The sequence below is a fragment of the Vidua macroura genome, chromosome 13 (assembly GCF_024509145.1).
Source record: "Vidua macroura isolate BioBank_ID:100142 chromosome 13, ASM2450914v1, whole genome shotgun sequence".
In the NCBI taxonomy this organism is placed as follows: Eukaryota; Metazoa; Chordata; class Aves; order Passeriformes; family Viduidae; genus Vidua; species Vidua macroura.
This window is the reverse complement of record NC_071583.1, coordinates 18,411,390-18,553,752: the sequence shown is the minus strand read 5'-3', so window position 1 is coordinate 18,553,752 and position 142,363 is coordinate 18,411,390. Positions and strand designations below refer to the sequence as shown.

At 44.6% G+C, this 142,363-nt stretch overlaps 1 protein-coding gene across 1 annotated transcript; it reads right to left on the bottom strand.

The window, feature by feature from the left end:
* Window positions 1-45,505: 45,505 nt before the first annotated feature.
* SLC6A1 (solute carrier family 6 member 1) lies at window positions 45,506-106,145 on the bottom strand. The gene is made up of 15 exons (XM_053989468.1): window positions 106,056-106,145; window positions 65,026-65,430; window positions 63,654-63,785; window positions 62,217-62,317; window positions 60,721-60,830; window positions 60,476-60,608; window positions 59,048-59,182; window positions 58,827-58,930; window positions 58,372-58,496; window positions 56,267-56,379; window positions 53,864-53,995; window positions 52,748-52,850; window positions 51,393-51,493; window positions 49,796-49,963; window positions 45,506-47,910 (listed from the first exon to the last, which is right to left on the bottom strand). Exons 2-15 carry the CDS (start codon window positions 65,258-65,260, stop codon window positions 47,806-47,808), a joined length of 1,797 nt encoding a protein of 598 aa, XP_053845443.1. The 5' UTR covers window positions 65,261-65,430; window positions 106,056-106,145; the 3' UTR covers window positions 45,506-47,805.
* Window positions 106,146-142,363: the final 36,218 nt, after the last annotated feature.

Here is a 142,363-nt window from a genome sequence, read left to right as displayed (position 1 = left end):
GCACTGCAGGGGTTATTGTGGCCAAAAGTCAGGACTGCACACTTGGACTTGTTAAACTTCATCCTGATCCCACAGACAGCAGGAAGTGAGATCTCTGTTGTATCTGTCATCCTGCACTCCTGGAATTTCGGGGTTGAAGCTCCACCTTCCTCCTGGCTGAATTTTTCTGTTTGCTGCGTCCTTAACAGTTTTGTGCCTTGTGGATTTGGAAGTTTTCAGAAAAAGAGCTGGACTTGTCCAAGGCACACAGAATCCAGGCTGGTGGCTGTGTTGCAGATGGGATTTTTATTTAATTAAAAGAGGAAAAGAAGGTGTTAGAGACCTTTGCAAATAAAGAGCTTCTGAAGGGGAAGAAAGAATGGTTTTAGCTCCTGGGTTAGGAGCTGTTCCAATCTAAATTTCATAACTTCAGGAGGCTGAGCCCTGCTTTGCCTCCTTGCTCTTGCTTCAGTGAAGATATTAAATATTTTCAGCATTTTTTTCTTCAGGTTAAGCACGTGCTAAACTTTCTGTAGGGTTTTATTTTGGTCCTGCATATCAAACAAAACTCTGTAGGCACTCCTCCTTTTCCAAAATTCATCTTTTTGCTGCAGTATTTTGGCTGCAGAGTTCTCGTGGGTTTGATGAGTATATTTTGCTTGGCAGTTGTAGGAGCCATATGGAGCCCTGCTGAAAGCTGAGACAGGCTCGAGACTTGGAGAGATATTGAAAAAAAAATTAAAATCTGACACAGCTGCTATTTCTACTTGGAAGTTGGAGGGAGTTTCTTACATGGCACTGAACCTCAAATCTACATGGCAGTAGTGAAGAATTAATTGAAATTTTTATTTCAATGTGTGAGGAGCACTGCATTTCCAGTTCTCTGGTCAAAGGTTGTTTCAGGTCTTTCTGTGGCTCTCACTTCATTTATTATAACTTCATTTATTATAACTTCATTTATTTTAACTTCATTTATTATAACTTCATGACAACCTTCAGTATTTTACTTCAAGCAATGACAGAATTAGTATTTGCTTTATATAATTATACAATGTGAGACCGTTGGTTAACAGTGCTTTCTACTTATTTATAGTAAATTTATTTCCTCTTCCTCTTCCTTTTTTTTTTCTTTTTTTTAAGTGTTTCTGGCTCAGAAAATAATGAGAAGCTGCTGAATCTCAAAGACTCTTTACTAACACGCAGTTCCTTTTGTGTTTATCTGTTCCACCCCTCTCTTCTCTGGAAATAAAATTCTCTGTTCCACAATAAGGTCCAGTCTGAGCTGAAAGCAAAACTCTGATGATGTTATAAGCATTAAAGAAATTTAAAAAGGAGGTGTTTGGGTTTGAGGGACAGAAAGAAAGTGGTGATGCTTTGGGATTTCCTGTCACTAGTTTTTGGTATCTCCTGCCCTCTCATTTTCTTTGGATCTTCCTGAAAATTGGCCAGACAGGAATGGTATATCTGAATAATGTATGAAATCAAAATAAATGGAGAGAATTATGGTTGTATAGTGTTTGCAGCTACTGAAAGACACTAAAACCCCATTTTTATTTGGGTAAACTCACCCACATTTGTAGGATTTCGCACCTCCCACCAGCAAGATTGCTTCTTTTGCATGCTGGTACTGTTATTTTACCCATATATCAAAGCAACAATTGCCATGTGTCCTCTAATGTTATAGATATTAAAATGCAGCAGAATATTTTAGGTCTTCTGTAGTGATCTAGTGTATGGAATAATTACAGAGGATTCAGAGTTACAGGTTAGAACTTAATATTCCAAATTTAGTCCTTCATTTTGAGAAGATAAAGGAAATATTGGACTTGTGACAGCAAGGAAGCAACTCCAGCAAAGCTCTAATAACTTCTGAAAATAAATATATGTGTGTGTTATATCAAATGGAAGTGGAGTATCTGTGATCCAACTTAGCTGAGAGCCAAAGGTGATCACAAGCATGGCTGATTCTGCCACTTCAGAGGGTGATTATTCCTCTGAGGAGGGGGATATGGGACATGCATATATCAGATAGTAGAAAAAATTCTTGGAGGAACTCAGAAAGAGGAGCTGCTTTTAACAGATGTTTGTGTTTTTCATGTTTGGACATATTGGGGCTTAAGAAGGAGGGAGCTGTACATGTTACCTGTGAAACACCTGTGAAAAGGAGAGAATAAATGGGAATATTCACATGCACATGCCAGGGAATAATCCTGCTGATGGAGGAATGCCTGTGATGTGTGCATTCACATATAAAAACGAGTTTTTATTTTAAATAACACTCAAAATGGCTGGGCTGTAGGAAGCTGGTTCCTCTTGTTCTCCCTGTTGGAATGCTTGTTTTCCCATTTATAAACAAAAGCAATGATGGTTGGCTCTTTTGTGGACAGCTTGAACAGGACACCTGGAGAATTTAAGAGAGAAACGCTTCCCCCTTACTTATTTTGTATCATAAATTTATTTCCTCTGCTCCCTGTAGTTCTTTTTCTCCCTCTTTCTTCTTCATCACTAAAAGCTCACTATATGTGTATATATATATATATTTTTTTTAATGGAAAGTATGGAGCAAATTCCCAATAGTCTGCATTGTCTAACAACATAAAGTTGTCTCTTCGTTTTCCTATTTCTCTGTAATTTGTGTAACTGTTTTCATTCACATTCAATATTTCAAAAGTGAGCACTTTGAGAGGCACCTTGATGAACCTGCCAGCCCTCCCCATGTACAGCTGCATGTATTGACCAGAACATTTCAGTGATTTATTCTGGCACATTCCAAAGACTCTCTACAGCCCTGAGCCTGGACATTTTGTGTTTCCTGAAACCAGGATGGCCAAGCCAGAGTAAGAATGAAAAGTTCCCCTTGTCTTGCTCTGAATCCTTCCTGCTAAGGCCTCTGCTCTGAGTGTGCAGTAGAAAATTATCTTTATTAACAAAAATATAATGTCAAATGAATATTTTTTTCCCATTAAACCAGACTTTTCCCATCCCTAGGAGCTGAACCCTCCCACAGTGCTCTGTCCATGGTGTCTTCTGAAAGTGGGTTTTAGTCCAATGCATTCTCATCTCATTTCAGTTTAATTTCACCCTGATCTTGAGGATAATAAAGATGATACATGTTAATTATGCACATTAAAAAGGAATGTGTCTAATTAGTTAAGTGATCAGAAGCAGAAATATAAAAATATACAGTCTATGTTTACCAAGCTGCTTTACTTAGAAAAAAGCCTAAAAAACCCCCACAAGCTGATGGCTGAAAGACACCCAACACAAATTAATTTATTTTCATGAAATAATTTTACTTGTAAATCTGCTGCTATTGCTTCATTTTCAGATTTATTTCCTGGCTACTTATTTCTCCTTGATTAAAATATATCCTGATTAATGCTGAACTGAAAGGCTTTGACTGTTCAAGAACTGACATTGCAATGAGTTTTTCAACTTGCAAAATCGCCTGGAGGAGATCTGCTCCTTCAGATTTGTGTTTTTTCCCCACCATGGTAGCCTGATTAGAATATCCAGCACATCTTTCCTCATGCACAAGCTCTCCTGCTCACTTAAAAAAAAAAAAAAAAAAAAAAATTAGAACGATTATTCATCAAGGTGCACAAAATAGAAATATTTATGTGTCATGCAAGAGCATGGGAAATGTGTGTTCTGCTTCTCCCACTGCAGAATTCTGTGGCTTTGGCCCTGCCAAAATCCATGTCCCTCATTTTCCAAGCTCAGCTTTGCCTGGTGAAGCAGACAGGATCACCTGGAGTGCCTCAGCTTGGAGCATGTGAGGGGATTAAAAACCCCAAAGCCTCTGGATTTCAGAATTTGCTGGCATATAAAATGCTAATCAGCAGGGAATTTATTTACAGTGGTGTCAAGGAGACAATACTAAGAAGAACTGTGTAATTAAATAAATTGCAACTCAATCTAGAACATAAATTAGGGATCAATTGCACAATTTATTGGGTGCTGTGTGGATTTAACTTGGTGGATTTAATCTCTGCTGCACTGGATGTCAGGCAGGTCCTAAAGAGTGTGTGTCTTTCAGAGAATAAATGAAGAAATGATTTATTTACCAGAAGATGGTTGGGAATTTTTCTCTTGGCAATCCTGCTGTGTTCTAAACCAATATATTCAAATATCTGCAGCCCCTTCCTGTTCTGGGGAAAGGTTTTTAATTCCCCTTGCTTGGTTCTCTCTTTAAGAAGAGTCATTATGCCCCTATCACAATCAGAGTATTAAGACAAAGGAGATTTACAACATTTCTAATTACTGAAACTTTACTAGAGAATAAAGCAGCAGGAAATAATTTCCTAATGACTGGCTTTCAACAGTTCTGCATTAAAGCTTAATGAGGTGATCCTTACCTGAAACCACTCAGTTTTGCTTTAGCTCAGAATAATCCTGAGTTGAAACTGGATTCCACCAGCAGTTCCTGCCTCCCCTGATCTTTTTTTAGGAGGCATTGGTTTGGGGATTATTTGGGGAAAGTTATTTTGAGTAAAAGGTCATAAATTTATGGAATTAATGGAGCTCTGATAGGAAACATTTGTATCACAGTGATGTTAAATCTGTTTGTCTGAACCAGGCTCTTGGCTTTCTTAAGGAAATTTCACTTTGCTCTGCTGTCTCTGGCAGTGAATGCAGCCAAATTTCCACCACGGGAGGGAATTTTGGGCAGCTGGTTCAGCCTGGGCAGAGCTGAGGGGCTGGGAATGACTTTGGGCACCAAAAATTGACCCCTCAATTCCAAGAGCTGGAGTGAGCTCAGTTCCTTCATTTGTCTTGTGCAAATTCCTGAGTTCTACTGGGGATTGGTTTTTGGTTTTGTTTTGTTTTTGTTTTGTTTTTTTTTTGTTTTTTTGTTTTTTTTTTAATTTTGGTTTTTTGGGGGTTTTTTTTGGCATTTCAGGTGGTTTTTTTGCTTGCTTAGTTTTTAAAGGTCACTTAACTCACCTGGCTAATCATTTCCCCAAAGAAATGTAAGTTTGAGCAGCAGTCAAAACATATTCTGGGTGTCCCAGCCTGGAGAAGCAAATCTCTTCTCATTCCTTCCAGAAATGGGGGAAAGTTTGTTTGGCTGCAGAGTGCATGAGGGGACGGTGTGCAAAGGAGGAAAAACCAGGATTTTCATTGTTATAAATGATGTGATCTTGAGTTTTGTTACCTCAGATGCCTCTTTTGCAAGTTAATACTGAGACCAAAAAGTGAACTCCTGCAGCAAAAATTGAAGGGATGTTATCCCAGAGAGTGTCAACAGTGAAATTTGTTTGTGATGTGGTCGTTTGAGCTGTTTTGGAAACTTTTCACTAATTTATTCACAAAATTATCTGTTTATAACCAAACTGAGAGATGCCTCGTAGCAGGTGAAGAATTACCTGTAAAAAAATGGAATAAAGCAAGAAGAGGCAGGAAATGCCTCTTGGAAATGGCTGGGATTATTTCATAAACTGGAATAAAAAGCTGTTGTGTTGAGGCAGTCCTGTCTAGTGGGTGACATGCTGGGATATTGGTGTCTAATAATAAGTAAGTGCCCGTTTTTAAAGAAAAATATTCTTACTGAAAAATAGGAAGTATTTAAGAATAGTTTTTAGAAAGGTAAGGGTTGGAAAATAAGGCCCCTAGAAAAATTAGTACTGGATTAGGGTGACCTTTCCATCTGCAGGGCATCCTGGTGCTGTGGCTGTTACCATGGTTAAACCCATCCCCAGCAGGGTCACAATTTGTGAGGGAGCTCTGACTGATACCTCAATGTCAGCAAAGTTAACTTAATCCATTCCAGACATAAATGGACCAGAACTCAATGTTCCAACCAATCTGTTTTCCTGGGAAAAGAACGAGTGCCTCTGGAGCCCTGGCACTGAAGCTGCTCTTCCTTGCTGCTGCTTTCCATGCCCCAATCAATGGGAGGATTTGGACCTCAACCTTTCAGTCCTTTTCCTCTGCCCATCAACACAGGAGCATCAGCCTCGAGGTTAATGCAGTTACTGCTTCTTCTTCTTGCAGGCAAACATCTCTGAAAAAGCAGTTAATTCCCTCTTACTCTTTATTTTATTGAGGAATTATGGGGGAGAGCTTGCTTTGAGGCAAGCAGGGACAGACCTGGACCTCAAGGGTATCTCCTCCTCTCCTAGAAGGGGGCTCAGTGTCTGTTTAATTCATCCCCCTCAAGTGGAATTCTCAAATGAACATTTCCATTTAGATCTGAGGAGGAATGTAGAAGGATATGAACAAGGTGGATTTCAGTATAATTTACAAAACTGAGTAGTGGCTCTCTAGCTCTAATTGTTTTTTTTTTTTTTTTTTTAATTTTATTTTAGGACTAATCTAACACTTGGCTCATCCATAACATGGGAGACAAGGACTGGGCTCCTCCCTCTGTCTCAGGGCGTGCCAACCTGCATCTCCTCACCTTCCAAAGAGGCTCCTTGGCTCTTCTCTCCTGTGAAAACTCTTCCACTTGGCATGAACCACACAGCTCCTGAGCACAGAGAGCCTCAGGGACAGGACACTCTTTTGACAGACTCTGGCTTCATTAGGGATTTGATTTTTTATCCTCTTGGTGCTGCAAAGTCCCTTTGCAGGGCTGTGGGCAGGAAGGAATTGATATTTCATTTTCCTCTCCCTTCCTTGTGCTTGGCTTCGTGGATCTGTGTCAGTGAAGTGTCACTGGAGTCCTTTCCTCAAAGGCAAAGGTGACCCAGCAGCAGCCAAGAACTTGAGTGAATTTTGCCTCCATTTCAGCTGTTTTTTTGGGGATGAATGCTTCACAAAGAGCATCTGATGATCTCTTGATAATCAAGTCTATTGGTGAGCAGTGCTTGGCTGGAGAAGTTGCTGCTGCCTGGTTGGAAAAGCACTGCTTTCAGTCCGGAGGGGACTAGAGCTGAAAGTGGCAGTTAAATAATAATTATGAAATGTTACCTTTCTGCATGATTTCTGCCTGGTTTGCTTCCAGAGAAATGCAGTTCCTGTAGGTGCATTCACTGTGTACAGAGCCACCCTTTGGGGACTACTCAAGCAGAAACTGTGCATGCAGACAGGAGAAGAGGCAGAAGGGTGAATGTTAGCCCAAATAATAATTTTGAACATGTTCCAAGTCCCTGTAGAACAGTTTGTTAGTATTTAGGAGCTGTGTTGTCAGTAGCACCTGTAATTCATGGATATTCTGTATTTGTAGCTGCCAGCAGAACGAGTAGTCCTTGCTCCATGGGAGCTAAACATCAAAAAAAACCTTATTTTAAAATAAAAAAGTACCTGATTTTCCACAGGCTTCAGCTCCCACACCTGCTGAGGGAGCAGAGGTGTTGGAGTCCTTGGTAGCAGTGTGTCCCAGTTTGTTTTTCATTGGCACACAAGGAGCTCCTGCTCTGACCTTCTCTCCAGCCCTCACCATCACCACCTCCAGCCCCAATCACTGCTGCTTCCAGCTGCAGTCCCAAAATGCCTCAAAATAAACACCAGCAACATCCTCAGTGCACTTTCTCTCACTGCCCTGTTAGGGTGGCTCAGAAAACCCTAAAAGCCAGGCAAACACCTTTAAAAATCCATATCCAGCAGCTGGCACTGAACAAAGCACGGGCGGATCTCTGCAGTGCTTTCCACTTTGCTCTTTTCCTTTGGGAAGACTTGCTGGGAGATTGCTGCACAGCTCCCATCCACAAAAGCTGTTTGTTTTTTTTTCCCAAGTTTGATGTTTTCTCAGCCCATTAGTTTCTCTGAGTGCACACATCACTCCGGGCAGGGAACTGCTCCGAGGGACCGAGCAGCTCTGCCCGCCTGGCCCTGCCAAGGTGGGAAATGATTCCCCCCAACAGAGCAATTTTCTCCAACAAATCTCCAACAAATCTGAGCTTGTCACCAGGAACAAGTTCTTCTGGAGACTGATTTATACAGGGCACATTTTCAAATGGGTTGGAATCACGATTTTATTTTCATACAAGTTCACCCCTTGGCCTTCTCCAGGTGAGGCCCTCAGGGCTGAGGCAGAAATTGCTGCTGGTCACAGGGCCCTGATGCTGCTGTTGTGATTTAAATATGAAAACAAACCCCCTTTATCCAAATGTGTCACACTTTTGAAGATGCCTAACTAGTTCTGATCTTTTTTAAGTAAAAATCAACTTTTAAAACCTCAGATCCTCCCAAAAAACCTTTGCCTTTTCCAGGTGAGGCCCTCAGGGCTGAGGCAGAAATTGCTGTTGGTCACAGGGCCCTGATGCTGCTGTTGTGATTTAAATATTAAAAAAAACCCCTTTATCCAAATGTGCCATACTTTTGAACATGTCTAACTAGTTTGGATCTTTTTAAAGTCAAATATAATTTTTAAAACCTCATATCCTCCCAAAAAATGATGCTTTTGGGGAAGAGTTGCTCTAGAGGAAAGCAAAATATAAGCCAGAAAATGAACAGGAAAAAGACCTTCAGGAAGGTTTAGCCTTGAAACTAATTTTGTTTAGTTTCATCAGATACTTTCTTCTTCATTTTCATTTCCAATTTATAGTTATGAATAAAGTTTTTCCTCTTGCACACTACACTAAACCATCCTCTGGATCATATATTTGTAGCCTGCTGCTTTGTCTCCTTATTTTTTGCTGATGGAGATCCATGCTTCTGTTGCTTGGAAGAGTCTTGCTCTCCTGTATATGTTCATTTTACATGTTCTGTATCTTTACATGTCTGAAATGTCCTTTGATCATCACAAGCCTGTTTGAACCCATGTGGGCAGTGAACATTTGCTTCAGAGCTGACTCTGTTCCAGCAGATTCTGCACTGGCCCCACAGTGTCACCCAGAATTCACTGTTTATCCTTTATTTCAATTCTCAGACTCTACACCAGCAGACATTCAGCACATCTATGCCATCTATTAAAGCTGTTTAAATGTCTTGTGGTATCTTGAATGAGACAATCACAAACCAGTCTGTGATTTACCTTTCTCAAGTTTATCTTCCCTATTAGCCAGCCTCTCCTAAAATGTGTTTTCACATTGACAGAGCACCAAGAGGCTCCTGCCCTTTGTAGGGTTAATGGGCTCTGCTTGGACATGGACAAAGTGAATAATTAGCAAGGCTATTTACACAGATGTAAGCACTGCACAAAAGATGACTTGAATTTTTAAATACTCAAATGTGGAGTGAGGGAGAAGAAAAAAGAAAATGACAAATATTTCTCTCTTTATGCTTGCTGGAACAACATGATCATAGAGAAAGAAATCAGTTCTTTCTTGTAAGAAAGAAGACTATTTCTTATTTATTTCTTATTTCTTATTTCTTTCTAATATATATATGACTATATATATATATATATATATAAAAGACTATTTCTTATTTCTTATTTCTTATTTCTTATTCTTATTTCTTTCTCATAAGAAATAAGCCTATTCCTGTCTTGCTTATGGGGAAGAGCTAATGAAAACTGCGTCCTCTCACCAGCACCCCCCGAAGGAGAGTTCCTGAAGATGCAATTTCTAGGAGTTCATGTCAGAGTCTGAAGTTCTTGGAAGATTGTTTTCCCTTGCAGTAAAGCTTTTGGGAGTGATTAATCAGATCAAGGTATTTTTTGAGTCCTTGGAGGCAGGTGCAGCTGAAGGCAAAGTCACTTTGGCGTGTATTTACAGGTCTCCTGCTCCAAATGTGCTCCGGGTTTGTGTTCATCCACGCTCACCTCTGGCACAGAAGAATCCCAGCCCTGACACTGCCCTGCGTGCAATTTGCACACGTTGGAGATGAAAGCAGCTCAGAGGGCTCAGAATCCTGACAGGATCAGCCCTGGTTTAGTCCTGACACAACAGCCCTGTGATGGATGGCTCAAGGAGCAGCTAGAAAATGGCTTGTCCAGTGCTGTTAACGTGAGCCATCTCCTTGGTGTTCTTCAGCCCCTGACAGCGTGGTGGGTCTGAAACACATCCTGGCTGGCCCTGCAGCAGTGTCCTGATTCGGTGCCTCTCTTTAGGTTTATTTGTGCAGATTCTGAGCACACAGCAGCACGGCTGTGCAATGTGACACATCCCATTAGCCTGAGCCCTGCACGCAATGGGCAGGGCAGAGCTGCTGCAGTGATGGTAATGAACTGGGAAGGTGTAGGGCAGCGATGGGAATACCACTCCAGGGAAATGTTCTCAGCTGAGTGTTGCAACAGATAGGCTGGGCTGGGCTTCAGACAAAATTCAAAGCTGATGGCTTTGGTGCTGCTTTGACTGAGAGAAGTAGAAGTGGTGCAGAATTGCCCAAGTCTGGAAAAGCATTTATCCTAAAGAGTTGACTTCAAGGTCTGGAGAAAAAGGCTGCAGCATTTTAGCTGGGGCTTAAATCAGCTTCATTTTAGCTGTGATTTGTGATTCCTGAATAGGGCAGGATCCCTAATGATCTAAATATTGGCATGAGAAGCTAGTGCAAGGAAGGAGGAAGGTGTTTTTGTTCGTATGAAGTTTCAACTCTAATTTCTGTCATGCTGCCCCAATAAAATGTGCCAACATGGTGCTGAGAGGCACAACTGAAAGCTCAGCAAGTTCTTTTTTTTTTGCTACATGGTAGTACAGAGGAAAAATAACCCTAAATTAAGAACTGTGCTGTAGACAACAAGGGGAACAAGATGCCTTATCAGCAGCTGTCCAGAGCAGTGATAAGGGAGATGTGCATTTCTTCAGCTGAATCCCAGATGAGGCTGTGGCTGCCAGCCCTGCTCAAGGACAGGGCACAGGGAGGAGCAGGTTCTGCTCTGTGACAGACGATGGACGTGCTGGCAGGGGAACATCACTGCCACAATCAGCAAAGTGGGCAGAAAACCAGACCATGTTTTTTTCTCTCTGGTCCCAAAGAGACGAAAAAGCAGCGCCTGTAGTGATGCCTTGAGAAGGCTGCCCTGGAACAGAGACCAGACAGAGCTAAAGAATAAAGCAGGGATTTGTTCAAAGGATCTCCTCCATGGATCCACCTTGGGCAGCACCAGAGCCCAGCCAGGGCTGCAGCCAAGAGGAACCAAAATGGTCCCAAAATGCACGAGCGCTCCCGGGGGCTCTCACTGGGATCAGCTCTGCTCCATTTGCACCTTGCAGTTCATTGTCCCATTCCAGCTTTAGCCCATGCACTCCCATCCTGCTTGTTTTTCTCTCTCCAGCCCACGCTGTTTGTGCTCTTGGGCCTGAGCTTTGGATCATTTGTCCTTGGTGCCCAGCTGGAGCAGGAATTGTTTTGTCTCCCTGCTCTGTGCAGAGAGCTCAGCATCCCCTGATGTGAAGCCCAGACCCACACACTAAAGCAGCACAGAATCTGGAAATATAAAAGCCAAAACCTGAGGCATCAGTAGATGTGTTGTTTGCCATCCAAAATCTCTGGAATGTATTGCATTCCACCTGTTGCACTCAAATTCTTTCCTGGCATTCTGTGGGAGCATTCTGTGGCATCTCCTTTCCTCTAATGAACTCTGTGGGTCTGGGTAAGGTGAAAGAAAACACCTTGCTGGACCTGCAAAGAGGCTTTTTGAATTTTCTTCCTCTCTTAAAAAGCAAAATAGAGGACAAACTGATTTAGAAATCGTGGCCCTTCTGTAGAAGAGGTAAGATATTGTTTATTACAGTGGGATTAGTGGAGGTAGTTTAGTGGCTGAGTGACATAGGCCATGAACTGATGTTATTAATTTTATTCATGTGCATGTTTAAGGTTTATTCACTGCTTACCAGGTTCTTTCTATGGTTTGGGAATGCAGATGTGTTGTAGGACTCAGAAGAGCCCCATGGGACAGGAGCCTGCGTGTTCTGAGTTGTAGGGGACACACGTAGGGGCCACATCTCCCCTCTCAAGTGCTGGGGCTGCTGAAGCAGAACTCAAACCCCTGCAATGCCTCATTTTCCAAGCCCAGCACTTGCCCCTGCAAAGCTGGGCCATGGCACATGGCAGAAAAAAGCCCAGTTAACAGCAAATCTCAGTGAAAATCCCTCTTCCCTGCCCCCTTTCCCAGAATCTCCAACTGCTACAACAGAACAAGCCAGGAGTTTTGCAGGTTTAAATCCCTGAGGCTCTCCTTTTACAGCTCCTTTAGGTAAAGGAGAGATGGGCAGTGTTCTTTTATTCTGCTATAAAATGTCACAAGAGCTACAACAGTGTGAAGAGCAGGAAATCAAACATGCAACCTGGAAATAATTGGACCCCTCAATTATTTCAGCTATAAATTGGAGTGGCTGCAAGCTGCAGTTGGTTATTTTTAGATTGCTTTGATGGTTTGATGATTTAAAGTCCCATCACTGCCTCCAGTATTTATCCCAGCAATCTATTTTAAATTTGATCAGAGACTGTACAATCCTCTAGAGTTTGTTCTTGTGTTATTTAGGAATTGGCTGGCAAGGCAAGAGGCTGCCCACATTTCAGTGATCAGCACCAGTGTGTGCAATGTAAAGAGGAATTTTGGATAAATCCCTCCCTGATTCCTCACTTTCACCTGTTGCAATATTCAGGGCATAGCTGTGAGAGCAGGAAACCTTCAGTGATGGGACAGCAAAAGCAGCAGGGCTGCTTTGGCTACAGGCAGAATCTAAGGCTGGAAGAAGATGAAATGAATGGGGAAAGGTAGGGAAGGAAATTCCATCAGAGCTTGGGAGAACTCCTGAAGTAATAAAAAGGTGTGCCAGACCTTCATGGTAATGTCAGGGTTCCTCTCTGTGATGTCCTGAGGAGGACAGCAGTGATTTATGAACCTTTATATTCAGATGAACAGTATATAAAAAATAGCTTAGCAGTTTCCAGCTCACATTGTTAATGATTTGAGAATCAACCCTTAGATTCTTCTTAAAACTATAAAATAATAAAATTGTATAATTTTATGATTTTATAATCAAGTTAAAGTAGAGGACTTTTGCCTGGTCCTTGCTTGGCTCTCCTGGAGGGAAGAGGCATGTGGGGTCCTGAGTGGATGAGTAATTGCAGATCATTGCAGCTCACTGCAAATAAATTCAGAATCACTTGGTTGGTTTTCCCCAAGTTCTCTGTTTCTTAATTCATGCAGTATAACCTAAACACATTGTGGGGACTGTCTGAGTTTCAGGGCTGACTTTGTTTTAATAAACTTAACTTTATAAAAGAGAAAACAGGGAAGTCTTGCTGCTGGTGGGAGCTCTGGGTTCCTGTTTGACTAAAGGACCATGAATGGTGTTTATTATTGATGGGGAATCACTGCACAGAACTTGTTTTTACATGAGCCAATGTGAAATTATTTTTCAGTTCATTATTAAATTCATTATTATTCATTATCAGGATTGATTATTAAATTTTCCTGTATATGTATGAAACCCAACAGGGCTGTAATAATTGTGAACTCCACCAACAGATTTTCTTTGGTTTGTTTTGTTGTTGGTTTTTTGTTGGGGGTTGACCTTTGATCTCGATGATCTTTGAGGTTCCTTCCAAACCATTCTGTGACCCCATGAAAATCCCTTAAAATCATTTACACCCACAGTTATTCTGCTAGAAATAACCATCAAGTTTATGACATTTTTCCTGTTGCAAGACCATCACAGACAGTTCCTTTTTTTTCCAAAGCTGCCATCCTGAGGTCAGCCTTTACAATCTGGCAGAGTCAAGATACCACTACCCCAAAACTGACATTTTTGTCATTAATACCTGCTGAAGCTGAGTTCCAGCTGGGGAGCAGCTGCTCCAATTTTTCCTTTCTATATTTTATGCAGTTGACTTCTATCACTAAGCAGTTGACTTCTGCCACGTGCTTGACTGGGGACAGATTTGTGTTTGACAGCTTTGGAATAGCTGAAAAATGTACAAAGGAACATTTGTGCTGGGCCAGTGAGAAAATCCAGGAAATAAATATTTAAGGAAGCATTTATCAGATGAGTTTAATGCTGGATTTTACATAGGCTGGAAAACTAGGAAAACATCCAAGGCCAGAAGGGATTGTTCATGTTCCAAGTGTAAGTTCAGGTATGCTAATGTCTGTATGAGCAGCAGGATTTGTTAAAAAAGGATGGAAGAGCTTTTTTTTCTTTTTGCTTTAAGCCTTTTGGCTGTAGAAGTTTAGAATTAGAGAGGGACAATGACTCTGGCCTAATTTTTAGTCTTCAGGGAGCCAAGAATTGTCGTTTTGTTTAATTCTGAGTGGGAGTGGGTTGGCGTGAACAGGACAGATTTTCAGGTTTTAACACACTGAAGGATATTCAAAAGCAAGTTGAAGTTTGATTGGGAAAACCAAGAGGTGGAAAACATTTTCTCTTCATTCCCTCTTCCGTTCCTTGTTGTGTTAAATCTGTTCAGCAGCACCCAGGAATTTCTTTAGCCTAATGACAAGAACACTCTTCTTGGGTGGGTGCCTCGAGCAGAATTTGTTTCCAGCCTCATCAAGCACTTTCCACACTCAAAGGTCTGCAATAAAGGATGAAATGTGGCCTTCTGTTTCCTTTTTCACACTACATAAGAAGTTGATGTTGAATGAAATAAGTTCTTTCCAGTTAAAGAGAGAAAAGACAAAATATAATGTAATTTATTTAATTGGAACATATATTTGATATGAAATATTTAAGCTTCTTTGTCTCATTAAGCAACTTAGTTTGGATTTTATATCTGAAAGGTTTTTAAGTTTTGCTGTTTAATGAAGGAAACAGAAAATGACATCCTCTGGAAAGAAAAGAAAAAATGATGGCACTCTGCAACTCAATATATTCATAAATAGAAAGGGTAAAAATACATAGAATATGAAAAGGGTAAAAATACAGAATATGAAAAGGGTAAAAATATAGAATATGAGAGCTAAGTGTTGCATGAGAAAAGCAAAGAATGGCTAAGGGAGAGAATGCCTCAGGGAGAGAACAGCTCTTTGCCCACCTCGTCCCGTCCCCTCCCAACGGAGCTCTGATATCTGCCCTGCAAACCCCACTGAGTTGTGGCCACCTCCCTTTCCATCTGTGAGGTCAGAATTTCACAATTTCAGCAGATTATTGCTTTAATTACCAGGCACATTCAGAGTTTATCAGGAGGCAAACGAGCTCCTTGCCCATGGTGCCATCAGAGCCGGCGTAAAACGGAGCTGTGGGGTTTTGTTTGCTGCCAGCTCAGATGGTCCCCGTGCAGATCTCTGATGCTGAGGGCACGATTTGGTGACATCAGGGGAGTGCTGCTAAGCAGGCAGCAACTTGGATCCCACATTTGGTTCCTCTGATTCTGTGTTTGGGATCTGTCCTGACGCGTTCGTGTTCCAGACCTGGGCACGGGGCTTTGTGCTGGTCTGGGTTTCTCACATGCAGGAATTGTCCAGCTCATCAAGTCCAGCCTTTTGGAACAGGGTGGACTTGTGCAAGGCTTTGTGGGCTGAGATACCAGCACAGACTGTGGGGAAAAGAAACAAAATAAAACATTATGGAAAGAGAAAAGGGAGAAATAAAGTGGAGAAATAAAGGACTAGAGAAACCCGCTGTATCCTCCTTGGATAACATCCCAGCTGGTCCCACAGACACCTCCTTTAAAAACACATATTTATTTAAAGCTGCATAGTATTTGTCCTCCTCCACACAGAGCGGGCTAAAAATGTCCTTTAAATTGTGCCAGGCATAAGCGGAAAATGAGATTCATGACTGCATGCCCTACATTTTGCATTCAGCTTTGTTTTGAATTGTGTATTCTCCCCATTATTAGTCCCTCCTGTTTAATTCCACACGAACATTAGGCAGTAGTTCATAAATGTTAATTAAACTTTACTATTCACCAGTGGGGAATTTTTCTTGTTTGATAGGCAGGGAGCACGAAGAGGAAGTGGATGAGTATAACCTGTGTAGGTGGGGGACCAATGAACAGAATGCACTTTTCCTGGTGGTTTTTGGGGTTTAAAGTAGCACTGCCAAGCCCAGGAGAATGCCAGGGATCTCTTCCCACAGTGTCTGAGGTCTGTGTGACCGCAGTCACATAAAATTGACCTCTTCAGAACAACCAGCTGAGGTCAAGCTGCCTTTCCCAGCTGAAGCCCCAGATTGCTAATTAATTTTCCCTGCCTTGATATGCTAATTTCAAGCATGTGAAGTGAGGGTTGTCTAGCCCTGAAAAACACAGCAGGCAGCAATTTTTTCTCCCCAGATATCAATCTAATAAGGCAGGAGGGGACTGTTAGCTCTGGAGGGTGCACAGGGACAGGAAAAACCAGCATGATCAGGTGTTTGTTGTGTCCTCACCACACCCAGGATTGGTAAGCAGCCACCCCTAACCCTCCAAATCCCACCTGCCTCCTCCAGCTCAGCCCCTGGAGCCTGCAGCCCCTCTTGTTACACCCTCAGGAGCAATGCCAGCTGAATTTTTCATGTGTAAACCTCTCAAAATGCAGTTGTTTGGGAGAAGTGTCCATGTTGAATGCTGCTGGATTTTCTCTTGCTCATGAAGGTGAATCTTTGCACAGCAGCACTCTGCAGGCATTTCTGGCACCAGCAAACATTCCTTTCCAATGGGAATTTGCTTTTTCCTCCCACTTGGTGATACCTCAAGTTTTAGCTTTTATATTTCCAGATTCTGTGCAGCTTTAGTGTGTGTCTTCATATCAGGGGATGGTGAGCCCTCTGCACAGAGCAGGGAGACAAAACAATTCCTGCTCCAGCTGGGCACCAAGGACAAATGATCCAAACCTCAGCCCCAACAGCACAAACAACGTGGGCTGGAGAGAGAAAAACAAGCAGGATGGGAGTGCATGGGCTAAAGCTGGAATGGGACAATGAACTGCAAGGTGCAAATGGAGCAGAGCTGATCCCAGTGAGAGCCCCCGGGAGCGCTCGTGCATTTTGGGACCATTTTGGTTCCTCTTGGGTTCATTTTGGGACCATTTTGGTTCATCTTGGGTGCAGCCCTGGCTGGGCTCTGGTGCCGCCCAAGGTGGATCCATGGAGGAGATCCTTTTCATAAATCCCTGCTTTATTCTTTAGCTCTGTCTGGTCTCTGTTCTAGCTCAGCCTTCTCAAGGCATCATTGGAGTCAAGAAAACACATCCTTGTGCTTTGTACTCACAGTGGTTTCCTCCTCTTGACCCCACTGAGGGCACTGAAGCAGTGCTGCTGCATCACTCCACAGCTCATTCAGCTACAGGTTATTAAAACTGGCTCTTTGGGTAACTGTCAGTTTCCCATTTTATTCCAAGAAACCTGCTGCAGTCACACTTCTTCCTTATCAAAGCCAGCCAGGGTTCATCAGTCAGCTGGAATGTAATATTTGCTTCCCAGGTTACAACAACCCCCTCTAGGGTAGTGTTAAAATCTAGCAGGGCAATATAATTCTCCTTTTTAGCCTTCTGAATATCCCTCTTTCTCAGAAGGTTTCTCATTGTTCCATTCCATCTTTGTTTCAAGCAGATGGTTTGCTCCTTTCACATATTCTGCATTCTTAGATAAATTCTAATTATTGTCTCTCTCCCTAAATGCCTCATACTTTGTGTGCTGAAATACACTCATTTGTGTCATCCTAGGAGTGATTTTAATTCTGTTTCTTCACAGCCAGTGTTAAGTTCAGTCTGTGCAATTAATGGTATAAAAGATGTTGTACAGAGAACAAAGCTGTGTCTGGACTTCCTGAAGTCTTTGTGTGTATTTGCAAAAATACCTGAAAAATCACAGCACTTCTGCTGCCCCACTGTATCAAGATTTTGCTACTAAAATAAGAACTAGATTAAAAAAAAAAAAATAAACCCTAAGTCCTTGGAAGCTGATGGGAAGAGTTTCAGAAGGTCAGTGCTCATGTGTTGATGGATTTTGTAAAATTCCGGCTTCTCACATTGTGTGCCTAATTAGGAGATTGGAGGCTTTTGGAAAATGAAGGCCACAAAGTTCAGTCTCCTCCAGAAGCAGCCAAAAGAGCTGAATTAGGACACTGAGAAGAGACCTGCAGGCTTCAATTAAACAGCTCTGAAAATTCACGTGTGTCTTGGAGGGCGGCAGGAGGGAGCGAGGTCAGGCTGGAGCACCAAGGGAGAAGAGAGTCTGCACCCCTGAAAGGGAGACTACAGGAAATGCTCTCCAAGGGCTGGAAAATAATAGAGAACTAAAAGAACGTGGCCAGAGAAAACGAGGGAATGCCAGGGCATGGTTTGCAGCGAGTGGAGGAGGAACAGACTGACCCCGTGCTGATAACTGGGTAATTGTTCACAGTGCTGTCCTGAAATAGATCTGGCTTTATTTCCCAACAGAAAAGGCAGCAAAGGGGTTAAAAGGAAAAGCCAATTTTCACAGCTTAAATGAAATCTAGATTTTCTTAAGTATGCTCCACCATTTTCCAAGAAAGAGGTGGAACAGTGAAGAAAAAAAGTGATTTTCCTCTCATGCTGGAGTGCTGAACATGCAATCCTCAGTGGAACTGAGCACCAGAGGAAAGGAAAATTCAAGGGACCCAAAAGTTCTGGGAGCCTAAAGCTGTGTGTGCTGGTAATTTGTCCATGCAAAGCATTTGGACATCACCTTACTGGAGACATAAAAATATTGCAATATGTACATTGATTTCAGAGCAAGAGCACAGAGAAATGTCAATGTCCAGTGTTGTCAGTCAGCACTGGCATGGCTTGGTGGCACTGATCCTCAAACTGACTTTGTGTCCTTGCAGAGGAGCCAAATCCTTCTCCTGAGATTCCCTTGGAGTGTGAGAACCTCGAGGGTTTGTCTACATATTCTGCTTCTTTCCCTTATTTCTTTGTTTTTATCTGCAGCTTAAAAGGTCTTCTTGAATTAATTTTGTGATAAATTGAAAATAGTGTACTTAAAAGAGGTTGTGAGCAAGGCTTCCTCTGAAATACATATCCATGTAAGAATGGAAGGTGATTCATTTCCAGGTGAAAAGAAATCATAAAATAATCATTTAATTGATTAAATTAAATTAATATCCCCCTATTAGGGAGGGGGAATTTAATGCAGTGAGACAGCTGTAAAATAATCATTGCATGGTGCTCATTTGGTCTCAGAAATCATTGGGTACCATTTCATTCTTTGGATACTTTTGAGGAGAAATCTAAAATATCTACTATAATATACAATATGAAAGATCAACTGGTTTTTTGCTTAATGGGTAATTATGACCAGGTAATATTTTGTGTTCCCTTGCCATTTTAATTTGTGAAAACCCAGGAATTTATGTCAAGAAAAATGGCAAAATCTGGGAGCTGGTGGCAGATGACACGGAAATCTTTTTTTGGGAAGAAAAGGGCAGTGAGGTGAAACTGCCAAACACCTTGGGAGTCATCCAGAGTGTTTGTGCAGCATTTTTTCCCTCCTTTTTTCCCTTTTATATCTTTTTGAGAAGGACAAGCAAAGCAGGAAGGGCAGGAGGAGCCTTGCCATGAGCTCAGTAGACATTTAGGAGCTCTGCCAATCCCAGGATATTTTGAGGAGTGTGGTCCTGACAAAGAAGTTGTTTTCCATCAGGGATGGGTAAAAAGCTGTCCCAGGCAGCTCAGGTTTCAGGCTGGGAGGAAACACCAGGTGCATTTCCTCACCTTTGGCCCTGACATAGGACAATGGAGGTAAAGAAATTCCGTATTTTCATGACTCACCTGAGGAACTGATGGAAAGCAGATTTTTAACACAAGCTGAAACAATATCCAGTGAGCAGCAATACTATTTAATACTGAAAAATCATAATTATAGCCATTTGTGGGGGGGAAATAATAATTTCAGAGCTCCAAAGACTCACCTGTAGCAGCACTTTACAAGGTAAAGCAACACAGGAGGACAATCAATGATCAGGAGCAATTAAGTCAGGAATAAAGCATGGAAGTAGCTGAGTGTGGTCATTGAAAATCTGCACTGTAAGGGCAGGCTGAACTTTGCTGTTCCCTGACAGCAGCTCACTTGGATTTCCACCTTAATAAACCCAGAATTCACCACAGATACAGGCAGACACTGAAATGCCTTTGAAAGTAATTGCTGCAGGAAAATCTCCAATATTACAGGAAATAAATGTATTGCATATGCCAGGACTTGACAGAGTCCAAAGCTATCCAGAAAAGAGATGGAAATAGCCTGAGACACGTCTGGGATGATGTGGAATTTGGGAGAACATGTCTAAGGAGCTGATTGAAGGAATCTGTCTATTAAATAAAACTGATGGAAGAAAAACCCATTGGGTTTGGAGGGCATGGCTGGGACTGGACAGCAGAACCTTCAGCCCTGGAGGAATTCCCAAAGGAATTAGCTTGAATGAGGAGATTTTAAAAATCTTTTTCTGTCTTTATAAGCATTTTTAGAGGAGAAATTGTCTTTGCTGGTTCTTGAGGAACTGTCTGGGGTTTAATTTTTGTTTGGAGACCTAAGAGAAACCAGTGAATAAGCCCAACCCTCACTGAGTAGCTGCACCACAAGCACTTCCACTTCTGCATTTTAGTATAAAAAATAAGGTTTTTTTCTTTTTTTTTTTTTATTAGAAGTTAATTTTTTTGGCTGTTATGAGGTTCATCCTTAACTTTAAAATCTTCTTTTATTCCAGTCTTAAAGAAGACTTTACACATCCAAAATGAGCATTTTTCTTTATCTTGACTCTTGGGCTAAACATGAACTAAAACGTGTTTTCTTCTCCCTAAAATCCTTGCTTCCCTTAAATCAACATTGATTGAACAACTTTATAGTGTCAGCTTTATGAGCTTTCTACAGAAGGGGATCACATATTAACAGTGTGATTTTGAGGAGCTGTTGTGTATAAATCAAACCCAATCGTTATTTATTTAACTACTGGTGAGCTTTGCACTTTGGTTTCCCAGCATCAAGGAAAACTTATTGACTGAGAACGACTTTGAGTTCTTTAAATTTACCTCAACTGTCAATTCTGGCAGCAGCTAATAATTCAAAGCTGCTGTAAATCAGTTATTTTAGGTTTTATTGATTTGTACCTGTAGGTAAGAATTCAGTTATTTGAGTTATTTCCCTAAACTGATTTCCAAGCTTTTAAATATATTTTGCTGGTTTGTTTTGTCAGTTCAATCCCTTAAAAATGTGGAATGAATGTATCTATACCTACCTGGGAGAACACTTTAGTTTTATTCCTGTGTCTCTTTGTTTGTGCAGAGGAAAAGAGAGAGAAACGAATTCAAGTATAATTAGAGAAATTTGTTTGACTGGTGACCAGAGCAAAATGGATCCAATTTTGTTTTCAACCACTTCATTAGAATTTCTTTTCCCTGTGGTTCAACAGTGGTTTCCCACTTTCTCCTCTCAGTGTTCACACCACGAGGTGATAACAGGATGACAAGCAAGAAGTTGTGTGCTGGGAAGAGAGGTCAGTTGGGCAGGTGACTCAAACGTGGGCTGCCAAAACCCTAATCTGGGCATTAAGGAAAGATTAGGTTAGTGAGGTCATTAATGGCTTCGTTGTTCAGAGGAAATCTAGAAGAAGAACAGTTCTGATGCTGCAATTCCCCTTCCATGGTTGCAGTCAGTGCTGTGTGGTGTAAATGAAGATTCTCAGGGCTCTGGGGCTGTGGAGGCCCCTGTTTAAGGCTGAGGATGGGCCCAAAGCTGGTGCTGCCCCAGTCCTGACACAGATGTCACTGGGGGAAGGCTGAGTGACCTCTGCTGAAGGATGAGAAGCAGTGGAAGGTGAGGGGTTGGTCCTTGGTACAAACTGCAACTATTCCAGGGGCCCTGAAAGGACCCAGCCTGCTTCCCCATAGTCCTGCTGCCAGGAAAAGCCCTGCTGCAAGCAGCTGCTTGTGCCAGATCCCAAACATTTATATATTGAGATCATGATATGAAGCAACCAAAGCTGTTCAGAACAGTCTGTTCCTCTGTGGCATCAGAGGAAAACAGCAGGACCCTGGTCAGTGAGTGTAGGGAGAAACCAGGGGTAGTAATGCCTGAACTCTTCATGGAGTGGATTTAATTAGTAAAGTTGTTACAATTAGGGAAGCCTCTCTGTCCTGAGATGAAGGAGATGCAGTCCTGCAGTCCTGGATGTGTTACAGAGCTGATCCTTGCACTCCATCTTTTCCAGCAGGGAATCCTGCTGGCTGCAAAGGCTCTGATTCTGTGAGGAGATCCAAAATCCATCCCTGCAAAGGGAACTGAGCAGAGAGACCTCTGGAGAAATAAACTTTCTGGAGATTCCTGTCTGATGCTCCCTTTTCAGCATGACTAAAATCACTTTTTCAGGATCTGACCTGGAGGATGCTCCTACAGAAACCCTCTAAAAGTCTGAATTGTCTGCAGGGAGTTGCTTGGTAAGTTGCTTTACACCCTCTGTAAAACAGTGACATAAATCCTGTCCTCCCTTCCCTAAACTAGGAAAAGCATAAAAGATGGAGCCCAATTTATTATTTCCACGTCATTAGTGCAGCCTGTGTTCAGCACACACCTGGGGGCTCGCTGCAGCAGAGGAGTTGGTTGGTGTCAATCTGTCAGCCGGACCTTCCCCTGCTCCCACAGCTTCAGGATCAGTGCAGGAAGGAGCTGGATGTCCTCTTTGGGCACTGCCACACAGTCCTCTCTCCTGCCAGCCCCACCAGCTTTGGGAAGCGACTTAAAGAATGAAATAAAGCCCAAACATCTGCTCTGGCACAACCCTGCAATAGAAATTTATCACCAGGGTGGCTTTTATTCACTGGCTCAGAAAGAAATCCACTGGTAAAATCACTTTGAATTTTTTTTATCTTTTTCTTTTGAGAAGAACTGCCCAGTTAGCAGCCCTCTGCAGCACTGCTGTCTGTGTAGCTGGAGCAAGGCACACACAGCAGTGCCACGCAGCTCCAGGTTGTGTGCTGGGGTCACAGAAGAAGGACATGGATCTGTTTGAAGATGAGAACTTAACACTTTCCCAGCTCCTCTGGAAGAATTAAACCAGCCCTTAAAAGGGGCAGGTTGGAATTATATTTAATACGTGTGAATCATCAGTGAATATTATGCTCTGAGAGGTGAAGGCTACTCTCACACAGAGGAAGTTTAGGAAAGTGAAGTGATTTATGAGCAATAACGTTTGCATTAGCAGTTTGATGTTATAACTCAAGCAATCCATCAGATTTCACTCTGGTCCATTTATTTTGTACTTGCCTTGCCCAAGGCCTTGTTTCTCATTGCAATAAAAGGTCAACTCCCAGCACTGAGCTAAGCAAGAGCAGTGCAGAAGAGAGTTCAAAGACAAGGTAACACACAAAGCAGAAGAATCCAGACAAGAGCTGATATTTAAAATACATTTATTTGAAATATAAATACATAAAAATCAATACTTAGCATTAAATCTATCCTGGCTTTTAAAATCATCTGCTTAAAGCTTGAATTTGGTGTGTCATTTTGGGGACAGCAGCTGGTTTGAAAGCCATGTGTACACATCAGTGCCAGGCTCTGCCAGGTGCCACAGATTCTCCTGAAACCTGAGAGGCTGCAAGGATCCTCTGTGAGCCCAAAAATCATTCCTGAGACCTGAGAGGCTGCAAGGATCCTCTGTGAGCCCAAAAATCATTCCTGAGACCTGAGAGGCTGCAAGGATCCTCTGTGAGCCCAAAAACCCTTCCTCAAACCCGAGCTGGGGATTTCACAGCTTTCACAATGTCCTGTACCCACAGTCATGGCTCATCGGCACACGAGCACTGCTGAAATGAGACCAGTGAGACTGGAAAGAACAGAGTCTGTGTGCACTGGAGGATCATGCAGCAATCCCAGTTTCTGCAGTGAAGATGCTGATCAGGATTATTGTTGCTACCAGGTAAGACTGAGCCTGAATGCAAGAAAAAATCAAAGAAGGCTTAGAAGGAAGAGAATGTGTAGAGGAATGTGGAGGAAGAGGTGGAGGATGTGTTTTATTTTTCCCTGCTGGTGCACTGGAGTCCTGTTTGGCCACCAGAGCAGCTGTGGCTGCAGTTTCTGGACACGACCAAACACGAGGGAGCATGGCTGTGTCACATTTGCTTGATTTGTATGAGATTTTGTGCCAAATCAAATCAGAGCTTCACTGCAGCAGCAAGAGCTCATTTTCACCTGTTGGTGCAGCTGCCATCTTCCCAATAAATGTCTTTGCAGAGCAGCAGAAGCAGTTTTTGTTTGCTTGTGGGGTTTTTTTCCCTCTTCCAGTGGCTGGATAAGTGGCAGAGCAGGGCAGAACAAAGAGGTCAGAAGGGATGAAGTGTTGTCAAGTCTTGCTTTGCTGGAGCTGCCAGGCTGCTCCTCCTGTTTGCTCAGTGCCCAGCCCTTGCTGTCCCAGAGTGTCCCCTCAAAGTGGCACATGCCACTTCCTTCATGTCTCCTTGGGCTGGTGTGAAACTGCTCAGCCCTTCTCTGGCAGCCTTGAAGGGTTCAAACCAGGCCATAGTTAGACACCTAAAGAAAAAAAAAAAGGCTGCCTCTGGATTTTAGCTCCCTGGAGAATGGCTCTCCTCTGCACCCTGCCTCACTTCCATGGTGCCACTGTGGCTTTAGATTTGCTTTTTCAACTCTAAATACATCAACTACTTGACCCTGACAATGTGTGGTGCACATTTAACAACAGAAATCTGTGAATCAAGCTGCAAATTAATGCAAATTGACATATGAGTCACATTTTGTGTTAGCCAATTCTTGGTTTCCAGTTGCTGTCTATTTATTTAATATATTATTAAATATAATATATTTAATATATTATATTATAATTAATATATTATAAATAGATTATTAATATTATAATTAACATAATATACATATTATATTAATATTTAGTAATATTAAATATATATTTATCTAAATATAAACCCCACAACGTCTTGGCCTTATTATTTAATCCATTATACATGTAAAATCCTCATCTGAGAGAATCAGAGGGAGAAACTGAAATTAGCTGATCCATGAATGGGGATAAGCTGAGAAAAAACTGGTGTGGAGCTCACAGGAGAACATGAGAAGTGTCAAAAGAGGCATTCATGGTATTTACAGACAAATGAAATAATTAACAATAAAAAAAACTCAGTGGATATTTCTGTGCATAAAAGGGTTGGGTTGGATTTCTGTTCTCCAGTTCTCTGATTTGCATATTAAGGCATAATTGCTGCTCATGATCAGTTATGTTTTGTTAAGTTTTGGATGAATAATGGTACTAAAAAACTACTGATTTCAGCCACTTTTGGGCATTTCAAGTTGTTTGAGTTTGGAAAGCAACATCCCATCAAGAGAACCAGATCTGTGCAGAGGGGGTTTTAATTGACCAGCTGAACAACTCAGTAAATGAAAATACACAATATTTGGGCTGGGAATTAGTTATCCAAATATTTTTTCAAGTAAATACAAAACAAAATCAGGAGCCATGCAGTATTTGAGAGAAGAAGAGACTTTTATAAATGGCAGTCCTAGAAAACAGTTGGCCTCACCTTGGAAAATGCTCTGGGAATAGGGGATATACTGTAATTTCAAATATTTATAGCAAAAGGCATTAAAGAAGGAAGAAAATGCTGGAATAATCTCCTCTGGGACTAATTCCTGGTGTCTGGGAGCTCCTTTGGTGTCAGACCTGCCAGCTGGGTGCATCAATGGAGCTGAACTTGGAGTAAATAGTAGAATATCCATGTTTTTAAGGGCTGAACACATCCTGATATAAATTGCATCAATGGGATGTGACCTTTTTATGGCCCCCTTGATATTACCTTAATAACTGAAAACAAATATTAAAACCAAACCAGTATTTTGAGTACTATGGAACAGCACTGTCCCTCTGAGAGCTGGTGAGAGATCTGTGTGAGGAACAGGTGTCCCAAATTTGATTTCAGAGCATAGTTCAGACAGATATTAACTTCTTGCTCTGCAGTTTTAAGAAAACACTTTCAATCCCCTCAAAATCTGCTTTTTGTGTATTTCTCAGTTCTCCCAACCTAAAGCCACTAATCCTCTAATCGCCTTAAATTAGCTCTGAAGGTCTCATTTCTTCATCATTGAAACCCTTTGGATGCTTTTAAGGAGCATTCTAACCAGGCTGCACAATGCACTGCACCCTGTGTGCCTGTGAAAACACGTTTTTTCCCCTGCAAACATCGATTTTAACCATGAGGCTCTCAGAACTGACTGCCTGTTTCCTCTCTCTCGGGTGAGATTTATGTTCCCCTCTCACTGAGCGAGCAGGTGTGTTGCAGTAAGGCAGAAAAATCATAAAGAAAGGCTTCACAAAATCAAGCCTGCTCTCCTGGAGTCAGTGGCTGGCCTTGTCAAAGCCAGCACTGCAAGTTCCCGTGTGAAAGCAATCCTGGTGTGAGCAGTTGGTCAACATAACAATCTGTTCCTGGGTGAAAACCAGCTTACACCTGTATAAACTGGTTTTACACCTTTAGATAAAAATGAAAACTGTCTCTCACAAACAACTGTCCCAGCACGTACACCCCCGGGGGTTTGAGTGACCAATCAATACAGAATAACAGCTTGTTAATAACCAATAAAGTAATTGGCAAAAAGCTCCTGTGGTGGTTTCAGTTTGAAACTGGGTGGAAATACTAATTTTGTGTAGTGGTTTTGGTTTGTTAATTTGAGATTTTATGAAAAGTTTTGAGATTTTTTTGGTTAATGTATTGAAGAGTGTGGTGGGTTTGGTGTTGGTTGATTACTAATGTATTTCTTGTTGTGAGATAGGATTAGAAGAAAGGTAAAGTAGGCTTAAAACTTTAAAGGGTATAAAGAAAAATGTATTAGTAGTAACTAAAAGAAAAAGTAATAAGAATTAGAATAAATTCTCAAGACAGAAGAGAAAAAAGTAGTTCTTAAGTTTCTTTCTCCTTTAATGTGTTTTTCACAAAAGCGTGTCTAGTTTCCTAGTAGCTAGAAGATTTACATCCCTTCCCCAAATGTCTCTCATGTAAAACCACCACAGGTACTAACACACTGGAGTCCCACACGAGGTCTGTAAAACTGTATAAAGAGGAGTTATGTGAATAAAGAATGGGCTTTCCACACATGAAGAAAATGGAGCCCGTGTGGTTGATTCCCATACTGGTGAGGCACAGCAGTGTTGTGTTGAAGAAGAATAACCACTAGAGAATGAAATGTTTCTCTGGGCCTGCAGGCTGAGCCTACTAGCCCCAGCTGAGAACAGAATATATTCATTTTATGGCTGTGGCAGAGCACCCTAAATCCATCCCTGCTTGTTTTCCCCCTGTTGTTTGCTGTACAGAAATTGAAGAGATGACCCAGCCACAGCTGGGAGTGCTCTGCACAGCATCATCTGCTGGGGTTTGTGTTTTCAGTGCTGTGCATCAATACAGGGTGGTATTTACCCTGGTGTGATGTGACAATGCCACCGTGTCACGAGGTATGGACCCATCCTGCCACACAGGGCTTGGTGATGGATGGGCCAAGAAAAGCACAGGGACTGCTGAAGGTCTCATGGAGTGGAACTCCAGCGAAGATACCTGGGCCTGGGGCTTGGTTTGGGGGAATTTTGGGCTGAAAAAGACCCTGTGAGGCAAAGTGATGTGGGGAGAGGTGAACCCCTGCTATCTTCAACCCAAAAATAGCTCCCAGGTCCCTGCTGAGGCATTTATGGAAGGTTTGAACTGGGGACCACTTCAGGGACGTCCTGTCCCTTCACAACCTTTGGAGGCTCTTCCTTTGGGATTGGAGAGGTTTGCTAATCGTAGGAAGGGTCATAGGAGGTAGAAATGTGCCATGGCCATGCCAGGGAAGGGCTCAGAGTGTGGGGCAGCGTTTGTTCTGGAATCACATCAGTGATTTCTGGAATCCACATCAGTGATTTCTGGAATCCACATCAGTGATTTTGTCCGATCCTTGTGGTGTCACAGACACCCAGGCTGAAACCACTGGGGCAGTGGCACGTCCAGTGCTCTGCCCTCTCCTGCTCTTTTCCAGGAAGCAACTCAGAGCCAAAACCCAATATTTCATTCAGCCACAACTGCCTCACCTTGAAATTCCAGAAGATTTGAAAATCTCACAATTTCCTTAGAAAACTGCAGCTTGAATTAGATAAATTTGTCTTTGGGTCTTTGTTTCTGGAGATGCTCTCTTGGCTACATTCTGAAATATTTGGTTGTTTTGCATCCTTTTTTCTCTTTTTTTTTTGTTCTGGCAAAAAACCTGCCACCGAGTTTGACTGTTTTACAGATAGTTTGGATGGGAAATATGGATTTTCTGATGGAAATGGAGCTGTTGTAGCAGCCAAAGTCAATCTCTCTGCTGAACAATTTGAATAAAGGAGGGAAGCAAAGGACTCCATGTGTTTTACTGATGGTAAACTGAGACCCAAATGCTCCAACCTGTTTCCAAACTGGGGTCTGAGAACAGAAAAGGAAAAGTGTTCTGCTGAAGGGATCAGCACTGGTGTGAAGTACAGCACAGAAACAGATTGCATTTTGTGGTACTTTTAAAGGTACTTTTAAAAGGTGCTTTTCCTGTGGTGGTTTCCAGGAAGTCCTGAGGGTTGGGAATGAAGTGTGGACCTAAAAATTAGGAATCAGTATTGCTAAAGGAAAGCAGAGCAGTGCAGCTGGTCTTTTTCTAAACAAACATATCTCTACATATGAAGTTGTAAACTTTTTTTTTTTCCAAGTCTAGTCCTGTGAGATTCCCCTTGAGTAATTGGATTACACAGGAATAGAGGAGCACATAAAGAGGTTAACTTTGAATTTGCTGAATAGCTTAAGTGAATTGTATTTTTTATTATTTCTTTAAGATGTTCATAGTCTGTGTGGGTGGATAACAGGAGAGAGAGAGAGAGAGTTCAGGCAGCACTACGGCCTTGCATTAGGAATAAATTGCAGCCTGGAGGAGTTCTGCTTTATGGTCAATTTTTAAAGCCTTTGATAATAAGAAGAGTAAAGAAAATGGATTTGCCATTGCTGCAGAATGCACAAAGCTCTGTGTCTGTAACCTGCCCTAGATTAGCGTGGCACGAGCAGGATTTGTTGTAGCAGCAGCATCCCCTCGTTCAGGGGGAATTTCAGCGCTTGCAGCAGGAAGGGCTCTGCTCTGGGAGCTCTCTCCTGGCTGGGGCTTTTTCTGAGCCCGTCCTGAGTGTGCTCGGGTTTCCCGAGGTCTGTGCTGCTCTGCAGAGGGCAGAGATGAGATTTAATGTGCTGTGAAAGGCACTGAGCACGGGAGAGAGGGGTGGGAGCACAGCAAAAAGTTTACGCTCCCGAATTGTCAGGATAATTTTGCCCCTGCAGGATCTTCTTTTTTCCTTTTTTTTTTTTTTTTTTTTTTTTGGGATGCAGAGCATGTGAGACAGGAATGTTGCCTGGCAACTGGAGGGGAGCAACCTGTGCAGGGGGAAGGGAAGGGAGAGGGAATAGATGTGGCCCTTATTGCTCCTTTTAGGACTGAGCCAGGAAATCTTTTTGCTGAAGCTCTTTTCTTCTGCATTACTTTCCCCAAACAAGCCACTTCTCTCTCTCTGTCTAAGCAGGATGCACCCAGCTGATGAATTGTGTTAAAGGAGCTTGGGCATCTGGAAATCATAAAAATTTAGTGTTCCCAGAGTGAATAAAATGCAAGAATGCACTGGAGGAAATTCTGGTTGCTGGAATGGAAAGGGTTAAGTTGCTTGGGCTGAACTCTGGAATGAATTGGGGTAACAAAGGGAGGAGATCCCTCCCACCAAGGAGTGGGACGATGTACTCAGGTATGAGAGGAGATGGACCTGGTTAACAAATCCCATATGAAGGGTCAGGAGTGGGGCTCTGGATTTCCTGGAATTATCTCCAGCACTCTCTTCTGGTTTGTGTCAAGTACCAAAAAGAGAGGTGGTGTGTCACCCTGCCAGACTCTGTGGGCACAGTGAAAATCTGGCTCACCCCTTAGGAATTTTAGGAGGAAAGCCAGGCAGAGGATCTGTTCCAGGCTCTTTATTATCAGATAACTTCAACTGTAGAATCACAGCTGAAAGCATCCAAACCACACTCGAAGCATAAAATTCCCCTTAATTCAACTTTTATTCTACAAGTGTAAGCAGAAATAGTAGGTTTAAGTTGGCCTCTGATTGCACAGAACATCACTGGTTGCCTGCAAAACTCTGCAGCAACAGCTCTAAAATGGATTTTTACCAGCAGGCTCTGTGGGCAGTGAGTCCACAAAGCACAGCTGTTTGAAATTCATGTCTTTTTGGAATGCAGAGCTGAAATTCAGGTGCTCTCCTGCAAGGGGCAGAATCAGGAGGTGGGAGAGGAGGCTGCCCAGAATATTTATTTGCATGCAGGACACTTGGTGCTGACAGCTTGGGAGGGAGCACTGAGCAGATTAACAATTAGCTCTGGCTGGGCAGGAAGCAGGATGACCTAATGCTGAGATCAAACCCTTCCCCAGCCCCTGGCACTTCTTCTTCTTCTCCCACTTCTTCTTTGCCTGCTAGGAAATGTCAGAATAAATATTTTATTTTTTTTCCAGCGAGTCTGGAATAGTCCTGCAATTGCAAAGATGAGCTGCATGTTATTTTCATGGAATCACAGGATGGTTTGGGTTGGAAAGGACCTCAAAGCCCCTCCAGTGCCCCCCCCTGCCATGGCAGGGACACCTCCCACTGTCCCAGGCTGCTCCAAGCCCTGTCCAGCCTGGCCTTGGGCACTGCCAGGGATCCAGGGGCAGCCACAGCTGCTCTGGGCACCTGTGCCAGGGCTGCCCACCCTGCCAAGGAACAATTCCTGCCCAATCTCCCATCCAGCCCTGCCCTCTGCCAGTGTGAAGCCATTCCCCGTGTCCTGGCACTTGTAAATCATCTCTCTCCATCTTTCCTGCAGCCCCTCCAGGCCCTGCAAGGCCACCCTGAGCTCAGCCCAAAGCTTCTCCTGCCCAGGTGAGCAATGCCAGCTGTGCCAGCCTTTCCTGCCAGCAGAGCTGCTCCATCCTCTGCTCCTCCTGGAGCTCCTCTGGGCTCTCTGCAGCAGCTCCAGGTCCCTCCAGGGCTGGAATTTGTCCTCACATGTGGAAACTCTGTGCTGCCTTTTGTGAGAAGCTTGGAAGGGCTCTCAAGAGAGAGGCCAGTGCCTGTGTTTGGGTGGATCACCCCAAAATAGGGCAAAATCCACACCAAAATGTTTCAAAGGATATAGTTTTCTACAAAACTCCACATCCTGAGAGGACAACTGCTGGAGCTGCCTGCATTGGGTTTTTTGTGTGTGGAGGAGGGAGAGATCTGGAATTCCAACTCTGTGGACAATGTTCAGCCACTGCAGGGAAAGGAGGATTAGGATGATGTTCTGCTGCACTCTAAATTGAGGTTGTTTTGAGGCAGCCTGAGTTCTGCTTTGGTGCTGGAGGGCTGGACAGGAGAAGGGTGGGAGATGAGGAGCTCCTTCCACTCCAGTGCCTTCCCTTTCCAGGGACAGCACCAGGGCAGCAGCTCGCCAGGGGCCAGTGCCTTTCCCCCCTCTCCTCACACAGCTTTTCCCTGCAGACTGATTTTTGGAACCAGGGAGTTGTCACTGATGGGCACCGTTTGATTTGGGAATTGCCAAGGGGAAAACACAATGGTGTTGAGTTCTTACCTGGGATTTTGGTACAATTTAAGGATTTAGGAGGAGACCAAACAGATGTTTGGGAGGGAGGGAGGAAGGAGGACAAGGACAGGAAGTGCCCAGACTTTGGGTTGGCACTTTGAGTTCACTGCCTGCCTTGGAGCCCTGAGCTCAGGCAGAGTTGGAGTTTTGGAAGCAAGGATTTGTGTGCAGAATGTGATGCCTTGGAGGGCCCCTAGAGCAGGGGGCAGGCAAGGTTAAGAGAATAAAGTGGGTATTTATCCAAGCCCTCAGCAGGCACAGCTTGGGCAGGCACAGCCTCCAGAGGCTGCAGCCGAGCTGGGCCATGGGCACGAGTTTTTCACACAATTCTCAGTTTGGGACATTTACACATCAGGGGTTAATGCTCCAGTTCCAGCTGCGGGTGATGAAGTCATTTACCCCCAGTTTGCTCCCCCAGCTCACTTCTGTTTATACTTTTTGGGGCCTGAGGCAGTGAGGTGTCCTTGAGATTCAGGCCCAGAGAGGAATTGTTGTATATCTTATAATGAACACCATTTATTAGTATGGCAGCACCTATGTGTAATTAATAATTGTGTCTGACCAAAATGTGAACACAGTAACCAGCACTCTGTATGGAGTTTAGATTATGCACTAATGCAGCACAGGAATTGAAAAATACAAAAGCTAAAATCCTAAGGGATCAAATGGAACAAAGGCTGATTGTACCCAGCTGCCATTCCTGGATGGTTTTACCTGAGTGTTTCTCTTTGCCATCTGAGAGATTCCTGTTCCAATCCCGTCATCCCAACATAAAACCAGGCAGCAGCACCTGCAGAAGGGCACAGAGCCATTAACTCTGGGCCATCTAAAAGCTGGGACTGACATCCAATTTCATTAATGTCTCATGTTGCAAGCCTCGCTTGTTAAGATTTTTTTTTCTGTCAGATTTACATAGAAACAATTCAGATTTAAACTCAACCAGTGTATTTTCAGAAATAACTCCAGTAGATCACTTTAATCCCCACTGTGCTCTGTTAAATATAGTTGTTGTTAAAGTGTAAGCTGATATCATTAAAAGATTTAGCTGAGTGATGTCATACTCTGCTTTATCTAAAACTGCCCTTTTGCAGTTGAAATAATTAAGCACCAAAATTTTTTCTCAGAGGGCATCCTGAATCTGAGACTATCCAGATATATCTTATTTTTCTCCAGGTTTTGGGATTGTTTTTCTGCAGTTAAATACTTGAACAGAGTGAGCCTCGCTGGTACTATTTTATTTGTTTTTTTTCCCTTTCTTTTGACCTTGGTGTGTCCTCAATCTTTGCTGGATCGCTTGGAGGCTCGTCTGAGCGAAGAACCTCGTGTGTGTGATGTCAGCTCCATGCCACAAGGCTTGGAAGGTGAAGAACACTTAGATTTTCCTCTGAAAGGCTTTCTGAAAAAAATTCTTTTGTGACAACAAAAATTTCTATCCCCAGGTTTTGGATTTTGCTGAGACGTGAAGGGTGAAATCAGCAGCAAAATGGGAACGGGGGCGAGGAAAGATTGTAAGGAGGTATTTGAAATTACTCTTCAAAGTATTTATGATTTATTTAGCAGAAGAGGTTATAAAACACAAAAGACTTGTGATTAAAAATAATAAAAAAAGAAAGATGAAAGGAGATGCAGTAAGAAGCTGCAAGTGTTCTTTGAGATTAAGTTGGCTGATCAAATAATAAGAACTAAAAAGTGTGATCTGCTCCGTTCATAAACCTATCTTGGATTAATTAAATCTGCCATTTATTTATTTTAAATACATGTCACATTGCTGTATTAAGGTTTCTACCTAAAACAAAAGGGTTGCTGGGAAAACCAGAACAATTTGGTTTAAAATCAAAGACCCGAGCACAAGCTGAAGATCAGGAGGTTTTATAAATTCCACGTGTGGCTGCCTGATCCCAGCATCCTGGAATTTATCATCCCCCAGAGTTAGATGGGCAGTATCCATCTTCTCCTGGAGCTCTCTGGGAACATTTTAGGAAATTTCACTTTAGTTTAGAAGGTTGTGCTCTTCAGTGTTTATCTCCATGGGCTCAGTTCTGCTGAGCTTCTGTGAAACAACCAAATTATTTTCCTTTCATCATCCAGACAGATTCTGGTGAGGAGGAAACCTGAATTTGTGCTGAACTCTGTGCAGTTGCCTCATCATGAGCAAGCCCACAGGTGACAGTGAGGCAGAATTCCAGTGTTGGGGCTTTGCAGAGCAGTGACCTGAGCAGAAAATAAATTATTTTTCCCACTTTTGCTGCCCTGGATAAACAAGCACAGCTTTCCTGATGTGGGGAAAGGGAAGAGCCTTTTCAAACAGGCTCTGGGACCTGAGCTGCACGTTCCAGATGAAGCTTTGTGAAGTTATTTCCCATGAATTTTATTTCAGTGCCTGCAGTGGAAATGCACTTTGTCACGGGCAAATATTTCCAAACGTAGGGAAATATTTGTGAAATAAATGAATGTTAAGTGTAAAAAAAAATGGGATTTGGACAAAGTCGGGAGAGTCATATTCCCTTCATGTTCCTTTTAGTGCCCTTGCATCAGGTCACCAGAAACTGAGATTTTCCATGGGAAATTTCTGCAAGTTACAGGGAATAGCATGAGTGAACCAGAGGAGTCTTAGACTTCCCTTGCTTGCTTTGTGTTTTAGTAGGAATTTACATTTTTTTCAGATTTTCATAGAGTTCATGAACATTTCGAAGTCGTCCGTGCCTTCCTGTGTATGAATGTGAATTTCAAGCCAAGATTTATTACAGATGGGGGAAGTTAATGGAATTTATCACTTCAGCAGCTTCAGAGGGGTAGTGAAGCTGTTGCCACTAAAGAAACACTGTTGAACAGGTTGATAGAAAACATGGTGTTTTCTGTGAGAGGAAATGGCGTTTTCTGTTTCCCTCTCTGCTCTCCACACAGATTGTGACTTCCATCTTGTGCATCTGAGAAAAGCTGCAGCAAAAATCTTCACAAGATCTCTCAGATCCCAAAGTCCAGAGGTGCTGCTGGAGCTGATTCCAGGACCTACCTCAGCAGGTTCCTCAACTCCTGCTCTCAGCAGTGCAGAAAGGGCTGGGGGAGCTGATTCAGGACTGTCAGAGAAAATTGAATATCCCAGAAAACATCTGATGGTCAAAGCACAATTCTCTGCTCCCCTGAAGAGCTCGGGATGAGTGCAACTGCCTAGAGCAAGGAGAAATCAGGAGAAAATGGAAATTCTTCACCTTTTGGACTTGTTTTCAGCTCCAGGACAGAACTGATGGAGGCACACACTCCAAGGAAGCTTTTGTGGGGTTTGGTTTTCATCTCCAGCTGCTTCCCAAGACCTCCAATTTGTCCCAGCTGCAAAGCTCATATGACAGGGTGATTATCTTGATTGGTAGGCAAAACAAGAAGGCTCCGAGACAGACTAATGAAGTCAATTGTGCTGCTGCAGGGGCCAGTTGAACACACTTTGTGGGAAATAGATTCACTCAGCTTCTGCAGAATATGTGAAAAAATCTATATTTTCCTAAATTCCTATCCCCCAGATTAATTCTGAACTTTAATCCTGTTTAGAGCCATGATACATTTTGAAATAAGAAGTTCCAGGCACCCTTCATTTTTCATTAGGAAGGAATATTCTGGTCCTTTGCTTGCTGCATTTTGAGGAAGGGAATTTTTCAGGCAGTGAAGTGTTGGGGTGACCATGCTTTGGTGTGAGCTGGGGAGGGAGTCCCAGACAGAATTCCCCAGAGCCTTAGGGTGCAATGCAAGATGTGGCTGGGGGTGTGTTCTGTCCCCATCTGTCAGAGCTGGGGCAGTTCTCTGCTGTTCACGGGGCAGGTTTCTTTATCTCTGCCACAGCCAATCCTCCCTCCAGGAGATCTCTGCTGTTCATGGCCACTGAGTGTCCCTGCATGGCTGAGAAAATTCCATCATCCCATGGGGAGAGGCTGTGCCCAGGGGAGGAGCCAAGCATTCCTACCTGGATCCAATCTGACCTTGGAACAGCACAGCAGCCTTTGCCCACTGCATTCCCAGAGGAGCAGCTTTCTGCCCCACTGCATTCCCAGAGGAGCAGCTTTCTGTCCCACTGCATTCCCAGAGGAGCAGCTTTCTGCCCCACTGCATTCCCAGAGGAGCAGCTTTCTGCCCCACTGCATTCCCAGAGGAGCAGCTTTCTGCCCCACTGCATTCCCAGAGGAGCAGCTTTCTGCCCCACTGCATTCCCAGAGGAGCAGCTTTCTTCCCCACTGCATTCCCACAGGAGCAGCTTTCTGCCCCACTGCATTCCCAGAGGGAGCCCAGGCCCATCCACACCAGCCCTGGAGCTCCAGAGGAAAACTCCAGCCTTGTCCAGGATCCTGCTCCAGCAGAAGCACAGCTGGCACTGCAGGAGGGCTGAGCCCCCATGGAATGGCACTGCTGCCGCCACCCTGACCCACAGGTGCCAGGGCCTGCTCTGACTCTGGCAGGGTTGTTTTGTATTTCTGCATTTTATTTTAATTTTCCTAATAAAGAACTGTTATTCCTATTCCCATATCTTTGCCTGAGAACCCTTAATTTCAAAACTGTAATAATTCGGAGGGAGGGGGTTTACATTTTCCATTTCAGGGGAGGCTGCTGCCTTCCTCAGCAGACACCTGTCCTCTCCAACCAGGGCACTGTGGGAATTGAACACCTCTGGAGTGCTGGCCTTGGTCTGCAACTGGACACTGATGGGAGGGCAGTGATGGAGCTGCTGCACTGTAAATCCTGTTAAGGGGTAAATGGGATTCAGACCTTGAATATCCAGCCCAGAGTGTGCTGTTGGTACCACTGAAACCCCAATGATCTCATTCAAGGGTCATCAGCAGGCTAGATGGAGGTGATGATTCCTTCTATTTTACTCTAGGATTCGTTTATGGTCATTTTTCATATTTGCTAACATGATCATACATTTTTACTTTCCTTCTTCCCTGAACTGCAGCTCCACAATTCATCTGAATTTACTATACCTGGTACCTTTCACATATTTTAAATAACTTTTTTTTTGTTTTGTCCCTCTCTAGGTCTGCATTTCTCAACATTGATGAGCTGTTTATTGCCTTGGAGGTCTCTTGTGCCCCAGATTTTACCATCCCACATGTGTTCTCCTCCTCCTGTGGCTCCAGTTCTCACTGCTGCACCAGGCCTTGCATTTTATCTTTGCATTGCAGTCATTAAAAAGCCCCTTTCACACAGAATTACTGCTGTGACTATAAAACTATGTTTGTAGCACACCAAGATAACAAAACCAAACCACATTATCCATAGACAACTGGTCATTTAGAGAAATTGCTGTCACAGCTAAAGCAAGTAAAACAAAGCTGTGGGCAGGTCAGAAGTTCAGACTGAGCAGCCCCAAGGTTCTACAAACCCTGATGAAATGATGGCTTGCTACTAACACAGAAAATGCCAAAAAATTCCAGTTCCTAAGGCCTCTTCCTGCTGGTGAAGATGATCATGTTTTACACAGAAGAACTTCAGTGTGGTTTCCCAATTTCCTTTTGAATCAGGGTTTTTTGGACACACAGAGTTTGCCTGCACACACCCCTCACACTCCTCATTTGTACAGATGTTTTTAGGGGTGTTACCACTTGGACAACATCCATCAGTGTAGGTTTTCTAACAAGGAATTCCAAACTCCTCAAAATGCCCAAACTGAAATCACTAGAGGCAAACTCTGAGAAAAATCTGCACAAGGGAAGAAAAATCTGCATGTGGGAAGATGGATGGAGAAAACATCCAAGGCAATCTTTAATTATTCACAAATCAACCCAAAGAACCCCAAACCTCATTGCCTGGTCTCAAGGAAAACATTGTTTATAGGAATGAGTATATATATATATATATATATATATATATATATATATATTTATTTATAGGAATGTATATATATATACAAATTATGTATATATGTTATATAGAATTTGTATATTTATTTATAGGAATTTGTATGTACACACACAAATTATATATACACAAAAATATATATTTATAATGTATCTATTTAGGGTATTTATATTTATAGTATATATATTTTTTTTTTAAAAGTGTGTATATATATATATTTATAGGAATTTGCTCAGTGTTGTCACCAGCCAGGAGGATCCCGGAGCAGATTTCCCTCCTCCTCCCCTGATTTTCTGTTTCTCAAGAGGCTTTGGAAGAGCTGGTGCTCCCCTGTGTTTGGATTTTGCTGTCATCACCTGCCCACACAACAGATCCTCTGCATTTAGCACAGAAAACAGCCTTCCCCTGAGAGGGGGAATTTCCCACTGGAATTCCTGCTCCCTGTTTAGCACAGGTGAAATTTTCCAGGTTTTTTTTACAAGCTCCTAAATTCAGCCCTGCCTCCCTCTCTGCACTGTGTAGCTGCATTTTTCCGGTGGCCCCTTTCCTCTGAGAGGTTTTGTATGCCAGAAGGATGTGGTGCTTAGTTAGGAAATTCTTGAAATTAAAAATACCCTTTTTTCATTCTCTTTTCTTTAATTCATAATTCTCCTCTTTAGTAAACAGAGAGAAAAATCAGAAAATCATTAAGGTTGAAAAAGAGCTCCAAGTACCTTCAAACCAACACCAGCATGATGCAAAGTGCCACATAGACATAATTTTTTTTACATTTTCAGGAATGGTGACTCCACCACCTCCCAGGGCAGCCCATCCTAATAAATACCTGAATGATTTGATTTTTTGGAAGTAATTTTTAACTTTGAAATGAGGACATGTGTATCAAAAGCGTGTTTATCTGTGATTCTTCAAGGGAAAAAAAAGTAAAGGTTCTTTTTTAGCCATGAATAAATCTTTAAAAAAGTATGTCATCTGCAATAATTTATTCAAAATATTTTTGTTCCAATTAATTTCTAAAGTGTTAAGAAATATTTGCATAAGGAAATCTTTGTAGTTTTGACTCCTTTAAAAAATAAAATCAGCCATTCATGATGTAAAAATTAGTGAGAAGTACAAAGTGATTTAATACCCATTCTTCTGCATCAAACTGGCTTTCATTTTTAATCATAAACACTGCCATTCTTAGCTCTGGAATAATTACCACTTCCATCGAGCTGCCCTGGGGGATGTGCTCAGCCCTGGGAGAAGGAAAACAGGTCACTCCTTTGTTCTTTTTCTCAAAGGCCAGACCCAAACTTTTCCACCCATGGTGGGAAAGGTGTTGAGAGCCTCATCCCATGAACACATCCACGCTTCTCCCTGAGCTTTTGGCATTGCTGCTTTGCCTTCTGTGGCAAATGTGGGTCCAGAGAGCCTTAGGAAACAGAATCATAAAGATCTGTCTCATTAGTGTGTCATTAGGAAATGCTTATTACTCTTAAATCAGCTCGCTGCAGGTGCCTCCAGGTTAAAAATCAGCCCTGCAGTTCCTGAAGCAGTTTTATTTTTCATGCTCTGTGTAAAATAATCAGGCTGCAGGGTCACAATTATTACTGAATTTAGGGGCCAGGTGTTGATGCCTTTTCTGGGGCTACCTAAAACCAGAGGCAGAATTAAAAGTATAAAAAGCAGTTCTATTTATTGAAGGCCCTTCAGGTACATTTAGGGCAGACAAAGCCCCCGGGGCCTACACCCAAAATGGACCATGGGTCACAGGGTTTTATATTTTTATATAAAAAAAATTGGTCCATTTGCATATTGGGGTTAATGTTCCAATTCCAGCCCCTGGCAATGAAGTCATTTCCCCCAGGTTTGCTCCCCCAAGTCCCTTTTGTTCCCATCCCTGGGGCCTGAGGCAGTGAGGTGTCCTTGAGTGCCAGGCCTGGAGAGGAATTGTTGTGTCTGCCCCAAATGGGAAAGCTGCAGCTGCCCCTGAGTGTGGAGTTTGGAGTTACACACCAAAGAACTGCAGGAGTGCAAAGAGATGGAAAAATATAAAAGCTGAAATCTTAAGGCATCAGTGCCTTTTTGCTGAAGTCTGCTAGGCAGTGTGAGTGGGTAAATAGCTGCTTTTGCAGAAAAACCCCTGATGCTCCTTTCAAGTGATGGAAGGAAAAAGGAGCTAATTTGAGTCACACCACCAGTGGTGTCTCTGGTAAGGACATTCCCTTGAGTGTGGGAGGTGTGCAGTAATACTGAGTATTTGCATGTACAGGTGGCATAAATCCTGTGGACTTAACAAGATTTTGTGGAGGGAACTGTGTGAAGATGACTTCTTGTCTGAAACAGCAAGATTCAAAGTTCTGGGGAAGAGCCCTGTGGAAAGCAGAACTGGAAGCTGGACCTGGTGGTGTTCATTTTTTAAAAGATGCTGAGCACATTCTGTGTTGAGGATTCTGTTTCCTTGTCCATTAGGATGCAGTTGGTGGGGATGTCACCTGAGCCTGTCCTCACCCAGACTGGGATGTCCCCCTGCCGTGGCAGTGGGTGGTCACTCCGAATCTGGATTTGTTATTCACAGATGAACAGAGCCTGGTGAAGGAGCTTTAACCCTGCCTCCAAAGCTGAGGTAAAACCAAGCCCTCGAAAGCCAAGCCCTGCTTGTGGCTTTGTGTTTGTGCAGTGTTGAAAGAATGAGAGCTTGGCTTAGCCAAGACCCCTGGGCTGCTCCAGTGGCAGTGGGAAATATGGAAATAAGTCAAGGAAATAATCCTTGAGCAGATAAAGCCAACGACAAATTGCCAAAGTAGTGGCGAGGTTAAAACACAGCCCATTGAGCTCTGATGTAATCATACAACCTGCGATCTGCCACCCTTTAAAACACATCAGGATGTTCCCAGGGCACTGTGAGGGCAGCGTGTGGCCAGGAGGTGTGAATTTGGCCAGTTGAATGGGTGATGTTGTCCGAGCTGAGGCTGCCCATCCCCGGGACGCAGGGAGGAGCCACAGGCTGCCTGCCAGCCGGCTCTCAGCATATGGACTCGCCAGGGACTTCAAGGGAGAGGAACTTCCCTCCTCTTTTGCCTCCCCTCGCCTCCATCAGTCCCTAAAAGAATGTCCCTGGCTGGTTTGAAGGCTTAGGCAGTTGTGGCATTTGTACTTGCCCTGACAAAAAGCTGGGCTGCGCGGAGCGGCGCGGGAACATCGTTCTGACAGCCCAGTGAGTTTTACACTCCCAAACTTTCCTGGTTAATGTACCATGGGCTCTGGCCTGCTCCCTGCCTCCCTGTGCTCACTCCAGGCCCCAGGAGATGCTGGCACACGTGCCCTGCATGGATCCTGGCAGCTGGGATCACCCAGCAGGAATGGGAATAGGAATGGGATGTTTCTGATCCCCCTCCTTTGCCAGGGGAAATCTGTGCAAGGGTGGAGAAGGAAAAGTGGCCTTGGCAGGAGTGATAAAATGCTCAGAAAAGATACAATGAAAAGGTTGGAGCAGGGAGTGCTCCTTGGGAAAAATGGAGATTTCCAACACTTGCACAGAGGTGTGGTGGTGCTGTTCTCTTATTTGCATTTTTGTGCTAATGAAAGCTGCTAATGAGGCTGCTCCTACAACAGTGACTTACCTTGGAGAATCTGGAATGAAATGTTTCCTGAAAAGCCAGCAGTAAATAAAAATAACCCCTCATCCACAAGTTCCAGTTCCATAATCTTGGAGAATCAAGGTTCATGAGATAAAGAAAATTCAAAGCAGAATGTGGAAGTACAAAACAAGGCAGAAAACCCTGGAGAGGAGTGTGGCTTACAAAAGAAAGAGATGAGCCAAACCCACAACAGAACATTAAATATTGAAAGGTAAGTAACACAGAGCACGTAAAGAACAAAGAAAAAAACTTCTCTGAGCATATTTGGGCAAGTCTTCTGTGAAAGTGAGGAGCTGAAAAGTGACACACACAGTGTTTTGTGCTGACACTTGAATGGCTTTGAGTGATGGAGCTGAGCAAAATTCCCCTTCTCCACCAGCAAAAGGCAGTGGATTGGTTCCTTGACGTTCTCCAGATTTGTTTTACTGCGCCATTTGCTTATAAGCTGGCAAATTTTTATTATTTAACTGCAAACATTCAAATCCATGTATTTTTTCCCCCTCAAAACCCCAACATCAGCCCCACAAAATAGTGTGTAAAGAGTGCAAGTGATGAGAGCAAGTCCTGTGAGGGGCTGAGGGAGCTGGGAAGGGGCTCAGCCTGGAGCAAAGGAGCCTCAGGAGGGACCCTGTGGCTCTGCACAGCTCCTGCCAGGAGGGGACATCCAGCTGGGTTCCAGGGGGAGAGGGAATGGCCTCAGGTTGTGCCAGCTGGGACATCAGGAAGAATTTCTCCACAAAAAGTTAGACCATTGATGATGGAGTTGGGCAAGAGCAAATATCCCTTCTCTGGCTCGTTCCCAGCTTGCATTTTCTTATCCCAGCTGGGCTGGAGGACCTAGTGGATGGCTGGGAGCAGCTGCTGGGAGCTCAGTGCCTGCAGGGAAGTGGACTGGAACTCATTTCCCCTCAGTACCACGGGAGGAGTGAGGCAGGATGGTTTTCAATGCACACCCGAGTCTAAATTTGTAGGTTTGAAGCGGATCCTGACAGGCAAGTTCTGCCATGATATGGGATGCTCAAAACAGGAGGAACCAGGCTGGGAAAGGTCACCCTCAGCCCTCAGAGTGAGGCTGGATCTGGGGAAAATCAGCAGGAAAGGTCATGTGCTGCTGCTGTGTGACAGCTGGGAGAGAGCAGGTTAAAAATTGCTGAGCTCTGTCACTGTCAGGCAAAGTTTGTTGCCTGCAGTGTGAGTTGGTGTTTCTCCCCAGTGTTTGGATTAATTATTTTGGTCATTCATTCAGTGAAGAGTTTGCAGTGCAGTGCAGTGAACTGAAATGACCTAGAAATAATTCCCTAACACAACCTGACTCTCTGGCTTATATTCAGAGAGAGATTTATTGTTTTACTCCTCACCAAAGCGCTCCTCGGCCATCCCAGGGAAGCTGGTGCCATTCCTGCAGGACCAAACCCCTTTCCATCCACCAGGTGATGTTTAATGGCTTCCTGCTCCAGCACTGGAGTGTCTTGGGACAGAATTTTTGCCCGTGGAGCTTTGGAGGAGCCCTGTGGGACCTGCCCAGGGGTTGAGCCCCAGCAGCAGGAGCTGCAGCTGATCTGTGGGAATCAGCCCTGGGTTTTGGGAATCAGCAGCTCCTCAGGGACAGCCAGCACTGGGGGAGCTGCTGTTTGTGGGGTCTGGTTAGGGTTTTACCAGGGTCACTGCCCTGCAGGAGCTGTAGTCCATTTTTGGTGACTTTCCATTCACTGGGAGCACTGGGATGCAACAGCAGCTCTGGGTCTGCACAAGGTATGGCCAGTAAATGACCGTGCCAGTGGGGCCTGGAAAACCTTTTCCTAGACTAAACCAAGCCTCCAAGGCTTCTTTTTTATGTTAAACAGTTTTAGACATTCCCAGGTTGCTTTAGAATAATTATAAGGAGCAGGAAGTGCACGATGTAAGGGAATAAGGCAGCGAGCGACTCGTTCCGTTCCCTTTTATTCGCCTTCCAGCACTACGTGGGTTTCCAGTTTGGTGAAGTGCAGGGGAAACTCCAGACTCCCTCCAATTGAACATGTACATTTTGGCTATTTTCTACCCTCTGATACTTTGTTTGTAGCCACCTCTCAGCTGCTGATCCCCAAAGGCACGGCAGGCAGCTCCTGCAGCCTGACTAAAGCATCATTGCTGGCAAAACAGATTAATTTTTGTCCTGGTGACAATGCCTGATCCATCCTGTCCTTCTCTTAGGCACTGTTGGACACATTTAGCACCAGCATGTACTTATGACTCACAAATAACTCACAGGATTACTTCAGCCTGCTTGAGAGTCCAAAATAATCACTCAGGATTTGCCACTGAGTTGAATGTGAGACCGTTCACAAACCTGGGGGGAAAAGTGATCAGATGTGAATCTGCAAAACCATGGAATCGTGGAATCACGGGATGGTTTGGGTTGGAAAGGACCTTAAAAATCATCCCACGGACAGGGACACCTTCCACTGTCCCAAGCCCCAACCTGGCCTTGGACACTGCCAGGGATCCAGGGGCAGCCACAGCTTCTCTGGGCACCTGTGCCAGGGCTGGAATTCCTTCCCAGTATCCCACCTAACCCTGCCCTCTGCCAGCGTGAAGCCATTCTCCGTGTCCTGGCACTCCAGGCTCTTGTAAATATGCTAAAAATTCTCTCCCACCAATCCATACATTTAAAAAAAAAATGACAAATCCTGAATGAAAGCGCTGGTGTAGTGTGTGGTCAGAAGGAAGAACGAATCACAAGAATACGACTCTAAAAGTTAATGGGATTTCTGTGAAAACAGAGGAAATTTGCCCATTCTCCATCAATTGTCAGCAGGAAAGAGTGATGTAATTATTGACTGTAAAGGCAGGAATGAGAAGTGGCAATACTTGGACCAGCTTCTTAAGAATACCAAGCTCTGTGGGGGGATGAATTTTTTGTTTACTTTACCCCATTTGTGCTTTAATATTTTTTTAATTTTGTTTTTTTAGTTTTTTAACTTCAGAAGAAGAAGAGAGGAAGTAATTTAGATTGCAGGAAAAAAAAATTGCATATGGGTAAATCCCCTCCTTGCACCTTATTTTTATTTGGTTTAGTTAAACACCCCCAGCAGGGCAAGAAACTGGGAAAGGAGAGTGAGGGGGGTGTAGAAAGAGCCTTTAGGGTGTAAAGGCTGGTGCCTTCCTTCCTGAACAGTGAAAGTGGGTAATTGTGGTGCTTTGGCAGAGTCAAACAGGGGCTGGCAGCTGCTGCAGCTCTGAGCTGATCCCTCCAGGTGCTGGGAGGGAGGATTTGGTGTTGCTGCTCCCTCGCCGTGTCTGTCCGTGGGTGTCTGTCCGTGCTGTGCAACATCTCCTGGGCTCCTCGTCCTGGGAGTGGAGCCAATCCATCCTGGAGGGAAAGGGATTAAGAGGTGGCTGTCCAAATGCTTTAGTGCAGCCCCTTTTGGCTGCTGCCTGCCGGGCAGTGCCCATGGAGGGGTGTTGGCAGCGGGAGCTGCTGCCCTGTGCCATGGGATCGCCCTGCCTTTGGGCTCTGGGCCCCAAGAACCAGTCAGCAGTGGGGGCTGAGCAGTTCTAATAGTTAATTGTAATGCTATCGTGGCCTGAGCAGAACAAAACAGAAATAATCAGGCTTAAAACAAACAAAAAAACCCCAAAAGCAACACAGTGTTATTTTAGAATAAAAGCACATGTAGCTGAACTAATACTCCTGACGAGCAAGGACATGGATTTCTCCCAGGGCATCCTGCAGTCCTGTAGGGAAGAAGTGACCTTATTTGCATTTTTCTTGTTGAATTGCTGTTGGGATTTCTGCAGCACGGCAAGAGCAAATTCCTCCAGGAGAACATGGAAATATCACAGCACTAACGCAATATCCTCCAAGTAGCTTCCTGCTCCTCAGCCCCTGCTGCCCCCCTGCCCTCCCACCACCCCCAGCCAGCAGTGACAGCCCTCGGCCTCTTCCTTTCCCATTCCCTCTCATTTCCCTCTGTATTCCCAAAATTGCTGCCTCCCCTTTTCCAGAACAATCTGGGACCTCCCCTCCCCGCCGTGCCCTCGCCGTGCGCTCCTCCCGAAGGTCAGCACTTGGCACTTGAAGGCTGCGATTCCAGACGCCTCTCTCGGGAGCGTTTTCCATTCTAATCAGGTCCTCTAAATTGCTTAGGCTCTTCCCCAGCATGAAGCCCTGCTCCAGTTTTGCAGGCAGATAATTAAATCCCGAGCCCAGGAGCGGCGTCGCAGCTGCGCCGCGACTTCTTCTCCGCGTCTTCTCCGCATCTTCCCACCCTGCCAGGGCAGCTGAGACAGGAGCACGGAGCTTTTGGAGCCATGGATCGTCTGCCTGGGGAGGATTCAGCACTGGGATAGCTCCAAAACCAGGGAGGTGCTGCAGCTCGCAGCAGCAGCAGGAGTGCGCCTGAGGAACCGTCCAAAACATTCCAAAATCCGCTTTTTTCCTTCTCCCGGAGCTCGCTCTGCCATCTTCCCGCAGGAGAATTAAAGCAGCAGGATGCCAGGAAGGGCTATTAGCTGTCACCTCTCAAGCTCCCTGTATAATGTATGCACATACTAATTACATCGTAGGAATAGCACGGATTAATTATACACATCACAAGTGGGATACAGCGTTTTGGTATTTAAAGGATATTTTTATATAAATGACACTTTTGGAACTTGAAAATAGCACAGATTGGGTTTGTCCAATGAAAGACTGCAAAATTCTGAATTTAATGTATAATATAACCTTTATTCTTTTTCCTCTAAACTCTTGGAAACTTACATAACAATCGTGCTTTAATTATGACACCGTTTATAGACATTTAAAATGCATCTTAATTTATAAATATTTTACATTTGGTCCATAGAACAGGTTGCAATTTACTAAATAATACTGTACTCTTTTTAAACAGGCTCTGTATATATTTTTGAATATGTATATATTACATATATATTTTTATATAGAGATAGATTTGCTTGGTGTTGGATATTTCCTTATTGCAAAAAGCATATATGATCATACAATAATCTTTCTTTTTCAGGGCAAGTACTACAAAAAAGATACAGCTATTCACACTTTACACACAGTAGTTCTACAACACTAGTTTGTGCTATGTGATAACGTTTGTACAGCTTTTTGCTAAAGAGCAGGTCTGTCAAACATCTGTCATAATTGTTTACAATCAAACATTAAATACTGCATTTTTCTTAGAACAACATGGGACTCGGTTACATTAAACAATAAAGAGAAAGTTGGAGTTTTTATCCTTAGTCTAATGAAATTCACAAGTATGATGTATCACGTGTGATGTCTGTGTAGGATGTAGGGGTTCCTCTAAATCCCAAAGACTTACAGGACGTTTGCATCTCAGCTATGGCCGTTTAGGATGGAGCTTAGATCTCGTAGTATTTTACATTTGACCTAGGTATGAAACAGTTTAGAACCTACCCAACATACTCTGAGAGTTTAGGATGTAGTTTGAAATACATGTGTATTATATATATATATTATTTCTACATAATGTGCTTGACATTCTGAGAATAATACCTTATTGCAAGAACATGTTTGTCACCTTCAGACGAGAACAACGAAAAACCCAACATTCACAGGTAACATGTTTTTTTTTTTTTTCCACGTAGTAGTTCTACATAAATTGTGCTATCTAACATTGTACGGTGCACAAAAAAAGTTTGCTGAAAAGCATGTTTTCATTGCACAGTTCTGTCACAGTCATTTACAATCAAACATCACCCTCCCAAAAAAAAAAAAAAGCCTCCGTGCCTGTCTTATAGCTGCCAAACGAGAAATGCCAGCCGGGGCTCCCGCTGCATTCCCCACACAGGGAAAACTTCCAGGGGCTGTCCGGGCTCGCTGGCCGTGTGGCAAACGCAGGACGGAGCCCAGAGCGGGATTGCATCGGGATCAAAGAGCTCTCCCTCGTGCCCTCAGCACCACCCAGCCCCTGGAAATGGAAATCCCACTGCTCTCAAAGTGCCGACCCTGCGGAGTTTGGGATTGGGAACTGGGAAAGTTCTCTAGCAGGTTCAATCGAGCCCGAAATTGGAACTTACTTCGATCTTTAAGCCGTTGTTTTGGTTTCTATTTTGGTGGCAATGCAATAATAGTAGAGTGACAACAGCATGATAAAAGCTCAGGGAGTCTGAGCTTGAATGGCAAATACTTTGTATTTTACTCCTGGGAATCTTTAAGAGCTCTTGGCTATTACTTTGCTAAAAAAGTTAAAAGTCGTATTGATGCCTCTAACATTGATTCACACAGATATCTTCTTTTTATAAGAAGCAAGATATGTACTTCTAAAGAAATTTATGACCTTGTTTGAAAGTCACCCTGAAAGGCTGAGCACAGCCAGTGTGTTTGGCCTGGGCTGCTCTGCCACAAACAACTCAATTTTTGCTCTAGGAATGTTTATAAAGGCTGTGCCTGCTGTTAATTGAAGGAAGAGTCTCTTCCTCCCTCAAATGGCCTCAGCTGGAACAAATTTTAAGGGCAGACTTTAGCACTGGAAATCACTTGTTTACAAAATACTCCATTCTCTTTGTACAAAACAACTCCAAACTTAATTTTACTCCTGCAAAGTCAGAAATAACAGTCTTGGGATTCAGCGGTAAGAAATAGTGATCAACTACTAAAAATCAGCAGCACAAAACTTCAAATAGTCGTGCTAAAAGGTAGATTAAAAAGGTCTTGGCACATCAATTTACAAATTCCAAGGTATGCAACTATCATTGCGAAAGGATAAAAACATTAACAGTCTGTGGATTGCTGGAGAACACAAAAACACTGTCAAACATCTGAGCTCGCGACAGCTGGATCGAACCCATGGCGATTCCCTCGGAGTGGAGATGACCTTGTTGCTTTTTTTTCCTTTTTTTTTTAATATGTATTTTTTTTTTTTTTTTTTGCCACTAGAGGTAGGTAATTATATTCTCAGACGTGAATTTGTGGTCATATTCAACCATATTTTTTGTTTTTCTGGAGGAGGAGCGGTACTTGGACGAGAGAGGAGTTTAGATGTAGGCTTCTTTGTTGGCAGAGTTGCTCTGTTGGGCCTGGTCTGGCCCGTTCTCAGGGTGGGTGATGTCTTCACTTGGCTGAATCATCACTTGGATGCGCTGTTCAAAGGACAACAGTAAATGTGAGGCAGCCAAAAAACTCTTTCTAACCTTACTCTTCTTTTTTTTTTTTTTTTTTTTTTTCTAAATATTTAAAGACAATTCTTTGCAACAGCCTATCTTCCCAGGGACCAGCAGTGAGCCACTTCCACTAAATTGAACTCCAGCTCTGTCCTGAACGTGACAGGAGGAGCTGAAAAACCCCATGCCAAATGCTGGGTGCCAACAAGGAGCTTTCCTGGGGAAAAGCAGTGAGGAGAGGCTCTGCTGTGAGCCCAGGGTGCAGCACAGGGCTGCAGTGGGCAGTGGGCAGCAGTTCTGGGCACCAGAGTGATTGGCATCTCCCCAGGGGAACTGAGAGTTCCTCCAAGGACAAACCAAGTGAAACAACTTGTGGTTTAGAATGTTTTATTCCCATTCTGTTTTTCCTCGTCCTTTTGTCCTCTCTGTTCCTTCAGCTTCTCTGCCCAGCTCACGTTCATATCTCAAAAGAAATCCCAGTTTGGCTCCTCAGAGCCTCTCACTGGTGCAGACTCCTTCCATCACTTAATAGCAATTTGTCAATGCTTTCAAAAATGAGCCCTTAATCCACAACAAGGCTGAGATGAGGAACTTTAACCATGGTCTCACACTACCCTGCCCAAACAGCAGCTGTATTTTAAGGCAACAGTTCTCCTTTTGCACCTAAAAGTTTCCGTAAGACCAAGGGAAATCTGTTCAAAATGTAGGAGCTAAGAACAGGCATGGGGGGAGCAAAAAAAAATCAAAACCCAGATTTTTTTTCTGCAGACTTCTTTGAAGCCTGAGTCCTTCAAAATTTGCTGAAGACAAATATTTGGATCTGAGCATTTCATGAGCATCACTCGTCAATTCTGCTTAAGATCATCCAGCCCTTTGCAAAGATGGCTCTGTCAGCTGATTTTAGAATATTCCAGAAGCTCTGACAAATTCCTCTTGACAGTCTTTGGTTCCCACAATCACAGAATGTTTCAATACTTGGGCTGGGGAACTGGCTGTGATGTACAGGAGGAGCTGGAGAGGGAAAACTGAGGATCCACCCAGATTGAAAAAATGAGGTTGGTGATTGTGGGTGGCTCCTGAACAGTGTGTGAGGCAATAATGTGGTCAAGATTTCCCACCCCTATAGCAGTACATCTCTGAGGACCTCAGAACCGACTGAAATAGAAACTGACTGAAATAAAAACTGACTGAAAACCCCCCTGACTGTCTTCCATAAGAAGTGTTACCTCCTTTAAAAAACAGGATGAGCAGTCAGGGAGAGGCTGAAAATGAGAAAAAAGCCCCTAATGTTCTTCACGAAGTGACTGCTCATAGAAATCCCTTAAATAAAGGCTAGAGGGAAGTGCTCCCAAGGGATTCCATGTGCTCCCTCCCAGCTGCAGCAGAGCAGGGCAGGTGTGACTCAGAGCAGGTGAAATGCAGGAGCTCAAGCCTTGGGGGCCATCAGGGAGATGCAGGGCAGGGTCCCTGAGCAGACTCATGCAATCCCAGAGTTTTGTGGCTCAGTCCCTGATTTTGATTCCAGCTCCCCAGAGCATCCCCTGCCGTGATCCACGGCCGCGTGTCTCGCATTAATCAGGACAAATTGCCATATTTTGCAAACCTCTCCTCTGTTTTCTAGGTGTGAGGAGCTGGAATGCCAAGTGTCTGCAGCTGCCAGAGCAGAGATAAGGACCCTGTGGAACGTGGGGAGTTGTGTTCAGCAACAGATGGCTCAGACACTCTCTTGTCTTTTGGTTGGTGCTTTTATGGGGTCTGTTTGGCTCAAAGCAAAATATCTGAGGGGCAAATAGATGACAGGAAAGAAATGCCCAGCAATCTTTGATTGCACAGGTGCCAAGGGGCTCGGGACAGGCAGACTTACCTGTTTTAGGGAGCCTTTCAGGGTTAGGAACATGTATGCCATGTAGCCAGGTATCAGCACCATAGAGGACAGGGCCATGAACCAGCCGACCCCCTGGCCCCATTTTGGGAACACGTAACTCCCCATGGTCAGAGGGGTCATCTGCACAGCACTGAAGATGAACACTCCCTGCAAAAGCAGAAGGGAGGGTTTGGGGTGAGATTCCCAGAGTGTTCTGGCTTCAAGAGTTTTTCTGGAGCTTCCCAAGATGCCTCTTACCAAAATGAATGTTTCACCTTAACGCTGTATTTTCACCTAAAAATCTGCACCTCAGATAATGCAGGTGTGCTGCTGGTACCAGTAAATTCCTTGGATAAACTACACAGAGCCAGAAGGAAGGGAGCTGCTGGGGAAAACAGGGATCCTGGGAACCTGTGGACATGTACATGGTGCCACTGAGCAGCAGCTCACATGTTGCTTTTGGGATGTTCTCCAAGGATGCCCTGAAGACATGGTATTCCATAGGCTATTCCCAGGAAAAACTCCTGTCCTGGCCTGTCTCAAATGTCTAAGCCAGCCAGGAACACCTGCTAAAGTGAATCAGGAGAGAGGAAGGCTTGTTCTGATCCCAGGCTGAGGCCTTGTGCAGGACAGATTCCCAGAGGAGGATGCAGAGGCAGATTTTTGTCCCTGCTCTGAGCTGGGCTGGGCAGCACGTTCTGCTGAGGACTTGACAAATCTGGCCAGTTTGACAGTGTTTGGCATCTTCCTCCTGTGCCACTAAAATAAAATGTATTTCTTATGCCTTCCTGAACGCTTGTATTTTACAAAAATGAAATCTGCCTTGATCTGGGAAGGGATGACTCGAGAAACCCTCAACGTGAACACATTTCTGTGTCTTTTTAGTGCTCCTCGCTTGCTTTTCTCTGGTTACATGCTGGCTCATGGGTAATAGTGGCTGCTTGATTAGTTTGTTACATTGCATCTGGGTTCAGTGTATGTGCAGTACATTTACATTCATTTGCTTACTACTTCACAAAGTACTGAATGGGATTAACTGGGTAAAGTTTAGAATCAGAAAAAGGCTGTCCTGTGGTTTGCAGTACAGATTCTGTGCAGAGTTTGCCAGAAAACCCACAGCAATGTAGTACAAAATGGTTAATATATGCCACAGAATCCCATGAGGGAAGAACACGAGTTTAGAACCCTGCTCTGTCACCAGAAGTGCTTGTGGAGGAATTCAGTTTACAGAATGTTGGCATTTTTGTGCATGTGGAAAATTTAGATTTTAGATTGCTAAATTCTATTTTAGAACACCAAAAAAAAAAAAAAAAAAAAGGTCAAAATTTGTTCCTTACAGTTTTCTAACTCTGCCAATGAACCTCTTGAGCATTTCCAGAGGTCTAATAAAAATTTTGGCTTCTCTTTTTGGGGCACAATCTTCCTGGAATGATACTGCTGCTTTTTGCTTATTGCCTTCAATGAGATTGCTCAAATCCTTAAAAAAGGAGCGAGGGCAGAACTAATATGAACCTGTAGGGGTGGAAAGGACAAGGCTGCAGCACCCAGGCCACTCATTTACATCCTTTCAACCAGAGAATAAAAGTTTGTTCCTTACTGCCACAATGATAGGAGTGAAAAAGGACCAGCAGAGTTTCCACCAGATGCAGGGTCTGTATCCCACCATCTCTTGGATGTTGTCATAAAATCTATTAACACCTGGATATAGAAATAAGAAACAGCACAGAAACATATCAGGTAGTGGAGCTGATGGGAAGCTCAGTGGTTCTGAGAGACATTGTCATAAATTATGATTATATTCGGAAGCTCTACAAAGATCTCAAGATAACTTTTCCTCTGTCTGGATGGCAAAAAAAGTGTGCAAGCTCAAAAGCACCAAAAATTACCTGTTCTCACTCTTCCACATCATAATAATTAGAGACCAGCAAACTTATTCCCATGCCAAATGAAGAAGTTGCACATGGAAAGGGCAGATGCAAGAAACACCCTGGATTGATTTCAACTCTAGGTTATATTAGAATGAGAAATTTAGGGTATTTTACAATTATAAACCTCCCCAACCCATCCCAGCTTCGTTTCAGTGCCCACCATGCATGGGCAGAAGTGGAGCTGAAATCAGAGGGGCCCTCCTGCTGCTGCTGCTCTGCACCAGCCTCCCAAAGCTGTGTCTGGCACTAATTCATGGCTTTGATTTCTTCATGGTCAGAGCCTGGAGCTGACAATTCCAAGGTGTGCTTCAAGCCCTGCATGGACCATCCACCTAAGCTCCTTGTGGGGTCCCTTCCAGCTCAGAATATTCTGTGATTCCTGGGAGAATTTTGGTGTGTTTTTCCATTTGCTGGGTTCAGCAGCAGTGCCTCTTGCCTGTTAAATGCTGCTCCATCCTCTCAGGCCCACTGAAATCCAGCAGGAAGGCTCCTGGAGCAGCTGGAGTGCCTCAGTGATGATGGGAGCAGCTCCTCAGAGGAGCTGACACAGCTCTGAGGTCAAAAATGCTCTGTGACAATATTCCACAGATCCATTAATCCTTAGAGCCAGAGATTGCCAGTCCAAGCTTCTGGATATTTCAAGGTGATTATTCCCTAACTGACCAAGGAGCCTGGCTCACTGCAGGACTCTGGAGTGAGAGAATTTCTGGAAAAATGAGATATTACAAATCCCAAGAGCCTGGAGGCGATATGTACCCAACAGCTCTGAAGATCCAGGCTTCCCAAGGGAGTGGGACAGGAAAAGAGATGGAATATCACCCTTTTCATGTTCCTGAAACACTTTGTGGCTCCCAGGCCTCTAGGTAGGGTGTTTAAAAGGCAGCAGCACCTTCCACAAGCCAACTTTGAATTACATCCACAGAAACCAAGGCCACTTTCAGTTCCACCCCCAGCACGTGCACAGAGGATGAATTATCCTCAGGGTGTGTAAAGCTTAGGGGAAAAACACAAACAGGCTGTTTACCATAGCACCAGGATATCGAGATGCACTCAAAGAATACAAGGAACAAGAGACTCATTCCACTGGCAGAGTAGTAGTCAAAAAGCTTAAACACATAGATTCCACCCTGAAATGGAAAAGAAAGAATGAAAAATCGAGCAAGGCCTCCAGCTTCAAACTGTAAGATACAAACTAACAGTGGTGGGTAGGTTAGGGCCTACTAGTATAAATTAAACAGGGTCATTTTTTTTTAAGGCTTGAGGTCAACCCTGACAAAATTAAGATTGCTCCTGTTTAAACTGAAGTTTCATTTAACTTTCTGGTCTTTATTTGATAATTTAATCATAATTTAATCATTAATAGTTTCCCCTCAAACAGTTTGCAAAGTCAACATCTCCAGCGGCCACGTTTTGGACTGTAGGAGTGTGGGGATGTGCATTTTGCTGTCCTTGACCCTGCAGGGGACACCCAGGTGATGCCTTTTTGGGGCTACCTAAACCAGAGGCAGAATTAAGGGAATAAAAAGCAGTTCTATTTATGGAAGGGCCTTCAGGTACATTTAGGGCAGACAAAGCCCCCAGGGCCTACACCCAAAATGGACCACCGGTCATGGGGTTTTATATTTTTATATAAAAAAAGTTTGGTCCATTTGCACATTGGGGTTAATCTTCCAATTCCAGCCCCAGGCAATGAAGTCATTTCCCCCAGGTTTGCTCCCCCAAGTCCCTTTTGCTCCCATCCCTGGGGCCTGAGGCAGTGAGGTGTCCTTGAGTGCCAGGCCTGGAGAGGAATTGTTGTGTCTGCCCCAAATGGGAAAGCTGCAGCTGCCCCTGAGTGTGGAGTTTGGAGTTACACACCAAAGAACTGCAGGAGTGCAAAGAGATGGAAAACACACAAGCTAAATATATAAAAGCAAAACATCCTAATATAAAATAAATAATCCTAATAGAAAAAAAATCAAATACAAATAAAAATATCAAAGCTAAAATCCTAAGGCACCACAGGGCGTTCTGCGCTTAAACCACCAAAACCTGGCGGGTGCCAATCCGTGACAATCCCGTGGCTGGCAGAGATTCCTGGCTGGACTGGGGAAGGAGGAATGCTGCTGATGGGCAGAGCCAGGCCCCAGGCCAGCAGTACCTGAGTGATGTTGGACAGCCCTATCACGTAGGACACGATGCACACCACGGCGATGAAGAGCTCGCGGCGGTTGCGCAGCAGCTTGGGGAACTCGTCCACCAGGGCAGTGATGAACCCTTCCACGGTGCAGAACTGCGGGGAAAGGGACAGAAAACACAGTCCAGAGCCCAGCTGGACACAAAACACAGCCCAGAGCCCAGCGTGGAGTTTTGGGGGGCACTTTGTGATTGGACCCTGCCCTGGCCTAAGGCTGCAGCCATCCAGAGAGAAGTGAAAATTCGCTTGACGGCAGCGGAAGCTCTGCTCCTGAATATCCTTGTTTCTGTCGAAAGAGATCTGTGCAAAAAGATTTCCAGCTCGAGAAACACTCAAAATTCTAAGCTATGAACTGTTGTTTTTGCTCTGTGAACAGGAACTGCTCTTTTGTTGTAATAAAAATGATAAACCTACGGTTGACGGCTTTGATCCCTCAATTCTACAAAATAAACTTATTTTTTATGTGATTTACTCCCATACAAGAAAGCCAGCACACAGAGAAAGTCTAACCAGATTGGTGCTTCATGCAGAAGGTTAAAGATTCACATATGATTCTCATATGTAATAAATCAAATATTCTTTGCATCCCCAGAAAACATTTTTGTTGAGGCTGTGTCCTCCAAATGGAAATCACGGCCACACTCCAGAATCCTTCTGTGTGTATATATTCAGAAAAATATTTTCATTATGGTGGCTGACATATGAAAACCAGAAGGTAAGTAAAGTTTTGTTAATTTTCAGCGCAGCAAGTATTCAACCAGTGGTTACAGCTCCTGTAAATTACAGTGGATGAAATGTTTCAGTGACAGAAAATGCAGAGAGCATGACAGCCTGTAGATACACATTCCTTTTAATAATATTAGACCACCTTCCTCAGCTGTTAGTTGCCTAGAGACAAGTGCTTTCAAAAATATTTTTGACCCAATTTTTTACAGCAGTTTCCCCCCAGATTGAGCAGTGGGTTTTAATGTCAAGCCTGAAGCTCACTGAAAAAGAAATAGAAAGTGTAAATTTTCAACTTTTGTTCATTTCCCAGGATAAAATGCCTTCTTGGTCTTTGTGTGTTCACAGGCTGAAGCCAGCTTGGATTCACAGAAAACGATGGATTTTCTCTCCTGAAAGACTGATACAGTGCTAAGGCAGTAAATCCCAAATTCCTTTACGTGCTGGGAGGGCTGCGCTAGGGACTGGGAGGTGCTGCTTTGCCAACTGCAGCTGACTGCAAATAAATTAACACATCTGCCTAGGATGGGGCTCATAAAAATGATCCAAGAGTTCAGCAGCCAGGGGGGACTTCCCTGATCCAGTCCTCCAAGTATTCCTTGTAAAATAAGGCAGGGTGCTCTCCTGAGTGCTGCCAGTGGGGTTGGTCTCTGTATTAAAATTAGCACCGATTAACAAAAGCTTTTGTTGGACATAGATATTTCTAAAGAGTTTTCTCTCACGCTGTGTGCTTTTTTATTTGTGTCACAACCAATGTTTCTAATGATTCCATGTCTTAATTATTTGAAAGTTTAATCTAGACAGAGAATATCTTGGATTTGCAAACCCCAGGACTGAGCCTCCTCCTTCATTTCCAGTTGTCAGATACCACCCAGAGCTTAGGTATGGCCTGAACCAATAAATTTGTGATCTTTCCCTTGGGAAGTGATTTCAGAACATAGCAAAACCCAGAATATCCTCACTAATGATCCCATTGCCCACTGAATTAACTCCAGATCTTAAAATGAAATGTGTGCTGTGTCTTTTCGCTCCACTGGTGAGTTCTGGAGCCACCCTTCAGAAATACCTGTGGCATCCAAATCTTGTAAAACATATCCCAGTGTCTCCTACACAGCTGAACATTGCACAGGTATTTTTAACATTGGGATTTTACAGGGAATATTTCAAAGGTAAGCTCCTTTTTGCCTGCAGAATAAACTTTCTGCCCATTTTTCATGTGCTTCCAGCAGTTCATGACAGAGCAAAAGTGTTCAAGCATCAGTTTTTTACTCAGGGTTTCCTCAGTGCCTCCTATTCTTTATTTGATTATTCCAGGGACTATCCTTCCCCACTCCAGCTGGCAGTGGAGAGCCCTGTTGTGTTGTTGTGTCTGACCAAAATGGGAAAGCAGCAGCTGACACTGTGTGTGGAGTTTAGAGTTATACCCTGAAGAACTGCAGGATTACAAATAGATGAAAAATAGAAGCTAAATATATAAAAGCAAAAAATCTTAATATCAAAATAAATAATCCTAATATAAATAATCCTAAATTATAAAATAAATAATCCTAATAGAAATAAATAAAATATAAATAAAAATATCAAACCTGGTTCCACCCAGTGGCAGAAAATCTGTATTTTAATTTGTTTTCACCCCAGTTTTACCTGACTGTCAATGCCCAGCATGAGCAGCATGGAGAAGAAGAGTATTGCCCACAAAGGGGAGATGGGCAACTGTGTCACTGCCTCTGGGTAAGCCAGAAATGCCAGTCCAGGGCCTGGGGGAGAAACAGGAGACAGAACATCAGTGGGGAGAGCTGGAGCTGGGATCCTCTGCTCCTGCTGGGCTCTTTCTGGGAGGCTCTGGACACAGCACCTGAGCAGGGATTTCAGCTGGTCCATGCTCCCTGACCACCAGGGCACTGCAAGCACCTGGTTTTGAAAATGAACCAGCCAAAACCAAAAAAAAAAAAAAAAAAACCACCGACAAAAACCCACCCCCAAATCCCCCAAAGCCAACCAACCAGAACACTGAATGAGTTCAGCAGCTGCTCTGAGAGCCCCCTGGCACAGCCAAGGCAGGAATGCTATCCTTGGCCAGGGTTACATCTCCAGGCACTGCTCAGCTCTCTCTCCCCTCGAGCAGTTTTTGACAGGTGCAATCTCCTGCTTTGCACCACTCAGAAGAGGAACAGACACAGCTCAGAAATGGAGAAGACACTTCCCAGCATTTCCAGTATTCCCATTTGCTGTTCCATTTCACTCACTCTCTCTAAATACACGTTAATAAACTCTGCATTTGTGGACAACCAAACTTTTAAATTTTTCTTCTTGCTAACTGCAGATGGGGGGCAGAGTGTTGGAAGGGGAATATAAATTCCTATTTAAGAGGAGTTTTTTGTTCTCATGGCACCACTGGACGTCAGGGTCAGAGGCAAAACCAGCAAATTTAATAAACACAGAAATAAAGCTCATGTGCTTCGCCCAAGGAGTGCCTCTGATTTTCCAGTTTCCATTAAAAGTCTGTCAGTGACAAGTGCTTGGTCACAGCCCCCAAACCAGTGGAGCAAGGGCGGCATCAACGCCTGGATTGCCGAAGTCTAATGAGGACTTTGAAGCAATTAATTGCTAACAAGAGCAGATATGACTGGAAAGCAGTTCAGAAAGCATTCCAAATAGCAGTGCTAAAAGCAAAATAAACTTCAGCTAAATATGTTAATTTTACTCTGTTTTGCATTCCACAGAAATGCAGCTACGCCTTTTAATATTTGTTTTATAAGGCTGTATAAAAGATGGCAGAACAACCTCTCATGGTGGTAAAATCTGGCACCAGCCTCTGAGCTTACTAGGAGAAATAGAAGCCTTAATTAAAGGGTCAAATTTTCAAATATCCTTTGCAATTAGTGGTCACGGGCATCTTTCAGAGGTCTGTTATCAAATGCACCTAATATGATGTAAAAATATTGTGGTGTTTGCAGGTGTAGCCTTTATATAACTCCTTCTGTATCAAAGACATAAATCCAAAAAGCTTATTTCACACACCACCGCCTTTCCAGAGCAGCTTTTAATAACAGTGCCTGCCATCATCATTTTGCACCTAATCTCTTTGTATGTGTAATTTATTGAAGATGATTTTCAGGGCTTAAATTCTCTCCTTTTCTAACCAAGGAGATATTTCAGTGGGTTGTGTTTGCTAATACAGTCATCCAGATTTTGTCCACCAGTGAGTTCCAGCCAAGCTTTGAGTTATGAGATCCCTCCCTGTGGCCAGAGCTGCTAAGTGAGTATCTGGTGCACCAGCTGGGTCAGGGCAGCCATCTGCTCTGCTGCTGTAAGCTTTTTCAGCTGGAAGACAGACAAGAAACTGCAAGGAAGAACAGGATCCTCCCATGGACAGCTCCACAGCTCCCTGCCCTAAATAAAATGTCTTTCATGATACAGAGTCACATGAAATTGGTGTAGGTCTGAACAGGGGAGAAATGGATCTGCCTTGAAGGGTTTGACCTCAAGAAATGGGAAAAGGAATTAAAAGCCAACTGAACTGGGAAATATTAGCCTAAAAACCACCCCATAATGACCAGCATTCCTCCTGCTCTGCCTGGAGTGGGTTGGGACAACACTTCTTTTCCTTCTGCCTTTCCTTCTGGGAGACTGAGGGGACAGGGAGCTGAGGAGCTGTGAGGAGGGATTTTGAGCAGTTGCAGGAAAAGCCTACAAGCAAAAAAAAAAAAAAAACTGATGCACAGCTTAGAGGAAAAGATTTTGGGTACCTGATGCTGCGACATCTGCAATTGGCCTCTTTGTGACATTGGCCATGAATCCCACAATGGAGAAGATGACAAAGCCAGCAAACATGCTCGTGCATGAGTTTATGCAGCACACTATGATGGAGTCCCTGAAAAAAAGGGAAGGGGCTTTAATCAGCAGGGAAAGCAAATGTTCATCCTTTTTTTTTTTTTTTTTTTTTTTTTTGTCCTGTGGGAAGGAAAGATTTAAATGATTTAGGATTTCACAACTTCCCAGTCTGGGGTCTGTTCCATGCTGGAGAAGTCTCTCCCATTGGTGTAAAGGCAGAAAGGCAGTTACACATCTCACCCCCAGCCAGAGAGAAGAGTTAATATTATTCAACACTAAACTTTATTTCAATTATCTGTACACAGAGACAGAACTCAGCTCCAGCTGAGACAGGCAAGTGCCACTGCAATATGTGCAGTCATCTGCTTACCTGTAAACATTATTGTGGAAAGGGTTGTAACTTCCAAGGGCAATCAGTGAACCAAGACCCAAACCATAGGAGAAGAAAATCTGTGTGGCAGCATCCAGCCAAACCTGATTGCAGGAAACAATTTTTTAAAAAATCTGTTTCTGCACTTGAGGAGCAGGTCATATGTCTGAAAGGGGAACAGTGAGGAGTGAAACTTTGGTTTACCAGCACGGAATATTTACCTCAGAGTCTGAAAGCTTACTGAAGTTGGGAGTTATATAGAATAAAATGCCTTCCTTTGCTCCAGGCAGTGTTACACCACGGAAGAACAAGATAAGCAGCATAACATAGGGATAAGTAGCAGAGAAATATACCACCTGATGTGAAGAAACAAGACAGTGTAAGTGTGCAAGGAAGAATGATCAAAAATATTTGCTCCCTGAAAATACTCTAGCAGCAGCTGAGGATGGCTCTTAAAATGGAGGCATTTTTCAATGAAAAGGCTTGGGAAGTGCCTACGGCAAAATTCCCTAAACTCTAGCTCTAAAGGCAGGTGGCTGTTGCCTATTTTTCTGAAAGGAGAGAACAGCATGGACTAGGATATTTTTAAACTTTTTTTTTTTTTTGTATTAAACACAAGGAAGTCCCAAAAGCACAAGGATCATGGCACCAGGATCCTACTCATAAAACATCTGGCAGTTCATTCTTCCCACTCTCTCCTCCTCTATATTACAGGCTCCTACTTTCTTGCCTTTTCAGAGGTCCTATAAGAAACCCTTTCTGAAGTCAGACTCAGCCCTCTTTTTGCCCTCTTTTTGCCCTCTTTTTGCCTACTTCTTGCCCTCTTTGTACTTTGGAGAGAGGAGAAAGAAAATGGTTTGCCCTGAGCTCAGCTCAGCCCTGTCCAACACACAGTTCAAGGTGGGTGACAGGTATAACCTCTTGTCAAAATCCAGCAATCCCTTCCCTCAGCATGAAGAAATCCCAGTCCTCTGCACCTGACCTGAGGTCTTCTGACTCAACACAAAGCCCCACTGCTGTGGCTTTTCATTTCCCTAGGATTTCTTCTGACAGGGAGAGGCATGAGCCAACATCAGATGTTGCTGCCCTTTCATTCAGAAAGGTCTCTCAATAATATAATTTCCTTTAATTCATTAGTAAATCCTAATTTCCACTCACAGCCAGGCAGACCCCAAGAAGCACAGGGTGAAATCCTGTGAAAGGACCTCAAATGTTTCTCACTCACATGAGGGAAGGTGGAAGCAGCTCTTCCCAACACTTCCTTACCTATCCAGGTCCAGCAAGAGCTGTGCAATAAATGCACAATTCTTGCTGGAACCAAACCACTCCAGCCTCACTCTATTGCTATCCAAACCCGCTGGAATATTTACCTCAGAAAGAAGCAGGAATATTTTTAGGTGATTTTATACCTGGCCAAACCAAGAGGCTTAAGGGAAGCATCTAAGGCTGTGGTCTGACCTAGCTACAGAGGAGCCAGCTCTTCCTAAAACATGGAGCTGTTATCAGTCCAAGAAAACACAAATTAAATCCTTCACAGAGCTCTGATAGCCAAACTGCCCCCAGCGCCTCTTACCTCAAGAATTTTCAGAATATTTGAGCAAAATGAGCATTTTTAATTGAAATGTATTTACAGTACTTTTGGATCTTACCTTTCCAGTCCAGCCTACCCCCTTCCAGATACAAAAATACACCAGAATCCAGGCAATTGCCAGGGTGATTGCCAGTGGCCATCGGATTTGCCCGGGCTTTTCCAAGCCGTCGGTCATTTGGTGCATGTTGCGTCTGGAACGAGCCAAGACAACATTTGGCAAAGAATTCAGAAGGTGAAACAGGAAGGATAACAAGGTGATCCTTGGACATGCACGGGAAGGAGAGAGGAAAATGCTGAGCTTACTCCCAGAACTCCACCACGGCACTTGTCATGTTGGTGGTGTTTGCTAAGGTGTAGTTGGAGAAGCAGCGGTCGGTGTTCCAGGGGTTCTCACAGTGTTTCCAGGGAAGGGTCTGGAGAAGGGAGAGCACCAAAAGCCCGAAGTCAAACCCTTCTTAAGCAAGAATTACCTCAAGTATCTCTTTCTTTGCTAGAACTGACAGCTGAGTGGAGAACTAAAGCACCTGGAGCTTTGCAGACATTGATCTCCCCAGGGTGAAAGTTATTTCAATTCCTATCAGTTGCAGGAGGCAGGTGTGGAAATCTTCCCCATTTTCTTTAACATAGCAGCCCAAATGCTCTGGATTCAATACACTCACCATGAGAGTATATTGAAACAGCAGAAAGGACCTCCTGGAGGTCCTGGTACCTCTTGTTGCACAAGAGATAATAAAATTGGGATGGTCATTGATCAGAGAGTTTCATTTTCCCCTCAGGTCAGGGGATAATTGGAGAAAGGTAAATTTTCTATTTGTTACGTGCACGTTCTGTGTGTGTCCATGCCATCTTTCAGAAGTTCTAAGGAGCAGAACCTGTTTCTCATGGTACCCATTAGAATGAGCCTCATTTGCATGTAATTTATAGATCCTTCTGATGGCAATTGTTGGACAATCCTCTCACAGAACTGCTGTATCAGTGCTTTGTACATAAGGAGAAGAGGCTTCTGGGGAATATTGTCAATATTCATTTAACATGGGCCACAAGAAACACCTCCAGACTCTGCCTGACCTTTCACATTAATAACAAATCTGAGGACAACAAAGCAGAAATGGTTGTGTCACTCCCAGACAGTAATTAATGCAAATTTGGTCAAGGCAAAATTCTTTAAAGCCAAGAACAAGCAAGCATGAGCAAAATTTATAGAAGAGACAATTGAACAACGATGCATTAATTATATACAACTTATGTAAGAATGCTTCCTCAGATGGCCAAACCCCACAAATCAGACAAGACTTACTCAGCTGATGAATCACCCTTGAGGGGGAAAAAAAGGCAGCTAAAAATAAAGTAAACAGGAAAGAAAACAAAGCAAAAATAACAACAATGAATGGAAGTTCAGAGCTAATCAAATCACAGACCTTCCATTCCATGGAGGTTTCTTTAATAAACCCCTCCATCATTAAGCCACATTGCAATGATACTATTTCCCAAAGAACTCATGTTTATGTGGCTGCTACTGAAGAAACAAAATAATTAGTTGTACATTAGATTTTTTCTTGGGGGAGTGACTGACCTCTAAGCTCAGTTTTCTGCTCTAAATTTCTTATGGAGAAAAAAAAATTAAAAGGGATTTTTTACAAAATGTTTTTTTTTTCAGTAAGAATGGATTATCCTACAGATTTCTGTGTGTGCTGTGTTAACCTCACACATCTACACTGAGGCAGATTAGTGATGTATCCATATTTTACTTGGCTTTACATCCAAGAAACAATTCCCCATCCCCTCTGACACACACTTACAGTGGTAAAGGAATTATACAGGTAGTATATGGCCCACGAAATAATCACGATGTAGTAAATATTCAGCCAAAAGGACAGGACTGCAGCGGCCAGTCCCACACCTGTAAGGAAAACAAAGAGAAATAAACCAGTTGAAGAGCTGCAGTTCAGGGCAAACACATCACATGGGGCAGGCACCACTTGGGAAATGCTGTAGGAGTGAGAATTTCAGAAGTGCCTTTACACAAAGGTCGTTATTGGGGTGATGGCTCAGCCATCCATGAACTCACTGCCAGCATTCAGCTCTCTCTGTGGTGCAGTCCCACCTGCTGCTGCTGCTGCGAGCTCCCCGGCATGTTTTACTCCCAGGAAAAGGAGCTAAATCAGCTCATTCTCTGGAGCAGCAGCCCCACAGGAGCTCGTGGCAGATGCACACACAGTGAGAATGTGTTCCAAGGCACTCGGGACACGATCAGAGCGCCTGGTGCTCAGCGCAGGGCTGCTGGCACATCAGACTAAAGACATGGCAGGGTTCCACCATGAGGGTGTCTTCTGCTCCACATGGACACTCCAGGGGTGTTCTGAACTATTCAGGACAGCTGTTCCATGACCCTGAGCAGGAGGAAGTGCTCACAATAATCAGGATAATGCAAAGCAAGGTTGATCCAACCCCTACCAAAAGCAGCAAGGCAAGCAAAACCACTTCCCTGTGAGACACAATTCCATCTCCCTGCGTTTTCCCAATGCTAAATCTCCCAGAGCAAAATCCAATCTCAACAAACTTGCAGCTCACCCTGTGCTAATTGTCAGTCCTAATGTGTGAGGTAATTATAACACCACATGCAGCTCTGCTGGGCCAGAACTCAGCCCAAGAACTCAGAAGTGTCAAAGGATTTGGGATTAGAAGGATGAAAATCATTGTTTGAGAGGTTTGTGGGTCTGTGCAGAATTGAGATTAAAACCCTGAGGTTCTGGCAATGAAACCTCAAACTCATAGTGTGGAGTGAGTTTTTCTTAAGGAATCCAGTATGAAATTGCCAAAAGTGTCTGGCTTTTGAATTTCAGTTAAAAAAACAGGTGATGCCAATCTCTGTTAGCTCAGAAAAATTTACCAAAATTTACCAAATTGCTGAGAACATGTCCTAACCTGCTCAGACAACTACTGCTATTTATAACAGTCTTTATGCATTTCTACAGAAAACCCCAAGAGTTTTTGAAGTTCAAAAATAAGTTTGTTGCAATTCTAATGCCTAAATCATGCTATTTTTAATGGAGAATAAAAAATATAACCCAGCCTGTTTCAAAATCATCAGTTACACCTCAGAAAATCAGCGTCTTCTCTAGAAAAATCATGTTTAAATATAAATGAAAGGCACTAAGAAACATCCTTGCCCTGGCACATTGTGAAACTTCTGCAATTTGGAAATAAATGAGAAAGGATCGGAATCCGTACCGCACCTTTGAACATTGGAGCAAGCTTCCACACTCCAAGGCCTCCTATAGATGTATACTGACCAAGGGAGCACTCCAAAAGGAACAGTGGCACTCCAGCAAAAATTAAAGTAAGGAAATAGGGAATCAGGAATGCACCTAAAAAGAAATTTTTAAAAAGCCTGTTACAGTGGGGAAAAACACAAGCGAATTTCCAGTTTCCATCCCTGTTATGTATGAAAAGAAACCCACAGGGTTTTTATACTCAGATGTAACTTTTCAAAAATGTTAGTGGAAATCACACGTGCACTTCTGAACCAGCACCTCCAAATAAAGGAAAAAACAGAACTCCCCATCGTTTAAATGTTTTCTGTTGAAGTAAAAAGCTGAAATCCAGAAGCCTGTGGGCTTTGCTGCCTTCACCTCTCACAGAGAGCACAAAGGCTTTAACCAGCCCTGGCTGCTTTCCAGCCTTTTATGGGGAGAGCAGAGTCAGCTACAAACCCCATGAAATCCTCTCAAAACTCAGCCCAAAAGAGAGGGATCTGCAGGGTTGGGTGGAGGACAACATGCTTTAGTTCTGCTCTGATACTTTATGGTCTTTTAAGTGTCACTGGCAGCTAGGAGTTAGAATAAACTTCAGGGCAGAGCTCAAAGCAGAGCTCCACACTCCAAAATGGCTCTGAACCTCCTGGAAAAGTGGAAAGCAATAAAACACCCCCCCCAAACAAGCCAAGACAACAACAACAAAACCCCAAAAAACCCAAAAAAAAAAAAACCCAGCCCCCCAAAAAACAACAGCAAACAACCAAAAAACTAAAAAAAACAAAAACGAAACCAAAACAACAAAAAAAAAACCCAAAACCTTAAAACAAAGCAAAAAACCAAACCAAAGCAACAACAAAAACCCAGAAATCCGAAACAAAACCTCACAAAAAACCTCCAAACCTCCACAGCAAACAAACAATAAAAACCAAATGAAAATAACAACAAAACCCAAAAAATCCAAAACAGAACAAAACCCAAAAGACCCCATAGCAAACAATCAAACATAAAACCAAAACCCCAAACTAAAACAACAACAAACCCACAAGACCCAAACCAAAAAATTCAAAAAAAACCCACCAAATCCACCACAGCAAGCAAACAAACAAACAAAAAGCCAAAAAAACCAACCCCAACCCCCCCAATAAACCAAACCAAACCAACCAGCCAACCAAAAAACAAAACAAAAAAAAAACAACCAAAAAACCCTTGAAAAAATCCTGCCACCCCCCAAAAAATGAACAAAAAATTCCCCACCAAAACCAACTATTTGTAGGAAAAATCTATCCAAACCCGGTTTTGATTTGTTGGCGATTTGATGGTGACTCCTAACACACAAACACGGCCAACGTACCTCCACCATTCTTGCCGCACAGGTACGGAAATCTCCACACATTCCCTAAGCCAATGGCATAACCTACACAGGACATAAGAAAGTCAAATTTCCCTTTCCAAGTGTCTCGGTCTGGCAGGTCCGTCTTCTTCTTCTGCACTTTTACTACCAAGGTTTTGGGCTTGTCGTTGGTGATGGAGGCGTCGACCTCGGTGGAGATCTGTCCGTCCGCCACTTTGGTGCCGTTGGTGGCCATGTCTCTGGGCTTGGCTGGCGAGGCTCTGGCGGCGGCCGGGCGGGAGATTTCAGCACCAGTCCACGTGGACAGCAGCTTTGCGGCTCGTGGCGATCCACGCGGGAGCGACGGCGTGCGCAGGGCCGGCCCGCGGAGCCGGGACGCGGAGCCTCAGCGCGCTCCGGAGCCACCTGCGCGACACGGGGACACTCAGCCAGCCAGCCACGGCCTCGTGGGAGCGCTGGGCTCTGCACTAGGGGCTGGTTCTGGACTCAGCAGGGAGCAGGGGAGAAGCCCTACAAAACAAGCCCTAAGATCCGCTGATTGTAACTTTTCCCTATGGATCGCCTATGAGTGTACAAAAAAAAGAATTTAAAAAAAAACAAACCAAGGAGCAGCAGTCACCACCTTTAATAGTGGGTTAATGCTGAGTTTAGAATCTTCATTACTAATCCAAAACAATCTCCAAGACCCATTTATTATATTCTTTCCTATAGATCTCCCATGAGTCTACAGAAAAGAATTAAAAAAAAAAAAAAAAAACAAACCAAGGAATAGCAATTGACACCTTTAATAGTAGGTTAATACTGAATTTAGAATCTTCATGGCTAATCCAAAACAATCTCCAAGACCCATTTATTATATTCTTTCCTATAGATCTCCTATGAGCCTACAGAGAAAAGAATTAAAAAAAAAATCAAGAAATAGCAGTTGCCAGCTTTAATAGTGGGTTAACATTAAATTTTAGAAGTTCACTGTTAATCCAAAACAATCTCCAAGACAAATGAATTGTATTTTGTCCCTATGGATCTTCTATGGGTCTACAGAAAAAAGAATTTAAAAACCCAAGCCCCAAAGAATAGCAGTTGCCACCTTTAATAGTGGATTAATACTGAATTTAGAATGTTCACAATTAATCCAAAATGATCTCTGAGACCCATTTATTATATTTTGTCCCTATAGATCACTTACAAGTCTATAGAAAAAAGAATTAAAAAACCCTCTAAGAAATAGCAGTTTCCACCTTTAACAGGTTAATACTTAATTTAGAACGTTCACAACTAATCCAAAACAATCACTGAGACCCACTGATTATATTTCATCGCTACAGATCTTTTACAAGTCTACAGAAAGAATTAAAAAAGAAAAAAAATAAAGATCAAGGCATAGCAGTTGCCACCATTAATAGTGCATTTAGAGAGTTCACTATTAATACAAAACAATCTCCAAGATCCACTTATTATACTTTGTCCCTATAAATCTCTTATGAGTTTACAGAAAGAATTAAAAAATAAATCAAGAAACAGCAGTTGCCACCCTTAATAGTGGATTAATAGTGCGTTTAGAACATTCACTATTAATCCAAAACAATCTCCAAGACCTACTGATTATAATTTTTCCTATAGATCTCCTATGAGTCTACAGAAAGAATTTAAAAAGTAATCAAGGAATAGCAGTTGAGTGTTCACTATTAACCAAAACAATCTCCAAGACCCATTTATTATATTTTTTCTATAGATCTCCTATGAGTCTACAGAGAAAATAATTTTAAAAAATCTAGAAATAGCAGTTGCCAAATTTTATAGCGAATTAATACTGAATTTAGAATATTTACTATTAATCCAAAACAATTTCCAAGACCCACTTCTTATATTTGTCCCTATGAATTTCTTATGGGTCTACAGAAAGAATTATAAAAATATTAAGAAGTCTCGCTTGCCACCTTTAATGGTAAATTAAACAGTAAATTTTAAAAGTTCACTATTAATCCAAGACAACCTCCAAGGTGCACTGATTACATTTTGTCCCTATCGATCACTTACAGGTCTACAGAAAGAATATAATAACAATTTCAGCTAATGGCAGGTGCCATCTTTAACACTGGATTAATACTGAATTTAGAATGCTCACTATTAACCAAAACAATCTCCAAGACCCATTTATTATAATTTTTCCTATAGATCTCTTACAAGTCTGTAGAAATAATTTAAAAATTATTTCAACTAATAGCAGTTGCCATTTTTAATAATGGGTTACTAGTGAATTTATAAAGTTCAGTATTAATCCAAAGCAATCTCCAAGACTACTTATTTTCATTTTCCCCTATAGATCTCTCATGAGTCTACACAAAAAAGAGTTCAAGAAATACCAACCAAGTAATAGAAGTTACCACCTTTAATAGTGGATTAATTATAAATTTAGAATATTGGCTATTAACCAAAACAATCTCTCTGATTATATTTTGTCCCTACAGATCTCTTAAGAATCTACAGAAAGAATTAAAAAAAAAAAGTAAATCAAGAAACAGCAGTTGCCACCATTAATAGTGGATTCATAGTGAATTTAGAAAGTTCTGAAATGCTCCCAAAGGAATTAAGCAATAAACCAGATCAAGCAACAGGACTTGATCCTGGGTAAGAATGTCAAGTTTTACATGTGGTTATAATTAGCTGTTAATGTAAGACAAATGTTTCACAAAGCTGAATTTACCAGCACAGTAAGATGACAGCCTGCAATGGTCACTCCTCATTTCTGTTTCCAACCATTTGTGGACCTTTTAAAATACCACTGCTGTTCCTAGGTACACTTTCAAAATCTAAATAAAGCAGTAATCAAGGAAGCAAATATGGATTATGAAAAATGACCTGGGGTATTTTAATCAACTTTGAAGTGCTTGTGGCTCCTGCAAACTTCCACAGCTCCGCTTCAGCTGGAAAAAACACACTGAAATGATGCTCTTCGTGTCTTCTGTGACCCATCCACAATCAATTTATTGTCTGTTTTCTCTTGGTAACTCCTTATTGTCAGGCCAGTGCTCACACCAGGGGCTGCAGCACATGAAACACTGGCCAGGGTGAAGGAGCTGCACCTTGTGCTGGCAACACTGGGCACAAGGTCAGGCAGAGATCAACAATAATTGTATTTACAGATTTTTGGAAGGGAGGATTGAGGTTATTAGCCATTCACTTCTAACTGAAGGTTATGGTAAAAGAAACATTAAAAAATATGTAAAGGCTTTGAATTGTCATATCTGATCACTGCATTATTATAAAGCAATGTGCAACTATTAAAAGGAAGTTTTTGGTTGGAAGCTGTAGAAAATCAGCTGTAGGTGTGGTTGGGGTGAGGAGAGAACAAGGATGGTGCTTGTAACCTTCCTTCCTTCCTGTCCCACTTCAGGGTGGGACTCAGAGAGGGAAAATCCATCTCTGCCTGCATCCTCACAAGTCCTGTGTGCAGACATCTCCCTTTTTAAAACTCAGTTTTCCACCTCCCACGCCCGTCCAGCCCCCTGTACCAAACCCCACCACTCCCAGCTGTGCTCAGCATTCCAGGAAATGCCTTTCAGAGGAAATAGGGATCATCGTGGTGGCCAAAGGGGGCTCCTCTTGGAGAGCACCCCGAGACTGGGGTCCAGCTGCAGGGCCATGCGTGGGTGGCTGCAGCCAGCTGCAGGGTGCAGCCCCAGATGTGCAGTTTGGCAGCTCCATCTGCTGCTCAACAGCCAGAACTGAACGTGGCTCCTCTCGGCCAACACAGCCTGGATGAAAAAACCCACCAGGGTGCCCTGGGACTTTACAAACAGTTCTGCACTAGATTGGATTTGTTGTCGCTGCAATTTGTGTTTGGGTTGGGCTTTGTCATCAGCAGAGTTTCCAAGTATTGGAAGAGGCTGAATGTGTTGAGGATGGGTGGAAAAAAAAAAAAAACAAACCCAAATCAACATAAAATCCTCCTCCAATAACCCAACACTGCATGGAGAGATCTACATGTGCATCTCTTGTTTGGTTCATCAGGAGGGAGAAATTCCTGCTCCCAGGGATCTGGCCTGAGTCAGAACGGAGCGACCAAGCCAGGAGGAACAGGGACTGAGAGGGATAGATTGAGAGGGACAGGGACTGAGGGACAGGGATTGAGTGGGGCAGGGATTGAGTGGGGCAGGGATTACAGGGACAGAGATTGAGTGGAACAAGGATTGAGAGGGACAGGGATTGAGAGGAACAGAGATTGTAGGAGCAGGGACTGACAGGAACAGGGATTGAGAGGGACAGGGATTTCAGGAACAGGGATGCAGGAATAGGGATTGAGAGGAGCAGGATTTGGAGGAACAGGGATTGCAGGGACAGGGATTGCAGGAATAGGGATTGAGAGGGACAGGGATTGAGAGGAACAGGATTTGGAGGATCAGGGATTGCAGGAACAGGGATTGAGAGGAGCAGGATTTGGAGGAACAGGGATTGAGAGGGACAGGGATTGCAGGAACAGAGTGAGAGGAACAGGGATTGCAGGAACAGGGATGCAGGAATAGGGATTGAGAGGAGCAGGATTTGGAGGAACAGGGATTGCAGGAACAGGGATTGAGAAGAGCAGGGATTGAGCCCCTCAGATCTCCAAACAGGCCCTGCAGGTGAGTGCTGGGCATGGAGCCTGTCCTGCTGCTCCAGCCCTCCCAGACTCTGCAGAGCTCTGCTGGGCATTAAAGCCTCTGCTCAATGCACAGAGAAACTCAGCCCAGTGCAAGACTCCTTGACAAAGACAAACCAGAGGGTTAGTTAGGAAATCTTCAGGAATAAAGGAAGAAGCCTCCTGCAGGAAGGAGCCCAGATCTGTTTCAGCACCTCTGTAGTGCTGGGACTTCCCAAGACAGCCCAGCACATTTGTGTCAAGGGTGAGGGGTGGCTGGCAGGCAGCCTGGGGGTTTTTATATTAAGAGGTATTGAAAACAGTGGTTCAAACAAATCACCTGGGGATGTGCTGCACTTTATGACACAACACAACCACTGCACACATCACAAGCATCCCAAACCTTGCCAGCAGCAAACCCAGAGCCTCAGCAGAGGCTCCTTTTGAGAGGATGCAGGTGGGGATTGACCAGTTTGCTTCTGTGCTGCCCTACCACTGCTGGTGCCATCATTCCAGCTGTTACTGGCACTGGCATCGTGCATGGGCATTTGTGCATTCATGGCCATACAGCACATCAGCATCAGCCAATGAACAAATACTTTAATTCCACAGTTTGAAAGCAGCAAAAGTAACTTTCCCCAAGCCTAAGAATAATGATAATAAATTACAACAGCAGAAGTGGAGTCTAACCTCCAATCCACACTCTCCATACACTGCAGTGCTTTATGACTTACAAGAACCTAGAAGAACTGGCAGTGCAGCAGCAAAGATCCTGGGTACACGCTCTCTAATCACATTAGGCACTATCCCACAGCACTGGGATTTAAATTTCAAATTGCTCTGACATGGAATGGGACAGAAAGACACTTATGTAAGCTCTGTGGGCTGGCCTGGGCAGGAGGAAATACAAATTGCAGCTGTCAGGCAGCAGAGCAGGTACAGCACTTGCTGGCTTTGTGGGGAGGAGATGGAGAAATCCATTAAACAACTCTCCCTTTGCTCCCCTATCCCTTCAGGCCAACCCTGAGTGTGCTAGGAAGGGCACAGCAGCTTCCCAGCACATTCCTCAGGGCACAAAAGAGCTTCCTTGACTTCAGTTACTAGGGCTGCTGGGCCAAGGGCTGCAAGCCCTCTGCATCAGGGGCTGCATCCCAGCTGGTTGTCCCGCAGCACCACCACGCTGGGGAGGAATGGCCCGGCAGAGCCAAGCTCACATAGCAGCCAAGGGCACGGGCTCTACCAGGGAAACTGCAACAAAGGCAGGCCCGCTGCACAAAGGCATTTTTCTGTCTCCTGGACCGCACAAAAGTGGATTGGAGGAGTTGAGCTCATGAAAGTGAACAGCAATATTGCTGTCATCTTGCACAGGTTTTCTTGCTTGTGGCAGCAAAAGGTAGGGAAGTGTCTATTTGTGCACGACCAGCTGTGCAAACATCTCTGCTCAGGATCGGGCCAGGAAGTGGGGCAGTAGAGGGAAATGCATCAGATGCACTCTCCAGACTGTGGTGTCTAAAGTAGGATGTGGGAAGCGTTGAGAAAAGCAGAATTGTCCATTTTGGATGCCTGAAACTTCTCAAGAGCAGGGAGTGCTCACTTCTGGAAATCCCAGCTCACTGGTTTCAAAGTCACCTGTAAAACATCACCTCACCAAACCCCAAAGAGTACAAGTTTGTGAAATAACCAGAGCTGCAGAGTTAAACCTGGGATAACCTGCTCTCTTCTGGCACAGCTTTTTAATCCAGCTGTGCTCAGAGAAAAGGCATCAGAACATCAAAGTCAGATCCCTGTGCACATCTGGGCCCCAGGCCCTGCAGAAAGGAACCTGCAGGGCAGGTCAGGGCTAGGCTCCAGGGGGGCTCAGTGCCACAGGCAAAAATGCTGCTGATTGGTGGCCAAATATTCATCAGGACAAGGCACCACCATGGTTTGAGCAGCAGAGAAAGATCTTCTCAATTAATTCTCTACTGATTAAACCCCCAACAGTTCCAAGGTTTCTTTGCCCTTCTCCACACTAAAAGCAGGAAAGGCCCAATTTGAGGCAGATGTTTCAGGCCAGAAAGGAGGTATTGGAACAACGTGGACAGGTTTTGCCATTCCAGTGTCAATGAAAACCTGTTCTACTGCCTGCTGCTTCTGCAAGCTTAGCTTCCAGATTAATTCACTGCTTCTTTTATTTTATGTGATCGGGCAAGTCCATGCACAGTCCGAGCAGGATGGCAGAACCAAGCTCTAGCCAGCAAACATTTTTATTTAAAACAAATTCTGCATGGATGTGGAGAATACACTCCCATCTGAGTCCAGTTCCTTGGGGCAATCTGATGCTCCAAAGAACAGCACAAGAAGGAAAAAGAGGGGAAAAGCCTGGTTTAAAGCCTGGCAGAGGGGAGCCCATGTTCAGGGTTCAGACATTGCCACCTTCTCTGATCTTTGTGGCTGAGCTCCCACTGAGGAGGGGCTCAGTCACATCCCATCCTCCCCAGGCTGCTGGGCTCTACTTCCTGCACAGCCTGGCCCCCAAATCCTGCAAAAAGCATCTGCAGCAGGCAGCCAGAGGAACCAAAATGAGCCCAGGACAGGGAGGAAGGGGCCAGTTTGGAGGTCAGGGTGGAAGGTGAGGGGGAAGCAATGCAGGGGCCCTTGGCAGCAGCTGGAGGCTCCGTCTGCCACAGCAGGGGCTGGTCCAGCTGTGGGGCTGGTCCAGCTGTGGGGCTGACCCAGCTGTGGGGCTGATCCAGCTGTGGGGCTGATCCAGCTGTGGGGCTGACCCAGCTGTGGGGCTGATCCAGCCAGCACTGAGGGACAATTCCTGAGGCAATTCCTGCTGTGGAGGGGTCAGCACCAGGCCAGAGGAAATTTGGTGTTTTGAGCACCAACTTTTCCAAGAAAGGAGCCACTGGAGTGGAGAAGCAGAGCTGGGGTCAAACAACAGGTGAGAGAAAACTGGAAACTGGCAGCAGAAGAGGCCAGTGGATTTCCCTCTGTCCCTCCTTTCCCCACACAGTGCTTGGCACAATGCGGGGAAAATACAGGAATGTGTTGGGAGGTGACAGCACTGGCATGGAATGATTCAGGTTGGAAAAGCCCTGTGAGATCCTCACGTCCATCCCTGACCAACCCAGCACTGCCAAGCCCACCGTACACCTCTGTCCCCAAGGGACACATCTACACATCTGTTAAACCCCTTCAGGGATGCTGACTCAGACACTTTCCTGGGCAGCCTCTTCCAGTGCATGGCAACTTTTTTGGTTAAGAAATTTTCCCAAATCTCCAATCTAAATCTGCCCTGGAGCAACTTGAGACCATTCCTTCTCCTCCTGTCCCTGTTCCCTGGAGCACAGCCCAACCCCCCCGGCTGTCCCCTCCTGTCAGGAGCTGTGCAGAACCACAAGGTCCCCCCTGAGCCTCCTTCTCTCCAGGCTGAGCCCCTTCCCAGCTCCCTCAGCCTCTCCTGGGGCTGCAGCCCCTTCCCAGCTCCGTTCTCTGCCCTGGACCCCCTCCAGCCCCTCCAGGTCCTTCTTGTGAGGGGCCAGCGCTGCCCCAGGACTTGGGCTGGTGCCTCAGCAGTGCCAGCACAGGGGACAATCCCTGCCCTGCTCCTGCTGCCACCCCAGGGCTGGCACAGCCCACCACTGGCCTCTTGCCCACCTGGGCACCCCTGGGCACAGCTGGGCACCCCTGGGCACCCCTGGGCACCCCTGGGCACCCCTGGGCACAGCTGGGCACCCCTGGGCACCCCTGGGCACCCCTGGGCTCGTGTCCAGCCGCTGTCCCCAGCACCCCCAGGTCCCTCCCTGCCAGACAATTTCCCTTCAGGCTCTAAGACACGTCATGAAAGCTCCTCTGCTTGCTCCCATTCTGGCCACCCTTAAGGAAACAAATTTCCTCTCTAGCCACACAGCAGAGCCTGCATGTGAGGGAAAGAAAGAAAATAGTTTCCTAAAAATAGCCTCTCTTGCCTCTCCTTAAAGGGTACCAGCCTTCCTATAGCACTCATCTGCCTCTCATGGGATGCACAAATTGCCACAGGAATCCAAAGAAATCACAAGGATGTCATATTTAACTGTGGCTTGGAAACAGGCCCACCACCCCCAGGAAGGAAAAGCAGCTGCTTTGTTTGTCAGTCTTCAGGTGCAAGGATAACTCAGCATTCCAGAAATAAAGATGAAACCCAAAAGCCACAAAACGTCACCAGAGCTGTCCGAATTTCTGTGGCATACAGAGATTCCTGAGGAGGCATCTGTGCCATTGAGAGCCCAAAGAACAGGTATTTACTCCCCAAGTCCAGTTCAGTGATGAGATTTATCATTTTCTGTAGCCCTCCTGGTACAAAATTCCCTCTTAATGTAAAGATACAAAGGTCTAACCTGCAGAGAGAGCTTGTCTCTCACACAGTGTTGCCATCAAGGACATATCTTGGTTAGATCATTAAATAAATATTGATCACTTAATCCTCAAAAACCCCAAGGTTTCGTATTTCTAAAGAATTTACTAACAAATGTGTAGTTGTGCAATTATTAGGGATTCTGTAGTCAGTCTGGAAAAAAAAAACCCACAATAAAATTAAAGAAAAAACCACACTAAAATTAAAGAAAAGAGAAACAAAAAAAGAAATTCAAGATGCAAAATCATGGAAAGTCCTGGCCACATAGCCCATAGCAAGGTTATTTCTGAAAGACAATGGATTCTGTTCTTTTGGTTAACATCTGGGTCAGGATACCGAAAAACACACTTAAAGCACAAGTGCAAAATTATCCTGACAATCTTGGGAGTCTGCATGAGGCCCATTGCAAAATCTGCAATATTTTCTTGTAAACATGGTGAGATATGTAAGATTTGTTGTAAGATTTTTGTTTAAAATAGACGATAGATGCTGGAAGGAAAAGGTTTTCCACTCATCATGGAATTATATCAAAATTAACTGATAATCAGTCCCTTACAAAGATTTTCCAGTGATCAACAGCAATTGCTAATCAATCCCAGCAGCTCCAACAAGGCTGGGGGTGGTCATAAACTATTTTGAGTGTATTTCTCCTGAGCCCACATTAGCACCATCTGCTCCTACTACTTTATATTTACACACCACAACATTTCGGGCCCAACTTCAGATAGATTTCTAGCAATTTACAACAGAACCAAATGGCTCTGGGGTACCTGCTTGCTTTGGTGATTCCCACCTTCTGGAATCAGAAGTTTGTTTGCACTGTTGTCTTTGTCACAATCTCTATTTTTAGCTTCTAGACTGATTAAACATAATAAATAAAAAATAAATAGAAATAAATGTAACAAAAGTTAGTAAGTATAATAAAATATAATAATCACCACCTACTGCAACCACACATTCACTTCTAGCTCCCACACAGTAAACAGGATGTGCTTTAGAAAAGCAAGGACAGCATTCCCATATTTATTTGGACTCCTGGTTGTACTCCCATCCATCTGAGGTTTAATGGAGCAGGGTGATAATACAAGTTATTGCTGCATAAAAATGGGCTTGATCGCTGTTTTTTATGTTGATTGGGTGTCATTCTTTAGCCCTAGTTGGTGTTAATTGTTGTTGTGTAAACCCCAAGGCCTTCCCTGAGAGCCCACACTGGTTTGCAGGTAGAAAATGCAACACAGAGAAGCTGAAAAAAGGACAAAACTGGTGCCTAGAAAATGCAACATCTGGGGATCCGGGAGAGGCTCAAAAAAGGACACAGCTGGTGCCAGTCAGCATTGGGGTTGATGCTCCAACAGGTTCCATTATCCCTCTGCTGACACCCAGGAAATAACCCAACATTGCTGGTCCATCCTGGCCACAGAAACAAAGCCAGATTTGGTGGGAAAAATGGATTGACTGCCCTGTGCTGAACTGCAGAAATTAAACGTTCTCACTCACAAGTACCACCAAGATCTGCTTCCCTTCTCCCGTGCCCTTGTCTGGGAGCAGGTGAGGGCGATAAGGAGCCCACCCATCCCTTTTTCCTGCTGTTTTCACCTTTTTTTTTTTGGCGTTTTTTGGAGTTTGTGCCTGGGGGAGCTGCTGCGGGCAGCAGTTGGGCAGTTCTGACTTCCTGCCTTAGGGGCATTGACAAAGCCCGTCCTTGGAGACACACCAGTGCAGGAAGCCAGCCCAGAAAAAGGGAGCAGCAAGTGCTCAGAAAGGCAAAGTCATTTGCCCAAGCAGGAGGCTGGAGCAGAATTTAGAGCAGAGTTTCTTTGCGTGCCAGTGCAATCCCTTAACCTTCAATAATAATGCTGCGACACTCTCCTAATGGCCTCTTTTCATCTCTAGCTTGTACAAATGACTAAGTATGAAAGACTTTTTGCCTCGTGGAAGCACATAAAGGCAAATAAAAGCACAAAAAAGCTCCAGCAAGGATCAGGGTCTCTGGAAAAAAAAAAACCAAACAAACAAACAAACCAAAACTCAGTGTAAGTAATTGGGGGTGGTGTTTGTTATTTAATTTTTACTGATCTCTAAGCTCTGTGCCATTTCTCTTCCCAAAGAAGAGAATGCCCTGGCGTGCCAGAGCCAAATTTGCTGGCAGGCAGTGATCCATGAGGGAAAAGAGCTGGAGAAGGTGCTCCTGCTGGCCTGCATCTGCTCTGCCAGTGCCTAAATCTGCCAGAGCCAGGCCTGGGCACTCAGCACAAGGGTTCACCGGCGGTTTTGGAAGCCTGTGAGAACCAACACGCTGCCTGAATTATTTGGAGGTGCCACGTTCTCGAAGTAAAACATTTCCTTTGGTGAAAACACGATGTGAAAGCATGATATCAAACACTCTGCCTGCCTTCTGTACGTGCTGCTCGGTCCCCCGGGATTTTGGTTTGTTTGAGGGCTGGAGGCAGCTCCCATCTGTTACTGTGCCATTTTTTAAAGTGTCATTGTTTTGGGTGAGAGTAGGTGGAACCACATGTCAGAATGCAGCAGAAGGAACATCATTGCAGCCTGGATTTCTCATATTTAAAGGAAACACTGACTTTTGATCAGAGCCTGGGAATGGCTCCTGCTTTGTGTCAGTCCCCATGTCACACACAAGAGCCCAGTGTTGATGGGGAGCAGCAGCCGAGGCAACACTGAATGCTTTCACCAAGATTCCAAGGCCAAATCCACAGCATCTGACCAGATTTTCACCAAATGCTTGGTGCTCCTCAGCCTCTAATTTCCCATATCGTTCCCAGTGCCCTGTCAGGCCAAATTTAGACCAGACACTGTCTTAAAATGGATCTCTAATCTGAAAAGGTTGTTGGCTCTTCATGCTTGATAAGGGGCATCTTCACCATTGTGGGGGTGAGGTGGAGAGAGAGAAATAAAGTTTTAACAATGTTTACAAGTCTCTTTATTAGATTTAATAATATTACCCAAGTTTAAATTTCATGCTTAAGAATGAGGCCACAAGAAGAAAAAAAATAATTTCTGTAAAGTGATGCTGAAGAAAAATTAGAGCTTTGAAGATCACTTCTAACTCAAGTAGGGCTTCAAAATCATCAGTAAAACCAACAGAATTTGGGCCACGAAAATACAACGTTTTTGTTCTGGATGTCTCCCTTGTGTTTCTCCTGCAACCTCCAGTGATTGCTTCAGATTTTGGGGATATTTGAGTTTCTCTTAAACCTGAAAACGCTGCCTGAAAGTGCCAGGGCCGAGTTATTGTTCAGGGGATGACATCTTGGCACATCTGAGATCAGATTTTGTCTGTGTGACTGGGCAAGTCACTTCGGGTGACATCCAGAGGGGGAAGCTGTCTGCAGCTCCCAGACCCACCCACCAGGCAGGATCCACGGGGCTCCAACATCAGAGTGAGGGCTAGAAATACATTTTGACAAACAGAGCTAATTTATTCCCCTTTTTTGGAGGCCGGCTGTGCCACCTTCGTGCAAGTCAAGCTTTTTTCACTTTCTATCATTTTGTTGGAATTTATCTTTTTGCCCCCACAACTCCCACAAAACTCTTTCTCCAATTTTAGCCCAGCTCAAGGCCTGCACTTCCCCAAGCCTGGTGGAGAGGAGGCAGCTCTGGCAGGTGCTGTTTCCTGGTTTACAAAGCCTCTCGACTGGCAACAGCAGCTGCCAACACTGCTAATCCAAAGGATTCTAATTTTGGGGCTTCCTCTGCGTTTCAGCTCGTGCCTCCTTTGAAATAGCCCAGTTTTCTGAATAAGAAAAGGCTTTACATTTGTGATTCTTACATGCAGTTATCATACGGAGCAAAGCAAACAAGAAAAGGCTGCAGGCACATGCACATGTTAATGCAGTTAAGAGTCTTGGCAGGAGAAACTGGAAAATCAGACCATTTTGGAGGGGGTGCAGTAGAGAGAAGAAAAGCCCTGAATCTGAGGTTACCCTTTTCAGATATAGCTCCAAGCTAAAGCCACATTTTCTATCTGTTCTGTTTTCTTTGATCCTCAAACTTCAATCCAAACCTTCAGGTTTAAATGGGATTTCAGTCTGAACTAAAAGCAGTTTAAATGGAAACAAGAAATTCTTTTCCCCCTCACCCCTCCTCCCAAATCAGGAGTTTGAAGCTGCAATATCGAGGTGCTTTGCAAACCTATAAAACTTTCTGCCTTGAAGTGATAAGGACAAACAATGAGGGCACTCACTCGGAGGGTAGGAGATAAATAGAATAATTTAGTTTTTTTCAGTTGAGAAAAAGGTAATGTAAAAATGATAAAAGTAAAAAGCTGAATAGAAATTGGAGCATTTTGCAGGGGGTCAGTGCATGAAAAGCAGCCCTTGCTGGCTTTGGCTGATGGCTCAATTGCACGACAATGCCAGCAGGGCAAGGCTTCACGCCTGTCCAGGAGGATTTCCAGCCTCCCTCAAGACAAGCACTGGGGTCAGGGTCTGTTCTAAAGCATTGGCATGGCTCTGAACGGAACCCAAATGCGTTTGGGGGATTTTGGAGCTCTGAGTCCCAGCCCTAATTCCCGTAACGACAACTCAGCAGCACCTCAGATCAACTTCCTGGAACTAATTGGCCTTGAAGAGATGCAAACCTGCTCCTGAATTCTCACATGGCAGGAAGTCTCTGCTCGCTTTGGGGCTCCAATTTGGGTTTGTCAGGTGACACCTGAGGTCTGGCTGCAGCCCCTGCTCACATTTCCCTGCATCTGTCTTCTGGAATGTCAAGCCCTGGATGAGGGGGTTTGGGATCCCTTCCTGGAAGAATCCTTTGCTCCAGGGCAGTCATATCTGTGCTGTGGTATTTTATTTATAAGGTTAAAAGTGCACCTGGGTGGTTTTTACCTGACTACACTGATGGTTTAAATGGGTTTATTTTGAATATATTGAAGTATCATACAAGGATTTCCAGTGTGGAAGACATGCATGGAAAACCATCAGCGGAATTTTGGTTTTACCTCTCTGGAGCTTTCTAGTTGCAAAGCAGCTTCAAAATTTTGCTGCTTTGGTTAAAATAAATATATTGAACAATGTCCTCAGGCATGCCTTGAGCATCCACTAACAACTCTCCTTGCGTGGGACCATTACAAATATCTGCTTCTCACAGCAAGTCAGTAATTTCAAATACAAGACAAAATATCCACTTTACTGGCTGTAGTGTAAGCACAGAGTAACAATTTCCTGCCTTGTGAAGGAATTGATTTGTGGTTTTTTTTTTTTTTTTATTTTCAGCAAACTTACCAGTACATCCATGCACCAGCAGTGACACTGCTCAGAGCTGCCAACCAGCTGAAAGGGTCATGGAGCCACACAGCACCAAATGCTGGGTTCTGTCATGGCTCAAAGCCTGCTGCTCTTATCACACACAAAGATAAGGCACCATCTCAAGTCCTGGAGGAGAACTCAAGACAATCTGGAAGCAAAGGGTAATTCTGCAGCCTGAGAGCCACTGTCGGCATCTGGGACAATTTTCCCCTCGGTCTGTGCCCCAGAAGAAGGGCCTGGAGCTCTGCAGCTCCTCTGCCAGGGATGCTGAGGCCACACTGGAACAGAATTCACTGGGGTCATTGATCAGGAGCCCAGAGCAGCAAGCAGCAGGAGGAGAAAAGCAGGTCCCAGACAGAACAGGGCACGTGGGTAAGTTAGTGCCAGGTGAGCTCTGAGCAGGGCCAGGCAAATGTTCTGAGGAGAGCGGAGGTTCCTGGGGAGCCTCGCTGGTGACATGGCAGGTCTTGTCCAAAGTGTTAAATCCTCACTTGAGCCCACTGATCATCTCTGTTCTAAGGGGACAGCTGCTCATTCAAAGGCAGAAATTGAATTATTTACCCCCAGCCACTACAAAACACATTTTCCTTGATCTCTAGGGCGTATTTCTCAGTATAAAGCCTTAGGAGGCAAACGCCTTCCTCGAGGAGGCAAAGGAGGGAGTTATTTTCCCCCACACCATTTGCTTGAATAATAAACCACTTGAGCAAAAATATGACACATGGGAGTTATGATTTTTTTTCCCCCTAGACGAGATTAGGTTAAGCTTGCCTTTTTCCCAAAGGTACACAGTTCATCAGCAAGAAGTTCAAGGAGGAAAAATGTGTTTTCATATCGGGTAAGAGTGCACACAGTGCTTGCCTTGCTCTCAAAATGGATGAGTCTGCAGCAATCTGCAGGACTGACAGCATTATTTTCATCTGCCTGCCCTGATAGAGCACATCAGGAAACATTTTTTCAGATCCACATTTGAGGATTTGAACATTCATTCTGATACCACTTTAATCTCATTTGACTCTATAGAAAAAAGAAAAAAAGCCCACTCATATATGCATTTAGTTACATCAGATAAAACCTTATTTGATACAGCAAATAATTTGGTTTGGTGTTTTTTTCCCTCCCCTTCTTTTGGGAACTGCTTTTTCTTCCCCTCAGACTTTCACAGCCTTCCAATTGCAAGGTTTGTGGCACTTGCCAAGGGTGAAGGAATCTAATTTGCTAATTCAATCATCATTTGCAAACTAATGACTGGGAGCACGTATAAAACCAACATTAAAATATCTGAAGCAGCAGCCATGGTGGGGAATGCAATCTCAGGGTAAACAAAACCACCTTGCAACTGAAGCATTTGAAGCCTGAGCATATTTCTGGTTCAGGAATTCAGTCTCTTCCTGGACAGCAGGTCCATTATTAATGAAATTAGCAGTAATAAACCACAGATCAAACCTTCTCCCACAGCTGGGCTTCTCCAAGAACTCCAGCTGGACCGAATTTGGGTTAAGGCAGCACAACAGGAAGAGTGATAAACCCCCTACTTCTCAATCAGTGCTTCAGATTCACCCATGAAATGACATTTCTCAGTGTTTCTCTTTAAAATTCCTCAAGCTCTCTAAAGTCCAGCTCAGAGTAAAGCACATATGTATGAAAATAAACAAAAAACCCAATGTGAGCCAACAGCAACATTCAGTTCTCTCTACTGACATTGCTTTGGGCCAGATCTGTAGTTGATAATCAGCAAAAATTCAGTTTCCTGAAGCACATCTGGAAATTCTACCTTTAACCACCTGTAAAATCTGCCTGTGACCCTGACCTGGCAGAGAGGATCCTCACTGGAAAAAAGGAATGTACAAATAGCCCACACTCCTGCCATTCAGGTGTTGCAAATAACCCCTAATCTCAGCAAGTCCAAATTAGTTTATTGTGCCAGAGTTTCTTCAGCGGAGAATAGAGCCCTCAGGCCATCACAGATGCAATAATAAATTAATTTATTTGAGAAAACAGTCTGAAAATGGTTTTTTGTGGGGTTTTTTTTGGACAATCAGGAAAACGTGTCATCTCAGCTGCTTTTGGATAATAGATGAGGAATGTTATTTATCAGCAGGCATATTTAGGATGGATTAGCAGCTGTATCTTTGATGCCACACTGTAGTACATGTTCTACTCCGTGCTTTTCCCTTCATGGATTTCACTTTATCCCACCACAGGGGCTCCTTGGGATCGATGCATTCCCCTTCCATCAGCATCTCAGGACTGCCCAGACAACCTTTCCAAGCAGGAGAGGATTTCCAGGTAAATCCATGGAGCAGATCTTAGAAAAACATGTATTTTCACACTGGAACAAATTAGGGAGGCATTGATCTTGCATGATGCCTGTGAGTTCTCTCAGCAGCAGCAATTCCTTCCTGCCAGGATGTTACACAGAGCAGCTTTCAGGGGGCAAAAATCAATGGAGGAACATTTGTCTGGTTTACAGCAGAAAAAAAGAAAGGTGAAATGGCCACAACCATCTAACAACTGATTAAGCTGGAATGGGAACCTGGTCCAACATTAAAATATCTGAAACAGCAGCTGTGGTGGGGAATACATCCTCAGAGTAAACAAAACCACCTTGCAACTGAAGCATTTACAGCCTGAGCATATTTCAGCTTCAGGAATTCCATCTCAGCAAGAGCAGGTCTGACTCTAGAGCACAAATTTTCCACATTTCCACAAATTTTTCCCCACCCAAGAGGCCTTGGAGGATCAGGTGGCTGCAGTTCCTCCAAGGGCAGCCTCTTCCCACCCAGAGCTCCTGTGGAGGGGAACATTCAAGTTTCTAAAGGTCACCATGAACTTCAAAAGAGTAGCTGACACAATGCCTGTCCTCCCCTCTCACAATCAGAGTGCAATTTGCAGTATCCAATGATTCATCTCACCAATCCCCACCTTTTGGAATGAGCAGGAATTGGGTATCCAGATCCTTGGGGAGATTTTAGCATCTGAAGTCTGACTATCTATGCCATGAACAACTTCCCTCTTTGCCTGTGGGGTTTGATCAAAAGAGGGGCAGGCTAGAAATAAGCTAAAAAATAAAACCAGTGCATAGAGAAGCTTTGCAGAGAGTAAACCTGGAAGGACCTGGCTAATCCCAGCTCCAATGCAGGTTTCAAATGCAAAGAAAAAAGAGCCTCCATTTATTACCAACCACCATTTTGGCTTTTCTACATTTTATTTTATGTATTTGATTGAAAATACTTCAGGGCAGACTGAAGGCAGGATGGTACCACTTGAAATTGTTCACAAAGAAGCCCCAGAGTGCTGGTGGGAAGATCCCAGGTCTCACAGAATCAGCACCAAGCAGAGCATTCCAGCAGCCAGGCAGTTAAAAAGGCTCAGAAAACGCCAGCTCAGCTGCCACACACAGCCCTGTTGAATAAGCTCATCAAATTACCCACTGGAGCATTTCCAGTGGCCCAGCTGACTTGCTGAGCTGGGGGATTTGCTTGGCTACGCTGGCACAGGGAATTTCAGCCCCATTTGCATGGCCATAGCCTGTGGGATCAGTTTGCACAGGGAATTTCACCCCTGTTTGCATGGCCACAGCCTGTGGGATCTGCTGGAACAGGGAATTTCAGCCCCATTTGTGTGGCCACAGCCTGTGGGATCTGCTGGAACAGGGAATTTCAGCCCCATTTGTGTGGCCACAGCCTGTGGGATCTGATGGAACAGGGAATTTCAGCCCCATTTGTGTGGCCACAGCCTGTGGGATCTGCTGGAACAGGGAATTTCAGCCCCATTTGTGTGGCCACAGCCTGTGGGATCTGCTGGAACAGGGAATTTCAGCCCCATTTGTGTGGCCACAGCCTGTGGGATCTGATGGAACAGGGAATTTCAGCCCCATTTGTGTGGCCACAGCCTGTGGGATCTGCTGGAACAGGGAATTTCACCCCTGTTTGCATGGCCACAGCCTGTGGGATCTGCTGGAACAGGGAATTTCAGCCCCATTTGTGTGGCCACAGCCTGTGGGATCTGATGGAACAGGGAATTTCAGCCCCATTTCCGTGGCCACAGCCTGTGGGATCTGCTGGAACAGGGAATTTCACCCCTGTTTGTGTGGCCACAGCCTGTGGGATCTGTTCCCTCCATCAGTATTTGCCAGTTCATCATCGTGGGGCCGTGGTGTGAAATAATTCCGGGCTGGAATGGGGCTCCCAGCTGGGAAATGCCAGAGCAGTGCAGGGACAGGCTGAGGCAGGGGAAGGAGCCTGCCCAGCCTGTGGGGAGCAGGCAGAGACCAAGCTTTGCTCAGGGAGATGTGGCACTGCTGCTGAGGCCATCACTGCCCCCGTTCCTCACCTTTCCACTTCCAGCTGCCCTGCTGGGAAGTGGCTGCCACAGCAGAAAGGGGGAAGGAGAGGGGACTCTGCAAAAGGCAAAATGACCACGCTGTCATCTCAGGAGTGTGATTATGGATTTAATCTATAAAGTCCATCTCGTGCTCTCTTTCTCAGGCCTCAAGTATCTTGAATGTCTCTGAATTACCCTTCTCCTAAGGGCAGACTGCTTTTCCAAGAAGTATTCTGATCAAGAAAGAGAAAAATTAATGTTTTTCTTTATTTTTCTTCTCCCTTCTGTCCTTTTTGCCATGCAGAAATGGCATCTTTTTGGATGCCAAGCTCTGACATGATTACTGAAGCAGCTCCCAGAGGATCAAAAATTAAGGTGACCACCACACTGTATCACTGATCTCAACTACCAAAATACAATGTTTGGGGGACTAAAGCCCCTCAAACCCTAAAAATCCCAGCCAGTTCTTACTGACAAACAGACCTGCTTGCTCTCTGCTGAAAATTTAGCTCCTGGGTTGGTTTTGACTGTGCTTCACAAGCCCAACAAGTGCTCCACACATTTTGTCCCACTTTGTGAATGTCTCCATCCACTTGCTGGTGGGACCAACTTGTTTGGAAAGGATTGCTCAGACCCAGAATTGGGAATTCTTTGCTGCCACCTGATAAGGCAGCAGATAGCCCCAGCTCAAAACCTTTTTTGATTTCACAATGAAACTAAACAAGTGAAAAAGCAAGCAAAATTTCTTTTTCCAAAAGGGCTTTATATTTAACCTTCAATTATATTAACTGTGCCATAAAAGTGGATGTACTACTGTAATTATACACTCAAAAAAAGGCTGCTTAAAATCTAAAATGATTGCACTGTTTCATTGCCTCGCTGCTTTAGAATATTTCCTTTTCCAAACATCTCCTACCCTCGGTCCAAGAAAATGTTAAAGGTGACAGGATCTCTCTGAGCCCTGAATTTCTCTCAGAAAATTGCACTTCCAGGTTCTACAAAGCCAAGAGGAGCTTAATTGCCTGAAACTGCAATTCCAGCCACTGCAAATCATATACAGCTCTCCCATGAAAGCATTAAAGAGCTAAGACTTAATTAGCATCCCTGATTAAATAGCAATTCATACAGCCATTATATCTTCCAGTTAGGCAGCGCAGTGCTCTGGAAAAGCAGAGAAGGGAAAAAAAAAAATAAAAAAAACCACACACACTCCTCCTCTCAATGAAAAAATTCATCTCCACCCCTTTCTCCAAACTTCATCCTGGGAAATGTTCATTATTTACCACGCAAAGGCCACTGCCAGGCACACTTTGAACGCTCCCAGGCAGAGTTTCCATCAGCAAACCCGAGCTGTGTGAGAGATCAGAGAGCCCCTCACAAGGCTGGCAAAGGCAAAGGCAAGCACAAGAGCAGCTCAGGGAGAGCAGCATGAAAAGCCTCCCACAGGCAGTCACGTTCCTGCAGCCTGGGGGAGGGAAGGGGCTCTCATCACAGAACACCCCACGGTGCTGAGGGAACTCTCCAGAACTGGCATTGCTCAAACCCTGCTCCTCTTCTGCCCGGCTTCCATGTCACCATTTCAAACACAGCACGGGAGGAGAGGGTGAGCTCCTTCCTGGGACAGCTGGGATGGCAATTCTTCACCCCCCTTGCTGCTGGGAAGTGACGTGATGGGAAAAGGGGAGCAGGAGCAACACTGGCAGGCAGAGGCACATCCAGGGACACCCTCTCTGTGCTGGGATAGCACAGCCAGGGGTGGCTTTATGCTGAACTGAAAGCTCGTGTTTTGAGGTGGAGGAAATCCCTTGGATTATGAATTTCCAGGCCTGAATATAATTATTCACCACTTAATTCTGCCCAAAAGGTGCTGCCTTGCCCCTGTTCCTTGCTGGATGTGGGAAGATCTCCAGACAAAGAGGAGCAGCATCTGTTGCAGTTCTTACCAAGTGGTTCATGCAGCACCAACAGCTCCTTCTCCCCAGCCAGCTCACACCCTGGCTGTGCTCTCCAGGCTGGAAGGATCATTCCAGCCCCTTGAGAATCTCATTTTATGAAGCCAAGCAGGAAAAATGTACAAGAAGCAGTGGTGGGACAAGAGCAACAAAGAAATAAGGAAAGGGAGCAAAAGTAAATTTGCACCACACGTGTAATTACCATCATAGAACAACATTTTATCAGGACAGGTGCAGGATTAACAACACAGCAGACTCCATTTTCAAATCAGGAAGACAGATGATTTGTGGCTTTTCATGACAAAGCACAGGGTCAAGAACTGATTTGGGGTCCTAACACACTGCTCCAGGGGAGCACATTGAGATTTTGGTAGTTTATCTCTCAGACAAATGGAGAATTGCTCTGCAGCAATATTCCTTTCCTCAGCCAAACTAGAAATCTTAGATACATGAAAGAAGTCTGTGATGAGGATAAATAAACTGTCACAAGACAAGACTTCAATAAATTAGCCAGACAGACAGAACAAAGACAGATGGGATATAGGAGGAGAGGGAGTTGCTGTATTTAGTGTCTGAAATGTCATTTGGATGCTGCTCACTGCTAATGTGCCTCCTGGGCCTTGCAAAGTCCTGCTCCATTGGCCTTCAGAAAGCCAGAGGTCAAATTTACATAGAATAATCTGAATACTTGCTCATATTTGAACATTCCCTGCTTCCTGCTAAAATCATTCTCAGTAGCTTTCTGGAATAAATGTGTTCTCACACCGTTGAGCAGTCCCTCATATGCACCTCACACTCCTGTGCCACCTCTGGCATTCCTCATTTCTGCCTCTAGTCCCATCCCACCCTATTCCCTTTCCAGAGATCTTGGAGCAGTGTTTTTCCCACTCCTTTGTTCCATCACTCCCAAATCTCACCCAGCTGTCTGATGCCAATACTCAAGGCACTGTTTGCCCCCTGCTGCTCCACCAGCCCAGTTCACCTCTGGCTCTCGTTTCTGCAGCTCAGCCACTGGCTCCTGCTGAGAGAACAGCCAGGATTTTTGGATTTGCACAGCCCTAAAGGACTCAAGGCCATCCCTGAACACACAAAACAACTCAGAGCTGAGTGTGGAGCAGTTTCAGCTGTTTGCACTGTAATACATGACTGCTCAGTTGAGGAAAAGCTTGGAACAACATATGGTCCCAATTACCTCTGTCCTCCTGCAACCAATACTTTTCTTTTCGAGACACAATTTATCTGTGCTGCTTGGCAGCTCAGCTGGCTCCCCTTCTTCTCCTGAGGAACACAACCACATGCAGATGCTATTTATACACCGGGCAAATTATTTCTGCAGCCATATTTTCCCAATAAAACCAGCCTCGTGTCCCATCCAAAAGGTGAGAGTCACGATCTGTGACTGTGAAAGATGCCTTGGCACTTTCTGAAAAGTAAATCCACAGTCCTGGCAAAGTGTCAGCTTTGTAATTGCATTCTGTGGACCTGTGGTAGCTCTTTCCTAACAAACAGCTGATGAATTCCACCCCAGAAGTGACTGGGAGTCAGTCCCAGGTTCCAGGAAGATGTTAAATCAAAGAACAAACTCCATAATGAGCACCAGAATTACAAGCCTTATTTTTCTCATGGATCTTTCCTTACAGGTATTTTTTTGTGCTCTTTTTCAGCTCCCACAATCCCTTCACAATAGCTGGGCTCAACAGGAATCACAGGAGGAAATCTCTTCCTCACTTTGTGTTTGAAATGCTGCTCAGAAGCCCAGGGGGGAATACAAATGGCACACGAAGCCTCATTTCCCTCACTCCCTGCAGCAGCAGCTTGGGAGTGTTCAGTTACTTCCCATTTAAAACTTTCCAAGCCTTGGCTGAAGGGAGAGTCCCACAGCCACACGGATGACAGTGCCAAATACTGACAAACGGGTCTGAAGGGCAGCAAAATGTGTTTTGGAATAATAAATTCAGGTTTATTTCCTTTGCACTGGTTTTATAAGGTGCATTGTTGTATTCGGAGCAAAAGTAAGCCAAAAATTTTTGATTTGTAAAAAGCCAGTTGCAAAACAGCTCCTTCTAGGTAATAGAAAAATCCCTCCACAAATGAAAACTGCTACAGAAATCCCCACAAATGCCAAATATCTTTCTATCCTATGTCTTACGGTCCATTTAATTAATACAATTTGAAAATGAGCACAACATGCTATCGCCTAAAAATCCAGAAACCCAAGCCCAGCATTATTATGAGGCACCATTTATTGTTACATATTTATTGTACACCAATGGGATATCCTTGCTCAGCTTATCAAGGTCCACAAAAAGCCCCAAACACGGGAATTTTGTAGCCCTGCTCTGCAAGCTCAGCCAGAATGTGAAAGAGAAGAGGTGTTTGGAGCATCTCCTCTTCTGTCACCACCCCCCAGGCTGCACACTTGTCACAGTGCCACGTGCTGCCAGGTACCCAGCAATTTGTTGCAAAGCAGAGAGCTGGATGCTCAGTAACCCTCCTGAACTAATTTTTCTCACTCTCTGGAAACAATTTTCTAGGCCATCTATCTGGGAATGTCACCTTCCTAATGGGGAGCACATAACTGCTGCCTCCTTGAGCTCCTGGAGAACACAGCTGAGCTTTACTTTTCTTTTTATTAACATTCTACAGCAGTGATGGCACAGGAAAAATGTATTTTATTCAAGATTTTAATCAACACTTGATGAGAATTACGTGCTTTCCCTCTTTAAATGTAGCTCTGTGGCTTTTTTTTTTTCTTTATACTTAAATGGGTAAGTTTTGCTTTAAACTGGTGAGATTGATGCTTGAAATTAAGGTAACGCCCCAGAAGTTTAACACAGCTGAATAGCAGGAGGAAAACTTTGAGCAATGCTTCCATGAGAAACCTGCCAGGGAGGAGATGGTTCCACTATTGGAAATGTCTTTTTATTTGCCTCACTATAAAGGCTTCCATTAAAAAAAAGCAGAACATAAAAGAAACTGAGATGTTCCCAACTTGTTTGAGGTTTCACAGCAACTGGGAGAACCGCAGTGAGCACTGAACTTTTCTGGGTCCAGTGACTGGGAGCACTGAGAGAAATACTCAAAATGCGATCTTACTTCAATGAATTTTTGAAATAAAAACTAAAAAGATAATATTGAGTACCAACATCTCTGAAAGAAATGCTGAGCCTAATGCAAGAGCACTGAGCAGCACTGCCCTGCTCATGCAGAGCTCCTGGAGCAGAGCTACAGGAATAGGGAATAAATTCCCTTTCACTCCCTCCACTATCCCCGGCTCATGGTTGGGAAGAGAAGGAAGGAGAGAAGTAGGGAGCAGGCAGAATATTATCTATGTTCTATATATTATATATATTCCTTACCTGCCACAGAGAATCCCAAGGCAGCTCCTCATTCACAAGAGACCAAACCACCTCTGCCCCATCAATGAGTCTGCAGAGCCCTGCACTGACTCCTTTCCCGAATTACTTTTCTATTCACCAATTAAAGACAGTTCCCAGGGGCTCGTCCACCTCCCGAGCAGCAGCAGAGCTGTTTCCCCACAGCAGCACTGGGCTCTGGAAGGTTCCCTGCCCCCTTTGTCCCTGGATTTCACGCTGGGAACACTGTGGTCTCACAGAGCTGCCGCCTTTCTAAAGGAGCTGAAAGTGTTCCTCAGGCTCCGTCCCAGGAGTGCATTCACCCCTCCGTGCTGGGAGCCCTTCCCTCTCCCCTCGGGAGGGAAGTTCCAAAGGATTGGAAGCCAAATCCTGCTCCCATTGTCGGGGCCCTCAAAGGTCCCGGCTGAGGGGAGGCCGCGCGGCTCCTCCAGCCCCAGGAGCAGGGGCTGGCGGAACAGAAACTCTTTTTGGGAATGCAGCATTAACCTTGGAAAGGGAAGCATTCAAAAGGCTGAGGACTGTCCCAAAACAAGTCCTGACCTATGGAATAGGATGGGTTTTGTTTGCTGAGGCGTGAGCAGATCCCACTCCGCTGCTTTAAGTGAGCGGGCCCAGCGCCAAAGCTATCAATGGAATTATATCTGCTTCTGCTGCTGGGAAGTTCTGCTCTTTGCACAGCACCCACTGAGGTGTAAAATGAGGACTTAATGTTACTTGCTTGGACTCATCTCAAAAGCAATTGCTGCACCTGTTCATACCAAGGCACAAAGTTCTTTTATTTTTTGCCAGAGCCCAACACAACAAAACCTGGATTGAAATAATAACACTATCTTTTATATTATTCCACATTTCTTTATTCTTTACTAATCACCTCCTTTCCAAAATGCATTTTGCCCAAAGAAATCAAAATACAAATCTGTTTCTGCCTATTAGACAATAAGCAATTCCTTGGCTCTCCAGAAGAACAGAAATCTTTCTGTATTGCACAATATTGAGTTGGAGCAACACATCCCAGCTCCTCTGGAGCTTCATTTTCCAGGTATTAACCAGGCAATGGGGACTCCTCAAGAATAATGCACATTGTAGTTAATTCCATACCCTCTGAGTGCAATAAAATAGCAAAACAAGTCAGATTTCTCCACAGAAAAATCTCAGTTCTTATCTGCACGGCACAGATTGAGGGAAGAGTTCTCCCCTGTGACTGAGCTCTAAGCCAGTCTAAAGCAGCAATGGACCTATTCCAAATATCCTGCCAGACTGCAGGGATTGTGCAAACGGGGCCCATGGCTCTGGAAAGCTGTGAATATCCTCAGCCTCCACTGGGAGCCCGTGTTACTTTGAAGGAAAATGTAATTTCACTAAAGGGAGCGGATTTTAACCTAAACAAACGAACAGCGCACCATGGTATAAAGTTATTACACCAAGGAGAGAAATCTTCATCGCCCTGTAGCTACAAACATTTGTGTGCTTGGAGGAAACAGAGAAAGCGAGAGATGTGCATAAGTTATTGATTTATGCCATTTGTCTGTAAGCCAGTCAAATGCAGACAAACAGCCAAACCCACAGTGCTCCTGTATGAGCCTCATGACCTCCAGAGGCTCTTCCCAAATTTTCTGTGAGGTGCACCATGAATTTTGGAGATGCCCATCACCTCTAAAGGTGGCCCAAGATCCTGAGGGAAGCCAGGCTCATGGAGGCAGCTGCTAGGGATGAAGCTTTCCATCAGGGAAGGCAGAATAAATCCTCCTACATTTACTTATTTGTTTATTTATATATAGAGCAAATTGGCTCCAAATACTGTTTCTTCCTGGTGTAAACATTGACTGAAGTGCCTCCCACCAGCAGAGGCTGCACTCAGATACCTCCAATTTTGCACTCCCATCATTCCCATCTTCAAACCACAGGGCCTTTCTGTTTGGTTACCAACACAAGTATCAAACTCTCCCAATAATCCTGAAGGGATAATGACACTCAGGGCAGAGCTGCCTCGTTGCTTAAGAGGGCAAAACCTTGTCACACTTCAGCAGGGCCAATGCTATTTGCATATTTTATAGCGTTCTGTTTCTTCAGGTTTGTTCAGGATAAGAAAGCTTGTGCAAAATTCACAGCACGTCACTGCCTACCTCAATGAGAGACAAGGAGGAAGCTGAGGAAAGCTGGGTTCTCTTGAGCTGTGGAAGCACTTGTGAGTATCAAGTGGTAAAATTAAATAGAGAGAATAAAACAACTGTGGGAGCATTATTGTTTTAAAACATGGTATGGGCAATGGGAGTATCACATGGCAAATATTTATATGTATTTCAGAATGCGTTGATCAAAGATCACCGTTGGTTTATATTAAATATTGGGGCTGAATGTTTCAGAAATACACACATGCATTTCAGTGGGATTGAGGTGTCTGTCTTCCTTAGACTCCTCAGAAAAATTAAAAAACCTATTTTGGTTTTTTAACCAAAAAACTATGCTGACTGATTAAGGCCTAGTTTGGGTCGGAAATACCAGGTTTAATTATGTTTTGGTCTAATGGCCGGCTCAGATAGGGAGGGAAAGATGTGGATGGGGGCAGGAGAGGGGTTACAGCTGCCAATCATTTCCACAAATGGCAACACCATTTTTAAGACCCATGGGACCAGAGCCAAGAGATTCCCATTACCTGCGAGTGTTCCCCACAAGACAGCGCTGCACACCTCTCGTAACTCAGCTCCTGAGTACAAACCCGTGTCTGACTCTCCCAGCATTCCATTTTTATTCTGCACCACATGCTCCAGTGCTTTCAGCAGCTCTTTGTAGGGCTCATCACGGCGAGATGACAAAGTGTCAGCTCCCAGCTCCCCTTGAAGATCCCCCCTCCCTGTGAAGGTGCCAATCTGAGATCCCACAAGCCAAGGCACGCTCGTGTTCTATCACATGTCAGGAGCTAGAAACAACAGCCTGGAGGGTGCCTTTCCCCCCTCCACTCCTGTAAACAAAGGAACTCTTTATTGCTGGAGTATTAGATCTCGCAGGAAAGCTGTGAATCCTGACTGCTACATGGCACAGAGAACTGCTGCTCCTGCTAAGCACAGCTCCTACAAACATTTATCTGCAAGACATTTATCTGCAAGGCACTTCAGACACCCTCACACAATTCATTCAGTGTATTTCAGAGTGATTCCAGTGATGGGGTTTCACTCTGTTTTAAGGAAGATGCCACCATTTTACAAACAAAATGCAAAGCCTTGGTTTAAATTGGGTGGAGGTTACTTTAATTTGCTGTTCCAGAACTGGAAACGTTTTGTGGAAGCAACGGTGACATTAAGTAGCTGGAACTGAATTAAAACTGTAAGGAGAATAAATGGAAGCAGCATTCTTTTGTGATTCCCATCCTCCAGAGAGAACAATAACCAATTCAGCTTTCCTGGGGAAAATAGGGACCCTCCCACACAAAAAGTCACCAGTCACCCAGCTGCCACCCAGTGCACATTTTATGCTCCCCATCACCATCTAAAAGCACAGAACTGCATTGTCCACTGCTGGAAGAGTATCCAGGCCAGTGGAGCTATGACTTTCTGCAAAGACCCCATTTCTCTCTTCCAGCTGCCCAAATTCCACCCCAAGAGCTTCCTCTCATTTCCAGCAGCTGTGTGCAAAGCCTCCATCTTGAAGGCAGGAGTACCACGGAGAAAAAACTGCTGTGCAACAAACATCCCAGCCCAGAATAGAGCTTAGAACAACCCCTTGCCATCAATTCATACACAAACACAGCAAAGGCCTTTAACAAATAATAAACAGACAAAGCAGTGTGATCTTAACCAGCCCAAGCCAGCAGAAAAGACGAGGGGATGTGGCAAATCCACAGACTGCCTTCCCACAGAAACCATCCCAGAAAATCATGGATAACACAAGCCCAGCAGAATGGATGGCACCCATGGAAATCTCCTTCCAGCAGCCCTTCCCTGCAGGAAAGCATGAATCCAGGCCTGATGAACAAAGGAGCTGCAGACAGACATTTCTTTTGCTTTCACACACGAGGCAGGCTGCCACACGTGCCAGTGCTGAGCAGAGTAATCTCTCGTGTCCCAGAGCTGCTTCTTAAACAACAATTCTTAGGGGTTTGTTTGGGGTTTTTCAGATGGTTAAAGAATTCTGCAGAATTTTTTTTTTGTTTGTTTATGCTCCTAATCCAGAAGCAAGCATTGAGCAGACTGAGGTGTTGCAAGCTGAGGTTGTTCTCCCTGTTGCTGTTCAAACTCGTCAGCTGCAAACTCTCCTCTTGGACCCAGCTCCCAGACCCTGCACCTGCTGGGGAGAGGTAGATTAAGTGAAGAAGAACTTCTTGTAACCAAAAATTAGCAGACCAAGTGGAAAAATTGGTGTATGAGGGCAAAAAAAATGCCCAGGCTTTGGCTCCTTGGTCATTCTTTCATCCCAAAGGATGCAAGAGGGAGCAACTGTTCCTTCAGGAGCAAGCAGCAAATATTTCTGCACTGCTGCTGCCAAGAGCCTCCTGTGAGCAGCCAAGGCAGGCAGGGAGGGTGGCCTTGATGGTTCCCATCTGCTTCCACAGAGGATAATTCTGAGCTCCCTCATTGTGGCCATTCCTTTGCAGAGTTAATTATTTCCGTGCGTTCCTGTCCCCAAGGGAAGTGCCACTGACACATCTCTGGGCACTTACAGCAATCTTCCCTCAGTCTGCACACCTTGGCCACCCCCAGGCAGACACCTGCCCAGAAACCTGCCCAGAAACCTGCCCACTTTTACTCTGCTTGCTTTGCTATCTGTTTATCATCACCAGTGTGCTTTTTAGACTGACTGCATGGATGGAGAAAGCAGCTAATTTTTGACATGAACTCAATTAATCCTCACAATAGGTTGTGGCTAAAATTAAGCTACACGAGCTTTGGAGGGAGTCAGAATACAAGGAATTTCAAACAACATCTGTAAAAAGGCAGATTATTGCCCTGCCCCTCCATCTCACCTCTAACATCAGCACATCTATAAGTGAAAATAATTCACCCGTGGCCACAACACAGCTGGATTTTAAGCACCAGGTACTCAGGTATTTACCTGTCATGCCTCAGGCACCTCTCAGCAATCCTTTTTTTAACCTCTTGAAGCAATCCCAACATAAGCAGCTCTGTCCTTGCAATGCAATTCTGTTGAGGTTTTCTACAGCTTCAAAAATAGTGGCCAAATGAAAATGTAGTGGTGTCATGACAGGAAAAACAATCTCTTGAGGGGTTTGCTCAGCAAGTGTGTGTTCCTTGAAATAAAACAGCTTTTGTGTTGCTCAGAAGACAAGGCAGCAAGTTCTTATATAAAGAACAAAAGAAATTAAATGGGGTTGCCTTTCTACCACTGTCAGTGCTGGCACAGATGTGAGCTGAACATAATAGTCTGTGTGGTTTTTTTTTTTTTTTTAATAGACTTTAAAAAAATTGTCTAGGAAATTTTGGGATATATTTAAAGGCCCATCTAAGCATTTTCCAGGTGCATATTTGTCCATTACTAAACCACTTTGGCTAAGATATACAGGCTCCTGTAAAAGAAAAGAATTCTTGGAGAATTTTCATTTGAACCTTCCCTGTCCCCAAGATATTACCTCCATCAGCTACCCATTTATTTTTATGTAATCTGCATAAAGACAGGAGCAGGCTCTCGTGCTGAAGCTCAATTTTCAATTTGAAAAGGTATAAAGCTGTAATAAATCCCACCAGTCACAGCTCAGCTCCCTTCTGTGGCAGGAATCACACTGAGACAAATCCAAATGTTCCACGGACTCTCCAAATTGCTTTCAAACCATGTCCTTGAGCACCTCCACTTCTTTATTATTTCCATCAAACCCAATTTCCACTGGGGCTACCCCAGCAGTTTATCATCACTCTATAAACCTGTCAAGTGCCTTGGAGACCCCTGGCAACAGCTTTTGTCACTCCAGTGCCTCCTTGGAAAATCTTGTTGTGTAAAAGCAAAATCATCCTCCTGCTCAGGGGAAATTGATGTCCTCGGAGTGGCTGTATGCAAATGTGGGAGAGCAATCTTCCCCACAGCCCTGCCTGCGTTTGGGAAGCACAGCCATCCATCCCCTCTTCCAGCCAGCCATGAAGATGGAATCCTACCACGTGTCCATGCAAAGCTGCCTCCTCTGGAAGGCTGCTGTGAGCACTTCAGAAGGGAATTCTGAGTGATAAACCACAGCCAGCCCCCTTTGCTGTTTGGGATCCAGCAAAACCCTCCCTGTGCTCCTCAGGGGAGGGACCAGGATGCCAGGGCCAGATTCACAACCAGGGCAGACTCCTGTTGGTTTGTTCAAGCCCTTTCCAAGGCACACACTTGGCTCCCTTCCCTGCTGTTTTCTCCAGAAATATTCCTTCTTATTCCCCTCTCAACACCCCAGCCTGGTCACTGGGACAATTTTGTGTTCAAGCCAGCAAGCAGAGCTTTTGTGGGTCTGGGGAGGGGGCAGCAGCCACATTTTTTCTCACACCTGCTCTTCTAAAACTCGGCCGGCCACAGGGAGCTAATTTACTTTATAATCCCAGTTTTAGTGCAGTGAACAGGGAGGAATTACAGAATGCTGTGCACCACACCCCAGCAATCAGCAGTGGCTCTCAGGGTCAGAGGAGTTCAGCCAGGAGAGGTCACCTGAGGGGCCAGGTGGAAGGGGAGCATTTGGATGGTTTTCCATGGAACAGCAGCACCAGCTTCCCTGCCTTTCATGTGGCTTTGGGATTGATCCCCTCAAAGTCTACTTTTTCAGAAAAACAGCAGGTGAGAAGATATCACAGTGTGAACACAGCCCCTGGTTTTATCAAATTTAGCACCATTTTGGTACGGGAAATTCCTGGCTGCAGAGCAATAGGCTGACAGACGTCAACACCATAAGAACCCATAAAACATCATAAAACACCATAAAACCTCATAAAACCTTACAAAACCCCACAGGCACACAGCCAGGCTGCTGTGTGTGGTTATAGACATTTCTGCTTGCCCCCATACTTAAAGCTGAGCTTTCTTTAAGATGCTGCTTGCCCAGGACTAGCCCAGACAGCCCAAGAACAAACGAGGGGCAGTCAATGGCTGTGCCACTGCTGCAGGTTGGCTCAGAACGACATTGTCACCTCGTTATGGTGACAAACCACTCCCAGCTGGGTGCACAGCACAGGCCAGAGCAAAAGCTCCAGCTGACATTCAGTCTGTTCACTTGGACCTGAACTGAAGAACTTCATAACCCCAGAAATCATCTTAAACACTGCCAGGGGAGGGCAGGAGCTTCCCTGACACAGGAGAAGGGGGGAACGTGGAGCACACACATTTTCACACACACACAAGTGATGGTGAGGTGTGGATTTGTACATTTACAGGCAAACCTGGCCAGCTGGTCCCTGCCAGCTGGCAGAACTCCCAACCCCGCTGTGCACAGCAGCTGCACGTGGAGGGATGGATCACAGGGCACGGGAGGCACTGCTCACCACCAGCCAGGTTTCACTCAGGCAGAAGTCTTACTGATATCCAAAGCCCATGCCTAATGTCCAAGTTCATTAATTAGTTCACTCCCTAAATCCAAAATAAATTTTGTTTCTAAAAAAGACTGAGATTTTCACCTGCAAAAATCATTACATAAACTCAGAAAACATTAAAGAATTACCAAAAAACCCCAAAAATCCCAACGACCCCCCCAAAAAACCCTAATGGCTTTCATTAAACATGCCAAAGTCTAGTAGTGTGTTTAGGTGCTCTAAAATATAACTTTCTGTACCTTACAGAGCAGGTGTCCTGATTATCATATGATATCTTAAATGATATCTCAGTCTGTCCTGGCTGCACAAAACCCCCAGAAATCCAGAGGAGCCGATCCTGTACAATCAGGTTTTGGAATTGGCAATAAAACTGGGAGCTCTGCTGGGACCTGGTGGCAGGATTTAAACCCAAAACCAGCAGGAGAGAATAAACTGAATGGCTCTCTGAGCACCACATCGGACACGACCTGTGCTGGAGAACAAAGTCACACAAACCTGCAAACCGTGCCCAGAGGACACAACAGCCTAGAATTTCTAAATCTGTCCTCCCAGACACATTTCTGACAAATAACACCTCAGATGTTTTTAAAGTTCACCATCTCTGCCTCAAGATAAGCATCTTATTAGAGCTGCCGCAGAAATTCACATTTCCTAAAGGTCCAGTACTTGTAAGGCTGATCCAGACAACACCAGGAGGTCCAAACAGCACAAGGCAGGTATGAAAGAATTCAGATCATTTTCCAAAACCTGCTGAGGTCAATAATTACACAACATTTTCTCTAACAGGTGGCCAATTGCCAGCAGTCCTGCTGAAGGTAAGCAAGAGGTTGTGGCATCACCCTTCCCGGAGGGGGGAAACACGAGAAGGACAGGAATTTAATTTGCATTACCTCATCTGCACAATCCTCCCGAGCAACAGTGGCCCCAGCTGCCTCTGGCCAAGCAGGAAAAGCACTGAGGAAGTTTTTCTGGCTTTTGTTACTGAGGATCTGGGCTAGAGGAGCAATAATTAGAGTTTCTTTGTCATTCCAGGAGCCAGCACTTCAGGCTGCAAAACTACAGCAGAACCAGTCCTGCTTCGTTCATTTTTATACAAGAATCCCAACCTCACCTAAAAAACAGGACCAAGTATGATCCTGCTCACAGAGAATTCCTCCAAGTTAAAACCCTCATGCTCTACTTTCCCCCAAGTTAAAACCTTCATGCTTTACTTTCCCCCAAGTTAAAACCTTCATATTTTACTTTCCCCCTAGTTAAAACCTTCATGTTTTACCTTGCCCCAAATGAAAACCTTCATGTTTTGCCTTTCCCCAGCTTGGGGAAATGGCCAATACTGCCATAATAATAATGTTTGGCTGCCAATGAGTTGATGTTTCTTAATCCCACTATTTTGCACAGCTCTGCCACTAATTGGACTCATCCTTGACAAGCTGGGACAAGAATGAACTTTTCAGTGTTACCAAGAGGAGCAATGAAGGGATACAGAGGGGAACTGTGACACTGTGCAGGTGTCCAGGTGACAACCACCACAAGGAACATTACACAGGTGAAAGTTCAGCTTCCTGGGGCATTTTCTTGTCAGTTTAACTCAGGGCACTCCCCTGGAGCACCTCACTTCCAACTCTTCATTAACACCCAGGACTCTGTGAGCTCCACAAGGAAAGGCTGTGACCCTGATAATTGTCCCCAGGAATTCCTGCTCTTTCTTCTCCCATCCCATGGAAAAGCCAGCTCTGCTCAGAGGAGGAAATTCTCCCTGGCCTCAGCCCAGCTGATGAGCTGCTCTGCCTTGCCAGGTGGAACACCCGGCGCAAAGCCCAGCGCTTCCAAGGAATGCAGGAAGGCTCAAATCAATATTCAGCACAGATCCCTGCACCACAGCAGTTACATTATCTTGTGTGGCACATGCACCGTTCCCATGGCAACCAGCATCCTTCATCCTGCTCCATTATTTGGGCGGTTGGAGGCTCTCAGAATCTCTGGTGCCCAAGCCACAGCTCAGAGCTACTTTGTGCTAATCAGCCTCAAGAACAGACACAAGAAGAAAAGAAGAATATGCAGCAAAGTCTGGTTTTTCTAATCTAGCAGCAACATGGAAAGCAAGAAGTGGCATGGGAAATAGAGTTCCAGCAGCTGAGGGGAAGGGACTCTTATGTAACCACCTTCATTAGGCGAGACTAACGTGCTGCAAACCCACTCCAGCCTTTTATTTCCACTAATTGTACAACCTGCCCAGGCAGGTTGTTCACCAGGAACAGCTTTGGAATAGGTGTTAGGAAATCAAATCTCCCCGCACATCTATTGTAACATTAGTGCCTCTATAATTGATATCACACAGGTCTTTATTTTGAAAAAGGGCTCAGCTTGTAAGCACCAGCAGCGTGGTCCAGGAAAATAATTTGATTTTGACCTTTTTATGATGTCTGCTATTAAAGTTCTAAAGGGCTATTATCAAAATCTATAATCTTTATAGTATAATCTATATTTGCTTGATATAAACTGTCCCTAGATACCTTAGGCAAGCTCTATCAATAACACCATTCCTTTTTTTATTTTTTTTCTTGGGCATTTAAGCATTTCCACATCAAAGCATTACAGCAACCTCATTATGCTCTGCACAGCTTAATACAAAGTTTCTCTTAGTCACCAACCAGGGAATTTCAGGCAGAAAATAAATAACCTCATTTATTAAAGAGACCCTTGAAAAATCATCCCTAAGTTGCCTGCCTGGGGTTTATCCCTGGGAAATACACATAGGTCAGTAGGAACACACACAAATGCTTTGAAGTTGGAGGGTTTGAAGGCTCCTAAAAAGAGATGTTGAAATATATAAATAAGGCACCATGCCAGAAAATGTTCTTACAAGTGACAAAGGAGGCTGACAGGCTGCTGAATTAAGCTGAGCTTAAATGTTCTCAGCACCTGTTGGGAAGAGCAGGGATTCTCTGTGTCCTGAGCAGCATCTCTGCCCCTCTGTCAGGGCAGCTCTGGGGTCTTCTGGAGGTGAGCAAGGTCAAAACCAAGGTCAGCCATCCCCAGGGGAGCAGGGAGATGGAGGGGAGCAGCTGTGCCCCTCTCACCACCCCCATCCCTCCCCAGAGCATCCAGGCAGAACCAAAGCCCTGTTTCCTGGTTTCTCATGGATTCAAACAGTGCAGGAGCAGGGCTGGCTGAGGTGGGAGCCACTCTCCTTTCCTCCCCAGCCCCAGAACAAACATTCCAGCCCGAGCAGAGTGCAGGAGGGGTCCTGGCAGGCCCTGCTCTCCCAGGCTGGAGAGCTGACATCATGCTCTGCACACAGTTTTCAAGCAGAAGCAATAAACACTGGAAACATCTACAGAAAAGAGGACCCAAAAAAAGCCCTTTTACCACTGGCTCGTGAATGTGTCAAGCACTGCAGGGAAGCAAGAGCAACATGAGAGGTTTGCAGCTGCTGCCAGGGGTCGTGGCTGGGTGCAGGGCACAGCCCCAGAGCCTCGTGCCCTGCTGGTGCCCCCAGCCCAGCCCTGCAGCCAGGCTGACCCACTGCCTTCCCTGCCCCCTGCAGCTGGCTGAGCCCAGCTCAGGACAGCAGAGAAAGCCATCATCCCCATCCAGGATGGAGCTTCCATGAGATTTCAGTGGTTTCACACTGGAGCTGGAGGCACGCTGCCCCAGGGACAGATTTGGAATTCTGCTCGTGTTCGACAACCAGCGAAATCAATGGAATTAAATTCAGCCCCTTTGTACCATTTAAGCCCACAGAGAAGCTTAACATATTTAATCATATAGCTTCCTTCCATTAAATAGTTTGCCAGAGGAAAAGGCATGGAATTTTCCATCCACACTTTCCCTTTGGAACGTGCATCACAAGCGTGCACGGCTCCATTTTTCCTGCTCATGGGATGGAGAAACTCTGCTGACGACCCAGGAATGCTTAAACTGCTCTCCCTCTTTGTGTGCTCCAACCCGGGGGTGGCTGTTTCCTTCCAGGCTCTGTGTCACCCTCCTGCAGGTGACTAGCAAAGGATGCTAAAATGGGAATAAAATGGGATTGGGAGGTGAAGGAAGCAGCACATGCAGCTGAGGAAGATGACATTGTGTTACCCTGAAGCCCATCTGCTAAGCCAGAGAGGATCCAGCAGACAAGAGCAGCAGGATCCTTGAGGAATGATATCTTTTTTCAGAGATGTTCAAACCCCGTTCAAATAATCCCAGTTAATTTTAATTTCGGAAGGTTAGATAGTCCTCAGAATTTTCTCTAATTGCATATTCCTCAGAATAGACTCCTCTGGTTGCTCTGTAATCAAATCATAATTAAAGCATCTGTGTCGTTCTATCCATCCCTTCCTGCTATTTGTATCATTTAGAGAAGGCAACAAAGATGCAGAATGCAAAATTTCCAGCACCAAGGCTGGGCAGCAGCAGTGCAATAATGGGGATTTGTGCTGCTGTGACTGCCTGAGTGTCTCCTTAGGCTTTCGTTGGCCTTTCAAAACAGCCGAGGAGGAGAAGAGCACCAAACAGTGCCCCCCTTGTTGTGGCCACGACTGGAGGCCGTGCATAATTCCTGGGATCCTTGTTTTTAACCAGCTGCCTCCTTTCATCCCAGCTCCTCTGGGCAAGCAGGCCTGGGGAGCCAGAGGGGCTGGAATTAAGGGATGTGTTAAGCAGCAATATCACCTTGGCAGAAGAGAGGATTTTCTCTTTGGGCGCCGTGGCAGTTGTTAGATGAGTGTCCACTCACCCAGGAAAAAAATGAGTTTGCAGATGAGTCTCCACTGCTTTCCAGCCAGGAAAAACATCCCAGATCAAAGCAACCAACAGCAAAGTGATAACCTGAGCTTTATCACAGAACTCAGAGTAACTAATTGGATTATTGGTGGTACCCTTTGCCTTCCAGAGCATCATAGAACTCCTATTTCAGAGAAGTGTTTCCATAAACTTTTCACCCACTGCTGTGATGTGAAGTGATGTGGTGAGCAAACCTCTCTGGGAAAAGAGTTTGCAGTTTGAGTTTTGTCTGCTTTACTTCAGAAAGACAGGGGGAAAAGAGTCATAATTCCTTGCACAAGAGGAGTTCAGGATCAGACAGGGATAATTTCCTCAGGAATTTGTAGTTTGCATTAAAGGGAATACATTGATTGGTAAATGAAAGCATCTATTAAAAATAAAAATTGTGATATATTTATGCACCGCTAACATGGCTTTTTCTTCCATCCTAGATTTTAGTGCTGTTACACAATTTTGTAATGCTGCAGAATAAACCTCAGCTGTGTAGGCATCTCTTGATAAACTCCTGAATACAACTGGTATAAAAAGTACTGATTTTTCACTGTATGTTTTTCATTGCAACATCATTCTAGTGAAACATTCAGATAATTGTTGTTTTGCACAGAAAAGATTCCATTTACACAAAGGTTACTCTAAGCACTTCAGACTAAAATCAGCACTGAGTTTGCTCTCAACATCACTTTCCTTCTGAAATATAACTTATAGATAAGGATCAAAACTGGAATAAAATCAAAATTTTTCATCTTAACAATTCACTGTTGGAATAATTTTTAAATAATTTCTATTTTTGGACAATGAGTCCTTTCAGAACCGACTTTGGGTGGAAAAGAAATTTTGGAAAAAAATTAATACCTCTATTTGCTTAATTTAAGTCTTAAATAGAATTTTCATAGCTACTGGATAATGTTAGCTACACTATCTGCGGTGATTTTATTAATTTCAGGGTGTGTTTTATGTCATTGGGATTGCTGCAGACCATTGGGATTGCTGCAGATCATTGGGATTGCTGCAGATCACTGGGATAGGATTGCTGCAGATTATTGGGATTGCTGCAGATTACTGGGATTGCTGCAGATCACTGGGATAGGATTGCTGCAGATTATTGGGATGAGATTGCTGCAGATCATTGGGATTGCTGCAGATCCCTGGGACTGTTAATTATTTTCCTTCCTAGTTTACAAGGGACAAATCCTGTCCATGTTCTGTCAGACTTTTCTCCATCAATAAAGAAGGTCCAGCTGTAGATGAATTCACTTATCACACTCCACATTTCAAATATCCAGCTGCCAGTCTTGCCCTTATAAAAGGCTCACAGAGGTGGCCTGTGAAGCTGTTATAGATACTATTTTCCCCTTAAAGATCTACATTTGAAAGCAGAAAAGTAAATCCAATAATCCAGTTGGTGTCTTGCTCTATCCTCACGCAGAGCTGAGGACGGGAGCAGAAGTTGGGGCTGAAACACTGGCTCTCCTCACCCTGACAGGCACAGGGCTGGAAGCAGGGGGACAAAACATCTCAGTCGGGTTCTGAAGCAGATTGATTGTGGTTTTAAAACATAAAGGTTGAATTTCTCATTGCTATTGGCACAAACAGAGACCCAGCTGCCCGGTCTGAGCTTGGCTGCGGCTCTGCACGAGCTGAGCCCGTGTGTGTGTGTGTGTGAGCTCTGTCCTGCTGAGCATGGCCCTGTCCCCTCTGTCACCTGCTCAGAGAGCTCAGGGATGCTGCAGCATCACCCCTGCCCTGCCAGCTCTGGGGAGGCTCTGAGGTGCTCTGCTTTATGTAACCAAATGTGGCACCACATCCAAAGCACAGCCATGCAAATGTCACAGCTGACCCTCCAACGTGCACTTGGAAGGCACAGATTTATCCCCAAGTCCAAACTCATTTCTCATCTCCAACGTTCAAGCCAGGCATGAGTTAGAAAAGATCATGGTAAGTAGAAAATCCTAAGATAACTTGAAAAGAAATTGTCACCAAGGATTCTCTTCAGAGATAATATTTTTTTTCCAAATCACTTGTTCGTAGTTGAGTCATCCCAGAAAGAATCTAAAGCTTGTGGAAATTTGTCACTGCGCGTAGTACGAGGAGTGCAGAACTCTTGCAGATTATTTAGAAATTTCCCTTTTGCATCTGGAGCTTGGATTGCACTTACAGGGTGAATAGATTCAAACACACAGCCAAAAACATCTTCTCCCACCTCCTTCCCACTCAGTTCCCACTCCTCATGTTCAATTACTACTCTTGTTAGACTTAACAGTGCCATCAACACTGCAGTTCTGGAGCAGGAATAAAACCAGCAATCAGTGCCTTCAGTAAATACATGAACACCAAATCATCCACGCCAACAAATCATTGTTTACTTCTCAAATATGATTTAGCAACCCATGATATTCATCAATCAAGTGAGACTGGGCTGTGCAGCCTCTGAATGTTCTGAGACTGGCTCAGCTTTTCACTTTACCAAACAGAACCACACGTTCCACAAAACAAATGGAAATTGCTTCCTTTCTCCCCTTTCCACATGTGAAGCAGGAAGGTTTGCACACCTAAAATATACACTGCCCTGTCTGGAATCTTTCAAACTCGCTGTCTGTGGAGAAATTCATGATCACAAAGCTATTGAGGAGGAAAACACCTAAAATTCATGCAGACCATGCTCATCTGGACACACACAATGAAAACCAACTGTAAAAACCAGCAGTCCTGCTGATCATCAGCAAATGACACCATTTGTGCCTTTAACCTCAGAAGAAACCGAGCCCATCAATTCTGTACACATTCCATACACTGTAAAGATTTAAAACTCTCTTCCAAGGAGTTCCCTGTGATGGCAGTGTTGCTGTTAAAATCCTTCAAACTTACCAATTATGCTGCCTAATTAGAAAGAGAAATAAATTCTGAGCTGTCTTCAGAACCGTTCAGTACCATTCTTAACATGGCAATTCCTGACAGATTTCATGCATTTACCATTAGAATTGCAATTTATTTTGGCAGCTGAAGCAGCTCCTGTTTTCTCTGTGCCCCTGCAGCACCTCCAGCACTCCGACTCACACACATCAAGTGACTTGATCCTCTTTGAAACCCGAGCCACTTTCACACCTGCACGCAAATTTAATAAGTCCGAGTTTTAAATCACTGCTCTCCATATCCAGAACTCCACATTTGAAACACAAGCTGCCAAGTTCCTCAGCTTTTGAAAGGACCAGGAGCAGCCACTGTCCCTTTAATGTTCCACCTCGTCTCCAAAAGAAACGTCTTTTTACTAGAGCTCAGTGTGATTCATTGGAATTTGCCAGGCAGGTCAGGAAATCCCCTGAAGCAGAGGAAGAATATTAAAGAGATGGGACATGTATATCAAATCTCATTACTGTTCTCTTCTGAGAATCAATCAGGTGAAAGGATGTGATGATGTCATTATGACATCATTGACTTTGGGATTAGCAATTCAGAGCTACTTAGCAACCAAAGCTGTCCAATACAGAAGTAAGAGATCCAGTGGAAGATGTTATCATCTGACCCACTTACTGCAAGATAAATATTTGTCAATCCTGGTTTCGAGACCTTATAAGAGATGCAAAAACTTATGAACAGCCTTGTTTCAAGTGCAGAATACTTGAAATAAAACGTCCTCTATGAACCATTTATATCCAAGCGTATTCTTTACCCCATAACAGCTCATATCCATGTTCCCTCTCAGTCATCTTCTTCCTCACCTTCCCATAAATCTAAACCCTAAAAATGCACAAAGAAAAACCTTCTGCTAAACAGACTTTGTTATTTTAAGAACTACAAGCTCTATCAGAAACTCAAACCTCGTATAGTCAAGGGAGACTAATATAATTGAGTCAAAATGCAAGCTTAGAAAGCATGCTTATTTCATTAAAGTAAGCTGAAAAGATCCAGTTGATGAGCTCCGGTATCCGTCAGAAATTCCAGCCAAAATAAAAAAGAAAAAGCTTTGTGGATGAAAAAAGAATTGGTCACGCTTCTTCTGTGGCTATTTCTGGGACCTGAAAGGGTTTGATGCCCGGAATCTATGGCTGACCTGATTTTCTTTAAAGTTCATTCGTCTCCGTTGAAAATACAGTTTTAAACGAGTTCTAAAGCAACCGAGCGAAGCTCTGAGATGCACTGAAATTATAACTAAAGCTTTAAATCCATTACCAACAAGCCAGAAACGGAGCACTGGGCTGACACTTCGTGTTTCCGCAGCCGCGCTCCGCCACGGGCGAGCGGAGCATCGGGACGCGTTTGACGAGCAAACGAAAGAAAATAAACCACTCCGCCTTCTGCAAAGAACTTTTATTATCGGGGCGAGGCCGGTCCAGCTTTCCACGGCGCCGAGAGCCCCGCGCTGCCGGGAGCGCCCGCGGAGCCGGGACCCCGCACCGCCGGCTCTGCCGCCCGCACGGAGCGCGCAGGGACCGGCGGAGGCTCCGCAGAGCCCGGCACGGCTGCCCGAGCCCCCGAGCGCCGGCTCGGCGCCTCCCCGAGCTCCCACAGCCGGCAACAGGCGGCCGCTCCCGGCCATCGCCGCCGCCGCTCCGGCCGCTCCGCGCCCCGCTCCGCTCCCCGCGGGGCTCCGCCGCCCTCCGCCGCCGGCTCAGCCTCCATCCCCCGGGGGCTGCCGCGTCCCCCTCTGCGCCCCGGCAGCATCCCGTGCCATCCCTGCATCCGGCGGCATCCCTGCATCCCGCGGCATCCCTGCATCCCTGCATCCCTGCATCCCTGCATCCCGCGGCATCCCGGACGCGCGGGGAGCGGGCACCGCGCGTTTCCCCCGCGGGGCTCGGGGTCGGGCTGGACCCCGCGGTCACAGGCGCACACCTACCTGCCCCCGCGGCCGAGGAGGAGCAGGAGGAGGAGGAGGAGGAGGAAGAGGAGCTGGAGGTGCCGCTGCCGCCGCCGCCGCCCGTCCCGAGCCACCGGCGCTGCCCTCCCCGAGCGATATTAATGTTCATTTAAAGCTCGGCGCCCGCCGCTCCGCCGCGCCCTCCCCGCACAGGCAGCGCCCGCTCGGGCTGGGGGCCGGGCCCGCACCGCCCCCGCCCGCCCCCGGACCGCCCCTCGGCACCGGCGGGTCCCCTCGGGGCTGGCAGAACCCCCTCGGCACCGGCGGGTCCCCTCGGGGCTGGCAGAACCCCCTCGGCACCGGCGGGTCCCCTCGGGGCTGATGGATCCCCCTCCGGGCTGGCGGGTCCCCTCGGGAGCGGCAGATGCTCCTTGGGGCTGATGGATGCCCTTGGGGCCAGCAGATCCCCCTCAGGGCTAATGGATCCTTTCGGGGCCGGCGGGTCCCCTCAGGGCTGGTGGCAGGCTGAGCCCCGTGTCGCAGGGCCAGGTGACACCAGTGACCAGCTCACCCCTGTTCCCTCATCCTCCCCTGGGCAGACCCAATGCAGGGATCTGGTGCCCTCAGCTGGTTCCCCCCCTGGCCCTGGTGAACCAAAGTTGACCAGAGAAGTTGAGAATGGCAAGTCTGGGGAGCTGAGAGCTCTCTGACCGGGTCTGGGTCACGAGTGTGGAATTTATTTCGAACAGGAATTCCTAGAACTGTGTTTTGAACCTGTGGAGACACAGATGTGTTCCCGAGCCTCCTCAAAAACGTGGCCAGAATGGTCTCGTTTCTGGAGTCCTGCTCAGTTTGGTGCTCCTAAGTAAGATCAGACAGGGGCAGGTGGGGTCACCTGAGCCACCCCAAGGACAACCCCAACCCAGGCACCCGGGGAAGGTGAAGAGCAGGGAGAGGAAATGTGGAATTGAGCAGGAATGTCACAGGCAGGGACAGCAGCCCAGAGGACAGACCCCAGGGAACACCTGCTGGAGAGTGTTGCACGATGGCTTCTCTTGCAGCAGGATTCAAGCAACCATCACAGTGATGGATTCGGTCTTGTCTTGTCCTGTGCCTCACTGCATGAGAACACAGCTTGGAAATTGAGGTAAAACACAATTTTTTTGTGTTAAAATGCACCAAATTGGTAACAAAACCAGGCACATGAACTGCACTGTCAAACACATGTTGAGTCAAGAGGGTCTGGCCTCCTCCTTTCCATCCCAAACAGGCCTGAAGGGGTTTTTTATTTTTATTTTCCCCACCAATGGATCATGAACCCATTGCAGATGCTTATTTTCTCAATGCCCACATTGCTCAGTGTGAATTTAAAGATGATATGCGAAGCAGTGTATAACACGTGATATTCACACAGCAAAAGGAACATAAACACTGATGTTTATTAGGACATAAAGATCAGGAGGCTGCATCCCATAAAACTGGTTAATTACCATTTCCAAAGCCGGCTAATTGTGCAGAGGTTGCCAGATTACTCAAAATCTTCAATGACCTGCTTGCAAGTTTTAATGGAGAAAACATGTCAGCAGAGTTTAACTCTGTTGCCCATTAATTACAAAGAGTATTTATGCTGAGAACAATAATTGGATTGCCCTGTAATCCACCATAATAATCAGGAATTTTCTTTGCCCATGTGGCTTGGAAAGGTAATAGCTAATGATATTTGAGCTGATTTCTGCAGCAGCAATGAGTAACTCCTATCATTACTTCAGGGTTATAGATTTTGCTACTGATTAGCACTTGATTAGTCCTTGTCTTCATCACAGTGCCATTGTCCTTGCATTTTGGTTAAGCATGGTGCTGATTGACTCAGCTTTTTAAAAATACAGGATATATTCAGTTGTTGAGAGCTGCTCTCAGAGCAGCACAATTTGACTCCTCATTTTCCCTTGAGGCTGGATCTGGAACGGGAGAAATGCCTTTCTCTGGGCTTGGGATGTGCCGTGAGCTCTGGTGACGCTGCAGTGGGGCTGTCTGTCTTCTGCCTCTGTGACAATTTGCTGTGGATAGGTCAAAACTACTGGAGAAGGTCAAAACCACTGGAAAAAGTCAAAACCACTGGAAAAGGTCAAGACTACCTGACCTGGCACTGGCAGCCACTTCTCACATTTTTGATCCTTGAGCCTAGATGTATTTATACTGGAAAGCTCCAGTTTGGAAGAATAAATTGACATTAAGAGAATCAATTCAGTGAGGGAATTAAGGGAATAAATGACACTAACAGCCACCAAGGTGCAGACCAAAACCCCCAAACCCTAACACAGTAGGTCCCGAATTCTCCCGGCCACAGCTGTGACCTGCATTTCAGCCTGCATTTCAGGAGATTTCAAACCCACCTGAATTCAGTTTGGTCTGACCCAGGAGAGATTTGAAAATCTAAAATAATCCTGTTGTTCTGATATTAGAGAACAAGTCTCAGGAGAAGGAGCTGAGGGAGCTGGGGTGGTTTAGCCTGGAGAAAAGGATGGTCAGGGGAGATCTTACCTCTCTCTACAACTTCCTGAATAAAGGGAGAAGGAAGTCAGTCTTTTGTCCCAAGTAACAGGGGACAAGACAAGAGGACACAGCCCCAGGTTGTGCCAGGGGGAATTTGGAAAGGAGAAGTGTGTGCTATGTTTTAGAGGCAGTGCCATAATCTCTCTCTAGGGCTTACCTGCCAGGAGAGCTGTGACATGGTCCAGTGGAAAGATCAGTTTGAAGCTGGATGTCACGCTGCACTTCATTGACTTGAGAAAGATCTGCAGCTCTTCCATCCTCACTCAGAGATCCGGGGGCTTAGAAGGCCCAGAGAAGTGTCCAAGCTGCCTTCAAACAAACAGCCACGAGATCAAGGCATGGGTTTCAGCACAGGCTTGTGCTGCTCTTGGTATCTACAGGTGGAACCCCGTCTGTCCCCTGAACATCCTGATTGGAATTCCTTTGTGTGCTGCAGAGTTCCTTAAAAAAAAAATCTAAAAGGAGCTCCTGTTGCAAGCAGCTCCTGTGAGGGAGGAAAACTCTGGTTTTCCCCGAGTTTCCCCCAGATTATTTATAAATGTGCCAGGGTTCTCCTGCTGTGTGGGCAAGCTGGTGACTCAGAAGCACAAATCTCAGGGAATCTGTTGGATGGAGGCAGGCCAGGCTCCTGTGGGGTGTGCCTGGGTGCTGGCTCCCCTCAGGGACATTTTGGGGTGGCATGGGCCTGGCTGCAGGTGCTAATGAGACAGAGAGAAGTCTGGAGCATCCCACTGTCAGTTCAGTGAAAATACCTCAGATTCCACGTGGGACAGGACTGCTCACAGGAGCAGAATTGTCACCTGGAGAGTCTTGGCAGGAAAAGTCAGCCAGGCACTGTCTTTGCAATCTAAGGGAATAGTGAGGCTTTGAGGGCTGAAACCCTGCACGTATTTCAGTTGAAAGATGAGTGTAAACTGGAAGCTGCTCCCTGCAGGCCTGAAGGAAGACCTGAAGCAGTGACGAGCACAAAGCACCTCAGCCTGGCTCTGGCAGGTGTAAGGACTGTGGCTGTCTGTGTTTGCAGCAGTTTTCATGCTGCTGAACCCCCCAGCTCCAGTGCTGTGCGTGTGATGCTGTTCTAGGTGACACATAAACAGACTGGTGCTTTGATCATTCCATTTGTCAACTGCTTAAACAATTCCAGAGTGTCATCTTTCATCCCAAAAGGTAGCTGCTTTTTCTGCCAAAAGGAAAACGCAGCCTTGTGGCCAGTGTGGGTTGTTTCTTGGTTTTGCTTTTTGCTGCTTTTGTTGTCTGGAGATCAGAGAGGAATTTACTCAGAGCAGATAAAGATCATGCCCTGAATAAGGGACCAGATTCAAGCAGTAACAATTAGCCTTTGCTGCTGATAATTTGCTAAATTGTCAAGGCTGGTGGTCATTGTGGGTTGCAAGTCCTCAGGTTTGAGTTCAGTGAGGTCATGGCCAGCCAGGACTTGGGTAGGGACGTCACCCTGCAGGTCACCCTGTGGCTGAGCAGAGAGCTGCTGGTAGGGAAGGTTGGAAGGGGATCCAGTGAGTCCCAGAGTCCTGGTCAGCATTTTTGTGCAAGGCCCTGTACATGCTGGCTGTAGTGTTCCACTCACACAGCTTCCAGCTGAGAAATAATTGCCAAATATTCCCACTGAGTTTTCCAGAGAGTCTTTATTCCATGTCCTTCTCCATGCACAGAGAGGTGTGGTCAGGAGAACAGGGCCAATCTTCCCAATCTTCCTTTAGTTCCAATCTTCCTCCAGGTGCAGAGTTCTCTCATGGAAGGGGCTGCACTGCAGAGGTTAAAGAACACCCACCCCCATTTGAACTTGTAATTAAGCACAGCATTTGGCCAACTTTTTATCAAGAGCTCTAGGAGCCTTTGGGATGAAATATGCTATTATGATTGTAATTTGCTCCCAATTATCTGTTGATTAAAGCCAGCAGGAATGTGTGTCACTATCCACAGCTCCCTGCTCATGGGGTCAGGCAGCAATGAAATCTTTCTGCTGCTTTGGGACACTTGGGTTTGATGTGGAAGTATTTCAGTATTTCAGTATTTCAGTATTTCAGTATTTCAGTATTTCAGTGTTTCAGTATTTCAGTGTTTCAGTATTTCAGTATTTCAGTATTATTATTTCAGTATTTCAGAATTTCAGCTGTTACATTTGAATTGGTGCTTCTTATCCCTCATGTGAAGGTTTATTGCCATCACCTGATCTGTTAGGGCTGGGATACAGCAAGAACTGGAGCTGTTGAGGTGGGGATGCAGAAAGGGACACAGCCAGAGGAGATAACTGAAAGACAAGAAAGAAAGAACTGAAAATTCAGGAAAGAGCTGAGTTGTTTCTAGAACTGGTTGCCCAAAGTCCCCCAGGCAGTGCTGTGGAGATCTCTGTAGCTAACATCTCCACCAGCAGCACCCTCTGTGCTTATTTTGGCTTTGGGAGGACCAAAGGCAGCCTCTGCAAGCCTGGGCAGTTTGGAGCCTGATCCAAATTACCCCAAACTCAGTGGGAGAAAGTTTCTTGTTGACTTTGACAATGGTTTTTGGAGCAGGTCCCTGGTGATGACTGCACTGGAGCCCAGCCACGGTGACTCTGTTAGAGCTGTGATTTGGCCTTGACAGATGATGAGAAATAATCTAATGGTTATTACAGTACTTATTTCTGCATTTCTATAGCATTAAAAGGCATTCATAAGGCTTTGTTGTATTTTTACATCTCAAAGAAAGAAAGTTGGCTTGGATTGTGTTTTAAAAAATAGCTTACATCTGTCTTGGCTCCACAGAGCAGTTATTGGACTTTGCTAACATCTGGAAGGGATATAAAACTTGCACACAAGGAGAGGGACTAAGTATAGCAGGGACAAAAGACTTGAACCTCTCATCACAGCGTTGAGCCAAGGGAGAAAAGGGACTAAAGAGGCCTTGTGTGGCTGAGGAAGTGGCAAAAGCCAGCTTCAGCAGGGACAATGGCTGGGAAAGCTGCTGCCAGGGCCAGCCTTTCCTGTTGTCCAAAAAAAGTTTTCAAAATTTCCTCCTCCATCACACTCTGCTTCAAAGCAGCCCCTTCATTCAGGCTGGTTCTACAGTTTATTGATGTAGTGAGGAGATTATTTTCCAAATGCAGTTAACATTATTTTCATCCTGCAAACCATGTCGGATTAATTTGGGACAAGCTGTGTTTGTTTTTTTTTTCCCCCTCCTGCTAGAACAGTGTGTTGGGCACTTCTTGGAAGCCAGAGGACCTCGCTGTCTAGGAAGATGTCACACAGAGGTGGCCACAGCCACATGTCCCACGGCCCCAGTGCCACACAAATTCTGGGGAGAAAATCTTTAAAAAATCAATAAAATTTGCTCATAGCAGGAAAATAGAAAATCTTCATGGACACAGCACGGGGAGAACTCTCTCCTCAAAGTCATGGGAAGAAGAGGACAGTTCCACATAGGATTGATTGTTTTTCAACCTTTACATTCCTTCTTAGGTTATCAGTGAACAGCACAAAGACATCAGTGAGACCTCAGAGACAAAACATTTTTTTTAAACATCATTTGAAATACACAATTTCCTGATTGCAGGGTGCTGGTGCCAGGATTTGGGCTTGTGCAGACCCTTCTTTATTATTTTCCCTAAAATCTTTCAGAAACAACAGTTTCAGACACTGAAAACTGGAGGAACCCAAAGGGCTTTGCACTCAATTCATTGATTATTGTCCTCTGAGGTATTATTTGATCTCATCTGTGGGAAATGGGCTCAGGAATGCACCGAGTCAATTGAGAGAGTCCTTTTGTACCACTTAATTGAATCCCATCAGCATTTCCTTCTGGTTGTGCAGCTGATAGCAAGCTGTGTTCAGGCAGTGTGATTTGCTGAGGAGAAACTGAAACTCTGTATAAATATAAACATAAATATATAAAAATAAATAAATATATATGGAAAATATAAACAATATAAATGTAAATATTTCTTGGTGTGAATGAGTTTTGCTTTCTTGCTCATCCAGAGGGGAAATAAAGCATGAAAGGATCCTGGAAGGATGATGCAGAAGCACCAGATCCATCCTCCACCTGCTCTTGAACAGGTTTAAGGATGCAAGAAGCAACATTTTATTCCCTCTGTCAAGGAACTTGAAAGAAAAGCTCCCCTCATTCCTGTAACACTTCTCTGCATCCAAGTTTGTGGTGCACCTTGGAGATGAAGGTGGTGTTTGTTCAAAGCATGACTGACAAATCTGCCTCCAGATTTCACACCTCGAGGGGTTGGATACCACCACAAAAAAAAAAAAAAAAAAAAAAAATCGAGTTCTTCTCTCAAAGCATCAGTGCATTTTTATTTTCTTTAAAGACACAGTAAGGCAGGTGATGCAAAGGACTATAAACTTTAACTGTAAGAGTTTCTGTTTCAAACCAGTCTTCTGGAAGGAAAGCAGTATCCCCAAGTACTTATCAGAGCATAGGAACTGATTTTCTGAGACAAGGGGATTTCTAGGGATTAAATCTAAGGGACTGTGGCACTGTTTGGGGGAGTTGTGTCAATAAGAGAAATGAGAAGGAACATTTCTGCCACCAAGTCAGAGGAGGTCTCTGGAAAGTGCCAGATAACTGAACCCAGGACCATAAATGGACTCAGTGAAGTCTGTGTTATTCAGCCAAACAAAACTCGGATCCTTCTCTACAAAGAATTGAGGTAATGTCACCCCCCCTTATCTCCTAACGAGCTCCCAACTTAGAATAATCACTCACATCAAAAATCTTTAACAGCCCTTGGAAAAGGGAGTCCTCAAATCTGTGCCAATCTCTTTTCCCCCCACACCCACATGAGCTGTGCTGTGTGAAGTTGTTGATGTGCAGAACTGAGTAACACTCAAAGCAATGCTAGACACCCAGAGGAATGCTAAAAATGCTAAAAATACCCTCAGTTATCAGCCACACACACCAACATATCCGTTTGGAAAGAGATTAAAAACCATCAGAGATTTAATTCAGGCTTTACGTTGGAATTACCAGGACAAACCTTTCCCCAGTGGAAGTTGTGCCATCATCTTCTGGTAACTGGATACCCTCACCCATGTGTCAGCCTTAAGGTCAGATTGAAAACACAAATATTAGAACTGGATACCCTCACCCATGTGTCAGCCTTAAGGTCAGATTAAAACCACAAATATTAGAATATTGACAATGATTTTGCATTCAGAGCCATTTAATAGACTTATTGCCATTTTAGGAGCCTGCCAGCATTTTGTGTTTTCTGCTGGCTCTGTGACTGCACTCAGCGCTGTGTTTGCAATGTCTGTTCAGGATAGTCAGGAAAAATTCATTAGTTCTAGCTCAGTAGTGCAGTATTCCCAATATTTTGATGTTTCTTTTTGTTACTCCTTCTCTAGAGTGGTTTTTCCTCCAGTAGGATGTGCAAACAACTTTTAAAGTCACCTGCAGGCCCTGGATTGCCTGCAGCCCCCTGTTCCAATGGTGCTGTGCTCTCAAGTTTGGCAGCAAGTCCCTTAAAATCCCCTCAGTGCCGTGGGCTTTGTGTCTGAATTGATTTGGCTTTTCCCCACAAGGCAATAAACACCAGAAAGCAATGGGGACCAGTTCCCTGGGAGCCTGTGGCTGCTGAAATGCTGGCAGCAGTGCCCTGGGAGGTGCTGTGCTTCAGAGAAAGCCAAATAGATCCTGGTGCTGGGGAAAAAGTGGATTTTGTTCTTCCTTTCACAGGAGGAAGAGCATTAAGCCTGGATGTTCTGGCCTTATTCCACCCCATTCTGCCTGCCCCGGGTTTTCCCTGCAGCTGTGATTGCTCCCCATGTCCTGCTTTGGGCTGAGACAGAGTTAATTTTCTTCACAGTTCCTGTTGTGAGGCTCATTTCTGGACTTGTGGCCAAATTTTGGCAACGTAGGGATGTTCAAATCACCAGTGAACAGCACTTTTGTATTTGCACATCAAGGCCTGCTCTGCTTGTGAGCCCAGCAGGAAGGAAACTGGGGGTGCAGGAGAAACTGGGAGGGTGCAAAGCCAGGACAGCTGATCCCAGATATCCAGAGGGATATTCCATGTCCTAGGGCACCATGATCAGCAATAAAAGCCAGAGAAAAGGAGGAGATGGAGTGGGAAATGTTCAGAGCTGTGATATTTCTCTTCCCAATAAAATTGTGCAAGATGGAGTTCGGCTTTCCTGGGAATGGCCAAACATCCGGGGTACAGGGAATGAACTCCTTGCCCTGCTTTTCTGTGCACTCAGCTGCTGTTTCACTCTGGAACCATCTTCATCTCAACCTTTTTCTCACTTTGCTGCCCTATCCCAGTCTGCAGGGTGGGAATGCCACAGCAAAGCCACAATTCCAGGTGAGGACTGAGTGTCCTCCAAGTGTGGATCCTGGTGCCTTTTTGGGGTTACTCAAAACAGAGGCCAGACAGGATTAAGAGAATAAAAAGCAGTTATTTTTATGGAAGGGCCTTCAGGTACACTTAGGGCAGACAAAGCCCCCAGGGCCTACACCCAAAATGGACCACGGGTCAGGGGTTTTATACTTTTATCAGTTTGGTGCATTTGCATATTGGGGTTAATGTTCCAATTCCAGCCCCAGGCAATGAAGTCATTTCCCCCAGGTTTGCTCCCCCAAGTCCCTTTTGCTCCCATCCCTGGGGCCTGAGGCAGTGAGGTGTCCTTGAGTGCCAGGCCTGGAGAGGAATTGTTGTGTCTGCCCCAAATGGGAAAGCTGCAGCTGCCCCTGAGTGTGGAGTTTGGAGTTACACACCAAAGAACTGCAGGAGTGCAAAGAGATGGAAAACACACAAGCTGAAATCCTAAGGCATCATTCCCACTGACACCCAGGAAGTCACTGCTTGATCTGGAGTAAATACCAGCTACAAGGGGGATTTGTGCTGCGTTTTTTCCCCTCCCACAGGTTTGATTTCTCTGTGAGGAAGTCCCAGCAAGCAGAAGCACACAAAGCAGGGATAAAAGCAGGCACTGCCACTTCATGGAGCTTCTGAGAGTGGCTGCTCAGCCAACACGACTTTGAGTTCAAGGTTTATGTGAGCAACATCTACAAGGCAGGAAGTGAACTCCAGCAGCTGGAAATATATTTTGATTGCACTCTGATTAATTTCCTGGGGAGAGGGTGAGATGCTCTCCTTTTGCAAAAATGTGGCACAGTGGTTTTTGTCCTCCTCTGAAGTTCTCCAAGCCTTATCCTTGCAAAGACATTGAAGTCCTCCACAATGGGTTTTCAGTTTATTTTGGGACCTATTTATGACCATTCTAATGATCTCTTTTCTACTGGCCATGGGTGTCTGATAAAGGGGAGCCCCCTTGCAAAAGAGGTTCTAAAGTCAATTTTAGCTGGAAGAGCAGGAGGGAGAGGGGAAAAGCAATTAAGCAGCTACAAGAGAATTGATTTTCCTGGGAGAATAAACAAGTATTCTGTATTTCTCTGTTGAGTTGTGTTCTTCTGCTGACGGTGATTGTATGGTCCCATTAGCACAGTGTCACACATTTTGCAGTCTGTATAAAGTTATTAAAAAATAATTTCATGTGTTGGAAAGCCTCCAAACAGGCGCCACATGTGCACGCACTCAGGAATACATATCCCAGCAGGAGTTACTGTTAAAAGCACAATGACAGTCAGCACTGCTTTTCTATGGATGGTAAAAAAAAAAATAAAAATCAATTTTTAAAAGTCTCTCCAATCCTTACCCTGTAATTTCCTGCTCTCCACACACTCCAGCCCCGTGGCAGAGATGGAAAAGCAGCAGCAGCAGTTTGGAAAAGGAAATTTCTATTCCCCAGCACCATCTCATCACTGCCCCATCCTAACATGGGAAGATAGAGGTGTACAAAGAGCAAGTGTGGCACAGATGGGTGAGGAATTCTCCCAGAGTGACACCAGGAGATGTTCCACAGCAGCAGCACTCCCGACTGGAATTTGCAGACAGAAGTGTTTGTGTCTGTGCCCGTGCAAGACTTCATGGAGCATGAACAGCGTGACAGCCACAAACTGGCTGTGCACAGCAAGGTGTAAGCCCTGCTGAAGGTTGTAAACCCTGTAAACCTGGTTTAGCAGTCTTAAAACACTTCCAAACTCACCCACAAGTTTTTGAATATTTTCTCTGCCCTTCGTTGTCAATACAACTCCCTTAGCCTCACCCACTGTCATTGTCACTGCCAGGAATGAAGGGGTGGGACTATTTTCAAGCTAAGAACGATTTATAGCTCAGATAAACATCAGTCTCAGAGGCTGTGAGATTTTAGAGGATCAAACATTCGGCCATAGCTCAAGAGCAGTCACAAGTTCTTTGTTACAGGGCAATACAGAACTTTCTAACCCCACAGAGAGTTGCCACAGAATTTATTTTGCTTTTCTAACCCATCACCTTCACTTACTTCTGCTGCACTGCAGGTACTTTTGTCCAATGGCTTCTGTCTCACTGGCACACAAATGCTTCTGTTCTAACTTCTAAACTCTCAGCTCACTCCATACAACCACACCCCACCTTATAAACCCTTCACCATCTTATCAGTGCAGTTTCTCACTTACTTAAGGCATATTCTTGCTAACAACTACAGAAACACAAGTTTATGATTTTTCTGCTGAATGTCTGTGTGTTGTATTTTTACATCAGTCCAAGCTTCTTCCAAGGCTGCAGATCAAACCCTTCCATGCCTGTGGCAGTTTCTGTTTTTCTGATTCCCACAATCCACCACAGCCAGAGCTGGAGTTCAAACACTTAAAATCTAGATTTGATGGGGATATCCCAGCAGCTGAGCATGTGGGGAAAGAAATGTCCTAAGGACCAGAGAAGCCATGAAAAAATTCTACGAATTTCACCACAAACACCATAAAAGCAGCCAGCTCTTCCCAGGCTTGTTTCATCTTTCTCCCTTCATACAGAGCAGCTTCTACTCGCAGCTGTGACCCCTCCTCTGCTGTTATTAACAATTTAAAAGTCATTCAAAAATCACCAAACCGGGTTCCTACAACCCCAGAAGTTCGTGGGCTCCACCTTGCAGGTTGTTGCTGGCCCTGTGGGAATCCAGCATGGATGGTGTGGATGGTTTGGGTTACACAGCAGGGATTTCAGAGCCGTGGGGGTGGAAATCCCAGGAAGTTTCCAGAGTCTCATTTCCAGCAGTCTCAGCCATCCACCGCCCCTCTGACTGGTCCCAAGCAATCCAGGGAATGGCCTGGTAGCTGATTTCTCCAGCTCCTGGCAATTCCATGCCATGGGACAGGCTGGGGATGCTCCATTTACTCAGCAGCTTCTCTGCTTGCTTAAATCACACTTGATGGAGTTCCCCCTAAAACTCTTTCCTTATTCCATTCTATAAACCAATTCCAATCCCTAATGGGCATTTATTCCAATTCTTGCCAGAGAAGAATCAGTGGAGCAGTAGCTGTAATGCAAACTGCATTTATTAGTGAGATAGAAAAGCCAAGATTGCTGAAATCTGTGATTTCAGGTGCCTGTCCTCAATAAATGGGAAAAGGATTTCTCTCTGGGAAATGCTGAGCAGCAGTGCTCTGGAAACCTGGTGACTCTCTCAAATTGAGCACCCAGAATGACCAAGTTCTTTTGAAAAGGGATCCCATGTCATTTTAGAAAGAGCCAAAAAGGTTTGCAATCTTTGTTTTGTGTCTTCTTGAATAAGGACCTCCCAAAAGTTCAGATGCAAAGCGGTTGTTAGGAATTATTTGAGGAAATCAGAGCACACCTTATTAAAATTTGTTTTTGTCAGGAAAATAGAAATGTTGTCACCACACTACAGAGATTGCCAGTGTAAAGATAATTTCTGCCTTGCTCTGATAAGAACATTTAAAATAAAAGTCCTGTAGGTAAGAGATAAGTTGAAAAAACCAAAGCTGATAACATTAATTAGCTATTCATGTAAAGAAAAAGGACACAGAACTCAAACACAAAAATATGTTTGAGATTCCAAACTGTTTTCAACTTTTTATGAGCTGGCATAAAATCCTCATGAGACTGGTTTGTTTGAAGACTGATAACTGAGATAAAAATGAACAATGTGATTCTGGGTTTGAAAGTGAAAGAGTTTGGGATTGATCCTGTCCCTCAGAGAGATAAACATGATCTATCTTACACTGTAATTATTTGTACCCTTACAGTGGGCAGGAACACACAACAGTCTTGGAAACCCAAAGCTGTAACTTCAAAAGATTTATGATTTCCTTGGGACGATGAGGGAAGGCAATGGAGGCAGCACAGCTGTTTCTGCAAATGCCTTCTTGCTTCATAAAAAAGATTCAAAGTGAACACAAATTATATTTATATAATATATATCAACTATAGCTCCTGCTGTCCGGTGATGTTTGGAGCTCAGAAGGATTTTGGCTCCTTTCAAACCTTCTTTTGATGGTACTTTAATTCTTTGCTGACTTTTCTTCATTCCCCTGCTTGTCCCTGCCTTCATCAGCCATAAAAAATGGGCTGGCAAATGCATGAGCTTTCTGAGAAGGTTAAATGTTGTCAAGCACCTGCTCCTCTTGGTTAATGTCTGCAGCAGTTTATTCCCACCTCCTAAAAATGCTCTTCAGTGTGTGATGGATGATGTCTAACACCAGCTGTCAAGAAATCTCATCCCATCACACAATAAATATTATTCACCCTCCCCTAAAATGAAACAAATTAACCAGCTTCCCGTTTTCCTGAGGCTAACTGGGAATCTGCTTTTTGTGGGAAGCAGGATCAGGAGGATTCTGTGGCAGTGCTGCTCTGGACAAGGATTTTTCCCAGCTTACTTCAGTGTCCTCTGGCCTCAGAGGTGGCAGCATCAGCCAGGGAATGTCACTCCGAGTGTGAGTGGCTGCAGTGCTGCTGCCCTGGAGCTGTGCTGGAAAAGCTCAGACACCAAATTCCCAGTCCTGGGCTGAGCTTGCTGCTTTTAGCAAAGGTAACCAGCAGCTGCCTTGATTTTACTCCTGGGCTTGGCCCTACCACGCTGTCATTAGGAGAACACACAGGGTTTGTGGAGAAGGAAACACTTCCCCACCTGCCAGCATCTTCTGTGGAAAATCCCAGCCAGGACAGGGGTGGTGGCAGCTTCTTAAACAAGAAGTAGCAGCAAATCATCATCCTATTAGTGAGAGGTGCCAGAGAGGAGCTCTTTGATTCCATGTAGGTTTTATATCATTAACTGTGAGCTCTGGAGGTAAATGTGAGGAAGGTGAGAGGTGCAGCTGCCCTGGAAAGCTTGGCAAGTACCAGCAGTCCTCGGTAGCCAGTCAACATTCCTGCTTGTGGTCTAGACTGTTTTGTGTGCTACACTACTCCCAGCGTCCAACAGGATCCAGGACAGCAAAAATCAAAGCACTTTTAAAATTTATTTCCATCCATAATTATTTTGTAGGAAGTATCCTGAGCTCACCCCGGATTAAGGAGTCGTTTCCGATGCAACTCCAAGTTTCATTAATTCAGCTTTTATTTGATCAAAGAAATTACCCAGTTTTAGCAGCAAAAGCTGCTGAATGCTCTTCCCTTAAGGAAAATTGTCCTGAGGTTGGGTCCATCCAAGAGTTCTGTGTGTGCAAAGAAACAACACCACTAAACCAGCGTCACCTGCAATGCTGGTGCTCTGCTTCACCTCTTTTGCCATCCTATGGACTGGTTTCCTTTAGTCAAGGAATTTAGAACTGGAGATATTCAGCTGTTAAAAACATTTCAGTTTCCCCTTTGGTGACCTCAGCAGCTGCACACACACAAATGCACTCACACGTGCATGTGTGATGGAAAAACAAATGTGAGAATGTGGTAGGTTAAAAAAAAAAATGTTGTCAAGGTTGAGAGGGATTTATTATTATTATTATTATTTTTTTAATGGATGTCAGGAGTTTGTGAATTCCTCTCCAGATATCTCAGCACTTGGAGGCATGATATAAATAAGGTAAGGGATGTTTTATATGGAGCGTATGGCTGGAAGAGCACGCTGCAAGAACAGTACCAGGAAAAAACCCAAGAAATGCTAATCTGAGGGCTGTGAGCAAAAACCACGGGAATATTTAAATTCAGCATCACTGTAGTAAGAAAATCCATGTGGAGAAGGAGAGGCAGAATCACAAGACCTAACAATAAAGAGCAATTCTGGGGTCCTGCCAGGCCCTGGAGACAGCAGCAATCATCAGCTTTCCAATGGAGATGTTCTGATGATGGAAAGGCCACGTGGTGCTCGTGGTGCTTCGTGCCTCACATCTGCACAGATGCTCTGGAAGCTGCCCTGGCACCCTGACAGCATTCCTGGAGCTCAGGAGAAGTGCCCAGGAGCATGGAAGCACTCAGATTTTCTGGAGAATGATGTTCTGATTGCTCTGAGTTTTGGGAGTGATGCTTCTTGGTCATTCCCCAGTCAGCATCTCCTGGGAAAACGCAGAGCAGTGAAATTAGATAACAAAAATCAGGCTCAAGAAATATAATTTTTAATGCTGGCTTCCTGCAGAACTGGTGAAGACACCCTGGTTTAGGTTTGGGGAGAAATGTGAAATCATTTTCCACTGCAACAAATTCGAAATGCCGAAATCAAAATTGGAATTTTTCAGAGCTATCTTAAGAGGCTAGATAGGCATCTGCTGTTCAAATTAATGGAATCATTTAAAGCAGATTATGTAGCTTTGTGTCTTGGAAGCTTTTCACTGGATCTCACAGATAAGAAAGTTAGCAGGGCTTCATCCTTCTCTTTGAGTGTGCATTCAAGCATTTAATGATCTGTCATTGCAAATTCATTGCAAACTACCATTTTTCATCTAACTAGTAACCTGCTACTTGATAATGTGGGCTGGATCCCCTTGTAAAAGGGGAATATTTGGGCTTTACTTCAAGCAAGGCAGCTTTGGGGATATTTTGCTTTCAAAAGGACATATTCCCTAAGCTCTTTTGAAGCTAATGATTTTGTTAAATGATTTTGTTAAATGATTTGTTTCTCTGCAGTCTCAAGGGATCAGAATGTGGTTTCTGTACATGCAGAAAGGTGTTGAGGCTCCTGACAGGCACTGAGGGCTCTAAGGGTGAATCTATTTGAGACTTGTGAGATTCAGAATGAACAGCTGCAGGTGGGATAACACAGAACAAGTCAAAACCCCACCTGCTCCAAGTGGATGTTCATCCTCATTGGTCCTGATATTTGAAAGAAAGAAAATTTGCATGAATAGTTTCTCTTCCTGTTGTTCCTGAGGAAATAGGTGCAGTCTGGAGCCCTGTAATATAAGCTTTGGGATAAGAGGATTGCTTGCCTGTACATTACTGGGGCTGGAAGTGCAGTTCTAAGCCCTAAGTAATGAGATATTAGAAATCCTATTAGGAACCCTATGGTTAAACATTGAACAGGAATCCCATGGTACCATTGAACAGACAGCTGCTACAAAGCCACTGAGGCAATTTTAGTGGCAAAGCCATCTCCAAGCTCACTGGCAAACAATCAGGAACAAATGTGGGAGCTGAAACCACTGAACTCTGCAAGGAAGAGCAGGTGGGGCTGCTCAGTGTATGAGGCACAGGGTGAGGGATGTTCACAGAGAGAGGGAAGGAAAAGCTACTTTAATGTTGTTTTTGGGAACCCCTTTGCATGGCAGCCAGCCTCGAGCTGCACTTTCCCCCCACTGCTGAACAAGGTCCAGCCCAGCCCAGCCCCTCTCCTCCTTTGGAGAAGGAGATTTTAACTTTTGTATTTTCCATCTCTTTGCACTCCTGCAGTTCTTTGGTGTGTAACTCCAAACTCCACACCCAGGGGCAGCTGCAGCTTTCCCATTTGGGGCAGACACAACAATTCCTCTCCAGGCCTGGCACTCAAGGACACCTCACTGCCTCAGGCCCCAGGGATGGGAGCAAAAGGGACTTGGGGGAGCAAACCTGGGGGAAATGACTTCATTGCCTGGGGCTGGAATTGGAACATTAACCCCAATATGCAAATGGACCAAACTTATAAAAGTATAAAACCCCTGACCCGTGGTCCATTTTGGGTGTAGGCCCTGGGGGCTTTGTCTGCCCAAAATGTACCTGAAGGCCCTTCAATAAATAGAACTGCTTTTTATTCCCTTAATTCTGTCTGGCCTCTGTTTTTAGTTAGCCCCAAAAGGCATCAAAGGGAGCTCCCATCAGTGATTTCAGGAACCTTCTGGGTTGTTCCTGCCCTGCTGTGTGTCCCTCCAGACACACTGGGCTGAAATCCCCCTCCAGGATCAGGGTTTAGGGCGAGGCTGCTCCTGTAGAGTCTCTCTGGGGAAGCCCCAGTGAATGTCACCTGCCCTGGCCTGCCTCACTCCTGACCCTTGGTGCTTCCTCATCCATGCCCAGGTGAGCTCTGTGACACAGAGGGGACACTCCCTCCTCGTGTCCCCTGCCTGTCCTTCCCCCATCCCTCCATCCCAACACTGCAGCCACGGGAGCCACAGAAAATACAGAAACACACAAAATACAGTTCTACTCTGAAATGCCTTGGAACATGGAGATGATTTTCATTTTCTGCCTTCCTTCACATGAGGAAAACTCTGCTTTTAGTGGTGGAATGGAAATGCTTTCCCAAATCCAACAACTCTCTCCAGACTCATTTCCTTTTCCAAATGTAGCCTCTTGTCAGTGTTGTCCTGTGCCTTCTTTTAGATGGATAAACCCAATAATCTTCAACTTCCTTAGACTGCCACAGATAATGAATAACTTGCTGCCCACCTGAGGGTAATATTAAAATTATGTGATGCTGTATGGGATGAGCAGGAGGAAGTGACAGGAGGACAGTTGATTTTGTCCCTGATGACTTTTTGGAATTTGGGTCTAGGCAGTGTTAAAATTTAACAGGACACTTGCCTGGATCTCTGGTGGGAAGAGTGTGCAAGGCTTTGATGTCTGAGATTGGGCATAAAAAAGGGCCAGGAAGAGCAACCAGATCAGAGATCCCTGTCCTGGCTGGGATCCCAGGAAACCCAGGAAAAATAAACATAGATCTTTTAAAGTATGGACAGCAACCCAACAGAAACTGGGAAGTGCCCTAAGTTGGGGACTTTTCTAATGTTCAGTCACAAATTCTCTGAGCATTCTCTGATCACAGCTGGTGACTGGGTTGTGCTCAAAGATATGGGACTCCAAATTCAGCTGGAGATGCAAAAATTGCCAGTTGACTCTTATAACACCATTTTTCTCAGCCCTGCCTGTTACAGGACCTTAGGCTTTATGTGATGCCTCTGCTGGATCTGTTTTTATTCTTCCTTCTGACCCTTTTCCAACCAGTTTTTTGGTTGCTGCCAAATAAAAGTTGTTATCACCAGGCTTTACCCACACTTATGTATTATTTTGGAACACTGATAATTTCTCCTAAATTGAATTGTTATTCAGAATATGAAAGTCAGTGCCTGCTGAAAAAGAGAGTTTGACAAAACCAGGTATCTTTTCTTGAGTGGTGTTTAGATGAAAGGGGTTCTAACACTGTTGAAATGTCATTTTCTCACAGAAATATCCTATTCTTATTATTTATTGTAGCAGAAGAGGCCGAACCACATGAATAAAGTAAGGCATGCTGGGAGACCTAATATCTTTTATTAGGCCAGATGATCCATCTGGAAAGGAGTCAAATACTGTTTCTGTTTCAGGCCTGAAGCAGGAGCTGCATGCCCCAAACCCTGTTGTTTACCAATAATAGCAGCTGGTACAATAAAAATGATTGCCATTTCCTCCTTCCTTACCTGCCTCGATTTTTTATTTCACAGTTTTCAATGTGCTCCTTTGAATTTTAATTATTTTTTGTTGGAATTAGAAGAGAAGAGGTTTTTTAAAGAGCCAGATTCAGGATAGGAATTTAAAAATGGGAAGATTTTTGTTCCATTTAGAAGCAGAGCTGAAGTGTTAAAATCTCACTGTCCTTCAGAGCAGAGAGACCAAGTCCTGCTCTTTTCACCTCAGTACCTGATTTCTCAGTGGGACAATCCCTAATATTGATTTTTCTGCATCTTTACCAATAATTAGGTCCAGGCTGATGGTCCAGGCTTTAGGGAGCAGTCTTTGTGAGAAGAGCTGAGTCCAACAGCAGGGAGATGGGATAAGCCTCATTCTCCTGGAAGGGATGATCCAGGAGAATTGGAGCAGCCCCAGCTGAGCACCAGGACAGCAATGTGAACACTCAGGCCCTGTAGGATGTTTTCTCCCAAGGTTTTCTCTACCAGGTACCGATTTTGGTCAGAAGAAGCCATCCATAACATTGCCCATAAGAGCCAGTCTGGCCCTTGGGTGGGGAACATGAAGATGGAGGAAAAGTGGATACTCAGAATTCACAGAATTCACAGAATGACCAGGTTGGAAGAGACCTTCAAGATCACTGAGTCCAACCTAGGCCCAGCACCTCAGCTAAACCCTGGCACCCAGTGCCACATCCAGGCTTTGTTAAACACACCCAGGGATGGTGACTGCACCACCTCCCTGGGCAGAACATTCCAGAACTTTATCACCTTTCTGTAAAAAACCTTTTCCTAACATCCAACCTAAATTTCCCTTGGTGCTGTCTCCTCTGGTTCTGTCAGTTCCTGGAGAAAGAGCCCAACCCCACCTGAGCACAGCCACCTTTCAGGGAGTTGTCGAGTGATAAGGCCACCTCTGAGTCTCCTTTTCTCCAGGCTGAACACCCCCATCTCCCGCAGCTGCTCCTCACAGGGTTTGTGTTCCCAGCCCCTCTCCAGCCTCGCTGTCTCCTCTGGAGGTGCTCGAGTGTGTCAATGTCCTTCCCAAACTGAGGGCCCAGAGCTGGGCACGGCACTCCAGGTGTGCTCTCAGGCCCTGCAGGCTCTTTTCCCCCAGGGTTTTCTCTAGCAGGTGCCACCTTTGGTCACCTTTGGAGCCATCAGTAACATTGCCATAAAAAGCCAGTCTGACCCTTGGGTGGAGAACACGAAGATAGAGGAAAGGTGGAGCAGGTTTAAGAGAAGCAGAGCTCTCAGGGCTGTTTGTTGAGCTCAGCAATGCTTCCCTCAGCTCTCTTCCCGGGGCTGGGACAGGGGGGTGCTGGGCTGGGAATGGAGCAGGCTGCAGGGAAATCAGGGGATGCTTTTGCCCTGGCAGGGGGCTGTTTGTGCACTGCTGGGATGAGAAAAACCCTATTTGCTTCGTGGCAGGGTGCTGCTTGTGTAGTGAGCCGAGGGCCCGGCCATGGGGAGAGCAGGCTCTGAGCAGCCCCAGCTGCCAGGGGACTTTGTTGTTCTTCCCATCCTCGGAGCTGAAGCATGGAGAGAGGCAGCCTAACCTTTTGTTCCAGCTGCATTTTTCCCATTTCATGTTGGTTTGTGGTATGCTGAGCGAACTGCTGACATCTGGAGTCCCAGCAGTGCCTGGCCCCTGAGCACAGTTTCCATTACAAGGCAGGCCCCCCTCTTTGCCTTTTTATTTGCACAATAACACAACACCCTGGCTCTGCATCCCTCTGGGCAGTGGCTGGCTCCCAGAAAACCACAGACACTTCATGTTCCACCTGGTTCTCTGCTCCTCTCCTGTATCCTGCCGTTTGCAGATGGATTGACTGTTATCAACTTTTATCTGTCTATTCAAGAACTTCATTTAGAAATTCCTGTAATGTATATGGCTGAGAAAGCCTCAAAGAAGGGATTTCTATTTTGCCTCTTTTGGATTGACTGTGTCCCATTCCTTAAGCTTGATCCAGATAAATTTTGTCACCCTGCACTGCCCAGATTGGGAAACTGAGGCACCGAGGAGTGCAAGAGACATGGCAAAGTCTACACCCCTGTTGGGGCTCACCTTCTGATCCTTAAATCAGCTTCTCATTTCCCAAGGACACCAGGTGACATTAGAGTTCTGGTTTGACAGGAATGGCAGAATTAGCATTTCCTTACAGGAGTGCTCCAGCAAATGTAATATTAATTCTTCCTTGTGATGTCTTTAAACTGAGAGCAAAGCAGCTTTGTCAGGCGAGAAGATGTGAAATTTTGATTTGTGGGTTTGTGCTGTGTCTCTGCTGAAATGGTGTGAGGCAGACAAGGATTTGGGACTGAGCTCTTGCCCATCAATCCCCCTGGAAGCACCAAGGTTCTGCTGCCTTGGCACTGGCACAGATTGGTGCCTGGAGTGTTCATCCCTTGCAGAGAGCAAAAAATCAGATTTTAGTGATAACCCCGGCACCTAACTGCCCTCAGTGTGAACAGCAGGAGCTGCTTGTGGGACTGGGGAATCCACATGGGCTTTCCAGCCCAGGAGGGAAAATTTGGTGACTTTTCTGATGAGAAAAAGAATGGCAAAAGCCCAAAACCCAATATAAAAGAAATGCAATGAAACATAATGTAACTTCTGGGTTTAGCTAGTCTCCTACCAACAAAAATTAAACACAGAAAACCTCAGAAGTTGCTACCTATCTTGAAAATGGAGTTAAATAACATGAACAAATTACCCCCCCTAATTACAGGGCAGAAATTCAGAGGCTGGGCAGTGGAACTGTCCCAGAGGCAGGCAGAGCAAGGCAGGGCAGCCAGGAGCAAAGAGAAAATGAGCTCTGAGCACACAGCCCTTGTACCCAGCCAGGAGCACTGAAGATACAGAGCCCTTCAAACCATAAACCACTACAAATGTTCCCCACAAGTGCAGCTGATGAAATCTCACTGCTTCTTTCCTTTTCTCCTCTTTTTTTTTTTTTCTCCCCCTACAGCTGCAATTTGTGAATAGTCCTGAATTCTGTTTTGTCACTTGCACTGTGCTCTCCCAATTAGAGTCACAGAATCATTTAGGGTGGAAAAGACTCTTTAAGATTGTCGTGTCCAAATATTAACCCAGCCCTGTCAAGTCCACCAAGCCTTGTCCCCACGTGCCACATCTGCACGTCTTTTAAACCCCTCCAGGGATGGTGACTCAAATACTGCCCTGGGCAGCCTCTGCCAGTGCATGACAACCTTTTCAGTGAAGAATTTTTTCCAAATGTCCAATTTAAGTCTCTCCTGGGGCCACTTGAGGCTGTTTTTTCTCATTCCATCCCTTGTTCTGTGGGAGCAGAGACTGACCCCCCCGGCTGTCCCCTCCTGGCAGGAGCTGTGCAGAGCCACAAGGTCTCTCCTGAGCCTCCTTCTCTCCAGGCTGAGCCCCTTCCCAGCTCACTCAGCCCTTCCTGGGGCTGCAGCCCCTTCCCAGCTCTGTTCCCTGCCCTGGACCCCCTCCAGCACTTCCAGGTCCTTCAAGTCCAGAGGGCCCCAAACTGACCCAGGATTTGGGGTGGTACCTCCCCAGTGCCCAGCACAGGCACTGCTCTCAACTATTACTCCTGGTAACTCTGAGATTCTCTCTCTTTGAACACACTTGGGGTTAAAAAAACCCCAAAACATTTTCCTGTGTGTCAGGTAGCACAGGGGTTACCTGGTGACTCCAACAGTTTGACCATGCACTAGTTGAGAATTTTTTTTTTTTAAACCCAGCAGACCAAGAAACAGTGAGAATCAACTCAATGAAATATAAAAGTGAGGATTGTCATCAGGAGATTGTCATCACAGTCCCTCTAGTCCTATAAATTTAATAGAATTTTCTGACCAGAGCATCATTCAATCCAGCAGGATTCCCACATTAGATTGGTGGAATGAAAGATGTGGAAAGATGTTCTGGCCTCAGTGTCTGACACACTACACTCCCCATGGCTGTTCCATAAAAAAACAAGGGGATTCAAAGAATGTTTGTGTTATTTAACTAAATTTTCAAAATAGGTAATAACTTCTGAGGTTTTCTGTGTTTCATTTTTGTTGATAGAGGACTAGCTAAGCCCAGAAATTGCATTATGTTCCATTGCATTTCTTTTGTGCAATGAAACACAATGCCATTTTTTGGGGCTTTTGTGTTTTGGGGTTTTGCCATTCTTTTTCTCATCAGAAAATCACCATATTTTCCTTCCCTACTGAAATTCAGGTGAGCAAAGAGAAGCCCATTATTCTTTGGCAGATAAAGAGCTGTCCTTTATCCCCGTATGCTGGGGTTTTGCCTACAGAATTTCACTCCCAAATTATAGGGAAATGGAACCCCAAATGCAGTTGAGAACACTTTTTACCAACAGAGGGATATTTTGTATTCTCAGTCCATTTTTGTGCCTGTTGGTTATGAGCTGCTCCCATCACAGATTTACCAGACAGATGTACCCACTCAGTTGTGTGTGCAGAAACAGAAAAACCCAAATAAAACAAAACAAAATCAGGGCTGGACTGTTAACCCCTATTTTACTAACTGAAACAACAACTGCAACCCCCAAATTTTCCCCTAATTGCATCATTATAATTTGTAATTATTCTGAAATTTCATCTCCTAGTGACTGGAGGTGGAATCCTGTCTGGGTTTGTGGGGTGACGAGTTACACACACATTTTTCCTGAAGTAATGACAGATGGCAAACAAATGAGGGATGAAGTAACCTGCTCCACAACACGAGAGGAAATGTAGCATTTAAATTCCCATCTGGAATGCCTTTCCAGTCAAACCGGGGGGTCTGGCTGTGGATTTGTGTCCCCAAGCCTGTGGTGTCACTTTGGGTCCCTGAGCTCTCCTTGGCTGCTCGGCCTGGGGGGCACAGAAGGCACCAATTACAGCCCCTTCCGCAGGGCTCACAGCCTGGGGCTTGGGCACATTGTCATTTTTATTTATTCTTCTTATTATTTTATATCTTCTTTATTCCAGAAAGCTGGAAAACAGCACTCTTCCTCAAAGCAGCCCTGATTCTGTTGCCACGTTTGGATTTCAGGGCTCCCTGGGATTCTGTGATTCGATGCCTCCTTCACCATAAGGCATTTAGGAGCACATTAAAATCATTTAAATCCTGGTTAGATAAATAATTTAAATCCTAGTTGGATTTCTCACAAATCCACATTTGGATTTTGGTGCTCCCTGGGATTCCATGATTTGCTGTTCCCTTCACCAAAAGGAATTTAGGAGCACAGTATAATCATTTAAATCCTGGTTCGATTTCTCACAGATCCATTATCCACATTTGGATTTTGGTGCTCCCTGGGATTCCATGATTTGCTGTTCCCTTCACCAAAAGGGATTTAGGAGCACATTAAAATCATTTAAATCCTGGTTAGATAAATAATTTAAATCCTGGTTCAATTTCTCACAGATCCATTGTCCACATGCTCCCTGGGATTCCGTGATCTTTCCTTCACCAAAAGGAATTTAGGTGCACATTAAAATAATTTAAATCCTGGTTGGATTTCTCACAAATCCATTATCCACATTCAAATTTTGGTGTTCCCTGGGATGCCATGATTTGCTGTTCTCTTCACTGTAAGGCATTTAGGAGCACATTAAAATAGTTTAAATCCTGGTTACATTTCTCACAAATCCATTATCCACATTTGGATTTCAGCATTCCCTGGAATTCCATGATTTGCTGTTCCCTTCACTGAAAGGAATTTAGGTGCACGTTAAAATCATTTAAATCCTGCTTAGATTTCTCACAAATCCACATTTGGATTTTGGTGCTCCCTGGGATTCCATGATCTGCTGTTCCTTTCTCCTTCACTGTAAGGAATTTATGCACACATTAAAATAATTTAAATCCAGGTTAGATTTCTCACAAATCCATTATCCACACCCAGATTTCAACATTCCCTGGGATTCCATGATTTGCTCTTCCCTTCACCGAAAGGAATTTAGGTGCACGCTAAAAATTTAAATCCTGGTTAGATAAATCATTTAAATCCTGGTTAGATTTCTCACAAATCCACATTTGGATTTTGGTGCTCCCTGGGATTCCATGATTTGCTGTTCCTTTCTCCTTCACTGTAAGGAACTTAGGTACACATTAAAATCATTTAAATCCAGGTTAGATTTCTCACAAATCCATTATCCACACCCAGATTTCAACATTCCCTGGGATTCCATGATTTGCTCTTCCCTTCACCGAAAGGAATTTAGGTGCACGCTAAAAATTTAAATCCTGGTTAGATAAATCATTTAAATCCTGGTTAGATTTCTCACAAATCCACATTTGGATTTTGGTGCTCCCTGGGATTCCATGAGCTGCTGTTCCTTTCTCCTTCACTGTAAGGAACTCAGGCACACATTAAAATAATTTAAATCCAGGTTAGATCTCTCACAAATCCATTATCCACACCCAGATTTCAGCATTCCCTGGGATTCCATGATTTGCTCTTCCCTTCACTGTAAAGAATTTAGGTGCACATCAAAATAATTTAAATCCTGCTTAGATTTCTCACAAATCCACATTCACATTTTGGTGCTCCCTGGGATGCCATGATTTGCTGTTCTCTTCACTGTAAGGAATTTAGGAGCACATTAAAATCATTTAAATCCTGGTTAGGTTTCTCACAAATCCATTATCCAATCATCATCTCTATTGGCCTTGCACTTTTGCTCCAAAGTGCCTGCTGGAAATCATGGATGGTCACACATCACCTGCTGAGAGGTTCTGAAATGTGCCAGTGGTAATACAAAAAATATAATATATAATTATATTATAAAATTATATAATTATATATACAATATATAATTATATTATATAATATAAAAAAATAAATAACCACACGCACACACTTTTTACAGGAAATGCCAAGTATTTCTAGACACATTTTTTCAAAATATTGTCCTCTGACAACCTCTCATTATCACTACCAATATTCAGGGCTCTGTTTCCATAGACTTCCCACTTTAAAATGCTATTTTATATATCAAAAATGGTATTTATTCCATGCAGCCCATTCCTTTTTGGTAATGCTACATGCTCAGGCTTCTTCCTCCTGTTTTTTCACACCAGTGGTGGCATTCCCTAAGATTTATGCTGGCTTCAGGACTGACTGTTGAGGGAAAACTCCCAGCACTGTGTGTAACATGTGGCAGGACTCTCATGTGCACAGAGCACATCCCAGCTAAGCCTGGCTCAGCCAGATGTTGCTGCACTGAAATTACCAAAAATAAGCCCAGCGGACTAAAATCCATTTAGCATTACCCACTAGCAAAACTCCCAAATCCACTGGCACTTAGCTTGAAAAAAAAATTATTTAATACCTGATTTACTTTCTTTAGGTTGGGCTTGGCATTGTGTTTATATTTGGGATTTACTGTGGAAGAGGTTGGTTGCTTTTTATACTGTCATATTTCGTGCAGAACAGTAAAAATTACTGAACAATCCCCTCAGATAGGTCCGCTAGGAACTTTGTGTCTGCATTCAATTATAAACATATGAAGTTTTCTTCCAGGCTAAGTCTTATAGCTTTTGAAATGGAGTTTAGTAATTTAATATCTAAGATTTTACCTAAGTATCACGCGGTCAGTCAGCATTATATCTAGGAATATAACAACTGTACTCTTAATGCAGGTTTTTGGCACAACTGCACCTTTTTTAAGGTATTTTACAAGTTTTCATGAAAGATTTTGTGACGTCCAGGCTCTCCTTGGTGTTCCTGCTGCAGTTACCTATGGGATTGTTTTCCCTGGAGAGAGCTGGCAAGGAAAGCTCAGAACACACCTCTGAGAGCTTTGGGATTGTCCCTAAAAAGAGACAATTTACACTCATCTCTAATTAATTCCAGGACTAGCAAAGAGTATCAGCTCCTCCTGCTTCTGCTGGCTGTTTTTCACTAGTTTAAGGGTGTCTAAAATTATCCTGTTTATATTTTTGCCTTGTTTTACCTCCCCTTTCCCACACAGCCCTGCTGAGGGACACAGCTGTATCGTCTTTGTGAGGACAGAATTCCCCAGGGCCAGATCTTTCCCACATTGCCTATCTTTAGCCCTCCTGTGTTTCATTTGAAGATGAATAAATAAACAGAATACACCACGAGCAGGGATCACTCTCTGGAGTCAGCTGGCTGGAAAACAACCTGCTGAACAATTATCTTTGGGACAAAGCTGTCGTTCTTCCCTGGAGCTCCTCTGAGGGCAGGCTCAGAACCAGTTCCACACTGGGCTGAAGCACTCCAGCACTGGATAATTCCTTCCTGAGCTTTCAGAGCCCTTGTTTGCTCCCCTGAGGGCTAGCTGGGATTTTTATATCCATTCCAAGAGCATCATTTGTGAATATCAAAGCACTGCTAACCACTGTGGTTTAGATCTGGTTAAATTCACTGATTTCAAGGAAACTGTGCCAAGTTAGAGCAGAGGAGCTCTGTGCTGCCTTTAATCAGAAGGTTTCTGAGGAATTGTTGCTTAAAGGTGAACGTGGCTCTCGGCGTGGAGACAGTGAAAAAACCTATTCACAAATTTATTTAGACACAAATTTAGTGTCTAAACTTATTTAGACACAGCCCTGCCCTGGGTGTGCAGGGCTTGAATTCTTCTCTGGTCCCTAAGATTTGCTTTGCCAGCCCAGCTCTCTCCCCCTGTTCAAAGGAGAGGATTTTCCTCCTAAAAATGAACTAAATGGTGAAAACAGGACATTGACACTCAGTGATCACTGGGGTGTTCAGTTCCCTCATCTATATCCTTAGTTTCTTTTCCATTACCATCACAGGACATGGTGTGAAGCTCTTTTAGTGGAGTGAAATTCTTCTTCTGTGTCTAAAGATTTGGGAGAACCTTCCAAGCAGTCTCTTGAAAGGTATTCTACCCTTAAATGTGAATAATGGTTCCTGTTGCTGTGCTGTGAGGAGCAGAGGCAATGCCAGCTGCTGACACAGCACCACATTCAGGCCTCTCAGTGGGTCTCAGAAGGACCCAGAAGTTAAAAAAAGCACATTTACAGTGAAATCCCAAATTGATCCCGCCACAGGAATAAATCTGATGTGAATTTAAGATCAGAGATTTGATGTTCATTCCTTCGTAGCTTTGAAGCTTCCTTTGCTGTGCAAGTGCAGAGCCTGCTGGCCAGTGTGACCCCCAAAATATGGAAATGAAGGAGCAGAGTTAACCCTTCCACAGACAGGGAGTGTTTCCATCCACAGGGCTTTTCCTGGCCCTACAAGCTGTGCCTGCACTGGGGTGGGGCACACAGGAGCAGGACAGGCTGGGCACTGAGTTCACAGTTATCAGGGTGCTGCTGCCCAGGGGCAGGCACAGAGAGAAAAGTACAAATCCTCTTTTTAAAGCTGTGTAAGTCTAAGTAAGGACTGTGGCCCAAAGATATTCTTTTTGATAGCTTTTCAATCTCCTTGCTGTTATTTTCCTTGGTTGCCCCTTGCTTGCATTCTGGGCATGCCTTTTTGCTGACCTCGCCACCCACTGGGATTTTATTGCTGGGATTTTATTGATCATGGAATCCCAGGGAGCACCGAAATCCAAATGTGGATTTGTGGGAAATCTAAGCAGGATTTAAATTATTTTAATGTGCTCCTAAATTCCTTACAGTGGAGGGAACAGCAAATCATGGCATCCCAGGGAGCACCAAAATCCAAATGTGGATAACGGATTTGTGAGACATCTAACCAGGATTTAAATGATTTATCTAACCAGGATTTAAATGATTTTAACGTGCCTCTAAATTCCTTTTGGTGCCATCCTTTTGGCTTTTTTCCAAGGTTTTCCAGGTCTCAGTCTAGGACTTATTCTTGTGTGGAAGCCAAATCATGTTTTTCACCATTGTCACACTTGTTGTCTACGTTACTGCATGAGTTTCATCGTGGGCAAATGAACTTGATTTTTCAGTCACACCTCCAAGTTATAGATGTGCAAATAGTGAGAACCAGACACAAAACATGAGCAGACCTTACACAGTGAGGGTGAGAGGGTAAGGACTCAAAGAGCTGCCTGTTAGCAATGTTCCACACGTTTTCATCAGACTACAACCAGGATTCATCCAGCCTATTTGATCCTTGTATGGACCAGTCACTTAAGAGCTGGACCTTCCAACCCAGAATATTCTGTGATTCCCCATTATGGTAAAAAAAACCCCACAAATACCACATTAAAGATCTTCCATGTCCTCTTATTTTTCTTTTTCCCCAGCATGTAAAAGCAATAATTTTAAAATCAGCCATATCAGCGTCTCAGCTCATTATTTGTTTGAGAACAATTAATTCACCCTGGAAATTGAAAACCTTGAGACACTGAAGTTATGATTTGAGCAGGAAAATGGGCCTGGCTCAGCAGAGCCTTCAGGGCTCTGATAGCAAAGCCTGTGCTTGGAGAGCAGGGTCAGCTCAGAGCTGGGCGCTGATTTCTGCTCTAGGACATGCCAGAGATCCCAAAAATGAGCTGCTGCATGATCTGCACTGGAATTCTGCTGGCTCCTGGAGCAATTGCACCACTATTTTGTTTTCTGCTTTTGCTTCCAGCTCCAGCAGAATGAAGCTCTTCCTGCCTTTCCTGCATGGGGTGGCAAGGATGAGCCAGGCTGTTTTCCTCTGAGCTCCCCTGACTGCAGGAAGGTTTCAGTCCAGCTGCATTTAAAAGATAACATTTAAACATTGCATTAAAAAAAAAAAACAAAATTACATTAAAAAGTAAAATTAAATTTAAAAAATGAAATAAAAATTAATAAAAATAAAATAAAATTAAATTTAAATTTTTAAATGTCATTTTAAATAAAAAAAATTTTTTTTTTAATTTTTTACGTTTCCAAGATAACCCAGCCATTTCTCCAAGTGAGTTTGAGGCAAGGGCAGAATGGGGAGTGAATTATCATAACCAGGATGGGTTTGGATGTTGTTGGTGGGAGTGAGTGTGTCAGGCACTGCGAGGAGCAGGGGTTGTCTGAGTGCATGTGGCATCCACGGCAGGGCACCCAGCACCAAACACTTCTCCTGGGTAAGTTCCTTTCTGAAAGGCTGAGCCCTTATTGATCCCCTTCCCTTGGCTTCATTCTCCTCACAGACACACCTGAGCTCAGAGCAGCACACTTTCTAAAAGACAAGATTTTAAATAGCAGCGAAATGTGTAAAAATCTCCAAGGGGCTCATTTGAAGCGACATCAGGACTCAGGGGGACAAAGCTCTAGAGCAGCTGGGGGTGTGGAGCCCCCAGGGCTGCCCGGGGGGCAGGACAGACCCACGGGTGCTGAGCTGGGTGCAGGGACTGAGGCACACACTGCCTGCCATCAGCTGAGCAAAGCAGGCACAGGGGGAAGGGGAAAATCTTCTGGGAGCAGCAGAGCAGAGCACAGAGGTGTCCTGAGGCTGCTCCAGCCCATCCCTGCCCTGCTCCCTCCTCTGTGTGCTGGGTTCTGCCACCCCCCGAGAAGAAAAATCCCCTAGAATTTCATTCATTCCCTGCAACCCATTCTCCTCTTTCTAGCATGGCTGGGGGGCACAATTAACAAAACCCCCTCCATAGTGGGCCAGACTGCAGGGAAATAAGCCAGGCTTTGCATTCTGGCTCATCTAGCTGTGGTCTGGCTTAAGGACTTCAGGAATAAAAACTTCTATCATTTATTTTGCATTCTTCATCAGGGTTAAATAATTTTCTCTCTCTTTTTTTTTTTTTTTTTTTTTTTTTTTTTTTTTTTTTTTTTTCCCGTCCCCTCCCCTTCCCTGCCCCCAAAATTGACTCATCCATCACTAGAATCAATATGAATGCAAAGATTTTTGGTGGATTTGTTGTCATGGAAACCACTTCTCCTCTCTGATATTCCCTTACAGGCTTTCCAGACCTTTTCTCGCCTCGAAATTACCATTCTGCCCTACATTCCGAACACACTGGGTTTTAATTCCGCGTTGTGAGCTCCATTTGGAAACAAACTGTGCACAAGCACAGCAAAACCAAGGGCCAGGAGAGAAACCATTCCCTGCTGGAAGAGCGAGCACCAAGGATGGCCCCAAAATGGCTGCGGAGGAAAGGGATGCTGCAACCCCCCTCCCTCGGAGGGCTCTCCGGACCTCTGTGAGACTGGATTTCTGTTTAAATTCTCTCTCTGGAGCTGCTTTGTTGCCCAGAGAAAGGCTCATTTTGTGATTAAAGCAGCAAGGCATGAAATGAGGCTCCGGACCAGTCAGAATTACTCCCGTAAATAAAGTTTGCGGGGTTTAATCTTGCGAGGCGCTCTCCCTTCTTTGCACTTGGCACAAATGGGCAGCCCAGACACTTGGATTTTGTCCTGCCTTGTCTGCACAGACACGAGGGTGACCCCTGCACTCCCTGTCAGATGTGCTGGCAGCCTGGGATGCTGCAGGAGGCACCAGGAGCAGGTATTTGTTTGTATAAATATCAAATACCAGGGGGTTCAGCCTGTCTTTCCTCCTGCATTCACAAGCCACTGTCAAACCCCAAGCAAACTCCACATTCCATTTAGGGGAAAATACAAAGCTCTTACTTTTGTTATACATCTTTATGCTAATTTAGAAGTTGGAGGAAGTTTTCCTAGAAAGCCCAAGAAGTTTTGTGGCACGTGGCTCCTATTTAAAGTGAGTGCAATCTGTGCTTTTAATGTGGATAAATATAAAAAAACTCAGTAAGAAACTTACCATCTAAGCAAGGTAATTAAAGAGGGGATGGAGAAATAGAACCCCAAAAATGTACATTTTTTGCACATTCCCAAGTCTCTTATGGAGAGTTCAGGGGCTGGCAGGAAGCCTCACTGTGACAGGAGCTGGGGAGGAAATTTGATTTTCAGTTTCCCTTTGCTCTGCCCTCCTCTCTAGACAGTTGCTTTCACTCAGCATAATTTGCTATTGGTTGCCATCCATTGACATCACCAATATTTTACTAAAAAGGATTTAAAATCTCCCAAAATGGTGCTCTATAAAGGTGCTGCATGAAGCATTGTGTCACAGAGTCTGCAAGGAATTTCTGATTTATTCCCTGCCCCATTCAGCAAAGTCTGGATTAGGTCAAACTGGTTCTTTTTTTTAGTTCTGGGCAGGTCATTTTTTTGGGGGTGGTTTTGGGGTTTTTTGAGCACCTTTTACAAATCTAACTAAAGCTTCTAACTGAAACATTTTGAAAAGAAAAAAGTCCAAATGCAATGTTATGACATTGACAGAATTCAGGTCCTCTGGCCCCTGGAAGAAAAAAAAATCTACTTTGCCCAGTTCGATGCCAAATTTACAAGCAAATTTAGACTGAGCAGGGCACTCCCAAGCAGATCTGATGGAACAAGTCCTGCCTGTCAGTAGCTCAGGAGTTCAAATCAGGAGTCTGACAGGCTGCTCATCCTCTGAATTAATACTTTGGGACAGAGAAACAAGATGCATTTAGCAAGTCTGCAAACTACAGACATTTCTATGCATAAAAATACGAGTTTTAAACATGTAACAAATTCCTTTTTTTCTCCTTTTAAATTAATGAGACCTTAGGTTGAAATTCTGCCTTTCTGTTGGAAGCATTACACATAACATATCCACCTGTTGGGGATTTGGTTATTCTTGTTCAGTGCTTCTAAATTCATTTATTGGGTCAGATCAGGTGCTGAAGGAAAAGGGGTTTGGTTCTTTTACTCTTTCACTCTGTAGCAGTGAATATAAAGAGTGGACAAATCACCACACTTGCACTTCTGCCTACATTTGTCTGTTAATTGACCTGTGGGAGCATGGATCATCCTGAAAAGAAAAGAAATTTGGAAAAAAAATCTCCTAGCAAGGAGGGAAAAAAAAAAAGAAAAAAGGATGGCAGCAAATGCAAAAAGATAATTCTCCAAATAGAAGACAAAGTCTGTTCCAGTTATTTTTGTAAGGGGTTGATTGCAATTTGCATCCTGCTCAACCAGCATCTGCCATCAGCAGTGCTCAGTAGTCTTTTCTCTCTCTCTTTTTTTTTTTTTTTTTTTATTTTGCCTGTGAATGTGGCTTGATGACATTTCCTTCCCGAATCCTTGCACAGTGATCACTCCCCCTTCTCCTCAGACCTGAACATGTCTTGCCACAGGGTACAGGTGATCTGCAGCTTTTATTCCTCCCACATCCCAATTCTGCCCAGGGGGGCCCATCAGCCCTCAGGGTGTGCTGGATTGAATTTTATTAGAAAATTGGATTCCCCGGGGAATACATCTGGGATCTGGGAGCTGTGGGATGCAGAGCAGTGTCTTGCACTTTCCTCTGGACTGAAAGAAAGACAACAGATGGGGAGTGAGAGGGGAAAACGAATCCCTGTGAATTCCCCACTTTCCTTTTCCAGAGGCGCACCTGGAGCTGGCAGAGAACAAAGCACTGCTGGAGCACAAGCTGCCAAAAACGCCTCCAAACCCTCTTTGCTGTTCTGTGGGGGCTGCAGGAGTCCCCCACGGCTCATGGGAGTCCAGGGGGACTGAATTTTGCATTTTCCATTCACTGGAGACAGGCAGCATCCATCCCCCAGTGCCTCGGAACTGCCTCTGAGCAGGGCAAACAAGGACAGAAAAGCAGCAAAATTGATGTTCCTGTGCAGCTTGGGTTTTTAACTCTTCTTGCTTTCACGCAGTAATTAGATCCAGATGTTGGTTTTGTTTATCCCTTTCGCCTTTGAGTCTCGCTCAGTGCATTTTGATGACTGACAGGGGGAAATTCATCTTTCAGCAGCCATTATTAACCAGGGGGAACCTGCAATTCCTTCCCCTCACAGCCTGGAGGTTCAATCTGCATCTTCTCTTGCTCAAAGGCCAAAGAACTCTAGTTAAAAAAGCATTGAGAACCCCCACAGGTTTATCTTGAGGATGATATTCCTGGGAATGCCCAGTGCCTGGAAATTGCTGGGAGAGAAAAAACCCAGCCAGGCTGTGTGAGGCAGCAGGTGTTGGATCAGTGAGAGAGGAGCAGCTTCCAGCCACTTCCAACACTGCTAAATTACAGAAGCAGGGATGGATTTAGGGAAATGCTGCTCACAAGTGAGCTAGTGCTCACCAGTCACCAGGGAAAGGCAGTGAGCACAGCCCTGCTAACCAGGACACGGCACAGAACTAACCCCAACCCTTCTCAGCCAGCTAAGAACCTCACTGTTTGTGTTTATTTTAGCTGAAAATGTGAAAAAAAAAACCCCATATCCTCCCCATTTAAATGCACTCTGCTGGTGGGCAAGAGCTGCTTTATTTAGAACAGAGAGCAGGAGATAAAAAAGGGTTGGGGGGGCAATAATCAGTATTAGAAAAAATGAGTGGTGCTGTGACAGCAGGGATTTTGCTAACATAAGCAGCATAATATGTAAAAAAAAAAAAAAGATAGCAGAATTCTGCCTGCAGTTCAGCTAACTACAAGCATGTGTAGCTGTAAATGTGATTTAACTGTGGCAAGCAAACTGCTCAGCTTCAGGTAGCTGGGGTTTGGAATGCTAAACAGCACAGCAAAGATGTTATGGGCAGGAGGAACCAAAAGAAAAGCACAAATTGCAGCTCAGTGGGAAAGGAAGGACTTTAAGGTGTGAATTTTCTGTTAGCACTGGTGGGACTCTTGCACCTCATTCTGTACACACTGAACCAGTACAGCTGAAGAAAGGAACAGTGTTTGTAATTGGGTTTTCCCCATGAAATTCAAGAAGATAAAATGAAGAAGAAGAGAAGTAGAAAAAGGCAAAAAGAATGTGTTCACATTTCCCTCATGACACAGAAATAATATTTATCCTAAGGCCCAGAAGACAAAGGTCCAGGATTCCAAACATAACCACAGAAAATCCATTGTCCCAAAGAGCCAGGCCTGTGCAGAACCAGCCCCAAACACCTCGAGAAGCTTCTCCAAGAGGCGTTCTGAGAGAATTTATTTTCCACTGCATTTCAGTTCAATTATGCACCCAAAGTATCTCCCACTTGTCAACTCTTGTTCCAACTCAGCTGTGAAGGGGATTGGTAAAGAAATAATTGCAGCAGGGCCGGCGCTGTGCCCTGAGCAACGCTCTGGATCTGCCAGCACAGACATGGAGAGCAGGCAATAATCAGTGGGCAGTGCAGCTGAACAGCTCTGCCTGCTGCTCTGGCCACAGGAATGCCCCACAGGAGCGTCTCACAGGCTTCTGATCCCAGCCCTGAGTTAGACACAGCCAGGGCTGGGTGCGCCTGCGTGGCACAGGGGGTTGATCTCGGGGGATTTCCTTTGTGATTCCATTTGTGATTTTCATTTCCACCCTCCCCAGCACATCTGATGGCTCCACTGGTGCCTTAGGATTTTGGCTTTTATATTTTTCACATCCTGTATTGCATTAGTGCATATCTGAAAACTCCATATAGAGTATTAATTACTGCCTTCAGGTTTTATTCAGACACAACAATTCCTCTCTTGTGGCAGGCACATTCTTCTCTCTCTCAGGAGTTTTCATAGAGGAGCACAGAGGAAAGAAAGAGATTGCTGCTCCTTGTTTTCCCATGTGGAATGTGTTTGGAGAATTGTTTCCCTGGGGTGATTGCTTGGTTGGATTCTGGTGAGGATTGTTTGAGCCTGGTGGCCAATCCAACCCACCTGTGGCTGCACTCTCAGAGAGGGTCACGAGTTGTGAGGAATTAGATTTGGTAGTTAGAACAAGTAGGTTTGTAGTTTTAGTATCTCCTTTATATAGTATATTAATGTATTATAGCATAGTTATAATAAAGAAATCATTCAGCCTTCTGAGCTGGAGTCAGACACCAGCATTTCTTCCCACCGGGTTCACCTGCATTTACAATATTCTCTGGGCCTGAATCTCAAGGACACCTCACTGCCTCAGGCCCCAAAAAGTATAAACAGAAGTGAGCTGGGGGAGCAAACTGGGGGTAAATGACTTCATCACCTGCAGCTGGAACTGGAGCATTAACCCCTGATGTGTAAATGGCCCAAACTGAGAATTGTGTGAAAAACTCGTGCCCATGGCCCAGCTCGGGTGCAGCCTCTGGAGGCTGTGCCTGCCCAAGCTGTGCCTGCTGAGGGCTTTGATAAATACCCACTTTATTCTCTTAACCTTGCCTGCCCCCTGCTCTAGGGGCTCTCCAAGGCATGACCACTTTGCAGAGATGGAAGGAACTCGGGTTCCCCACCCTGCCGAGGGGCCTCTCCACGGGCACCGAGGAGGAGCACGGGGTGAGTGTGCCAGCCAGTGCCAGTCCCCTTCGATGTGACTTTAACTAGTGCTAGCAGCTTAATATGCTGATGGTTAATGAGCCATTCAGGGAGATCCAGCTTTCTGCTTTGCTGGCTTGATGGGTTAATCACCGTTCCTTAAAGCTCCTCCTTTGCTGCCAGGAGAGGCTCTGGGCATGGGGAGCCCCTGGGGCTTCAAACTGCAGCCCAGCCATAGGTGGGGGCATGTGGGTTGCTGATCCACACCAGCTCATCAAACACCAGGAAATAAATCTGCTTGCTCAACCAGCTCTCTTTAGAGAAAACTTTGGGAATTGCTCTATAAGCCTCTCTAAGCAGTTTCAAATTTGGTATAGGCCTCTTCCAGGTGGCTCTTTTCCTTTACTTTCTCCTTCATCTCTCTTTTATTAACTCCATCTGTTTTTTTTTGGTTTTTTTTTTTTCCAATTTAACTTTTTTTTTTCCTCCAGTGGAAACAAACAATTCAAATACTCAGGTACTTCAAATATTTGTTTGTTCAGAGAAATCAAATGCTGGAAAAGTGTTGGGTATGGCAGAGCCCAGAAATCCCACCCAGGTTAATGTGACCCTTGCACAGTGAAGGGAGGGAAAGTAGAATTAACATCTCATCTCATCTTTCTCACAAGGAGTCAGACTTTTAGAGAAGGTTCCAATGAGCAAATTGAGGTCCTGAGCAAACCCATGGAAACACAGAGCTACAAAGAGCAGGATTTTGGATTAATTACCACCCAAAATCCCACAGCTTTTCTCTCAAAGGGAGCCACAACAATCCAATCCCTGGTTCCTGGGGAAGGGAATGATCTCCAGGAGGGTGTGGAGCATCCCAAATATCTCAGGCACCATTTGCCTGAGCAGACACAGCTGCAGTGCAGGGCCTTGGAGCCACTCACACCAAGGCTGGTGAAGAAATCAGTCATCCCAGTCCCAACACACATTAAATCAGAGGCTATTTCAGTTATTTAGAAAATAAGCTGACCGAATATGACTGGAATGCAGTTTTGGTGAGTT

Excerpts from the sequence above, each read along its gene's own strand:
- SLC6A1 (XM_053989468.1), bottom strand. The coding sequence starts at position 65,260 with ATGGCCACCAACGGCACCAAAGTGGCGGACGGACAGATCTCCACCGAG. Across the intron at positions 52,851-53,863 it reads GGCTGTCCAACATCACTCAG|GGTGGAATCTATGTGTTTAA; the intron begins GTACTGCTGGCC and ends TTTCCATTTCAG. Across the intron at positions 51,494-52,747 it reads CTCGATATCCTGGTGCTATG|GTGTTAATAGATTTTATGAC; the intron begins GTAAACAGCCTG and ends TTCTATATCCAG.